A 144,179-nucleotide genomic window follows, 5' to 3' on the forward strand; every position below is an offset into this window, starting at 1 on the left:
TCAAAACCACAAACATGGGATACATTTGCATTTACTTCAATTTGCATACAATAGCACACCACATACAGCTACACAGAAAGCACCTTTTTAAATCATTTATGGACATAGATTGCCTACACCTGTTACCTCATTGTCAAACAAAGTTAAAGCTGCTGATGATATTGCCAATATGCATGCTATTATTTTTGCTGAAGTCAAAGACATGATTGCGAACGCCCAGTAATCATACACAAAACAAACTAACAAGAAAAGAAAACCTATGAGTTTCAAAGTTGATGATTATGTTTGGTTACGCATTGAAAAGAGAAGATTACAAAGTGTTGAGAAATACCATGTTGTTAAGTTAGACCCTAGATTTTATGGACCTTTCAAGATCATTCACAAAATCAATGACAATGCATTTAAATTAGAACTACCCCAACACTGGAAAATCCACAATACTTTTCATATCATTTTGTTACGACCTTTTAGAGTCCAATTACCTGTACACCCTGTCTATGAAAACCCTCCTTTGTTAGAAGAAGAAATTGAAATCCTTGAACCAGAAACTATTCTAGACACTGACTTTATGACCACTAGAACTGGCCGTGGATATTCTAGATGTTTGGTTAAGTTTAAAAATCATCCTATTGAAGAGGCCCAATGGATGCATGCTCGCAACCTAAGTGCTTACCCCTCACTGCTAGCTCCACATTGAGCTAATAGTAGCAATTGAGGACAATTGTTATCCCACCCGGGGGATATGATGCCAGGAGGCATATTCCACAATGGATTCCATGAGACCATGGTGGATTCCGTGAGTTTTTATTCCACGGTGGATTCTGTGAGGTTTTGCGGTGGATTCTGTAAAACTATATTTATTTGTCGGGGTTTGTATACAAGGTGGATTCCTTGTGCAACAAGTTGATGGGGATGCCTATCCTTTTCGGGCATCACACTAATTTAATGTGCAAGTGGGTGATTCCATAGTGGGTGATTTTGCAAAATACATATTTAAATTAATGGACGTTTATGAGTTTTGAGTGCACACTCGTATTAAATTAAGGTTAGGATAGAGTTCCAACCTATTTATTTTGTAGCTAAAGACAGCTAGGTATTCACTTTTGTCGGTTTAATTGTATTATTTTCTAACAATTGTAAATGCTTCAGTTGATGTGTAGAGGAGGCGGTGGTGGCATTGGGAAACACTAGGCGATTTTATGTATTCAGTTTACTTAGAAGAAATTATCATTTTTTGATGGGCGCACGTCTTATCATTAAAGGTGTGGCGCTAATATTTATTTAGGTACACTTATTTATTGAAGAACTCAATAAATATTTATTTTTTTAAATGCGCATGGGTGCACTGTTTAAATATTCATTATTGGATATTGTATTTGGACACAGCTCGACTCTTGGGCCACCCAACCGCTTTATTCTTTATTTGGACAAAAGCTAGCACAAAAGCCAAAAGCATGCTAATTGTAAAATTGGGCTATTTTTTAGCTTTGAGATGAATAAATTTATAAATACATGCCTTATGGAGCGCTCACACAAGGCATGGGGGGAGATTGTACCCAATTGGTCTTTTTGTCTCATGTCGTGCAAGTCTATTCTCTTGAATTTTGAGCTTAAAGTAGAGTTCTTTGTTCTTGGGGACCTTCCGGCGCTCGCTACATACACATACAGCATCCGATTTGTGCACCAACAACTAGTGACTTGTTGGAAGGAATTATGGCCATCCTTAACACATTTCTTATCAATGCCTTCTCAAACAAGAATAGTCCAACAAAGACAAAGCTAAGTTGAGATGCCTGAAGTACGAGGTTACACATTTGTATGAAGGTTTTTCAAGGAGGAAAGCATAATCTAGCAACATAGGCATACCTTCAATTCCCCTAGGTCTTGTTGGTGTTGAATCACTCGATGACAAAACGAAACCCATTCCACTGAATGTAAATGACTAGGACACATGCCTGAAGTATGAGGTTACACATTTGTATGAAGGTTTTCCAAGGAGGAAAGCATCATCTAGCAACATAGGCATACCTTCAATTCCCCTAGGTCTTGTTCGTGTTGAATCAATCGATGACAAAACGAAACCCATTCCGCTGAATGTAAATGACTAGGGCACATGCCAATTGGGGTGTCAATACCTAGACCTAGTAATGTGGATGTTTCCTCAATTGGCAAGAAGAAAAAGAAGAAGAAGAAGAAGAAGAAGAAAAGAGCTAAATGAAAGATCAATCTAAAAGCGATGGTTCCACTGCATTGATGTCAGGGAGAAAAGTACGTGATATCAAACCTGAAAGTTCAATCCCAAAGACTAAGAAGAAGGGGAGTGCTAAGGTAGGAGAGTATCTTGATCCAAAGCACCAATTGAAAATCATAGAGAAAGTGAGAGGCTGGATAAAGGAAGCTCAAGCACATATAGGAGAGTCAATACTATTAGATATGCTCAATGCCCCACCCTTATAAGATTCTAGTCTCATAGGAGACAGCGGCCTCCCCTGAGACGAGGGTCCAAGGGTAGCATCCCCTCTCCCTGATGGTAAAGAAAATATTCCCTAGAATATTCCTTGGAGAACTAGGGAACGAGGTTCATAATATGGTTAGATAGACCAACCATACTACCTTCCTAGGCTATAAAAGGAAAACCCCTCCAGAGCCATTGTCAATCTATCTTTCACCCAGTCAAAGTTATTATAGCTACCCTTAAGCTCTTCACCTATCGTCTATTTGGATTGCCATCTAAGCTTCACAGTTGAAGTGCACGAGTGGATAGAGCCATCTTTGTATCAATTCATTTGAAATTAAAGCAGTTTCTGTTCTTCTCATATTTGTTGTGTGCTAAAGGAGAGACAGTTGAAGGAGTAGTAGCAGTGGTGGAGATGTTGCATCCTCTACCAATATAAAAGGCAAAGGTAGTTTCTCTACCAATGGTGACAAAAAAAGAAATATGGTAAGAAAATTTTTCAAGAAGAGTGCTTCTACTACAAGAAGAAAGGGCATGCAATTGCAGATTATCATGTCAAGAAAGCAGATGAAAAGAATGGCACTGTTAGCCAAAACAGTTGATGCAAAGTTGGAGTTATTCATGGCAACCATTAAGTAGTTATGTTCCTTGACATAAGAAATATCTACACTGACTCATGAATATTGGATAGTGGTACCTCCTGCGCCAACAAGAAAGGTCTATATATTTCTATGAAGCCTCTGCAAGAATCAGTCACTGTGATGGTTGGGAATGATGCAAAATGCCCTACTAAAGGCACTTATACTCCTTTGTTGCTAAAAATGGTGAATTAAATAATATTTAAAATTGTATGTTCCAAAGAATTAAGAGAAATCTATTATCATTTGCTTCTATAGTTGATATTGGCCCCCATGAGGTAAGATTCACTAGGATAGGTGTAGAAATTATCGACAGTGTTAGCAAAGTTGTCAGCAAAGGAGAAAGAAGGAACACCATATATGAGCTAAGTACTATTATAGAAATTTTTGGTGTGGGCATAAATAAAATTTGGCATGAAAGATTTGGTCACATTGGTTTTGCACTGTTAAAGGTGATGCATAAGCAAGGTATGGTTACTCATCTACCTACAGTAACTGAAATGAAGGAACCACATGAAGCTTGTATGATGGGCAAGCAACATAGAAATACATTTCCACAAGAAAGCAATAATAAAGCAAAGGCTCCTCTAAAGTTGGTGCATGCTGACTTGTGCAATAAAATATCTACACAAGCCTTGGGAGGATCTTCCTATTTTATGTTGATCATCAAATGACTACAGTAGGAAGATGTGGGTATACTTTCTTTATGATAAGGCTCAAGCTTTTGGTAAGTTTAAAGAATGACTAAAAATTGTTGAGAATGAAACATGACAAAGAGTGAAGAAGTTTAGAACAGATGGTGGTGGTGAGTTCCACTTGAAGGAGTTTGAAGACTTTTACAAGAGCAAAGGGATTAAGTGGCAATTGACAATACCACATACACCTTAGAAAAATGACATTATGAATGTCAAAACTGCACCATTGTGAAATGGCAAGGTGCATACTTTAGGGTAAGTGATGGCCTAACTAGTTTTGGGCAAAAACTGTTAATACTACAATCTACATTCTCAAGCTGAGTTAGACAAAGGCTCCTAAGGGCAAAACTCCTCATGAGGCCTATTCTAGTAAGAAACCATCTCTCACACTTTAAAACTTTTGGATGTGAATCTTATGTACATGTTCCAAAGGATAAGAGAAATAAGTTAAATTTAGCAAGCACAAAATTTATCTTCTTGGGTTATAAGGATGAGCAAAAGGCTTATAAATTGTATGACCAAGAGGCAAAGAAAATCATAGCAAGCTATGATGTGGTGTTGCCACATACAATGGAGGAGGAGAATATAAGTTCTTCCACTTTATCATCTAGCGAAGAAGTAGTCCACTATGAACCTATCCCAACAACTATCCCTACCCTCAAGGAGGAGGAAGTATAATCTTCGGCAGATGATGAGGAAAAGTTCACCAACCTGCAATCACGCCACTGGAAAAGCCATTACTGCGAGGCGTGAAGAAACTCTATGATCACAGTAATCTTATGCCTACCACAGTTGAGGAAAAGTCAAATGGACCAAGGAGGTCTTTGAGAATATAGGAGCAAACAAAGGCTTCTACTCACATAGCCAATATGGCCTTGATGGCTCACATCATGAGAGATGTAAAGGAGCTAGCAAACTTGGAAGAAGGACTTGACAATCCAACATAGAGAGTAGCTATGCAAGCCGAGTAAGACAGCATAATGAAAAATGCTACTTAGGAGCTAGTGGATTAGCTAAAAAAGAGAAAGATTATTGGCACCAAGTGGGTTTGGAAGGTAAAGTATAAGGCTAATGATAAATTAGAAAAGTACAAAGCCACATTAGTTGCACAAGGATTTTCAGAAGTTGAAAAATTTGATTTTTAAGAATCATTTTCTCCAATGGCTAGAATTACTTGTAAAATATTACACCGCCAAGCGAACAGAATCTGAGAAAGAGATAGAGAGTACACAACAGATAAGAGGAGAATCAGTAAATTCTTTAACTCCAAACAACTGATACAAAGATGGCTCTGTCCACCCATGCGCTTCCACTGTGTGAAGCTTAGATGGCGATCTAGACAGAAGATAGGTGAAGAGCTTAAGGCTAGCTGGAACAACAACTCTGACTGGGTGAAAGATGAGTGATCGATGGTTGTGAAGGGGTTTAGCTTTTATAGCCTGCGAAGGCCATGAGGTTGGCCTAAACGACTTACCATATAAGCCTCCACTAGTCGGCCAGGGAATATTCCAGGGAATATTTCCTTTACCATCAGGCCGGGGGCGTTGCCCCTGGACCCCCGCCAGGGGAGCCACTGACCCCCCTGGGACCCCCCTAGCCAGGGGCCGCTTCTGCGCCCCCAGACCCCACAATAGGGGCCCCTTTTAACTCCCTTACCCCACAACTCGATGCAATGTGCCTCAAGTTGCTACCAACTTAACCACTCCGTCTAACCTAAAGATTAGACCCACAATGGTCACCTTTTTGCCATTCGGTCACATAGACCTTATTTGATATACAAGTCAGGACTCAACCAATGTCCGGGCTCACATTTGGCTTCTCCTCATAATGGGGGCCTTACAACTTTGAGCACCATGGATCATTGGTAGCACCTAATGAGGGTAGGGCATTGATCATATCTAACATTACTACTATTTTCATAATACTTGCAATGGCCACTCATAAGAAGCGGCTAGTTTGCCAAATGTAATTCTAGGTTCTTGAATAGAGATCTCAAGGAGGAGGTATACTTCGCGCAACCACTCGAGTTGAGGCTCACTATGTTGCATGAGAATAGGTTAATTGAAAGGATAAAGTTAATTCCAAATATTCAAAAGATGGAGTTTGCAAAGTGCTTGTATCAAGAGAGGTAAAATTGCGACTAGATGCTATGCAATAAAATACATGCATAGCATAAACAACATATAAGGTTTCAAAGTATTGTCGACTCCCCTTGCTTGTAAATAATAGATATGTTTTTCACCCCACTGAAGGTATATTGTAGCTTGCACGCTTGATGGATTGCATGGTAGGCAATCTAACCTAAAGGAAATCCATTCTTGAAACTCTAAGGTCTTTGCCCAAGCTCTTGCTAATATCACGAACTGATAGTTCATTGGGATCTTGATGATGTGTGTAGTTAGTACAAACAACGATCATAAGGATTACAACTAAGATGCCTTGAGATCCGTTTCATCAAAACAATTCGGGGACTAGGCTAGGTACAAACAAGAACTCTAGGCCTCAAAGGCAAGTGGAGAGCTCAAGGATTGGGAAAACCCTAAGTCAAAGTAAAGATCAATACTTTTATATTTGTTGGAAGAAGGTTGGATTATCAATCAATGTGAGCGATCTATAGAATTTACATCTTGCATAGTTGTACGAGACCTTAACGTATGTCTTGGCTGAAGTGTTAAGTAAAATTTTGCATGGCATTGCTCTTAGATCCCAAGGGGGAGAGCGAATATTCGGATGAAAATGTTATCACGTCTACTCTTGCAATGTTTGGAAAAGAATACCATTGTTTTTGTTGGTTGATCGAACAACACCCTAAATGCTTTTAAATTCAACTGATTGCTGGATTGTTGTTTGGATGATTATTCCAAGTGCTTGTGATTTATGGTAAATTCATTGTAGGGGTCTTGATGACAAGTTGCCATGGGGATAAATGAATGTTTTCTAAAAGATGATATTAGGGCTGAATGCCTTGTTTGTGCTTGATTCTTAAAGGATTTAATTAAGAAAGGTTCTTTGCATGGGTGGATCATCTCCAAGATCACATAACTCGAAAACGACACTACTTGATTCATGGGCCAAAGGTTGAGTGGTGAAAAGGCCAACCACGAGAATAATGTTTTCACTCCTAGGCAGCTTGCGGGTCAGGTGGAGCTCTGCACACTCCTTGCCAAGTATGATGGAAATTGTGGTGCCATGTGATTTGGACCAGTTACTTCTGCAGGGTAGAAGGGACATATAATTTCTCATGTATGGGCACAAGACTAACTTGAAGATAAGTTAAGGGACTTGTTTGTCAAAAGGACTGCTTGCTCTGATTTTATGTCAGTGCTATAAGTTACACGAACGAACCTTGTTTCCTAAAAGGCTTAATTAATGAAGCTGATTTTAAATGTTGCATATAAATGTGATAGGACCTAATTAAATAACTAAAAAATGCCTACTGAGGGAAGCGAGTGGCAGAACCCCCGACGGGTCCGATCGTCCTATGATAGGGTGGTCCTAAAGAACTAGGAGACTTCTCACAAAGACCCTTAGGAATTGTCAGGTTAGCACCTTGATCCATGCCGTTTTAGGGGACTAGAATGGGACTATGCCCTACGGGTAGAGAGGTCGAGCAATCATCCCTCTTGTTTCCCATTATCTTTGAACCAAGTGTGGCATGGGTCTGCTTCGGCTTGGGTATCTCTGCATAAAGTAGGATGTCTAGGGCCCCCAATGCTAGAATACTGTTAGGAGACCTTGACCTCTAGGGACCAAGATTTCAGGTCAATCCCAGTGGGTTCAGCCTCGCGAGCGTTTCGTTGAGAGGCTGACTTAAGAAACCCTAGGTGACAAACCTCGTAACATTGTAGATGCTCAGGTTAGAGCTTGATGAATTGAATGCTAGTTTGAGTCATGATGGTGTAAAAATTGTTAGACTACAACAAAATATTGAGGCCTATGAGTCTAAACTTACCTACATGGTGTAGACCCATCAACCTACTATATAGACAATAACATGATTGCCCATTACTAGGTAAGAGTGGTTGCTTCTTTCTGACAATCACTTTAGTCACACAAAATTATAGTTATTCTTTAATTTTTTTAATAGCTACAAATTTTTTAAATGATTTTTTAAAAATTATATTAATAGTTGTATATTTTGTAGTTTTGTAACTTTTCAAGATCCAACATTGCTCTCTTGTATAGATTAAAAATACTTTGTTAATAGTTTTCTTCTAGTTTTATGGTTTTGTAACTTCAAGGGTCCAAAAGTACTTTTATATAGATTAAAATTACTTTATGTAATATAAGAACAAATATTAAATGCATTCAAAAGGTATTAGGGTGAAGAAAGCACTTTTAGAATTTGCAAAGTGCTTTTATAGATTAAAGCGAATTTGGTATGCCAAGGCTCTTTCTCAATGGTGAGAATCACTTTTGTGTGACAGAAGCACTTTTCATTTAGAAAAAAATGTTTTTGCACATATCAAAAGTGCTTTTCCATGTCTAAAGTATCACTTAGATGCACCTTGACTCTTAAGATGCATTCTGAAATGTCTTTAAGGATTAAATAACACTTTTGAATTGTTTAAATTTGCTTTGAATAATAAAGTGCTTTCTAAAATATTATCAGGGATAAAAAATATTTTAAAACATGTAAAGTGATTTTTTCACTTCAACTTTCTTTGAAGCTTTAAAAAGTGTTTTTCCCACATGTTTATAATGGTCCAAAACTAAAATGTTTAAAGTGGTTTTTCCACTTACATATGCTCTAAAACTTAAAGTACTTTTTAAAGTGTTTAAATGATTCAAAAGCACTTTTTGAAATATGTAAAGTACTTTTAGAAGTTCACATTACAATTAGTTATTTTATGGTGTTTGCTTTACAAGAACTACTGATAATAATTGCTTTATGGTTTTTTCTCCTAGAAATTATATGAATATCATTTGCTAATGTTGATGATGTAGCTTTGTACCTCAAGATTCTAGAGGTGATGGTAGATCATGTGAAGAGAAGGCTGATGCTAACCATTGTTCTCACCCATAGATCTCAAATGCTTTGAGGCCACATGTGCATTTGGGTGAAATGTGTTTCAGGTGTGGATTTGTTTGGACGTGAGAGATGTCACTAGGATATACATGCTTGCATATGAATAAGAGTTTCACCCATTATGTTTTTCCAGCTTCTGTGCATCCATAGTGACACAAAAAAGTCAAGTTGTAAGCATCTAGAGAGACATGTGTGCACCATGGTTGTGCCCATGCAATACCTAAAATTATGAAATCATGGGTCCTTACAATCCCCATGGAAAACAATACACACACTTATATCAGCAAGAAAAATCAATATACAAATTTCATTAATAAATTCTAACTATTTAAAATGTTTAATTTTTTGGGGACTTCTCATTCTCCGTCAAGCAAGAGAGATTTCAGAGAGGAAACAACTCCGATCTCAAGATAGGTTGTTGGTTATGATTTTTTTATAGTTAACTTGTGTGTTGAGAAGTAGATAGTCCTGGAAGAGGATGTCCTAGCTTTGCATACAAGCCAGACACTAGGAGCAATAGGCACAAACAATTTGATCAAAAAAGAAAAGATGGCTGACAAAGGAAGACAACAACCAAATCCTAGGACACATGCTGCAGAGCAAGGAGAAGAAGTTGGCATCAACCCAATAACAAAGGATGAGAATGTCAAAGAGAAGGATTGTGTTGTGGTAGAAGAAGGTTTAGATGTAGATATGGATGGAGACTATACACTATTGCATATGAGAAAATAAATAAGGCAGAAGCGCACTATAGAAAACACTGAATCATCTAGCATAGGTTTCATTAGGCAAAGGATGGGGGCAGGCGCACTTTCTAATGAGCACAGGAAGGTAGAAACTTCAACACACCCCACACTAGAGTTGCCACCCCCCCAAAAAAACTAGTGCATTAGCTCCATTGATGATACCCTCTCGAATGCCCAAATCATATGCTTGTAAGAAGTTTTAATGCTTTTATGTTTTTTTAAATTTGCCTTTGATGTTAAGTTTGTTTGGACAATAATGAGAAATGAGAACTTTTGTTTGTTGTGCAAGCTTGTATTACATTGTTGTGTTTTTAGTATACTTTGTCTCTCCTCTACCATTTGTAACTTTTTAAAGCCCTTTCATTGTTAAATTAATTTTTAACCATTTGTATTGATTTAGGGAAACAAAAGATGCCAATGTTACAGATGGGATATACATTAACAAGCTACCAACAGAGGTTCAAAGGCCACTTATATTTGTTGAGGGTAGGCTCGCTCTAATATTAGACTTAAATAACACACTCTATTATTTCTATGATAGCAAGATTCAACTACCCAGTTTTAATTTTGAGGATGTGATACAAACCAAAGTGAATAAGAAAAATATTATGTGTAGAGTGATGTTGACTAGTTTCTCTATGATATAAGACAGTGTGCAAACTTGTTTCTCTAAAGCTGCTCAATGCCATATAATGCTCTAGATAACTTGGATCAATGCATGGAATTGGTACAATGTTTTTCTAAGGGATTTTTGGCCAAGAGCTCTACAAGGTGGCAAGCATCCCTTATCATGGGGGGAAGCTGATTTTCTTCAAATAGCTAGATGAATTTTGGAAGCACAACCCTACCTATAGCACATTCGACACTTTGATTGTTGATGATACACTTGCAAAAGTGTATGGCAATTCCAATGGGACCTTCCTAGTTATTCCAAGAATGGATGTACTTGCTGAAAAAGAGGAGGGAACAAAGTTCAAATTGTTTTTGATGGAGGTATTGGAAACTTTTTCTTTACAAGTAGCTCTAGTCCACTAACCCTATAGAGATTGTGCATTCTAACCCTTGGGAGCAGTGAAAGATGAGAGGTAGGCTAGGCAGATGGAGTTGGCTAGAAATGCATTGGGGAAAGAAAGGATGATGGCCAATATGGATTGGTCTAGATGTTAAAGAAGACTCAAATCACACCAAAAAGATTGCTTATAGATTGCCAAGAAATGTCCTAGAATTGCTTTTGTATTATGCTAACTATGTATGGCTACAAGTTGGTATGCTATATATATGAATCACCCAAATGTTACCCCTTATCAATATTTTGCACACTATTGTATTGCACTCAATCTAAGGCATGAAGCACTAAACATTTTATATTGATAGAATATTATACATTATAATGTAGATCACATGTTTGTATCCTACTCCATAGTCACTTTACATATTAGGAGCATGCTATTATAAATATTTTCTTCTATCTCTTTGTCTCACATGTGCAGGTTTACTTGACCATATGCACACTCCATATGGAAACTTCATGGCCCAAACCAACTATGAATACATGAGAACATGGGGCTTTTCCACAAGACACCACCAAACATATTTCTACAAGCCTTTAGAGTAGTGCCCACAAATCACCAATGAGTGTGCTAGAAGGACATTGCCCTAGTTATTAGACCATGCCTCAGTTAGCTTCTCCTAGGTAGAAATGCCATTTAATGATGAAAAATCTACCCCATTTAGGTTTTCATCCCCATTAACAACAAAGTTGTCCCCAATAGAAAATACATCACTCAATGCATTTGGGTGTCTTACATATGTTGGAAGACTAGTATCCTAGTCATGACTATAGTTATTGTCTTCCTATACAACATCAGCAAGGGATTCAATGGTGTGGTACTCCCAATCCTAAACAATATGCTTGTTTTTGCATCTTCTCTAATTCTTGTCCATTCACTTGTCACAAAAGCATGATAGTGCTCAACATGGTATAGAATTTGTATTAGTGAATATCAATTCATTGAATGCATTGAGCAAGACTTGGTTATGTGCTTGCAATCCTATTGATTTTATTTGCCTATGTCACCTACCTTGATCTCCTAAAAATTCATGTGTATGTCATTGTTAGAAACCTTGCCTCAAGAAAGTAACACAATCTGAAGCATGTTTTAGCATACATTTCTAGAAAATCTCTAGACCAGTCATAATGAAGTATATTGCCATGAGATAGAATGGACACTTTACCTTGAATTATGATACATAATCATTGCATCACACATAATGAGGTTTCCACTCATACCATTGACTCTTCAACCACTTGTCATGCAAAAGGAAATGGTGCTAGATAAACAATGTTTCATGTGTTTTGTCATGAGAGATACAGAAGTGATAAGTCTTTTTCACATCGTCATTATAACAAAAATAACTTTTATGTACCAATATTGTGACATGCCAATGCAGAGAATATATTTCATTTTGTTCTTTGAAGGAATAGTTCTCTACAAAGTCAATCATTAAGACCACTATGGCATCAAGATACCTTGCTAGGAAATCTTCAATTTGCTAACTCTACCACCTATGGATGAAGTTATGAACAATGAAGCATCTAGTATTCTCTTTCAAAAGGGATACACACTCTGGACTCATTCTAGCCACCCCATTTGCTGCACTCAGAGATCTTTCCTCTTCTTCTTTTTACCACTCTCATTGACTCCAATTTCTATCTTGAAACACCTTAACTGATAGCAATAATGATATATTGCTAATCTCCATTAGGCACAAAGCCAATTTTTCAATGCCATATTAATAAAAAATCCCAAAAATGCATCTTCTATCATGAAATGCAGACCCATTGGGTTTAGGATACAGCAAAAATACTTTCAAAGAGATGTGACTCCATAGTAAATAGAAAGCCCTGCTATGCAAGTAGAATGCTTTACACCATGGGTGCATAGAGAGCTTGCACATGTGTAGCTTGTGTTATGAGTCCTTTGGCACATGAAATTAAAAGCATATTTCAAAAACATCATTTGGACATGAGCAATGCCACAATATGTATACCTCTCTTTCAATTGTGATACAAAGTATGGCTTCAAGTCCTCAACACATCTCAAAGAGATCTCAATATAGGGATATGTTCTCTTAAATCTCTTTAAAATCTCTACTTGCATGTCAGAATGTAAAAAAATATTATGCTACATATGTTTTCTAGGAAATAAGTAGTGGTTATCACTGGATTTCTCCAAGAGAATACTCTCCATATGATTGGGAGTACTACAAATGGACTAAAAATCAAGTCCCCAATGGAAGATACAAATTTTGTGACAACTACTCTTTGAAATAGAAAAGTACTTTTGCAAATGGAAAAGCACTTTCAGTACTAGAAAAGAGCTATACGATCTAAAAAGTGCTTTTGGAATAGAAAAATGCTTTTAGATTTAAAAATGTACTTTCAAAATTGGAAAAGATATTGATAAAATAAAACAATGCTTTTTTGGATAGAGAATTGTCCACAAAATAGAAAGGTGCTAGTAACACTTTTGAAAAGGCTAGACATTACAAGGCTAAAAAAGTCAGTAAAAATTTTGATCAAGGACCGTAAGACCCTTTTGGTTTTTAGCATTTCTTTTGACATAGATATTCTGTTCATTATAGATATTGATGTAGTCCAGCTTGCTCTTTTTGATCATGTACTTGCTCTTCACTTTGCTTGCTGCTTCAGAGTCTTCATGATTTTTCTGCTTCTTCTTCTTATTCTTTTTCTCTTTGATCTTTCCTTCATGGTCATCATTTTCATGGACTTTGCTTGCCTTAGTCATCTGGTTGTTATCTTTCTGGTCCCTGTCAAGCAAAGGTACAGTCTTTGAGGCAGCGAAAATGTCTTCAAACTTTTGCACTTTCATGTCTTTAAGGTCTTCAAATGGGTACATTGATGGAATTTGGATAAATAGGCAGCTACATGTCTTCCTCCATCTTCTTAACGGTTTGATGTCCACAAAGTCAAGTTGTCCCTTAGCAATTGCATTATTAATGTACTGTCCTTGTGTGAATATTCACTCAGTGTATCAAGCTCTGTTATAGCTTCATCAAAGACCTGCTTAGCAAGATGACATGCCCGCTTAGGAGAATTCATAATTTCATAACAAAAAAGTGAAAATTTCAAAACTAGTCCAAGTCGAATAGGGTGGGTAGGTGGCAAATTTGTAACAACTATGTTTGATACAGTTCCTGATAAGCTTTAAGAGACTGATCTACAGCCTCTTTTCTTTCACTGTCATCTTAAACTCGGTCAAATACCGAAAATAATCACCTTTCATCTTGTAATAAAACATTGTCGATTTTCCTATGCTGGATGAAGGAATAAAGTGCTCATCAATAATCATCAAGAGATTGTTGCAGATATTGGACAGTTCTCCTCCACTTTGTGACGATATTCTTTAATCAGTTTAACATTTTTTTCGTTGGCTTTTGCTTCTTCTTTTTGCTCAATGGAAGACAATAGCCTCCATGAAGCCCGACGAGCTCCAATGACATTCTTATGGACAACAGACAACAGGTTCCTTACTTCGACTGTCAATTCTACATCAAGCTTGGCCACTTTTTTCATCGACTCAACCGTCTCATCATATCACTCTGCTTGCTCAGCAAGCTTGGCAATGTAGACATGGATTTCATGCTCCTTCTCGGTACACTCATGGTGTATAGGAGGGAGGAAGTGACTCGAGTAAAGTGGTACAGATCGATGAGATCCAAACACGGGAAGGGGGATAGTGGATGTGAAGGTCCCAAGAAAGAAAAGGTGTGGGAAGAAGATATCGGAGGAACGCCATGGCTGGGACTATGGAGAGAGGAAGAAGAAAGCATACGACAGAAAAGAAGAGAGAGAGAGAGAGATATGAAAGCACCAAGTTGCTTGGCTATGTAAGTAAAGTGAGGAGAAGAAGTGGGAGATAAGGTCTTGAGCTGGGGATTGAGCTCAAGCCAAGCTACATGACAGTGAAATAGAGCTGAAGAAGCACTGCCATGCCTGAGTGGGCTCTGATACCATGTGAAAGATGTGGATCTAGAGCATGGCTATGGCGGCTTGTAGGCATAGAGTGAACTCATGATGACATTGACCAAGGATTGAAGACCAACTATTACACAAGTGAATTAGGTTCCAAGATGGCAGGTTAGACTCATCAACACAATCTTGTGTAGGACTGACAGAGACAAGACACTCAATTGAAAGTAAAAAGCATCATGACATTGTATTCATTCCATATGAAAAGTGGTAGTCAATTACAATGCTTTATAGTTGCTGGATGTGTAGTAGTTTTCCCTCTCTGTGCATATGGGATTCCTACAGAGCAGCTTGCATGTCTTCAGCCCAAACTGCCTCATACAAAGAGGCTACATTAGGTGTGATTGCAAATATCTCAGCATTTCCTATGTAAGATCTTTTCATTACACACCATAAAGTTTTTATTGATAAAAACAAGTGTTTTTCTACATGCATTTGATATGAAAGGGTATGAAAAAGCTATTTTGAAAATAACAAGGTGCTTTCGGAAAAATAGGAAGTGGTTGAATAGGAGAAAGTGTTGCTTGAATGAGAGAGAGCACTATCTATGCAAGATGAAGTGCTTTTATATGCTATAGAAATACTTTGAACCATAATAGGGACCAAGCAAGAGGTACTAGTAATGCAAATGAATAGACATGAAAAAGTACTTCTTGAAAACTAGAAACTATAGTATGGAAAAGAGAAAAACTGTCTTGAACATGGAAAGGGATTTTTGAATTAAGAAGGAGAACATCACTAGATACAATTTAATATTTGAACTTCAAATATGTGGTTTCTAATATAGAGAAAAATTTTGCAAAGAAGTGAATGTGAAGTATAGATAAGGTCCCAACCAACATGAAGCCATAGAAAGAGAATAAGAATATGCGATTTGATAATGTGATTTAGGGGTGTTTGTCTTTAGCATGTCTCTAAAGAAAATACTACATCATCTTGTAATCAAGAACTTGCTACAATTAGATCTCTTTTATGGAAACTAAGATATCTTGCAGTATTTACCATGTTGATTGGTTGCTTTATACCATTGTCATCACCCTTAACTAAGGAGAAACACATTAATCTCTTCAAGAAAATTTCATTCTTTGATCTAGACTATGAAGTTGAGTATTGATGTTGGGGATGAGATAGAAGACCCTACAATGTTCAAAAGGATAGTAGGGAGTCTAATTTATATGACTATCACAAGGCCAAACTTGAGTTATGATGTTGGCCTTGTCAATCATTTTATGCAGATGCCTAGAAAGCCTCATTTTGATGCATTTAGATATATATTGAGGTATGTGAAGTTCAATTTTGCATTATGGATTTTTTTATGAGACACGTAAGGATATACATGCATTTGCATACACAAATGCTAATTGGGATGGTAGCATGAATGACAAGAGATCTACCAACAGATTCATGTTTTCCTTGGTAGTGCACCAATTACGTGGAGCATAAAAAGCAACCTACAATTTCTTTATTGAGTACAGAGGTTGGGCATAGATGTGCTGCTATGGCATATGTGAGGTGGTATGGGAGCCAAAGTTATTGGGTCATTTGGATGTGTAGGGAGATAGTCTAGTTATCATTCATTGTGACACATAAGCATCATACAACTAGCTAGGAATCCAATGTTCCATACTAGAACAAAAATCATTGAGGTGCATTACCACTTTGTGAGAGAGAAGGTACTTACATGAGAGATTGACTTGGTATATGTCAGCACACAAGATCAGATAGCTAACATTTTCCCAAAGGCATTGGGTGCAGAGAAGCTTCAAAAAGTTCAAAGCTTGCTTGGAGTTGCAGAGATACAATTGAGCTTGAGGGGGAGGATTGAGATGGCAAGGTCAACATATGTGGACATTGATGATGGACCACCTGATTAGATGAATCCTCACATCTACACTTAGTATGTCTGTGGTGGTCATTTTAATCCTCACATGTTCATTGACTTATCACTTATTATACTTGGTTGTTGTTATACATATCTACAACTAGCATATTTATAGTGCCGATCGATTAGTATAATCAATTATGCAATGTTGGATTTAGTAGGATACTTTTCTTTATGTTGTATCTTCTCTATACTTTGTGTACATTGTATTGTGTTTGTATTGTGTATGGAAGAGGAACAAAAAACTAGCAAAAAAACATTTTAGCCTCCATCTCTCTTCTTGTGTTCTTTAGTGAGCTTCCTCTTATGTGTATGATGTGTGTTTAGTGTAGCAACTCAAGCAAGTCCCCCCACCATGTGATTCTTGACAACAACCATAATTTCTATCCCCTTGACACTCAAGGGATCATTTTCTCTTTTCTCTCTTACCATCAAAACTTTTTACATCTCTAGTGGTTTAGTGGATTTCTTCTCCATCACAACTCTTGATGCTCTTTACATATATACCCTACTCATTGTCAATGTTGGATATCACCCAATGGTCTCTTTCCAACATTTTTTGGCTTACCCTCTTCCTCATTGATTTTTGTGCTTACCCTCTTCCTCATTAATTTTTTGCACATATAAATAGCATTTTCCCATCCGTTCACTCTACTCTATCCTCAAGCTCTAATGTCAAAATCTTATATCATTTTCCAATACGTATAATTTATAACTCCTCTAAACTCAATCGATCATTTGCTCTTTCTTCTCACACCTCTGAACCTTTTGACTTCTCAAATGGTCACTCACTTTCTTCTGCTCCCCAAAGAACTACAACTCTTGATTCTCTTTGTACCTATTCATACTCAAAATTGGAAAACTCCATGATAGAAAACTACTACCACCCATGAGGTCGATGATACTAGCCATCCAATACACACTTGAAGATCCAAATCAAGATGTCTAGTAATGCATAATAAGATGATGGTTGTACAAGACATGGGATTGAGTCCCTCTACCATTCAAAAATGTATTCTCTTTGAAAATGGATTCTAAGGTGCAAATATAATTTTGATGGCTCCACCTCAAAGTTCAAAGCCCACCTTGTAGCTCATGGATTCTTAAAGGTATATTGTGCGGATTTCACTAATATATACTCACCCACCTTGAGCACAACTTCTTTTAGGATCATTGTTGCTCTTATCATTGATGTCAAGATCTTCTACTTCATCATATTGGCATTAAAGCCACTTCTTTATGTGCTGATCTATCTAAAGAGGTCTATATAGCCTATCTCCCTCACTTTTCCAAACATATGTTATCATAGTTATTTTTCAAAATGTCATCACTTTCACTTTCTCTATAATCTTGCACAATGTTTTCCAATAATGTCATTTGGACTTGACCATGATGACTAACAAGTTGGATGGCCCCTCAACAAGAGACGATGATAACTATCATTCTTCTTGTTTGGATGTTTGATGGAAGTGGCTAGGGCCACTAGTTTGGAAGAGTTCCTTATAAGAAGATCCCGCCTTGGGATTTCTTCCACCAATTCATAGATGGATTGAGAAGAGCTACAATATGTGCTTATGAAAGCACACCAAAAAGGTGACACGAAGGAGAGAAGAAGGGAAGTTTGAAGCTTCTCTAAAATCTCCAAGATTTTGAGCAAAGCTTCATTCGGTAGATTTTGCCACTTCTCACTAAACTATGTTGCTAAATGCCCTTCTTGCATAGTCTAGCTAAGTAGTTTGCACAAGGAAGTGATTTGTTGGATATCATATGTCTTTTTATAGACATCCTTATCAATGGTGATATTTAACAATGAAGTTAATGGTGGCTTTATGTACCAAATAAGCCTCTTCAAGTCTTTCCAATGATCTTGGGTAGGATTTTTGTAAGTATTCGGAGAGGGTATATCCCACATAGCAAAGGTTGGATCAAGTACAAGTGATAAGGTAGTGAATGCACCCCAAAATTTGGATCTATCCTCATGGTAAGGGGAACAAGCATCAAAATACTTGAGTTTAGGAGATGTAGGAAGAGGAGTGAAGGAAAGAGAGTGAGATTGAAATTGAAATTTATGCAAAAAAGTTTCACATACCTTTTTTGGTGGAGTCAAATGGAGTGTTGATCCCTTTAGACCTTGATGCCTAGAAACTATGAGATGGGACCATTTTTGATATAAGGAAAGTGGAAAGCAACGTGTCTTTTCTCCTCAACAATTGGACTTTTGATGGAACTCCTTTAAATGTAAGAGCTTCAATCCCTTTGGATCTAGATTATTTGTCATAAGTAAGCTATCTCATATTCTAGCTCTAACAAACCATTCATCCTTTCTATTTATCCAATAAAGAAAATAATAAAATATTTCTTTGAGGTAGAGTTAACTCATGTACTTACATTTTCCTATTGTAATCAAAACATGAAGGCTCATCATTGGCTCCACATTTCATGTAATCAATTCCACAAATGAACACCTCAAATCCTTCTGATCTAAATCAAGCAGACAACTAGTGTAAGAGAAACATGGAGAAGATGAAGGAGGAGAAGAAGAAGTACTAGATCTTTGCTTCATCATGTCTCTCATTCTTACTCATGAACGCCCCTCACAAAGAGCTCCACTCTCAACCTCTTACAAATGGGAAGAAAAAAAGATAAGTAATAGATGGAGATGAGCTTATATATCCCAAGTTTCTCACTCATTCATTCACTCTCCCTCACTCTCAACAATACTAACACAAGATAGAAGACAAGAAGTAAGAAGAGTGGTTTCTTTAAGTTTCCAAATACATGAATCAGACATCTATACAACTAATCTCTCTTTATGCCTTCTAACAAAAGTTCGACACACTATCCACTTTAATGGATTTTGACTAGTACTTCTAATAGTGTGTGCCCATAATCCTCATGTTGGTTGTGGGTATTCTAAATCCAACTTTGGCAAGTACTACAATTTGCATGGGAATGAACCCGTGGGAATGAACCTGACTCTCACATGATGTTACAAGAATAATAATCTTCATGCATCATGTTGGAAATATAATGTAGTAGATTACATCTTGCACATTTGGATAATGCCTAAGATAATATGATGAATCCAAAAAAATCATTTTTTTGAGAATAAATTTTAGCACTCGATGCAAATGTTTCCCCTTAACTTTGACTTGACTTTGCATCATTCTTTGTTATTCACTCCTAAAGGTTAGCATTGACGGTTAGTTTCTCTTTTTAGTATCATATAAAGATCATTAAGAATACTTGTAGGGATGAGAATATTATTTCTTAGATGGCTAAAAGCATTCAAAAGATGTCAATAAACTAAGATAGTGTTCTCAGTCTTAAAAGTATATAATCTCCATCTAGTAACCTAGGATAATTCAAAGTATGGTCTGTATTAGTAGCCTTGATCTTTCTTATTTGACTCAAATGGAGTACTACTAGATGCCTAGACTTTAGAAAAATCTTGATACATTTGAGTAATTTTATATTAATTACATCTTGGGTGTACCTTATCTTCCAAAAGAAATTCATTTTTCTTTTGGTAGTTATTTGATGTTTTCCTTGGTTGACAACAGTCCCAACACTCAACCCTTTCTCGTGGATGTTACATATATATTCTTTTTCTCCATCCTAACATCATTACTCCTCCTTCTTCTATGGTTCTTTTATAATATATGTAGGAGGATCACTAGGAGGGTATGCTGTGATTGGCCTTAGAGGTATTGATATTCATGAAGAAACCTCAATTGTTGTGAGATGTGCAATTAGGTGCCAAAAACGAGGAAAAACATGAAGCATTTGCAGTAAAAATGAAGAGGCATTGGAGTGTTCTAAGCAAAAGTAGGTGACTTGAAACATATTGGAAGCATTAGTTTGTCAATCGTAGTTTGTTAGACACTGCATTTGAAGAGGCCAAACTTTTGCATTACAAAGAAAAAATTTTCTAAGAAAAAGCAAGTGGCTTGGAGGAACGGATTGGCAACATCCATTTGCCTAATCATAGTTTGTCAAACACCCCATTTGAAGAGGTCCAACTTTTGCATTACAAAGGAGCTACCTAATCTAAAAGCCAAAAATAGCATCCAAGAGGCCAAATCAGTAGAAAACAATGCCAAGAAAATATATGTGTTTTCTGATCTTAAATCCAATTTTGTTTTAGCCTTCGATTTTAGCCACCCCCAACCATCAATTTTAGCCGCAAACACAAAGTAGATGAACTATTATTTGGGTAATTAAGTTTAACAAAGCTCAGAAATTAAAAAATTCAATTGGGGGGGTGCATTTTTTTGGCACACCCCCTTAATCCCCATAAAATGGCATTTCGCAACTGATAGAGATTAGAGAAGTAGCCTTGGCCATGGATTCCTCAAACTATTTCCTTAAAATTGCCACAAAAATCATTGAGAATAATGTATTCTATCAAAACTTTAGTTTTTAGTCTTTTTCTCTTGCCATAATTGCTGTTCATATGAGCTAAGAGGATGAGGGGGAATGGGTGATGAAATGTGTTACAATGTGAGAAATGGAGCAAAGAAACATGAAGGTGGTTGTTAGCAACTATGTCGAGTGTCAACATGCAACCTAAGAAACTATAAAATCATAAAACCCAAAGAATTTCTAAGAATATTTTACAATAATGTTTGGTTTCACAAGAAACTTGATTCTATTTCTGTTTTCATCATTGAATTGGGGTGCATATGGGGTGAAATTTGATATGGAAGTAATATGTGTTGTGTTCAAGTGTTGTAATTTCAAAATATTAGAATTTGTGGATATTGTAATGTAAAATTTAGTTATTCAAGGCATGTAAAACCCATAAAATTAAGAAATATGATGATGGTTAATAAAATTGATGAAAGTAATGGTGCATACGGGGGAAATAATGCATGTTGGTTACCATGACTGCGTTTCTCTATTTTATGATTAAATAATTATATAATTATATGTAATTATGATAATAATAACGAATAAAATAATGAAAAATCAAGAAAAAATGGATTTTTGAGCCAAAAAATAGAATAAATTGAGAAAACATTGATGAATGTGTAGTGAATAGTAGGGCTTGAGGGTTAGCCTCAGTCTACACTCGCTATGTTAAAGTCATTGGGTAAGGGTATGTTCTATGTAAAATGACATATAAAATATAAAAATCAATATATAGAGATAGACATATGAAATGAATGTTGAAAGTTTACATCTTTTCGATGAAAAACTAAATTTTTGTGTATCGTAATAAGGCATTTAGAGTTTTAACAAATATCTAAAGGGATGGAGGCATGAGTTAGTTCAATTTTATCTTTTCAACGTCATACTATGCTAGAATAAATCATGAAAAGAATGGTTTCACACATTAGATGGTTGTTTTATTAGTTAGAAGTGTTTGAGCGCCATGTGGCATGACACCTTGCATATGTATATAAGCTCGTATTGGAATAAATCTCTTGGAGGAATAGCAATTGTTTGCAAACCCATTGTTGGAGGGGTTTTAGTTGATAGGGCATATCCAGTGGGGATTAGAGATCAAAGAAGGAAGTAGAGAATAGGAGATACAAAAGAAGAAAAAGAATAGACAAGAGGTACATAAGATAAAAATAAAGCTCAATGAATCAAAGCACTCTATATTGATAGAACCTGAGAAGATTAGAAAAATCCTTGTTTGGGACCACTTAGAAGCAATCTCCAAGCATTAGATCTACTAGAGCTCTGTGGTAGACCAAAAATGCGCACCAAACACTAGCTTCTTCTTTGCTGGTCAAATCGCAAATCTGATAGTTTCATTAGCTCCAAAACAGGGGTAAAACTCCAAGACACCTAATCAAAATTCTCCCAGATCGTTCATTCTTCTTCTCCTTATTCAAAATGATGTTTGCTATTGGTAAACTATGATTGCATTGTCGTGATGCTGCACGTCCACCACTGTGAAGTCACTTTGAGTGTCCTAATTCTATCACTTTTCTTTTTGTGCTTAAAAGCTATTGGTGTTACAAAAGTTTTAGAGACGAGCCATCTTCTACATACTGAAACAATCAAATGAGGTTTGGAAAGAGAGTTTTTTGTGGCCAACACACTTGTGGACATGTGTGGTAGATGTGGATTTCTTGCAAAAGCATGGCAAGTGTTTGATAGGATTCATATGAAAATTGAAAGTTTGTGGAATGCATTAACCACAACATATACTGAACATGGATTCTATGAAGAAGCATTGATGTGTTTCAAAGAAATGCAGCTCATAAGCATGTGTTCAGTTCTAATAACTTTTGTTTGCATATTAAAAGCTTTCACAAATACTAAAGCTCTAAAAATAGGCTGGCAACTTCATTTGGAATTAACAAAAAGACGATTGGAAAGAGAGGTCTATGTAGGTAAAACATTGGTTGATATGTACATTAAATGTAAGCATTAGGGGAGTTTTGAGGTCTCGAAAATGCCCTGTAAGAGATCCTAGAGAGAGAAAACAATTTACGAAATAAAATCATTTTATAGAATTTTTAAAAGGTTTATATTTTGGTAAGTTAAAATATCAAAATTCGTTAATAAGTCATTGTCGTGATATTCTCGTGGTCACATCAAACCTAGAAATCTAGGTCGCCATAAAGTTGGCAAGGTTGTCATAATGAAGATCTTACCTCTCCTCATTAAAGTGAAAAGTAATATTCAATTTGAATTTTGGTGGATACTCGATTGCCTCCCTCCATTGTTTCTCCATCGTTTCTCTCTTCTTTTTTTCTCCTCCTTATTAGTCTCTTCTTTGTTTTCGTTCTTGCTTCTAATCATATCCTTAGCTATGGATCAATCACCCAATGATCTCTGTAACCCAGCTATGGATCAATCATCTAATGATCTCTGTAGCTCTCATAAGAGACCTCTCTATCATCTTCATATTGAGTTGGACAGTGAGTATGAACCGATAAGAAAGAGAACAAAATCTATCACAGTTACAGAGTCTATGAAACATACACTGAGGTTTGAAGGAAAGAAGAATATTGATCTTTGGTTAGATGGAAAGCTATATCCCAAAGATCCTAGCAGAAATAGCACTCCTCCTTTCTATAATAGCTCGTCATTAATGAGGTTTATTGGTGATGGCTACAATGGATTTTTAGGTTATACACTTAATCTTGTTGCAGAAAAGGATATCCTTGGACTAGAGAATCATCTTTTGATGAAACACAATATAGAGTTGTTGCAGAAGCTAGAGGATTGTCAACAAAAAATTCATTCATTGGAAAAGCGTATCAAAGCTTATCAACAAAAGCAAACTTTATTAGGCCTTCGAAATCGACAAAGAGCTCTTAAAAATATTGAGAATCTCAAACGAGGAGGAGGAGGCTGTGGTAAAAGAATCCAAGCAGCAAGGTGTATTTTTTTTCACTTGAAAAATCTTAAATATGGATTTATTTAAACTACTTACATTGATTTGTGATGTTAATTTTGCTTAGATCTCTTCTACAACCAAATGCAAGTGAAAGAGATTCTTTAAAAGCAGCTCAGTTTTATTATCATCTTCTTCCTTCAGTGGTTTCAAAGGATATTTTGGAGAAGAAAAAATTTAAAAAGGCAAAGAAACAATGCTTGGAGTCATTTGTGAAGGATCATTCTTTGGATTCTGAGTTAGTACAGAAGACACTGGATAGTATTGGTATCAGCCGAGATGCTTATATGCAACTTTTCCAACTTTTACAATCAAATATGAAGCAAGGACAAGTACACAATTGCATACTTCCGAAACCATTTGTGGTTAGGACTATCAGATAGAGAGTTAATAACAAAGTGATGGAGATTCTAGGTGAGCCTTTTCATATCAAGGCTAGCTTCAAGGGCAAGAAAAAGGAGGTTACATTCAATGAATTTAACAATATTTTCCTTGACTTGCCCACCCTACAATGCTTAATGATCAAATTTTATGACTTGTCAGTAGCAGAGGCACAGGGAGTGGCTAGATTTGTGATTAAACTTGATGAAAGTGAGATTCTGAAATGTAAAAAATTGGAGAGAATCTCTATCACCTTGATGAATAGAGCACTTTCGTCAAGTCATTGCAATCACTCAACATCATTTAGTGTTCAATCTGAATATAACATCTGGTGGCTAGGAGCATTTGAGGTAGATACTGAGAATTTTGATATACTATATTGGGTTTTTCATCAAACATAAATACCTAATGTTATTCAAAAGCAACAAGCAGGAGAAGAGCTATTTGTTGAAGGATTAGGGAACTACAGGATTGAGTGGCACATAGCTGGTGACCTAAAGACACTCAAATGTATGTATAATGTATCAAAGGGAGCTAACTTGAGATCTCCTTGCTTATACTGCATGTCACCAGCTATAGAGTTAAACTCACGCAATTGGAATAGAGCTCCCTCTAGGCACAATAAGGATCCACAGTTTAAACCAGTCTTGGACATTCCTTTAGCAAATGCCCATATTTGTACACTTCATGCACTTTGCAGGATAATCGAAAAGCTTGTTCATCTCTATATAGGATTTGCATGGAAGTTGAAGCCATTATCAACTAGAACAGATGCTATAACAAAGGTTGAAAAAGTTCTCTCTGCAATTGGTTTGCATGGTGGCAATGTTGTTATTGAACCAGATCTTCAAAAGTCTAAGGATGGTAATTGTGTCCCAAAAAAACCATCTATTGGTGGAGTGAAGGCTAGAAGGTTTCTAGGCTTTCATGGGAGACTTGGCAAGATAAACTCGAGAAATGGTGGCTCAACTATTAAATTTAATCAGTGGAAATCCCTACATAATGCAGTTAAGGATCACACTGATAATGGACAAGCTCGAAATAGAAAAGCTAAAGTTTGGGAAACACTAGACAAAGTGTTTTTTTATTGTGATAAGACTGAATGGAATGATGATGATCTCAAAGACTTTAAAAACCAATTGAACCTTTTCAAAAAGGCGATGACAGAAGCTTGGGGTGATCAACACTTTACTCACTATATGGTAAGAAGTTTGTATATGTTTGTTTCTTCATTGTCGAACTCATATAATGTTTTTTAATAACTTTCCTTATTTGTTGACTATGCAGCATATTCTATACAACCATGCTCCATACTTTATTAAACAATATGGATCTCTATCTATCTGGTCAACCCAAGGTATGGAAAAATCACATTATCAAGCAAGAACAAAATATTTCAGACATACAAGACATGGAGGTGGAAGACACAAAGCCAACAGTTTATTAGAGGTCTTTCAATGGTTCTATCGACAAATTTGGCATAAATTCAAGCTTAAAGATACAACCACATCAAGCAATACATCATCTTTAGCAAGGACTATACAAATTGTTACCCAAAGAAGAAAAGATAGATATTTAAATTCTTGCGCAAAACAAAGATTTACAGAATGGTTACAAACCAAACAAAGAGTTGGGAAAAGATGGGTTTCAAGAAACCCTTAATCTTTGGCATATTCTAGTCTGATTGGTCCACAATCACACTACTTGTACAACTAGTAATTGGTCTCTCTTTTCTCATTTTGTAATAGGTCAACTCTCTCCTTGATGCCCCTTGGCTATCTTCTCTATCTACAAAAACTCTATACTTTTCCGCACATACATATTGAAGCTCCCAAAAAGAAAGAGAAGCTGCCTCCCAGCAGCAACTACAATTCCTTTCTAGCTCCTCCTAAAGTAATCATCCTAGAATATTTGCTCTCCTCCAGTAGCAGGTGGCTCCGTTGAAGATTTCCTCCTCCTTTAGTCCTTCTCCCACTAGAATTGGTGCAAATATGGCCTCCATCGGAAATGGCCTTGCCTGATCCTAATTGAGCTAGCCCATATGTATATCTCCCACAATTGCACAAAAGATGCATTATTTTCAAGCTATCATCCTCAATACCTTATGCCTCCTAACAAGCTCTCTTGATCACATCAATGCATGAATCATCACACCTAGTTAGGAAGAAAAAGTTGAAGTGTATTTGTCTCCTCATCAACTATTCAATTTTCATCATGTACTCCATTAAGAAACCATCTTACAACATGCAGTTGCCCATATAATTAGGCCATGTCATTGAGAGCTTCTTCGCAAAGATTGCTACAGACCCCACACAAAATTAGCCAATGGAGCCTTAAAAAAAGCTTCACTTTTTCTCTTTCTACCCGTTATGTTTATGATTTTCCCCAAAAACATGATTGTTAAATGTATATTTTCATACATGTTGCCCTTACGAGAGCTTGGAATCACACTTAGATCAATATTGTGCAATCGTGGCACCTTCTGCTAGTATCAATACATCTCAACAAAATTTGCTTCATACATCCTCCCATGTCTTGGCCAATATGCAATCTTTCAAATTGAAATGTCATCCCGATTTGACAAATCACAATACATATTTTGCTACTTCATGGGTGTAGACACTCTTTTCCCACCCCCATGTACAAGCATGCATGTTTACATAAAAGGCATGCTTTACACCTTCTCTTTTTCTTCAAGTCATCAAGTCAAGCATAACTGCTATTTGCAAGAATCTGTGCATATAATCTCATAACATGCCTTTGAATTAGATGGTGCACTTTGAAGATATGGTAGACAAGGAGTTGTCTTGATCATCATTTAGGTGTTCAACACATTCTGCCTTGGCATGCTCTGATGCAAGGATCTCTCTTAGGTAAAATTGAGACTCCAGGTTGGCCCCACAGAGGGAGGTTCAATGATATCTTGCTTAATTGGTGAAGGTGGTGCTTATCGTTGTCATGGGAATGTTTGCCCTGATGGATGAACTTTTTAGAGATTTCACAAAATAAGTTGTTCTTCCTACAATTACTCTTGTCCTTCACTTCTATTTCCATTGCAACATAATGTTCCATCCTTTGGTTTCCTGCCTTAAGTCAAATGTTCCCACCTTGAATAAAGACAATGCCATGACTACCTTGAAGTTAAAACCCACCCTACTTTGCTTCTTTCACCACAAGTTGTATATAAGCCATGTAAATTACCAAGCATTAAACATGATGCAAGAGTGTGTTGTTGGAACTCTAACCCTTGATTCTACCTTGTAAGCTTCTTTGCCACAATGCTTGAATAGGAAAACTACTAACATTGAGAAAGTTACTTGGCATGACTTATTAGACTTCAAAACCTTTGTGCATTAAGCTTGTGGTAGACTAGGATCAACCCATTTTTTTTGCTACAAATTTTAGGCAATTCATGGTGCCATGGATGGAGAAGGGAGAGAGGAGTCGAAGATACCACACAAAGGAGGAGGTCAAGCCATGCAACCACAAGAAATTTAAGAGGAATCTACTTGACATGTAAGTACCTCTCTTCCCATGCATTGACGAAAATGGAAGGCCACTCTTAGCTATGAGAAATAGGGTAAAAATGTATAAAGATGAGGGTAGCAGTGCCCATTTAGAAGGGGTTCATTTCTTGCTATTGGAAGCTAATTACAAGCTACCATTGCAGAAGCTTGAAGAGAGGAGTATCAAGAAGCCTTCTTGACTTAATTATGTGATGAAAGTAGGTTGAAATAGGTAGCCCAAACAAAGTGGTGTGGGAAGCAACACATATCCTTCTGTTCTTGAAGATTCATGATCAATCATTGGCTTACTTGACATTGATATGCTTGATACAAGTTGACATTGCATAAGCATTGTGGAAGGGGTATCAAGAGAGCATCTTGATTGCTCTATGTACATGCTTGGGGCTGAAACAGGTATCCAATAATAGGGCAGACAAGGGCAGCAGGATTTCCTTCTTCTCTCCTATTTCTACATGCTTATTGCAAGCTACCTATTGCTTGTTACATGCTCTTGAATATAGGGTTGTTTTGTACTTTATCAAAGAGCCATCTTGGAAGGTTAATGCCATGTATATGGGCTGAAATAGGCAGCCCAAATAGTGATTTTGTGGACAACAAGTCCTTTTTCATCTCTATTGCTTCATATGGTGTGATAGACACCTGCATTTGGCTAATCTATGCACTCCGTGATACGGAAAGATTGTGCTATCATGAGAGGTGAATCTCAAAAGATATATGGGCTGATATCTTCATCCATAATCAGAGAATTAGCTACATTAGTGTTCTTTTGATTCATTTCCTACTCTACAAAAGACATATTGACAAAATATGCAAGTCTTATGTGCCCCTATGGTTGGGCAATGTTTGTAGATCATTGATAGATGCTTTGAGCTAGATTGAGGGGAGCTTTTTCTCTTTATTTCTTGGCTATAGTAACCTATTCTTATCAGGAAATCTATTTGAAGCTTTCTTAAAGCGTCTCTTTTGCTCCACAAGCTTGTATTTGACTCATAATCTTTTGTTCCTATCAGTCCATTAAATGTAATCATGCAAAGTTGATTCATGTTTTGGCATCATGTATGATTGATGGGATGCATATTTTTTAATGATATATGACAGCATATTGTACTTGAATACATACCTTATGATTGGTTTATAGTCCATAAAACATATAAGGTAATACTATTATGTTCTTTGCTAAGAACATGCAGTTGGAATCTCGATTAACATCTTTGAGAACTTGGCTTGAAACCTTCAAACCTTCTCTTATCTCTACCATTTTCGGAGTCTAAGCCCTTGAACCCTCATACATTCTTCTCTCTCTTAAACCCCTGTGGTTGACCGTGAAGTACCTCTTGAACCTTTAAACATTCATTGGAATCTACTTATCTCTTGAAGACACATATCCATCTACCTTGTCCAATTTTCTTGCCAAACCCTTGCGATGACCTTCAAACCTACATGCTCTGACATTGGTGAACTGGACGTGAAGGTCGGTTGCAAGAAAACTCCAAGATGGGGGATTCTTCAGGAGATACTCTACAACAGTTGGTGCGCATACTGTAGCAAACTGAGCAATAACTAATTCAAATGTTACAACCACAACAACAAAAAAGGCAAGACAAAGAGAAGATTCATTCCACCGATCTCAAGGCCCTATAAGAAGTTGGGCAATAATTAAAACAATTTAATGGTCAAAATGTCTCTATTTTCATTCACTTATATGTTGAAAAAATGCTCTTCTTTGGTGTACCGCAACATGCATGGAGTCGATATTTTGCCAGACTATCCAAGCATGGACTTCAAGAGAGAATATATGGTCTTTTTTAGCAAGATGTGGATTGGGCTACATTCAAAAAATCCCTACGTGAAGAATTCTTCTTAGAAGACCCTGTCCTTATGACGAAGAAAAGTTTCACTGATTGGGTTGAGAAACCCATCAAAGGTTTAGCTACAACAGCTCTATACCATGAATTTGAAAGTAAATTTGGACAACTTGATGTTGAAAACCAACAAAGTATGGAAGGTCAGAAGATTGAATTATTCCTTAAGATTGTAGATCCTATTCTACAAGAGAAGCTTGTTGATCTCCTAGAGGATGCTATCTCTGAAAGAGGAGTTGAAACCGCATGGGCAGATGTTACTAATACAATTAACATGATTGCTCCAAGAGAGCGGATGCGACTAAGATTGGGATCTCCTTAAACTTCAACAACTCCATTGATGGAGCTTGTTCCACCTCCAAAAACCCCTATCCCTTTGACTAATCAACTAACTCTTTCTTCTTCTGTTCTTTCTATTCCACCTCTTAAAAATGATGTCATGGATGAACTCATTAAAAGCATGCGAGATCTTCATTTGAATCTTACAAAAATTAGTTTCAAAGTAGAGAAGCTCGATGTCAAAGTTGAAGAACGAGGATGCACATCAACTTAAAGATCCATGAGAGAAGGCTATAAGAGGCATTGTATTTGGTATGACAACCAATAACATGACAAGAGGAAGTGTACTACCTTCCATGAGACTAAAACACAAAAGCTCATATTTTGGAAAGATGGGAAAATTTTGGTAATGGTTGAATGAAGAAAAGATTTGAAGATTTAGTTGTAAGGAATGCCTACGCATCAATTGATATAGCTACATATGGGCTACAAATCGAACCAACTAAATCAAATTTGAAAGTATGTAAAGTTGATGTGCAATCTAAAGTATGGATGTAGGCATTAGATCAAATGGAACATGGAAAAGTAGTCAAATATGATTTGACAATGTCAGTCAGTGCATTCGAGGAATAACTGGTTGGGAACAACTGGTAGATTCTTTCCCCGCCTTTGCACATTTGGCTAAAGTCAATCATAAAGAAGTATTGGTTGAAGAAAAGAGAAGAATAGAAGATGATCCTCATTCTTTCCCTTCTAGCCCTTCGAAATGGGTAACTAGAAGAACACCTGAACAACCAAATCCTACTAAAAATTCAACCCCAGATCAAGAGATGGAAGATGATGTGCCACAAATTAAGAAGAATGAAGGAAAGCAGAAAGGCAAGCAGCTAGGCTACAAATTGTAGTGTGACATAGAAACTACAAACTGATCTCAAACGAGTCCTAGAAGAACGAATTCTCGGAAGTAAAATTGATTTTACCCTAGGAAAATTTCTTAGAATTTCCAAACGTGAATTTCATGATGTAATTATTAATGTAATAAAAAAAAGGACAATATGTTGGTGATGATGCTGAAGAAACAATGCATGCTTTTTTGCAAGTTCTTTGAGTATTTGTGTAGGATGAAGAGAAGCTGAATGCACAAGGGATTCAGCTTGAAGCTGTTAAAGAAATAATTGCAGCAATTGAAGCATAAGATAAAGAAAGCATGGATGCAGAAATTGAAGAAGTAAAGGCTAAAAACATAATGGTCGACTAGTCCAAGCCAGTTAGGCAGCCTATCTCTCAGAAAAAAGGTCGTCTACACCACCCCTGCATGATGACGAAGAAGCTCAACTCATTCCAAGCAGTCGCTACTCCCGTACGCATTGGGCTAGAGCAACAATGGAGACAATTGTAAAAATTGGAGAAAAAGAAACACCATGTATTGCACTCTAGACCATGGTTCTGAGATAAATGCCATGGCTAGGAGTCTCTATGAAAGTGGCGGATGGCCCATAGATAATGATCCATGCTGGCAAATGATAGTTACAAACAATTCTTCTGGAGAGTTATATGCTATGTCATGTCCTAATGTGTAGGTAACTATTGGAGACATAAAAGAAAAATTTCACTTCTTTGTTCAAGACTCTTATAGTTACCCTATCATTCTTGGGTGACCTTTCATTTCTAAAGCCCACTTAGAAACAAAATCTCTTTATGATGATTCTTCCTATGCTTGAATCTGAAGCAAGGATAATACATGATTTGTCCAATTTCTAACTGTGTGTGTTAACCATCATCCAAACAGAGATCGATTGCGAGATTATCTTGCATCTCCTAATGCTCGAGAATTCAAGGGTTTTCGGCCTGCACTGTTGTAAAAGGAGGCTATGATAGTGCTTCATGTAAAAATATTGTGCCTCCTCATGCTACAAAAGCTATGTCTCTAGCAAATCTACATGTATGTACAACCAATAGTATGGGTTGTTATAAGTCTCTTTCAACCATGACTAAAGCTGAAAGAAAATATTTATGTCATGTAAAAAGAGAGCTGAAAACTTATGACAAGGTGGCTAAAAATGAAGATATTTTAGGCATCTGTTCTGGGCTAATTACTATTGGCACATTGGGTGAAATATAAGCAGTTGTTCATGTAGAAAATTAGGCAAAAAATCAGTCCATAGAAGTATGTACATTGGATTTTTATCAAGCAATTCAAGAATTTGTTGAAAGGGTAGATATTGGTTTTCTCACCAAGGTTGAAGTGCAAGTGGAAACAAAATACAAGATGGTGGATAAGAAAGTCAAGCATGTGGTAGTCCCACTACCTCTTAAAATTGAAGGGCTAGATGATAGGGCAACAAATTAGCCAAGTCTTTGTGACCCTACCAACATTGGTCACAAGTTTACATTTGAAATTAGCCAAGTCTTTGTGACCCTACCAACATTGATCACAAGTTACATTTGAAATTATAAAAGAACTCAAAATAGGTGATAATTATTTCCTTTCATTAGCTAAAAAACACTCTTTTATACAAATGAAAATGAATTATGGCAAAGATTTTGCATTTCAGCCAAGTGAATATGTTGTGTGGATCCAAATATTGTGGCTCCTATGGTCATTTTTACGGTTCCACATGTGCCTTGAAACCTCAAGCCTATTCCTCTTCCAAAGGTCACATTTGCCCAAATTACTGGAACTTCTGAATGAAAAGATCAGAATGAAGATTTTAGAACCTTCTTCAGTACCTTACTCAAATCGATGGTTTACTATGCCCAAGAAAATTGGATCTTTATGATTCGTTCAAGATCTATAGCCTACTAATTGAGTCACAATCCAAAATCTTGGTGCAGGTCCAATAGTTGAGGAGTTTACTGAAGCATTTGCACGTAGAGCAATTTATTCCATGGGAGACCTATATTCAAGATATGAAAAATTTTAGCTTTCATTAGAGAGCCAAGACATTACTACAATTAAGATAATTCTTGGATTGGCCCGCATGTGTACTCTACCACAAGGTGCAACAAATTCTATGGCATATATGATGAATGTCATGCAAAATGTCTTGAGGGACTTCATTCCACAACTTACTCTCCCTTTTCTTGATGATGTACCTATCAAGGGATGTGAAGTCTATGAAACGAATGAGAAGATTGACAAACATGGTTGCATGACATTTGTAGTTGACTATATTTATAATTGTGACATGATTTTAACAAGGCTAGAAGAGCTTCATCTTACCCATCCTCGAGCTAAATCGATTTCTGGAGTTGAAGAACTCCTAGTGGTCGACATCTGTGTGGCCCCTACGGACGTAAACCTTCACTAATCAAGATAGATGCCATTAGAATAATACAAGAAAAATGTACAAATATTTCAAAGGTGAGAAGATTTCTTGGCGCATGTGTATTCTATCACATATGGATACCACATTTTAATCATATAGCTGAAAATCTTTATTATTTACTAAGAAAATGCCAAAGTTAATTTTGGGGTAAAGAGCACACTCTCACTATACACAAATTAAAGAAGCTGTTACTTTCAGCCCCCACTCTTAAAAGGGTTGATTATTCAAATGGACAACCCATCATCCTTACTGTGGATACAAGTCCCATTGGGAAAGGATTTGGGTTATTAGCTAAGAAGATCTTAAAGGTAATCGGTATACAATTCGTTTTGGAGCAAAGGTTCTCAATGAACAACAAAGAAGGTATGCACAAGTAAAAAGGGAATTTGGGGGAGTTGTAACAGCATTAAAGTGTGATTGTGAATACTTTATAGGTGCTTCCATAGTGGTAGAAATTGATTGTCTTTCACTCTTGGGCATGATTGTCAACTGCTCTACACCCAGCGACACATTGCTATGCTAAGATGGATTGCATATATTAAATCTCTCAACCCCGAATTCAAGCATATTGTAGGAAAGGAGAATCTAGTTTTGCTGACATGTTGTCACACGCAAGATATGACAATGAAGAGGAGCTGATGGAAGAAGATGAAGTTGAAGAGTCTATACTTGTTGAATCTCATTCCATGACTGCTGATAATGGGTACAAGTCCCATTGGGATAGGATGGGCTGTTGGCCAAGAAGATCTTGAAGGTAACAACAATAAAGATTAAAGATTTGCCTATGAAAAAAGGGTGGTTAGCTAGAAGCAAGCATGCTCATTGTATTACCCAATTTCTAGCTCCTTTCCTTGAAGAAGATTATGAAGAAGATTGGCCAATATTTGAGCACAATGAAGAAAAAGGAGACTTGGGCTGATGAGGAATTCAAGCATATCAAGCGAAAAGCTTATGGTTTTTTTCTTAAAGATGGATATGTATGGAAGTACACAAAGAAGAAGAAAGGAGCGCATGTCCAAGTTTTAGGTAACAAAAGATTGTAGCAACAGGTAATGAAGGAATTTCATGAAAGTTTGTGGCCCAGCCATAGAGGCATATGGGGAAACTTTATTAATGTCAAAGAAAAATACTAGTGGTAGAACAGGTATCAAGACATAGAGCATTTTGTTGAAACCTATTATGTGTGTCAGATGTACTCTATGGTTAAGCGTTGAGATGGGTTACAACCAACTTATCCCTTGTCTATACATTATAGATGGGTTATTGATCTTGTAACCATGCCTACATGGATATGGAATATGTAGTATTTAGTGCTTGCAAGAGAAGTTCTAACCAATCAAGTTGAAGGTAAAGCTTTAACAACCAAGACCACTCAAGCTGTTTGCCACTTTTTGCTTGAAGAAGTGTTTTGCAGTTATGGCAGTGTTGGCAAAGTAATCGCAGACAGAGCACAGTTGGATGCCGATGAGGCACACAACTTCTTTGCTCAATTGGGTATTAAGTTGGATTTGACATCACCCTAGAATCCTGAAGGCAATGGGAAAAGTGTGAGAGAGCATCAACCTATTCTCAAAGCTCTAGCAAAGTCTTATAGAGGAAAGATCAAAGAATGGCCTAAAATGTTGCCTTTCGCATTATGGGCTCATCGGACTACTCACAATACCATAACTCACTATATGCCAAATGAACTTCTTGAGAGCGGAATTTAGGTGACGGGAAGTGCTTAAAAATAGCTAAAAATTATGAATATCGAGGGAAAAATATTCACTGTCAAAGGCGGCGGCTCGATCTAGGACGATTTTAAGCGCCAAAGTGCTTTAAAGGCGCCCGAGCGACACTTGTTGATTTTTCATAATTTTTCAGACAGTCGTGCGGGTTGACACGAGCTACTGGCCAATGCGGGATGCTAAGCCAGACGTCCAGGATTTTTCAGAGCTCGATTCCGAGTCCGGACGGGGAAATGGCCAAGAAACCGGTCAAGATGCGAAGAGGTGGACAAAATTTGGCCAAAATGGGCAAGTGACTTTTGGGAGCCCAAACTTTTAATGTGGCATGAAACTTTCATGCAAATGAAGAACATGAAATCGTGGAGAAGAGGGGGCGCCATCAGCGCTGATTTTTTCGCTTCAATCATGGAGATGCTTCTTCCTGGCTGTGAGCAACCCCCCCAATCGACATTGGGCATTGATCCCCCTCTGAACCCTGACTCTATCGCCGCCCTCCGCTCACGCAATGATGCCCTCTTTGAAGATCTCTGATTTCAGTCTTTCTCTCTCCTCTCTCTCTCTCTTCTAAAGGCAAGTTCATGTGGGGAGAAGAAGGAAGAAGAAAGAATGATGGAGGCTTGTCCGGCATGGATCGGATTGCTCCACGGGCTGGAAATGGTGATTGGTGATTGTGATGGACATGAAGTGCTGCTGATTTCCAAATCTACAGCCATGGACATGAAACCCGAAACACGCAAATAAGCGGTAATTTAAAATTTTCAAAGGAAATTTGAGCTTTTATGGCTTTTGTGTGATGAAATGTTGTTCATGTGGGATAATAATTGTTCATGTTGTTGTTTTCTATGAGTTCTTGCTGGTCATAATAAAAAAAACAAAAAAATATGCATTTTGTGGTTCAAAATAATATGCTAAAACACAAAAAACATGAAAAAACAAGGAAAATGAGGGTTTTTGGCATAAAAAAGGGGGAAGTAAACAGGAACATCAACTAAACTTTCATTTTTCTGCAAGAAGGAACTAAGGGCCACAGCCCATAACCTGTTCTTAATTTTTAGCAATTAAATAATGCATAAAAAATAAGGGAAAATAGAAGAAAATGGTGGAAAAACCCTAAAAAATAGGGGAAAAATACATTTTGGGTTCCGAAAAATAAGAATAAATAAGAGAAATGTTTGTGGGGACTGAAGCATGAGGATTTCCCTCAGTTCGACCCCACCTTCTTGTTCTAGTGTGTTTTTTTCTGTTTTTTCCACATAAAATGATGGTGAAATACCCTATAAACCTATCCAATGATGCAATACTTAAACGGGGAAGGGTAGAGAAGTTGAAATATGTCTAAATGCCGTGTGAAATGATGGGAAAGTTTTTGATTTCTATGCATAGCATTTAGGACGGATGATAATTAAGATCAAGAGGTTAGTAGCACGAGGATCACCTCGGTGCTAGGCCCATGCAACGAAGCACGAAGGCTAGTTGGAAACCATTAAAAGAATGTTTTGCACTTGTGCACGATACTGTTTTGCTAAATGTTTGAGCACTAGACATCCACCAAAGGCATAGAGCATGAAAAGAATTTAAGAGTATCGGTGATCAGCTCCTGGACATGCATTGCAATTGTTTTTGGAACACGACCTACATTGAGAGGCAGTGAGATACCCATGCTGTAGGCTAGTCGTGGGATCCTAAAGGGGAAATTAAGTAAGGACAATGGTACATTCTTGGACACGCTTATTGGGTACCTTGAGTGACGTTTGTGCGAAATGTCTAAATGATGAGCGACGCATCGAGGGGCCAATCCCCAAGGTGTAGGAGAGTCGCAGAGGGTTGACGGCATTCAGCCGTAGGAGGAACCCCATGTGTATGTGATTCGAGCCTTTTGGCTATGTGAAAGGGACTCCCTCTGAGGAGTAATATTGGGTTAGGATCAGTTGGACTACAACGTATTACAAACGCAATGTTTAGGAAGGCAGAGATTTTGATAGACGCTCCTGGCCGCGAGGCCGAGGGGTTGTCTTGTGCGTAGTGATGAGGCCTGGCTAGTGCATGAGCCAGTGCCGGCCCGTTTTTAGGTCCATCAGTGGTGCGTCTGCCGGGAGCCGCTTAAAAGTAGCGGTCCTCGAATCCTGGTTGTCCAGCGACCAACTAGCAGTTTATGCCAGAGGATACTGAGATTGATCCGTTATTTATTGATAAGAATCGTCTAGCAGAAATCCAAAAGCAAGAAAGAGACGAAAGAGCTAGGCGACGTGCTGAAATTTTTAGGAGATATTCCCCTAAGCGTAGCAGTGCTGAACCCTTACGAGGGAGTGGATCTAGTGGTCTTAGGACCACAAGCAGTAAGTTAGGAGAAGGCGGAAGCTCTAGTGCTCCCCTTCCTTCTATAAGCCAGTCCACGTCAAGTACGGGAAGTGTAACCCCACCGTCCCCTATTCCTAGTGCAAATCCAATCCTCGTCATGGCGCAGCCTATTGCAATCCCAGCAGGAACGACGGATTTGCCGGCTCTAGGTTACCCGCTACCCATTTTTAATGGGTTAGTTGAGGAAGATGCGGAACTCCACATTAGGGAGTTTCAAAAGCTGATGTTTAACTGTCGCATTCAAGAAGAAGGACATTTGATGATGTTCTTCAATATGACTCTCAAAGGAAGAGCCGCTATATGGTATCATGGTTTAGAAGCCGGAACCATATTGAACATTGATGCATTCTATGGAGCTTTTCGAAGGGAGTTTGCCCCTGAAAGGGGTGGGCAATATTGGTTGCGTGTACTCAACGTGACCCGCCAAGAACCACACGAAGATATTCGTGCTTATGCGAAGAAGATAAAAGAGGTTTTTTGTAAGTTGGACACCTCTATTCCTATCCCCGCAGCTGCCCAATTGCAATATTTCCTACATGGTTTGGACTTTAATATCCAATTGCAGTTGAGTAGTGTCCCCTTGGGGGATATAGATACTGCCATTACACGAGCACAAGAGGTGGAATCCCGACTACAAGCAGCCTATGCTTCTCGAGGCAATTCGAACATGGGTTTAGTATTGGGAAACAATGTGGCAATGACCAATGGCAGTAGTGGTCAAGGGATAGCGATGGCTAATCCTAATGGGAGAGGGAACATGATGCAGAATGTCCCTTTATTACCAGCTCCCCCTAGCATGTCGATGCCTACGGGCAGTCAAATGGCTCCAAGTAGTGGAGGCCAGGCGGTCAATTCTAACACCATGCCTGCAGCTCAACAGCCTGTGCCTAATCGAATTGTTAGGCCGATTGAACGACATGGTAATGACCAAGGCTATGAGTCGAGTTCTTCCAATGTTCTTGGCGAGGTTAAGGACATGATGAAGCATTATACCGACATGATTACGGAGCAGTATCGACAAATAGCCGTTGTCAACTTCCTTAAAAAACAACAAAATTTAATAGGAAGTAGATACCCAGAGGAGGGTGCACATTCGAGGTTTAGTTGCAAATGGTGTGGTGGGCAGCACTATCCAAGGAATTGCCCAAATGTTAAGTGCGACATTTGTGGAAAATCTGGCCATTTAACAGCTACTTGCTGGAGTAAGATCAGTTCCCTCCAGCGAGGAAGTCGACAACCAGGGCCTGTTAATCATCGTACCCAAGGAAATGATTCCCAGCGAGAGGACGGGCCTAAACAAATACTTCAACGACCAAGGACTACAGTGGAGGAGCTACCTAGTGGTAGTGGGGTTAGTTTGATTGAGGCTGTACGCGTTAATGATGCTGAAACCTCTAATCTGCGAGCTGTTCTTACAAGAGGTCAAAAGGGTAGAGGAGCCGACAAGGATAAGCCTGTCGACGGAAACCCTAAACAGGGCGATAAAGGAATGCAAGTTTTGGATCCTTCCATGGAAGGGGGACCTTTGAAGCCCGTGGAAAGTAAAGCCGATAAGGAACCACCAAAGAAGAAGGTGAAAGTTAAGAAAGAGGCAATAAAGCCGGTTCAGCGACCTAAAGAGCGGATGGTTTGGCGTGAAAAGCGAGCTCTATCGAACTATCATGAATTCGATTTGGCAAGCTCTCTTTGCGAAGTCAAGCCGGATGTGAATCTTTTACAGCTTATTAAGCTTTCCCCAGGAGTACGTAAGGAATTTAGAAAGATCCTACGTACCGGGTATATTGTAGAACCTTTGGGTATTGCGCGAGTTGGTGATGACTGGTTTGAGCATGCTGAGAAGCATTGCCCAAGGGTTGCAGCCTATGTCGATGCGATATTAGTAGATTATGCCATTGTCGACACGGGATCATCTGTTAACATTATGAGTTCTGAACTGATGGAAAGGTTGGGTCTTGCGATTCAGAAAGATACCTCCACAATTCTCAAAATGGCAGATGATAGTTTGAGACAGCCGGAAGGCTGCATTACTAAGGTCCATGTCACTATTGCAAATGTAGAATGCATGTTGGACTTTAGGGTGATTCGTTTTGCAGGGCGGCCAAGTTACCAAGTATTACTTGGACGACCTTGGATCTTGCAAGCGGACTGCCAAGTAGATATACCTGCCGGTCGACTGATATTCGGCAGAGGTGCCCAGCGTGTGGTGGTTGATGCTTATCCTGAGTCCCCACAGAGTGAGAGAGCTCCTCTATCTTCTACAGAATTGGAGACATTAGAAGATTTATCTGCCAGTGAGACATCATCGAGTGATGAGTCCAAAGAGGGATCCACCACGGAGGACATCTATCAGATCACTTTGAATGAGCCGATAGAGGGCCAAGATCGTATAAGAGATGCAGATGTCATTGAGCCAGACCTTGGTACGCTTGGTGATTCACGGCCAATCAAATTAGGTTCTATGCTCAGTACAGCAGAAAGGGAGGACTATGTGGCCTTGATCCAGGAATTCTGTGATATCTTTGCCTGGAGTTATGATGAGTTGAGAGGCATTAATCCTAGTCTTGCTGTTCATACAATTCCGTTGAAAGAGGGCAGTCGTCCTGTATGACAGAAAGTAAGGCGTATGCCTTTCGAATTGAGGGACGGCCTGTTTGAAGAGTTACAGAAGCTTCGAGAAGCGGGTTTGATTTTTCCTGTGCAACACACGGAATGGTGTTCGCCAGTTGTGATTAGAAAGAAGAAGAATAATCAGATCCGTTTATGTGTAGACTTTAGGGAGCTGAATAAGCAGACAGTTAAGGACTACTACCCGTTGCCATTTATTGACCAGATTTTGGATCAATTAGCGGGTAGGGAGATATATTCGTTTATGGATTGCTTTGCAGGATATAACCAAATGGCAATTGCAGAAGAGGACAAGTTGAAAACAACTTTCATCACTGTATTTGGTACTTTTGCGTACCATGTGATGGCCTTTGGTTTATGCAATGCGCCTGGTTCGTGGCAACGAACAACAGATAAGACATTCGGTGACATATCCCCTGAAGAGTTGAAGGTGTTTATTGATGACTTAGGGGCCGCCACCGTGAGAGAGAGGCAGTTGATCATTCTAAGAAAATGCTTTCAGCGTTGTAGACAATTTTGCATCGCCCTAAACCCACGGAAGTGTATTTTTGGAGTACCTTATGGGCTATTGCTGGGTCATGTGGTCAGTTCGGTAGGAATTGCGACAGACCCCGAGAAGGTTAAAGTTATAGTTGCCATGGGTCCACCACGCACTCCGAAAGAGGTTCATAGCTTTCTGTCTTTGGTTGGTTACTACCGTAGATTCATCAACGCCTTAGCAGAAAGAACGTTGCCGCTTACAAATTTATTGTCCTTTAGCTGTTCGTTTGTATGGGGTGACCCTTGTAAGGTAGCATTCGAGGATGTGAAACAAGAGCTAGCAAGAGCGCCCGTTTTAAAAGCACCTAAAAGAGGTGAGGTGTTCTATATATTCTCAGCAGCCACCATGTATAGTATCAGCTGCTGTTTAGCCCAAATTTGGGAAGAGAAGTGGTACCACCCGATTGCTTTTGCTAGTCGGAAGCTGGGGGTATCCGAAATCAATTACACCTACATGGAGAAGTTGTGTCTAGCGATGGTCTTTGGGACCAAGAAATTTAGGCATTATATTCTCTATGAGAAAGTCGTGCTTTATACGAAGGCGGAGGGACTTCGATTATTGATGAATAAGCTACAGCCGCCTGACCGTCTAGCGAAGTGGTTGATCACTTTGCAAGAATTCGATTATGAAATCAAGAGTAAGCCACCAAGGTTGCAAGGCATCGTGGAATGTCTTGTGGACTTTGGGGAACCGAAAGAATCTGTGGCTGAAGGTAGTGACATGGAGTTGTTATTTAAAATAGATACGGCATCTATTCCCTCCTGGTATGCTGCAATAACGCATTATTTATCAACGGGAGAGGCGGGATCCGAATTATCTAAAGCTGAGAGAAGGAAAATTAAGCAGCAAGCGTTAAAGTTTGCTTTGATCGCAGGTACATTATATCGGCAAGGGGTTGATGACATCTATCGCCGGTGTGTGATGCCTGACAAGGTGCCATTCATTTTGGAAGAGTGCCATGATTCTGCTTGCGGTGGCCATTTTGCTGGACGGCTTACAGCACAAAAGGCTTTAAGAGCAGGTTATTGGTGGCCTGCCATCTTCCAGGATGCGTTTGCGTATGTTAAGCGATGCGACATTTGTCAACGACATGATAGTCGAGAGAATAGGAAACGACCACTCACCCCTATTATGGCGATACTTCCATTTGAGAAGTGGGGAATAGACTTTGTGGGTCCTATTACTCCGTCATCGATTGCGCAAAAGAGATACATCATTGTCGCAACTGACTACTTCACAAAGTGGTCAGAAGCACGTGCAACAAGGAAAGATGATGCTAAAGAAACTGCTAGTTTCCTCTTAGAGCAGATAATATGCCGGTTTGGTCCGCCGAAAGAATTAGTGTCGGACCGCGGAACCCATTTCCTAAATAAGGTGATCAAAGGTTTGACGGAGTTGTGGCACATCAAGCATAACAAGACAACCCCCTATAACCCGCAAGCCAATGGGAAAGTTGAAAGCACCAACAAGCAGCTTGTGGGCATCCTATCCAAAATTGTATCAGAAAAGAAACGGGATTGGGATAAAAAGTTATACGTGGCAGAGTGGGCCTATAATACGACTTTCAAACGAGCCACTGGCCATACCCCGTTCAAGTTAGTATATGGGGAGGAGTGTGTCTTGCCTTTAGAAATTGAGCTGCCGACTATTCGGTTTGCCATCAATCATTCTTTGAGTGATGAAGACGCACTTTTTGAGCGCTTGATGACACTGGCACATTTAGATGAGCTTAAGCTGCAGAGCTTATTGCACCAAGAAGTGGCGAAACGCCGAATGAAGAAGCTACACGACCTCAAAGCCAAGAAATACACCTTCAAGAAAGGACAGCTTGTTCTGTATTATGACGCACGACGTGAATTATTCCCAGGCAAGCTAGAACCCAAATGGGATGGGCCCTATAAGATCGTTAGGATAGGAAAGAATAAATCTACAGTGTTGTTAGCTGACCTTGAGGGGATAGAATTTAAAAATAAGGTTAATCTTAATAAGATTAAACCTTATTACTTCTGATTGCACTAATGCTATGACTGCCTTGCAGGTCTAGGCAAGATCGATCAAACATCTGCAAGGAAATCGTGATAGAGGTTGATGGGTCGTCTGATCCCTTATTTAGAACACCCATATTTAGAACAGAGGTATCATCAGGGGAAGCTCATTTGGTGGAGCAAAGGATACAAGGTGATTGAGCAAGACGGCGGGATATTTATTTGGGAAATCAAGGTCTTCTGCCATCACTGCCTACAAATTTTGACGAGCATCCCTGTTGAATTCAATGATGATGGAGGGATGGAGCCTACAGTCCACCCGTTGAATATGCTGAATTTCGATTACCATAATTACGAGTAGAGTCCGGGATGGCGGGATATGTAAACCCTTTATGGACATACACCTTGTACTTTGATGGGGCGTCCAGGGGTGCATGTAAAAAAGGAAGTGTAGGAGTTGTCATCCGAGACCCCCGACGACGCATTGTCATGAAGTTAGCTGCTTATCTCGGGGCGAATTTTACTAATAATATGGCCGAATACAAAGCCCTGATCATGGGTTTGAATATTGCAAAGAAGGGTGGTATCCGTCAGTTGTTGGTAAAAGGGGACTCTCAGTTGGTTTTAAATCAACTCAATGGGACGTACATGGTACGAAACCCCATCCTTTGTATGTACCATCATACTGCCATAGCCCTGCTAGACGAATTCGATAGAGTGTCTTTTCAGCTGATTCCACGAAATTGGAATCAGTTTGCCGATTCATTGGCTAATCTTGCGTATGAAGAAGACCTCTTCTTTAATTGTGGCCCTTGTCCCGATATATCTATTGACGATGAGACAGGACCTGGTTGCTTGTGGGGTATGCTTTCTGAACATGCCCTCTTTGGCAGACGATGGTTGATCTGGGTGATGCAGAGGGTAAGCGAGACTCATCTGCCTTTATTATCTTGGACCCACAGACTGGTTAGACGACATGTGATGCGAACACCTCTTGCGATATATGCAGGAGGGATAGGTCATAATTTAATGCACTTAGTATAGGGCTACGAGCCTCTATTCCCCTGGGAATAGTATGCTTTGATGTCTATCATGGTTGTTCCCAAGTGGATGTTCTACATAGTATTGTTTTATTTTATTAGGCCAAGAGGGCCGATTCAGTTTTGTAGCAAAGTCATGTCTGATTTCATTAGGCCAAGAGGGCCATTTCCCTGTCTAGTGCGGGTGCGTTTAATTGGGTTTTTGTTTTAGTGTTGTGCTGGACAGATTTCGTGGTTTGTGGAATTTTGTGGAGCCTGGAGGAGCCTTTGCTGCGATGGAAGCTTCTTGCGGCCAATCCAGGTGATATTTCTCCTTTACGAGTACCTTTCTTTCTTGTTATATATGTATTTGTACTTGTTGAGGGGACACATTTTTGTTGGGGACCGGCAACCAAGGCATGAAGTCCCAGGTTTAGGCTAAGTATGTTTGAGGGAGGTCGGAGTAGTCATTCCCTCCTGTAAAGACATTGTCAGGCATTGAAAGACCTGTTTGAGAAGGAAGTCCTAGTGGCCCTGTTCTGCCAGCCTGCTAGGCAGCCGTTCTAGGAGTTCTTGTTAGTAGTGAGGCAGTTAGAGAAGCCTGCAAGAAGATAATAATAATGATGCCAAGAAATCCTGAATATCCTAAAAGATGAATATCAATACGAAGGTGTGTAAAAAGGGGTTCTAACCCCTATCAAAGAAAAGAAAAGAAATGAAAATATATAAGCCGTTGCTCATTGCCTTGCGAAGGCCTGGTAGGTTCCTGGGGACGAGTCAGACCCGGGGCCGATACCTTGTCCTCCTAGGGGTGGCTTCTTGCTGGATAAATAATACCAAAACAAGGAAGGGTGGAGCGAAAATAAAAGTGAGCGTTAGAAAAGGATTAAGTGTCGCCTTGCGAGGGCTTGGTAGGTTCTTGGGTGCTGAGACAGGTCCTGAGATCGATGCCCTGTTCTCCTTGGGTCACTACGCTCAGCTCCCTCCTTTTTACATGCCCAAGTATGTTCATCTAATACAAACCCCAAAAGAAGACATGTACTGGAAGAAAGTACACTTTGATCAGGCTATAGGAGTCCTCGCCTTGTAGCAGCTCCTAGTTGTGTTGTCTTTAGTTGGTCAGTAGTTCAGACTACCACTTAGGGCAACCTCTTTGACAGTACTTTTTAGTTTGGCTGTGTTGGAGCAGCTGGTTAGTGACTTGCTTGGGATCTTCTATTAAATGATGCTAGGCCCACTCCTTGTGGATGTTATGCCTTGGTTCTGCCAGGGATAGGGGGAGCATTGTGCTGAGTTTTATGATGATAATTTTTTTGTATCAGTTTGATGCTTCTTTGGTTGTTTATGTGCAGATATGTTCGTGGATTCGACGGGCTGTGTCGCCCTATCGCGTGGTCGCCAATGAGAGCGGAATTTAGGTGACAGGAAGTGCTTAAAAATAGCTAAAAATTATGAATATCGAGGGAAAAATATTCACTGTCAAAGGCGGCGGCTCGATCTAGGACAATTTTAAGCGCCAAAGTGCTTTAAAGGCGCCCGAGCGACACTTGTTGATTTTTCATAATTTTTCAGACAGTCGTGCGGGTTGACACGATCTACTAGCCAATGTGGGATGCTAAGCCGGACGCCCAGGATTTTTCAGAGCTCGATTCCGAGTCCGGACGGGGAAATGGCCAAGAAACCGGTCAAGATGCGAAGAGGTGGACAAAATTTGGCCAAAATGGGCAAGTGACCTTTGGGAGCCCAAACTTTTAATGTGGCATGAAACTTTCATGCAAATGAAGAACATGAAATCGTGGAGAAGAGGGGGCGCCATCAGCGCCGATTTTTTCGCTTCAATCATGGAGATGCTTCTTCCTGGCTGTGAGCAACCCCCCCAATCGACATTGGGCATTGATCCCCCTCTGAACCCTGACTCTATCGCCGCCCTCCGCTCGCGCAATGATGCCCTCTTTGAAGATCTCTAATTTTAGTCTTTCTCTCTCCTCTCTCTCTCTCTTCTAAAGGCAAGTTCATGTGGGGAGAAGAAGGAAGAAGAAAGAATGATGGAGGCTTGTCCGGCATGGATCGGATTGCTCCACGGGCTGGAAATGGTGATTGGTGATTGTGATGGACATGAAGTGCTACTGATTTCCAAATCTATAGCCATGGACATGAAACCCGAAACACGCAAATAAGCGGTAATTTAAAATTTTCAAAGGAAATTTGAGCTTTTATGGCTTTTGTGTGATGAAATGTTGTTCATGTGGGATAATAATTGTTCATGTTGTTGTTTTCTATGAGTTCTTGCTGGTCATAATAAAAAAATCAGAAAAATATGCATTTTGTGGTTCAAAATAATATGCTAAAGCACGAAAAACATGAAAAAACAAGGAAAATGAGGGTTTTTGGCATAAAAAAGGGGGAAGTAAATAGGAACATCAACTAAACTTTCATTTTTCTGCAAGAAGGAACTAAGGGCCACAGCCCATAACCTGTTCTTAATTTTCAGCAATTAAATAATGCATAAAAAATAAGGGAAAATACAAGAAAATGGTGGAAAAACCCTAAAAAATAGGGGAAAAATACATTTTGGGTTCCGAAAAATAAGGATAAATAAGAGCAATGTTTGTGAATGTTTGTGGGGACTGAAGCATGAGGATTTGCCTCAGTTCGACCCCACCTTCTTGTTCTAGTGTGTTTTTTTCTGTTTTTTCCACATAAAATGATGGTGAAATACCCTATAAACCTATCCAACGATGCAATACTTAAACGGGGAAGGGTAGAGAAGTTGAAATATGTCTAAATGCCATGTGAAATGATGGGAAAGTTTCTGATTTCTATGCATAGCATTTAGGACGGATGATAATTAAGATCAAGAGGTTAGTAGCACGAGGATCACCTCGGTGCTAGGCCCATGCAACGAAGCACGAACGGTAGTTGGAAACCATTAAAAGAATGTTTTGCACTTGTGCACGATACTGTTTTGCTAAATGTTTGAGCACTAGACATCCACCAAAGGCATAGAGCATGAAAAGAATTTAAGAGTATCGGTGATCAGCTCCTGGACATGCATTGCAATTGTTTTTGGAACACGACCTACGTTGAGAGGCAGTGAGATACCCATGCTGTAGGCTAGTCGTGGGATCCTAAAGGGGAAATTAAGTAAGGACAATGGTACATTCTTGGACACGCTTATTGGGTACCTTGAGCGACGTTTGTGCGAAATGTCTAAATGTTGAGCGACACATCGAGGGGCCAATCCCCAAGGTGTAGGAGAGTCGCAGAGGGTTGACGGCATTCAGCCGTAGGAGGAACCCCATGTGTATGTGATTCGAGCCTTTTGGCTATGTGAAAGGGACTCCCTCTGAGGAGTAATATTGGGTTAGGATCAGTTGGACTACAACGTATTACAAACACAATGTTTAGGAAGGCAGAGATTTTGATAGACGCTCCTGGCCGCGAGGTCGAGGGGTTGTCTTGTGCATAGTGATGAGGCCCGGCTAGTGCATGAGCCAGTGCCAGCCCATTTTTAGGTCCATCACTTCTGCATGACCAGCAATCAATTATGCCAATTGAAGAATCTATTCTCACATGGAGTCTTCTACCGTGGGAGGAAGACATCAGTAGAGATGAGTTATTGACTTTGCACATATGGTAACTAGAAAGAAGGCTTGAAGATGTTCAAGCAGCTATTGAGAAGCTAAAAACAACAAGACTAAAGAACAAAAGAAGATTTGATAGGCAACATCAACTTCGGCCAAGAGCTATTCAAGAAAATGACTATGTGCTTGTCTATGAGAGCATCCTAGACAATCAATACAAAGCTTCTAGGAAGATGGTAAAGCATTGGTTTGGCCTGTATGTGGTAAAGGTCATTCATGACAATGCCATATATTCATTGGCTGAATTGGATGGGACAAGCATGAAGATACCCATAGTTGGAAAAAGAATCAAGCTCTTCAAATGAAGAGAAAGTTCAACATATGAGTTAGAAGAATTGGATATAATCCAAGAGCATGAAGACATAGAAGAAGAAGAAGGATTAGAAGATGAAGATGAAGACATGACAAACGAAGATCTCTCTTAATACTGCAAATCCAAAGAAGTGGCGCATACTGAAGGATGTGCAGATTTGGAGGGGGTGAATGTCATGGGAATGTTTGCCCATGGATGAAAAGTAACACTTTCTGTTGTTTTTCAACTACTCTAAAACTTTCTAGAGAGTTCATAAAATAAGTTATTCTTCCTACTTCAATTACTCTTATCCTTCACTTCTATTTCCATTCCAACATAATGTTCAATTCTTTGGTTGCAAGCTTATTTTCCATTATGCTTGAATAGGAAGACTACTCTCTTAAGCTTCTTATAACTCTCCAAAATGTATATGGTCAACCTAGTGTACACATGACATTGAGTAAGTGACTTGGCATGAATAATGAGACTTCAAAATCTTTGTGCATTAAGCTTGTGGTAGAGGCAGATCAACCCATTTTTTTTGCCTCAAATTTTGGGCAATTCATGGCACCATGCATGGAGAAGGGAGAGAGGAGTCCAAGCTACCACACAAAGGAGGAGGTCAAGCCATGCAACCACAAGCAATTTAAGAGGACTCTACTTGACATGCAAGTACCTCTCTTCCCATGCATTGACGAAAATGGAAGGCCACTCTTGGTTGTGAGAAACATGGTAAAAATGTATAAAGAGGAGGGCAGCATCCATTCAGAAGGGGGTTCATTTCTTGCTCTTGAAAGCTAACTGCAAGGTACCATTGTAGAAGCTCAAAGAGAGGAGTATCAAAAAGCCTTCTTGACTTAATTATGTGATGAAAGTAGACTGAAATAGGCAACCCAAACAAAGTATTGTGGACAAAAGCATATATCCTTCTCTTCTTTAAGATTCATGATTATTGGTCTTACTTGACATTGATATGATTGATGCAAGTTGACATTGCATAAGCATTATGGAAGGGGTATCAAGAGAGCATCTTGATTTCTCTATGTACATGCTTGGGGCTGAAATAGATAGCCAATAAAAGGGCAGACAAGGGTAACATCATTTCCTTCTTCTCTCCTGTTCCTACATGGTTATTGGAAGCTACCTATTTCTTGTTACATGCTCTTGAATATAGGGGCTACTTTGTACTTTATCAAAGAGTCTTCTCGGAAGGTTAATGCCATGTATATGGTCTGAAATAGGCATCCATCTCTATTGCTTCATACGGTGTGATAGACACTTGCATTTGGCTGATCTATGCACTCCATGAAAGGGGAATCTCATGCTATCATAAAAGGTGAATCCCGAAAGATATTTCAGCTGATTTGGGGCTCATATCTTTAGCCATAATCAGAGAATTAGCTACAGTAGTGTTCTTTTGATTCATTTCTTGCTCTATAGAAGACATCTTGACAAAATATGCAAGTATTATGTTCCCCTATGGCAGGGCAATGTTTGTAGATCATTGATAGAGGAGCTTTTTCTCTTTATTTCTTGATTGTAGTAACCTATCCTTATCAGGAACTCTATTTGAAGCTTTCTTGAAGCAAGTCTCTTTTGCTCTACAAGCTTGTATTTGACTCATAATCTTTTATCCCTATCAGTCTACATTAAATGTAATCATGCAAAGCTTTGGCATCATGTATGATTGATGGGATGTAGAGGTGTTTATGATATATGACAGCGTATTGTACTTGAATACATATCTTGTGATTGCTTTTACAATCAATATAACAAGCTTGATTTGAGTTAGATCTTATGAGGTAATACTCTTGTGTTCTTTGCTAAGAACATGCAGTTGGAAGCTCTATTAACATCTTTGAGAACTCAACTTTAAACCTTCAACCCTTATCTTATCTCTACCATCTCCGAAGTCTAAGCTCTTGAACCCTCATACATTCTTCTCTCTCAAACCCCTTTGGTTGACCGTGAAGTACCTCTTGAACCTTTAAACATTCACTGGTATCTACTTATCTCTTGAAGACACTTCTCCATCTATCTTGCCAAACCTCTGTGGTGACCTTCAAACCTATGTGCTCCGACATCGTAGAATCTATTGATTCAAATAGAGTATTACTAGATGGCATTTAGAAAAATCTTGATGCATATGAGTAATGTTACATTAATTACATCTTGGGTGTACCTTATCTTCCAAAATAAATTCCTTCTTCTTTCGCTAGTTGTTTTATGTTTTCCTTGGTTGAAAGCAATTCCAACACTCAATTTCTCTTGGATGCTAGAAGCTAAAAATAGCATCCAGGAGGCCAAGTCAGTAGAAAATGGCTCCAAGAACAAAGTTGTGTTTTTAGATCTTGAATCCAAGTTCATTTTGGCCCTCGATTTTAGCCGCAAACATAAAGTAGATGAACTATCTATTCGGCTAATTAAGATTAACAAATATTACAACTTAAAAAATTCAACGAAGGGAAGGGGGGGGGGGGGGGGGGCGCGGAGGGGGCATTGTTTTGGCACACTCCCTCAATCCCCATAAAATGGTATTTCACAAATGACAAAGATCAAAAGAGCATTTTTGGCCATGGATTCCTCAAATTGTTTGATTAAATATTGCCACAAAAATTGTTGAGAATGATGTATTCTATCAAAACTTTAGTTTTTAGTCTCTCTCATGCTATAATTATTGTTCATATGGGCTAAAAGGATGAGGGGGAATGGGTGCTGAAACATATTACAATGTAAGAAATGGAGCAAAGAAACACAAAGGTAGTTATTAGCAACTTTGTGGAACATTAGTGGGCTATTGAAGCAACTATGAAATCATAAAAAACAAAGCATTTCTAAGAATATTTTATAGCAATTTGAAATTCACAGGAAATTTGATTCTATTTCTATTTTCATCATGGAATTGGGGTGCATATGGGGTGAAATTTGATATTGAAGTAATATGTATTTTGTTGAAGTGCTATAATTTCAAAATTTCAAAATGTTTGGTTATTGTAATGTAAAATTTAATTATTCAATTCATGCAAAACTCCTAAAATTAAGAAATATGATGATGGTTGATAAAATTTATTAAAGTAATGATGCATATAAGGCAAAATAATGCATCCTAGTTACCATAACTATGTTTGGGAACTTGTAGGGTTATTAGTAATTATGATAATAATTATAATTATAAAATATAACCAAAAATTAAGAAAAATATAAAAAAATGATTTTTGAGGCCATAAAATAGAGAAAATTAAGAAAACATCTATGAATGTGTAGTGAATAGTAGGGCTTGGGTGTTAGCCTCAGAGTCTTAGTCTTAGTGTACACTTGCTTTTGTGTTAAAGTGGCTAGGTAAGGGTAGCCTCTATGTAAAATGACATATAAAATATAAAAATGAATATATATAAGGCAGAAATATGAAATGGATATTGATATCTTACATCTTTTCAATGAAAAACTAAATGTTTGTGTATCGCAATAAGGCATTTAGGAATTTAGCGAATATCTAAAGGAGTGGAGGCATGGGTTAGCATGGTTCCATCATTTCAACACCGCATTATGCTAGAATAAATCATGAAAAGAATGGTTTCACATATCACGTGGTTGTTTTATTAGTTAGAATTGTTTGAGCACCATGTGGCAGGACACCTTGCATATGCATATAAGCATGATATCATAATAAATCTATTGGATGAATAACAATTGTTTGCAAACTCATTAACCTACATGGAGTTGAAGATGATCCCTAGCTATAGGTTACATTGTTAATCCTTGGACAAAAGATTATGTTAGATTATAAACAATCTCCTTGAACAATAAATATCAAGAATATAGGAGTATTGTATGATATTCTATATGATTCAAATAGTGCATCTTGGGGCCAATGCCTGGGGTGTACGAGAGCCATAGGGGCTACATCTTTTGGTTTGGGGGGGTGCCCTTTATGTGTATGATTCGAGTGAGATAGTGACCTACCTGTGGAAAACTCCTTTGCTTGGAGTTAAGAGGAGTAATTAGTTGGACTATAATAAAAAATTATATATACAAATACGATAGTTAGAAGAAAATTTTATAGTATCCAGACACTCCTAGCCGCAAGGGTGTGTGGCATCTTTTGGTGTGTTTAGGAGCCATTGGTTAGAGCTATTAGAGCTAGTACTAGGCCTATTTTAGGTTCCAACACATGGTATGTTTACCGAAAGTTGCTAATAAGTGGTAATTTCAAAACCTTGGCTATAAGGGACCTATTTTTTAAGTTTCTACTTGTGAGCTACCTTGAAGCTATGGATTTTAAATTGGAACTAATTAAAGCCTTTGTCATTAGCATGAAAATTAGTTTGAAGAATCCCCATAACCCAACAGATAATCTTTCAATCCTAAATGGTTTAGTGGGATTTTTGGATAGTCATGTGGTTAATTATTTCATCATTTGCCCCGTAAGTGATACCATGCTTGAGCTTAGGAAACTATGGAAAGGTACTCATGTAGCTGCCTATGAGATTAATAGCCCATGGGACTTAATGAAAAGAGAAAGTAAAAGTAATGTTAAGATGGCACAGCCATCTATGACCATTAATGATGATAATTTCATAGAAGAAAAGTTTATGACGACAATGGTCAATATGCACATGACTCCTTCTCCCTCTTTCTCTCTTTCTCTCCCTCTCCCTCTCAAATGCAAGATGCAGTTCGATCTCCCTTTTGCTCCCTCTTTCGTTCATTTTCGCGCAAAATGATACGCTCGAGTTTCGGACCGCTTTTTTTCGCCTGGGTATTGTCACTTTTTCTGTCGCAAATGCATTGTCGATGCCAATTTTAGGTCCGTTTATTTGTGTAGTACCCCTCGCTTCTCTCCATGCTATCATCATCAAGGGGTGGAATATTCACTTATGCACGATGTACTAGAAATTTTGGAGCTAAGGAAATAAGAGCTATATTGTATCATGGTGCGTGATGCACCTGATGATTTTATAGATTTTGATATATAAGATATGCTAGCATGTGATGATGAGGTGGCTCGATATGATGGCTTGATTCTATTTCTATTTCCATCATGGAATTGGGGTGCATATGGGGTGAAATTTGATATTGAAGTAATATGTATTTTGTTGAAGTGCTATAATTTCAAAATTTCAAAATGTTTGGTTATTGTAATGAAAAAATTTAATTATTCAAGTCATGTAAAACTCGTAAAATTAAGAAATATGATGATGGTTCATAAAATTGATTCAAGTAATGATGCATATAGGGCAAAATAATGCATCCTAGTTACCATTTTTATGTTTGGAAAATTGTAGGACTATTATAATTATGATAATAATAATTATTATTATAAAATAGAACCAAAAATTAAGAAAAATAAAAAAAATTATTTTTGAGGCTAGAAAATAGAGAAAATTAAGAAAACATTTATGAATGTGTAGTGAATAGTAGGGCTTGGGTGTAGAGTCTTAGTCTTAATGTACACTTGCTTTTGTGTTAAAGTGTCTAGGTAAGGGTAGCCTCTATGTGAAATGACATATAATATATAAAAATGAATATATATAAGGCAAAAATATGAAATGGGTATTGAAATCTTCCATCTTTTCAATGAAAAACTAAATGTTTGTGTATCGCAATAAGGCATTTAGGGTTTTAGCAAATATCTAAAGGGGTGGAGGCATGGGTTACCGTGGTTCCATCATTTCAACACCGCATTATGCTAGAATAAATCATGAAAAGAATGGTTTCACATATCACATGGTTGTTTTATTAGTTAGAATTGTTTGAGCGCCATGTGGCAGGACACCTTGCATATGCATATAAGCATGATATCATAATAAATCTATTGGATGAATAACAATTGTTTGCAAACGCATTGACCTACATGGAGTGGAAGATGATCCCTAGCTATAGGTTACATTGTTTATCCTTGGACAAAAGATTATGTTAGATTATAAACAATCTCCTTGAACAATAAATATCAAGATAGAAGTATTGTATGATATTCTATATGTTTCAAATAGTGCATCTTGGGGCCAATCCCTGGGGTGTACGAGAGCCATAGGGGCTACATATTTTGGCTAGAGGGGTGCCCTTTATGTATATGATTCGAGTGAGATAGTGACCTACATGTGGAAAACACCTTTGCTTGGAGTTAAGAGGAGTAATTAGTTCGACTATAATAAAAACTTATATATACAAATATAATGGTTAGAAGAAATTTTTATAGTACCTAGACACTCCTAGCTGCAAGGGTGTGTGGGATTATCTGGTGTGTTTAGGAGCCATTGGCTAGAGCTATTAGAGCTAGTACTAGGCCTATTTTAGGTCCCAACACGTGATATGTTTACCGAAAGTTGCCAATAAGTGGCAATTTCAAAACCTTGGCTATAAGGGACCTATTTTTTTTAGTTTCTACTTGTGAGCTACATTTAAGCTATGGATTTTAAATTGGAAATAATTAAAGACTTTGTCATTAGCATGAAAATTAGTTTGAAGAATCTCCATAACCCAAAAGATAATCTTTCAATCCTAAATGGTTTAGTGGGATATTTGGATAGTCATGTGGTTAATTATTTCATCATTTGCCCCGTAAGTAATACCATGCTTGAGCTTAGGCCACTATGGAAAGGTACTCATGTAGCTGCCTATGAGATTAATAGCCCATGAGACTTAATGAAAAGAGAAAGTAAAAGTAATGTTAAGATGGCACAACCATCTACGACCACTAATGATGATAATTTCATAGAAAAAAAGTTTATGATGACAATGGTCAATATGCACATGACTCCTTCTCCCTCTCCCTCTCAAACGCAAGATGCAGTTCGCTCTCCCTTTCTCTCCCTCTTTCATTTGTTCGCGCAAAATGACGCGCTCAAGTTTCAGCCCGCTTTTTTTCTCCTGGATATTATCGCTATTTGTGTTGCAAATGCATTTCGATGCCAATAGCGATGCCGCTAATTTGTGTAGTGCCCCTCGGTTCTCTCCATGCTATCATCACAAGGGGATGTAATATGTACTTATTCAGGACGTACTAGAAATTTTGGAGCTAAGGAAATAAGAGCTATATTGTATCATGGTGCGTGATGCACCTGATGATTTTATAGATTTTGATATACAAGATGTGCTAGCATATGATGATGAGGTGGCTCGATTCTATTTCTATTTTCATCATGGAATTGGGGTGCATATGGGGTGAAATTTGATATTGAAGTAATATGTATTTTGTTGAAGTGCTGTAATTTCAAAATTTCAAAATGTTTGGTTATTGTAATGTAAAATTTAATTATTCAAGTCATGCAAAACTCCTAAAATTAAGAAATATAATGATGGTTGATAAAATTGATTAAAGTAATGATGCATATAGGAAAAAATAATTCATCCTAGTTACCATAACTATATTTGGAAAATTGTAGGACTATTAGTAATTATGATAATAATAATTATTATAAAATATATCCAAAATTAAGAAAAATAGAAAAAAATGATTTTTGAGGCTAAAAAGTAGAGAAAATTAAGAAAACATTTATGAATGTGTAGTGAATAGTAGGGCTTGGGTGTTAGCCTCAGAGTCTTAGTCTTAGTGTACACCTGCTTTTTTGTAAAAGTGGCTAGATAAGGGTAGCCTCTATGTAAAATGACATATAAAATATAAAAATGAATATATATAAGGCAGAAATATGAAATGGATATTGAAATCTTACATCTTTTCATTAAAAAAATAAATGTTTATGTATCGCAATAAGGCATTTAGGGTTTTAGCGAATATCTAAAGGAGTGGAGGCATGGGTTAGCGTGGTTCCATCATTTCAACACTGCATTATGCTAGAATAAATCATGAAAAGAATGGTTTCACATATCACGTGGTTGTTTTATTAGTTAGAATCGTTTGAGCGCCATGTGGCAGGACACCTTGCATATGCATATAAGCATGATATCAAAATAAATCTATTGGATGAATAACAATTGTTTGCAAACTCATTGACCTACATGGAGTGGAAGATGATCCCTAGCTATAGGTTACATTGTTTATTCTTGGACAAAAGATTATGTTAGATTATAAATAATCTCCTTGAACAATAAATATCAAGATAGGAGTATTGTATGATATTCTATATGTTTCAAATAGTGCATCTTGGGACCAATCCTTGGGGTGTACGAGAGCCATAGGGGCTACATCTTTTGGCTAAGGGGTGCCCTTTATGTATATGATTCAAGTGAGATAGTGATCTACATGTGGAAAACTCCTTTGCTTGGAGTTAATAGGAGTAATTAGTTGGACTATATTAAAAATTATATATACAAATACAATGATTAGAAGAAAGTTTTATAGTACCCAGACACTCCTAGCTGCAAGGGTGTGTGGGATCATTTGGTATGTTTAGGAGCCGTTGGCTAGAGCTATTAGAGCTAGTACTAGGCATATTTTAGGTCCAACACGTGGTATGTTTACCGAAAGTTACTAATAAGTGGTAATTTCAAAACCTTGGCTATAAGGGACCTATTTTTTTTAGTTTCTACTTGTGAGCTACCTTGAAGCTATGGATTTTAAATTGGAAATAATTAAAGCCTTTGTCATTAGATGAAAATTAGTTTGAAGAATCCCCATAATCCAAAAGATAATCTTTCAATCCTAAATGGTTTAGTGGGATCTTTGGATAGCCATGTGATTAATTAATTCATCATTTGCCCCATAAGTGATACCATGCTTGAGCTTAGGCCACTATGGAAAGGTACTCATGTAGGTGCCTATGAGATTAATAGCCCGCTTAATGAAAAGAGAAAGTAAAAGTAATGTTAAGATGGTACAGCCATCTATGACCACTAATGATGATATTCATAGAAGAAAAGTTTATGATGACAATGGTCAATATGCACATGACTCTTTCTCTCTTTCTCTCTTTCTCTCTTTCTCTCTTTCTCTCCCTCTCCCTCTCAAACGCAAGATGCAGCTTACTCTCCCTTTCGCTCCCTCTTTCATTCGTTTGTGCAAAATGACGCGCTCGAGTTTTGGCCCGCTTTTTTTCGCCTGGGTACTCTCGTTATTTGTGTCGCAAATGCATTTTTGATGCCAATAGCGATGCCACTAATTTGTGTAGTGCCCCTCTTTTCTCTCCATGCTATCGTCATTAAGGGGGTGGAATATTTACTTATGCAGGATGTACTAGAAATTTTGGAGCTAAGGAAAGAAGCGCTATATTGTATCATGGTGCATGATGCACCTCAAAATTTTATAGATTTTGATATACAAGATGCACTAGCACATGATGATGAGGTGGCTCGATATGATGGCACGAGTGTTGATGACATCTCTACCATTGTGAGCATCCAAGAGTAGATTGAGAATGCGGTGCCACACTATGAGACCTTAGATGAGGAGTTTGAGCAGTTGCAAGAAAACATTTTGGACCTTGACCCGACTACGAATTAGCTTCCCAAGAGAGAGAAGAGGGTGGCCCAATTGCAGGAGCAGACCTAGATGTTCCATTATAGCAACAGATAGATGATGTAGAGAAGGTAATGTTATAGGATTAGTATTATCAGATTTGTGTTAAAATTTACTAGTAGGGCCTCTAGGGCATCATGAGTATGCACATCAAATTTTGTCAAGCTTGGGCCCCAGAGCTGCCCTGGCCGGAGGCTCGCATCTAGGGGCCTAAATCTGGCCCCCAGATGCGAGCTTGAATCTGGCCTCTAGATGCGATCCTCTCGTCAGGGCAGCTCTGGGGGCCCAATCCTGGAAAAATTTGATGTGCATACTCCTGATGTCCTAAAGGCCTTACTGGTAAATTTTGACACAAATGCGATGTATATATCTATACCACACTCCATGAATAGTGAGTTTAACAAAATGAGTAGTTTGACACACTGAACTTGTGTGATGCACAACATTGTCTATATAGATGAATTTTCATCTAGACAAGGTGGTCAATCTGGTAGCCAAGGAAGGGTGCAAGACTGGGCATTGAAGGAGTATATCGACCAGCTCTTGTGGGTGATATTTTTGTATTCCATAAGACATGCTCTTTAGTTTTTTTTAAAGAACTTCTTGAAGTTGAGGATACTAATAAAGGTTGGGCCCTTTAAGACCATCCCAACAAACTCTATCTTGGAGAAAATAGTGTTGCTCGACATTCAAGGCTCCCCTACTTATTCTCTAGTACTAGGTTTGGGCCGCTTTTTTCCATGGTGGCCCATGGCATGGTTGCTGGTGTGGAAGACCCCAACATCATTAGGCTACTAGAGAAAAATGTGTTTCTGCCTATGATAAATAATAGCTCTGACCATGGGAAGTCTAGCTCAAAGAAACCTAGGAGAGAGTAGATGTACTTAGTGCCAAATGATATCTCATCAGCAATGTAATGTAATTTGTAATTTTCTCTTGAAGTAATGAAAACCAATATTTGTTGGACTTGTGTGCAATGTAGTTTGTCATACGCGTCGTTTACTATTGTTTTTTACTTGAATATTATATTTATTTATCAAATTTATATGCAATAGGATTCATACCCTAAATTTAATACATAGTGCTTTATTGAGTTCGTGCGCAACATGTATTTGTTCGAACACATGTAACGATAACTCAAAGACATAAATAAAATAAATAACAAATGAATAAAAAAAAATAAGACGTGCCAAAAAATTTGTATTTATATTCATAATATTTTACATAGGTATGCCATCCATAATCTCACACACTAGCTTCGAAAATGAAGCCTTTGGTATCAGGAGGTGCGTGGTCTTCTAGTAATGGTGGATCTCATGAAGAACCATTGTGACTGGCTTCCATTGATGCTTGCAATGCTAGTGTGGTGGTGGTAGTGCAGCTGGGGGATGTGGCCTCTACAAAGGATTTCTAGGGGGTGTCTCCGGGCTGCTTGCTTGGTGCATGCCATGTCTTCTCGGAGAGAAAACCCAAAACTCAAAAGTGAAATGTGTAAAATGAGGTGAAACTTTATAGCAAAACTTTCCAAAAACCCTTAAACTTGAATTAATGTATCCAGGCTTTGAAAAAAATGACCAGTGATCCATGAGGTTTTTATGATGCATACATGTGGGTGAAGTTTCACTAGATTTTGATTTATTAAATTGACGGTTCAATCATTTTTTAAAAATTCATTAATCGGATTATACTTCACTGATAACAGAAAAACTCGCAACCGCACTGCATGTGCGCAACTACATATTAAATATGTTGTCAACCAAACTACATGAAATATTGGAAACTTAGAAATTTACAAAAAATAAGTTATATGTCAAATGGAATATCAGATATTGGATATAATGTTGCCAAATCACTAAATAGAGTAAAGAAATAGTGCATCATCCCATGTAGAATTGATCAATGATGTGTGCATGATTGCGCATTGAATTTATCCTTAACAAGACTACTTTCAAATTTAAAAACTTTGAAATATGCACAATACAAATCATTGGCAAAATAGAATATCAAATATCAGATTTGGCATTACGAAACTATGAAATACACAGTAGATAGTGCATTGGACCAAGTACAACTAGAGCTAGGCAAAATTTAGCTCCATTTTATAGACCACTGATATCAAATACTTGAAGGTCTACTAGAAAGATAAACCAAAACTAAGCTCCTTACAATCTACAACCAAACTTGAGCTAAAAACATAGATCCAATTACAAGGTAGCTTCTCAAAGCATATTGTTGGCATTAAGATTAAATTCATCCTTGTTGTTGTGTTTCCTACGAATAAGAACTGTATCTATGGGCTTAATAGTGATATGTCAGGCATGAATGGCTAAAACTTGAGAATCACCCATTAGATCAATCAAGTAACTTTGAGCTACTTCTTGGAGAGCAAGCAAGCATTGACCATCGCCCCACATTCATTTTCTGGTTCCTTGAAAAGAACTTGTGATGATGCCCTGACTGCAGATCTTGTAGTATTTCTCACACCAACCTAGAGAATGGTGCCTTAGGAATAATCAAGTTGGCACTCTTCTAGAATTTCCTTATCTCATGTAGCGCTGTCGTAGAGTTCAAGCAAGAGCTGCAGAACACGGGGTTCAAGAAATAGCAAGGAAAGAGGCTAACAAGAAGAACTCAAATTTTTGATGCCAAAGTACTCTATATTGTTTGTCAAGTAAAATACATGAAGTCCATGTTCTGGAAAAAGTTGTAGTATCTCATAACCTGCTTTGCATTCAGGTGTTCGAGATCAGTTTTGCCATTGGCACATAGACTTGTTAAAATCTGTTGGGTTAAACAATTTTCAGAAATCCATACAATGTCAAAACAATGGAGTTCTGTGGTGGGCAGCACTGCTCACAGTGCTAGTAGAACTGGCCTGCTTAAGATACTGATGCTATTTCTAATCCTGATCATTTGATACTTGAGCTTTGCTTGGCAACAAAAGAGGAGCCATCACTGCAGGAGCCACCATCACAATAGCAGCTATTCTTTCAGGTGCTTTTAATTATGCATCAAGTGCCACAAGGTAGCTTGCAGAATGGCCAATTGTATAACCTCTTTTGAAGTTTGAACATCCGTAAAGAGAGTCACTTGCACTTTCAGGGGCTTGCATAAAGCTTCATGTAATTATGCCGATCAATCTCTGTGAGAAGTGGATGTTTATTCACCTCAACAAACCAGAGAATGCTATATTTGTCAAACTGGCTATCATAAGGTACATATGTTTCAGGTTTACTCTTCAATATGCACACAAAAGGTTCCACTTTCGGCACTCTTCCAATCAATACCTTTATGACTTATGTATCCTTTACCTGAACAAACTCTGTCTCTAACTCCTCCTTGGATGCACTAATGAATGCCTCATAGTGTGGTTCCGTAAAATCTTCAAAATATCCAACCACAGTCGTTCCAGTTTTGTGCAAAACCTCTTCAATTTCAATGGTTGATGAAACTGTCTGAGCAGGTAAGTCTGTCCGTTTCTTAACCCAAACAGCAATCACATTCCTTGTGAAGCCACCGGTATATTGCTGCTGGTGCCATTGACAAAGAAGTAGAGGCTAGGGAAACCCTTGATGCCGTAGGCAGCAGCTGCATGCGTCTGCTGCTTTATGTTGACTCCTTCTCTCGCTTCGAGCTTCAATTGAACTTTGTTATCCTCCTCATCTCCTCTCCGTTGCTGTTAGGACTAATAGTTCTTCTTAATAGACGCAATAGAAACTCTGTCGAAGGTGTCGCAGCACTTCAAATGTCCATATGGAATGGTGTCATATTATGTTTGCCTCCGGATAACATATGATCACTGGCCGTGGAAGAGACATGTGTTGCAGCAATCCACTTCTATGTCACACTTATCAATGTTGCCGTTTGAAACTACATGACATCTGTATACATGCTAGTTAGCCAGGAAGCAGAAGTCAAACACGAAAACTATGGCATTAGCTGGTGGCATCCATGAAAGATGGAGTATTGGTCCTTTTCCCCCAAAGGTTCAATTTCCCCTAAATAGCTCGAGAGAGAAAGACCTCCCTATTTAGTTCACCCACATCAACCATGGCTAGCGTAGAACAAGAAGAGGAAGATAAAAGCCAATCATGATGTTCTCCCTGACAAGTTGTTTATAATCCTCTATTCTATCTTAGCTCTATGCTCCCTTTTCTCCAATCTGAAGCTCATTCATCTATTGCACACAGAGCCTTTGATTCCCCTCTCCTTCTCCTTCGCGTCAGAGTTTTTTTCGATCCCTCTGATTTCCCCCCCTTTCATATTGCTTTGAGGAGGAAGGCCAGTAGAAGATTCAGTCGCTTCTTCTTCTTATAATTGATTTTGAAGTCCACAAATTTTGTCGATGTTGAATGATTTCGATAAGCTGCCAAAGCTACCCTAGAATTGGTGGTTTGGTTGCCCTGCACCATCTTGAATGGAAGCCTGCCATTGATAGCGCCTTCAAAATCCCCCCCCTAAATTCATAGCAATGCGCCCCTTTTGAATTTTGAGTGCCCCCATCTCAATTTAGCATTAATAAAGATATTTTGAGGATGCAAACCTTTTTATCTTTCTCTCCAATTTTTGAAACGGAAAGCCTTCTCACAAAACAATAGGCTCTATAGGCTTTTCTTTTAGATCCATCCGGTCGGGCACCTTTAATTCGATAATCTAAAGATTCTCTGTGGGTGTCAATACCATCACAAATCCAAATTTATAAAAAACTTTCTAAGAGTCTTCTTATAGACATCCATGAGTCCATTGAATTGAGGTTCCCCTCCTTTCTTTGCAGTCTTGACTTCATTGGCATGGCAAATTCTAGCATATTCAGGAGGGAAGAATCAATCTTTATTCCTCCATTCAAAAAGTGTTCGGCAAAGGCATATGAACCCTTCTCCTCTATGGTAGATAGTAAACTGCTTTATCCCGCATGTTACGTTGACCTTGTTCACATGCAACCTTTATCTTCATAGCTCAAATGTCAGCTTCTACTCTGCCTCCTTTGATTCCACAATTTCCTGCACTTTTCTTGGAGATCATCATTGAAATTAACAGCTTGATAATAGCCTTTGGCATCAGTTTTTCATATTTTTTCGACACACACACAACATGCATACAAACAGAAACACACACAAACACACACACACACACTAGTGGAATATATACATTGGATGCAGGTACTAAAAAGGACGAATTATCTTAATGCATCAATCACACGCAATGAAATACACGTGAAAAGATATCACAAATGCACAACAAAAATGGAGGTGTTTACGGCTCGGATGCGCAGCAGCACGATAGCGCAATTATACCTGGTCTCCATCTTCACTTCTTATGTGTTGGAGGACGTGTATTACCAGCTGGAGTAGTAGTGGGAGGTGGAGCAACTGGAGCATGTGAACCACCATTTCTGGACAATTGCAAACCATCATTATTGACCACACTAGGGCCACCATTGTTGGACAAAATAGCACCACCATTATTAGCTACAGTAGGGCCACCGTTGTCAACCACCAAGGGACCTTTGTCACTCACAGTATGCTCACTATATTTGGAAGAGTGCTGAGCTCTTGCTCTTGCAGGCATCTTCTTGATAGGAAGCTTGGAGTGTGCCATGGTTGTGATAATGAAGGATAGAAAGTTGGATGGTAGAGTGAAGAGGAATGGGAAAAAATGAAATGAGAGACTTGACTTAAGTACGGAACTTTTAAACTTATTGTGGTGGTGTAAATGAACTTTAAAATTAAAAAACATAGTTCGAAATTGACTTTGAAAAACATAGTGACAAACCTTCGAAATTTTAAACAAAATTTGCAAGACATATCATGTTAAAGATAAGAGTATTGATCTGTCATATCCTGGGTACCTATGCTCTCTCGTGGGCTCTAAATGCATCAAAAGTATTATCTTTATCTAGGTCTCCATTTCTTGCCATCTCTCTCTTGGGTTGCCAACCATTCTGCATGGGATTGTTTGACTGTGTTGTTTTCATATCTTGCTTTTCTCACTTCATATATTGCCCTACTTATAAATTCTGCTTGAGAGGTTTTGGACTTCTTTTCTTTTTCCTTGTATCGTATCTCTAATCTCCTATACCACCATTGTAATAATTGAGTCATAGAATTGGAATCATTGATGCCACCTCCATGATCAATTGCCTTTTGAAAAGCACAACGAGCTTTCCAATGAGATCATCCCATGCCTTGAGTTGACCATATTGCTGAACTTCCTTGATCGGCAAAGTATGAACCATATGCTTCAAGTATATGCTGCAAAAGAAGAGATATTAGAAACACAAACTAATTTGAAATGATGATATTTTTTTGTAATGGTGACAACACTGACCATGTAGTGTGTTATATTGTTTGTAGTCCATGCCTCCACCATGGACTTTTGAAATTTAGCAATTGTCTCTTTAAATGTATTTCCATCAACATCCCTAAACCTCGAATTTTGTAAAGAGCTCCTAATCTATCTTGGTGTATCCACACTTTTGCCTTTGCAATCCTCGTTTGTCCCCCATTGCTCAAATCTGGAACAACAAGGTGCAACTTTTTCCATGCTTCATACTTCTCTGGTCATTTTACAAGTATATTGCCTTCCTCATCTCGAGGTGGAGATATAAACTTCCTAGCCTTGGGTCCACCAAAGCATGGTTTACAAGGGATATTTCCACTCTTTCCTGATTTTTTATCATCCTTTTTTATTTCAACTTGACCCTCATGCAATCCAACTTCAGAGTGGACTCGTTCTACCTTCTTGCATGTAGTATCAGCTTCTAAGACACGCTGTTGATGAAGGAAATTCGGTATGGTAGCCTCTATACTATGCCAAACTCCCTTCTGCCACAAAGTGAATGAGGTAAGGGCACCACCTAGTCATGGAAGAGTGGACTAGGATGCTATGCAAGAGGGAGAGGAGCTTGTGAGGGAGAAGAGAGGAAAACTAAGAGAGAGAGAGAGAGAGAGAGAGAGAGAGAGAGAGAGAGAGAGAGAGAGAACTACAAAAGATAGATGAATCAATAAAACTCAAGAGGGCACAAGAGATGGAGAACCCTCAAGACATAACCAATATACACAATATGGACACCGAAAGCATGGGCTTATTACACTGTAGAGCATGCATGAGCTATAGTAAGGGAATGAACTGCATAAGCTCATGAGAGAGAATGGGAAAGGCTCAATAGGGCTGAAGAAGGCCTCTTGGCTCTCTCTCTTCTTGCAAATTACAAGGGAGAAGGCCTCTTTATATAGGCCTTGAGGGTGTTTAGGGAGGAGGTTAAGATAGAATAGGAATTAACACTACCAAAGCTGCATTAAGGCGGTTCCACCAATGTGGAAGCTCCATCTAGATGTTTTGTTGACCAATTTGTACTTAATCAAGATCCATCATAGGTGAGTTGTCTCCATTCTCCCCTCCATAGCTTGAATCCAAGAGCTCTCCTATAAAAAAATATAGAGAATCTTCATAAAATAAGATCATATCTAGTAATAATAGAGAGAGAGTAGTGAGAATTCATACATTACTACTACAACTAAGGATGATTTGAGGGTGATTTAGGAGGAGAATTCTAATGGTTTATTAGCTTGAGAGAGAGGAGAAGAGAGGGGAAAGGGTTGGGAGTCTAATGAATGATGTTTTATGGAAGTGTTAAGTGTGGGGAAGAAAGTGTGGGTGTGTATAAAATTGGGATGTGGTCTCCACCGCAGTTGGAAAAAGTTGGCATCCACCATTTTGGCCATATCTCCCGACTCGTAGCTCCAAAAAATGATGAAAAAATACCAGTTAAAACTTCAGCTCACGCGCCACAATTCTCATGTTGATTTTTTTTTTGAATCAAAGTGGAAGTATTTTTAAAAAATATTACAAAACCATGTCCCTGATTTTTCATCCACTAATGCTTTCAAGAAGGGTCCCATTTGATTGAATTATCATAAGGCTCCAAAGTCATGAAATTATGAGCCTCACATGCTCTTTGGATGGCTCCAAATCCATTTCATGTCTTTTCTTTTCACATTATACATTTTGCCTTCACCTTCCTCCATTGATCTTTACTCTTCACCCCCCCTTGGTAAACCGGTCCATGAAATATTTCCATCCAATGATTTCTTGGATTTCCCAAGAGGTCGTTCCCACCCTCTTCTTTATTTCAAAGCTTCAAATGCACAAAAAATTAACAAAGTGTTAGAAAAATATTTTTTTGTGATTTTCTTGGATCATATAGCCCCCCCAAATCTGGCTAAAGGTATTTATGCCTCTAGACACTCTTTGGTATCTTGAGCTAACCCCACCCTGATGTGATAGGGTTTTAAGTGCCATCCATTTATTCTGGTCTTGTGCACTTTTCCCTCAATTTCTTGAAGTTTGTAGGAGCTATTGTTGAATTTTTTTGTGACCCAAAATGGTCCCTCCCACCAGTAGAGAAACTTGCCATCCTTTCTTTTATCAAAGCGATTGTCATATCGAAGCACTAAAGATCCCTCCTTGATGTTTTCATCTGTTAGCTTCTTGTTGAACTTTTCTCTACGCTTCTCAGCTTCCTGGGAGTAGTGGTTGATGGCTTCTTCGCGATCTGATTTTAGCCTCTCTAGGTCCAATAATCTTTGATGTAACTTCTCCTTTTGAGAGCCTACTCTGCCACCTAATACTTGAAGGCTAGCTAATTTCACCTCAATAGGCAAAAGAGCCTCTTGTCCATAAACTAGATGAAAAGGTGTGAACCCTAACATGTTTTTGAAGGAGGTTTTGTAAGCCTATAGAGCTCCACTAAGGTGCTTTTGTCCCAATCCCGGGGCCTTGAATGTACCTGTTTGCTGATGATTTTACAAATCATTCCATTTACATTTTCCACCAATCCATTGCATTGAGGGTAGTAAGGGGTAGAGTGTCATTGTTGAATATTTAGCTTTTGCATGAGTTCACCCACCACATTAGCTCTAAACCCTAGTCCTCTATCTGATAGTATTTCAAGAGGGGTACCAAACCTACAACAAATGTGGTCAAAGATGAATTTAATCACTTCCTTAGCAGTGATTCTTCTAGTTGGCATAGCCTCGGCCCATCTAGTCATGTAATCTACCCCCATGATAATATACTCTTTTCCTAATGGAGTGCATGGTAGAGGCCCTATGGCATCAATTCCCCACTTCTCAAAGGGTCCATATACCTTGATTGGAGTTTGGGGTTCTGCTATGAGCTGTCATGGTCCTAATTTCTAACATTCTTCACATGTTTGACACCAATATTTGGCATCTCGGTGTAGATTGGGCCAAGTAGAGCCGGCTTGTAGAACCTTTCTACTTGTGATGTTGTGTGCAAAGTGACCTCCACACACATAATCATGGCAAGCTTTTAATATTTCTTCAATTTTCCATTTTGAAGGAACTTTCCTAAGCACACCATCCTTACCAAGACAATACAAACTATCATTTACCATGCGATATCTTGTAGCCTTCCGAGCTAGCCACTGTCTTTCTCCCTTAGTCAGGTGTTTGGGAGCTTCTCCTTGCTCTAAGAGGTGTAGAATATCTTCTAAGTCTTCCTTGACCGAAGTGGGGGTTTGATAGCTACTGCTCCCACCATTGACTCATTAAGCTTTGATGATGCTAGATGGTCGGCATCCTTGTTCTGGTCTCTTGGCACATGATGTACTTATGCCTCCCTAAATATTCTCATAAGAGATTTGGCCTCTCTCATTTTCCGAGAGATATTTTTATTTTTGCATGCCCATGTACCTTGCATCTACCTTACCAATAGCATGGAGTCTCCAAAAGCATTCAACCTCTCGATTGAATTACTAAGACACCAACAAAGACCATGAATTAAAGCTTGATATTCCGCCTCATTGTTAGAGTGGACACCTTTCAAGATGATTCCTTCACCATAGATTTTATCTCCTGAAGGAGAGAAAATAACAATGCCTACGGCTGCCTTATCCTTAGTTCTCTTGTATGCACCAAGCATCTATAAGAGTCTTTATGGATGGGGGTGGTGGAAGGTCCTTTCTTTTCACCCTGCGATTTTTCTCATAGCACCTATTTGTCAAAATATCAGCTAAGCATGCCCGAGTTGTTTTTTCAACCTGCAATGTATAATCAAACTTTTGAAGTCGCACCACCCACTTTGCTATTTTGTCAGAGATTTCCATATGTTGTAGTGCATAGGGAAACATATCCTCCACAGTGATGATCACAAACCTCTTTGGAAGCAAATATGACCGAAATTTGGTTACTGCAAACATGAGGGCCAACACTAGTTGTTCCATGGAGGTGTAAGACTTCTCTGAGGCTTTCATGAAGCGGCTGGAAAAATACACAGGCCTCATGACGGATGTTTTTGGATCTTTTTGTAGGAGAGCAGCACCAATGGCCTCTTCTCCCACACTAGGGTTTACAAAGAATGTTTCTTCCCAACAAGGCTGGAGGATTATAGGAAGTGACCCCAACATTTTCTTTACCTCCTTAAAATATCATTCACTTTGTTCACTCCATACAAGTGTTTCTTGGCGTGACAGTTGCTACAGGGGATATATGGCCTGAGAGAGTAAGTGTATAAATCTACCCAAATATCTTAGCTTTTGCAAGAAGGAGACTAATTGTTTGATGGAGGTTGGGGAAGGTAGAGCTAGCAATGTTTCTACCTTATTTGGATCTACCTCAATTCCTTCAATTGACACTCCATGCCCTAGTGGTGTAACCTTACTTTCCCCAATGTGACATTTATCCTTATTTAGTTGTCCACCCAACCTAGCTAAGCGTGTAAATCCTTCATTAACCTTGCGTAGATGTATATTCCTTGAGCTATAAATACAAAAGTCGTCTATGAAAACCCTTATGGACTTACCAAAGTAAGGTTGGAAGACCATATTTATGAATCATTGAAAGGTTGTTGGGGCATTTGTGAGACCAAAGGGCATGACCCGAAAGGCAAAATAGCCCCATGGTGTGATGAAAGTGGTCTTGTTTTGATCCTCCTCTGCAATGCAAATCTAGAAGTAGCCAGAGTAGCCATCACACACTGTATACCACTCATGACTTGCTACTTCATTCAAGATTTCATCCTAAAATGGGAGAGGGAATTGGTCCCTCTTTGTTGCAGCATTTAGTGGCTTGTAATCTATGCATACTTACCACTTACCATTTTTCTTTGGCCTCACTACTACTGGGGAGACCCATTCTGAATCTTCCACTGGGTATATGAATCCTGCATTCAAGAGTCTCTTCACCTCTGTCAACAGTGCATCCTGTTGCACAAATCCTAGTCTTCTCAATCTTTGTACTATAGGTTTGCTTCCTTCTTTGAGTTGGATGTGATGCTTCACTGCAATGACACCTGTAATGTGAGTATGATTAGAAATAAACAATGAGGCATGCTTCTTGAGAACATTCACATAACCCTCCCTTTCTTCATCCTTTATATCCTTGAATATCATCTTCTCTAGGCTATCATCCCACACATCTTCTCCTTAGATTCTTGGGTTTTGTGATGAGGTAGGTTCCTTTAAGGTGACGCCCATAACTTTGAGAGTACTATCACTCTCTCCACTTCAACTCTCTTCTTCTTCTACCGATGAGAAACATCCACTTGAGATCCACTCATCGGTAGACGTTTCTAGTTCGAGGTTCTCTTAACGCCCACTCTTCAAGTTGTAAACCACCTTTTGATCGTGGCCACCCACCTCACGTGGCCTTAACTCCAGATCTCCTATTGCCCAATCTTGCCTACCTCTGATGCCCATAAGCCAAGGTCTCCCTAGGATGAGGGGATATCCTTCTCCCTTTAATGGCATAACATAAACATCCACTGCTGCAGTGATTCCAAAAACAGAAACTCTCAAAGCTTTCACTACACCCATACATGTTACCGCATCATTGTTGGCCATCTTTGCCCTAAAGGTTGAGGATTCCATTACTTTTAAGCTTAATTGATGCATAAGCTTTTCTGTCATGACACAAACCTCTGCACCACTATCGATGTATGTTTTTCGAATCCGTTGACCTTTGATTTGAGCCTCCACTAAAGGCACTATATCTTTGAGGCCATATGCCTTGATTGCACTAACCATTTTACCTTGCCTTGCCCTTGTGCTTACCATTTTTGACCATTGTCGTCGTAGCTTTGGAGAGGCATGAAGTAGTTGTGGCCAATGTAATTTTGGGCTCTTGAGAGCTCACATCTACTATCAGATCATGAGGTTGTGTTCGAGAACCCAAAGGGAAGTCGGAGATATCAATTTTAAACCTAGTTTGAGTCTTTCTCTTCTTCCCTTCATCTCTAGGTACCCGTGATGTACTTGCCTCATTGCTTCCTTGCTTGCATCAGTTTGGACACATACCCGCTTGATAGGCATGGTCTCTACTACATCTACCTTCATCTTACCTCTTGCTATTTCTTCTTTAAGCCTTCTATCCCTGACCACCTCCTCTATTTTTATGACATTAACATTTGGTTGAACAGCAGGGGTTTCAGCTTGAACATAAGGTGGTTGTAAAATTGCAGGTTGCGACTACTCTTGCTCTTGAGTCCTAGCACGAGGAGGGCTTACTTGTTGTCGAGGACCTCTGGTAGGGTGATCATATCTTCTAGGATGAGGACAATTATACATGCCATGTCCATTTTCTCCACAGTTGTAACACAATATCTCCCTTGCTTCTCGTCACATTTGTGGTCGATTCCCACCATTCCCCTTGATAGGTCTTCTTGCACCTTGTACAAGATTCACTCTCAAACCCTCTAGTTGATTAGTAACATTGTTTATTTGTTGGATCGTGTCTTCTTGACCTCTAACAAGGCCTGGTGCATTAGATACATTTGGGGGAACTTAAGAGGCCTCCATAGTTGTGATGTTGTTTTCCAAAACTGCTTGGCTAGCTTGGGCTTGGTAGAGAATCTTTCGATTCCTTTCCCTAGTGATTCTCAAAGCATCTTCAAAAGTGTTTGGAAATTTCACCTTTACCTTCTCCAAGGGGTACAAACTTGAAATAAATCGATCCTTTTGAATGCAGTTTGGAGCTCTCTCTCCAGGATTCACTGAGTCTAACCACTGCCCCCAAAGCTTCAAAAATTCATCCTCATAAGTTGCATAACCATAAGGATCACTTTGATGGAGGGACAAAAGCTGTTGCCATAACTCTCCAGCTGAGTTAGTTTGTTGAAATCTTTGCAAGAAAGTTGCCTTCAATCCCTCCCATTAAGCTCTTTGGGCTGGATTTAGAGTTTGGAACCACATTCTAGCTTCTTCCTTGAGTACCAAAGGAAGAGCCGTCAACTTTAATGCTTCATCATCCCTCCTAGAGATAAGGAATGCCATCTCTAGGTTGTCCAAAAAGTCCAATACATTTTCCCCATTACGCCCAAAGAAGCTTGGAAATGTCATATTGCCTTAGTAGAGTACAAAGATGAACACGTCTAGACTTAAGTTGTATTTTATGAGGGGAAGGATGAATGGGTTCACAGATGCATTGATTTTAGCAAGACGTCTAGGCCCCAATATGCTTCTAATAATACCTTGGAATCTAAGCTTTGTGATGGCTATAATATGCACAGTTTGCATAGCAAGAGGTTGGATTGGTCCATACAACTCGGGGTGATTCATGAGAAAATATTATAATAAAATAAAGACATGTACATTGAAGGATGCATTGTAGTCTAGCATTGGGAAGATTATAGGTTCTGGTGATATAAGAATCTTCCTTAATCTTTCAGCCCTAAAGTACATGACAAGATGCTACTGGAAGAAAATCTTCCTATTGATGCATACATTAATTCGGATATTTTGTACATAGTGGAAGGTTTAGAAATTAAGGCCATTATTATTATTCATGAGTGGAGACTACTTAAGGGAGTAGAGGGAATGCACTTTCTTGAATTATAAAGGATTTTTCCCAGAGTGTTTCTTTCTGGAGCCCACCAACTTTGCTATATAGAGAATTTGCTCACCAGTGATTGTTCTTGCCTTTGTGTGTCCATCCTCGGAAACATATATTTCATAAGTTGTGATGACCACCTTTTCAACCACACCCAACCTTCGAGCGAGCAACAGTTGAAGGTAGTCTCCATACTTTGTACCTCTACAAAACTCCACACCATTCATGCATAGTTGTCCTCCTTTGATGTGGATTAGGCCAGAGAGAGAGAGGGATTTGATGATTTGGAGACGAGGACCTCCCGAAAGGGCCTTCACTTTGTTTGCAAAACACTCACCACAATTATGAGAACCTAGAAATTGATGGCAACATGATTTTTTCCGTTGTGAGAGAATGAAATTTCTAAGGTGAACCCCTTTTACCCACATACATGCCATCATCCGATAGGCATACTTCCTTTCTTGGGCTTCCTTGGGAGACCATTGTGGGAGTCGTGGACTTCGACCAGCTTCAAAAAGAGTTGGTGAAGGCGTTGGAGAAGAGCCACTTGGAGCACTTGTTGTAGAGGATACACCACTATGTGTTGTATCATCCCGCATAAGAAGGTAGAGAATTGTGAATGAGAATGTCTTTCAGCAGGGGCACCAATTTATGACAAAGAAAATTCGGTACGGCAGCTTGTTTACTATGCCAAACTCCCTTCTGCCACAAAGTGAATGAGGTAAGGGCACCACCTAGTTATGGAAAAGTGGACTAGGACGCTACGCAAGAGGAAGAGGAGCTTGTGAGGGAGAAGAGAGGAAAACTGAGAGAGAGAGAGAGAGAGAGAGAGAGAGAGAGAGAGAGAGAGAGAGAGAGAGAGAGAGAGAAGTACAAAAGATAGATGAATCAATAAAACTCAAGAGGGTACAAGAGATGGAGAACCCTCAAGACATAACCAATATACACAATCTGGACACAAAAAGCATGGGCTTATTACACTATAGAGCATGCATGAGCTATAGTAAGGGAATGAACTGCATAAGCTCATGAGAGAGAATGGGAAAGGCTTAATAGGGATGAAGAAGGCCTCTTGGCTCTCTCTCTTCTTGCAAATTACAAAGGAGAAAACCTCTTTATATAGGCCTTGAGGGTGTTTAGGGAGGAGGTTAAGATAGAATAGGAATTAACACTACCAAAGCTGCATTAAGGCGGTTCCACCAATGTGGAAGCTCCATCTAGATGTTTCGTTGACCAATTTGTACTTAATCAAGCTCCATCATAGGTGAGTTGTCTCCATTATCCCCCCCCATAGCTCGAATCCAAGAGCTCTCCTATAAAAAAAATATGGAGAATCTTCATAAAATAAGATCATATCTAGCAATAATAGAGAGAGAGTAGTGAGAATTCATACGTTACTACTACAATTAAGGATGATTTGAGGGTGATTTAGGAGGAGAATTCTAATGGTTTATTAGCTTGAGAGAGAGGAGAAGAGAGGGGAAAGGGTTGGGAGTCTAATGAATGATGTTTTATGGAAGTGTTAAGCATGGGGAAGAAAGTGTGGGTGTGTATAAAATTGGGAGGTGGTCTCCACTGCAATTGGAAAAAGTTGATATCCACCATTTTGGCCATATCTCCCGACTCGTAGCTCCAAAAAATTATAAAAAAATACAAGCCAAAACTTCAGCTCACGCGCTACAACTTTCATGTTGAAAAGTTTTTTTTATCAGAGTGAAAGTATTTTTTAAAAATATTACAAAATCATGTGCCTGATTTTTCTTCCACTAATACTTCCAAGAAGGGTTCCATTTGGTTGAATTAGCATAAGGCTTCAAAGGCATGACATTATGAGCCTCACATGCCCTTTGGATGGCTTTAAATCCATTTCATGTCTTTTCTTTTCACATTATACATTTTTCCTTCACCTTCCTCCATTGGTCTTTATCCTTCACCCCCCCTTGGTAAATCGGTCCATGAAATATTTCCATCCAGTGATTTCTTGGATTTTCCAAGAGGTTGTTCCCACTCTCTTCTTTATTTCAAAGCTCCAAATGTACAAAAAATTAACAAAGTGTTTGACAAATATTTTTTTGTGATTTTCTCGGATCAGCTGCATCTTGTATGCAAAGCATATATATTTAGTGGTATTTTCAAAATAGGGCGCTAGTTTAGATCCAGTTGAACTAGCATTCCATTTCTCATGACTTTTTGATCATATTTTGGATCACCTTGTTGTCCTAGCTTAGCAAGCCATTCTTTCTTTCCATCTTTTCCTTTCTTCTTAGTTTGCATGTAGTATATGCACGGAAATTTTGCATTCACTGCATTTGATAAACCAAACATACACTTCAATATTTTTAAATCACATGCAAGATGCAATTCAACTTGATAGTCCCCAAACCCCTCAATGTGTAAAATTCCTCCATTATTTTGCTGTTGAATAACAATGGGTATATTAGTGGGGTTAAAATACTTTAAGCACTTTATGGTCTTCCTTTGTTGGTACTTCAAATGCTGCAAGCTACCATATTTTATTCTCTACCTGTACATTGAAGTATAAATGATGGTTTTCATTAATGTTGGGATCCAATGCTCGATTCATAAGTGTTATACTCAGGTGTTCAAGTGTTTTTCCCTTAACAATTTGACTCTCATCAAGTTTGAGGACAAACTTAAGCTTAAGATCTCTATATTCTCCCATAGACATATTCTAGAATTTGACCATAGCAATCATAACCCTACATATATCCAATACAATGTTGTTGGATGCATTAAATACAAATGCAACTTCTTTGGAACCATACTTCAATATGTGTATTTTCCAGATATGTTGGCTTACCAATTAGTTCTAAAACTTTCTCATTTAGTTATTTTTGAGCCTTCTTTACGTGAAATGGTTTTGGCAGAGGCATTACTTACTTAGTTTTCAAGACTTGCTTAAACCATGTATCCAATTGTTGATAGAGCATACTATATGATTCAAAACTCATTTTTACCTTGTCACATAATCCGTGAGCATCTACAGTATTAAACAAGTTGCTCACATCCCTAAGATGTTCACTTGCAACACCATCTACAATGTCCGTAAATTTATGATTTTCCAATGCATTTTTTAGCATATCCTTGCTTAGGACTTTGGCAATAGTATCATTCTTTGCATGAGGGAACACATTTCTCATTGTAGCACATTGAGCATATATCCGTCTATGATATTGTCCAGTTCCTTTGGTTAATTAGTGAATTGGTTTTAACTAAATGCGTGCACAAATAAAAAAGAAACAATAGCAAGTGTTTTTAGCATGGAAAATAGTCCCACCAAAATCTAGGGTTTCTCTTTTAAGGTCCCACCTTATTCTTAGGGTCTCACTTTCTACTTGCAACTCCTTTTCGAGTCTTCTTTGGTTTTTAAAGTGGGCCCAATTTCCAAAGTTTTTGCAAGCTTTCTCTTTATGTTTCGATTCTCCTTCTCCAAGTCCATAGCTTTAGACTGTAACTTTATATTTTGCACGTCTGTAGCCTGAATAGCATCTTAAATGACAGATATTGCTTGTTGTAAGCTTTGGTTCTCCCTATCCTTCTCAGCCAATAATCTATCATTTTCCATGAAAGACCGCATATTCCCTTCTGCAAATTTGTCAAGGATTGATGAACCCCTGCTAATCCTTGTGTGATAAGTCTCCATGTATATCTAGACAATCCTTCATTGCCTTTACAAACGAACTATACAAATGATGTAAGCCCTTCAAACTATGGTGGCCTTTGAGTGCCTGGATTGGGTGGATAAATGCACCCATCAACCCAAAGTTCCACATTTTCTTTCCCTACATTTCTTTCTTGTTGCATAATGTATCTTATTGCATCATCTCTTTCTACAGTTCTTTTGAAAATTGGTGCATATTCATCCTCCAATTGAAAGTGAATATCTCTTTCTCTTGGTACCTCCTGCACCTGCATCCTGTAAAGAAAAAATCATGCCAATTTTAACATTACACAATTACAACCCTTTGATTAATAGTAAGCTAAGGAGTTGATGCTAATTTCCTAATCAATAGCAAGAAAGTCTAAATATCTGGGAGTTGCATGTCAGCATCAATCCAGGAGCATGCAGGTAATTCTGGATTGGCTCAAATCACACAATTACACCCCTTTGATTCACTATATCTGTGTTCTTTTTTACCCAATTCGATCTTGTCTCTTTCTCTTGATTTCAATCATGATAGACCCTAATCAACCCCTAACTTGCCTTTAATCTTAGCTTTTAATCTACCTCTAATCAATATCCAATCTTATCTTCTGTTCTATCCACAGTTCTCTCTCTCTCTCTCTCTCTCTCTCTCTCTCTCTCTCTCTCTCTCTCTCTCTCTCTCTCTCTCTCAGAATTGATCAAAGATATTTGAATACATTTATACAGAAGCTTGGCTAGTGGAGAACAATAACATCATTTTATCTTCTACCCTAATTTACTCTCTGTCACTTTATCACTTATTTTCTTAGTTCATCTCACACATTCCTCTCCCTTCCCCCCCTCCCTTCTCTCTCTCTCTCTCTCTCTCTCTCTCTCTCTCTCTCTCTCTCTCTCTCTCTCTCTCTCTCTATGAATTGACACTTAAGGATTAAACAACAACTATGAAGAATGATAACATCACAGAGATTAAAAAAATAAGGATATCTCCATTATCACTTGATTGCTTATAGTATAGAGTGTTGAAGAGGAATATATCTTATAGCACAATACTAAAGAGGGAAATTACTTGTTGTGGGGTAGAGAGTGTTGTAGATAGAGATTATATGATTTTAGCAAATGTTATTAAAATCACTCCTCAGATTTCTTGTAGGGTAGAGTGTGTTGTAGATAGTACTGAGTATTGCTTCACAAGAATTTGTATGCAAGAAACCATATTCTTGAGGGAAGGAAAAGAGTACACAAAATTTTGGACAAAACTAAAGCTTTGAGAGAGGATGAAGAAATGCCTAGAAATAGGCATATACTTGTCCAAAAAAACGATAAAATTTTACAAGGAAATACTCGAGTCAAAAAGGCATCTCTGGGTAAAAAATAATCTTAAAATATGATGTGTACGTCATTTTATATTATTTTTTAACTTGGACCCTTTTAAGAAGCAAGAATGAGAATGATTCTAATATATTTTCATGTTGAAAAGTCATGAGGGCATTAAAGAGTCATATATTAACTATTGGCTCTATTTTTACAGAAAATAGATTGTATTTTTTAAGTTATGAGGATTTTGAGAAAAAGTGGCCTTATCCTACAGTTTGAGAATAAAATAATAGGTGAAACCTATAGAAAATACAAATATGAGATTTTCTTGATTATAAAGATCTCTTATTCTAATATTATTTTGGAATCTCTTTTGAGAGAGAGAAAGAGAGAGAGAGGTGAGAAAAACCCCTTAAGGTGAAAAAACGAGAGTCTATATTTATCCTAATGATTATGACCCAAGGATACATTCAATGCTAGTGCCTAAATTAGTATCGTAGTGAAATTACTAAGATCCATAAAGCACTGGATGATGTTTATGTGTGTGGAAAACTATTGCTAGAAAAGAAGGTTCTATTGGGAACTATCCTTGGTTCTAGTAAAGTGGTGGCAAATGAGAATATACTTGCTAAAGCACCACTAGTAATTTATGGGGTAGATTCCCTATTTCATACTATTGGACTCCTTAAGTCACTTTGAAATGAGTAACTTTTCCACACTGTTTTGAGGTGGAAATGAAAGAGTGGAATCTCTAAGATGTTGGAACCAAGTCAAGATGAGTATGAAGATCTAGATGACCTAGTGTTGATCCCAAAGAAGACGACTAAATAACCTCGTCCCTATATAGATGTCCCAATGTTTTATGGGTTATTAGATGAGGATCCGATGTTGCATTTGAAAGAATACGATCTAACTTGCCTTGTGAGTGGGCTTGAAGATATACATTAGATGCTTTCATTTTCAAGTACCATAAAGGAAGAGACCAAGAAATAGTATTGGAGCCTCCCAAGAGGGTCAATTAGAAACTTTGAGGAACTATATGACAAACTCGTAGATGAGTATGAAAAGAAGGTTTCCATGACTCAAGTCTTGGGACAACTTGTAGAGATTCAGTAAGAGTCACATATCTCCATCGAAGAGTACATAAGAGCCTTTGATGACTTTTTGAAGCTTTGGCTAATAAAAGTCAGTGAATTTCTAGAAGATGTGCTTTGTGACCTCTTTGTTAGTGGCTTGGAAATACACATGCAGTTTCAAGCTAGGATGAGAAACCTCAAGTCATTAAAGGAGGCAAAGATTCAAGTAGGTGATTATGAGAGCTATATATATTCAGAGGTGTTTAGATAACTATTGGATTTTTCCCTGAACCCTTGAAATCTATAAGGATTGGTAGCATTTTTAATGTTTACAATTTTGTAGGTGCAAATGGCATGCATACTAAGGGGAATCAGAGCATTAAGTATGAAGATTTCAAGGTCAAGGATCCCTTGCATGTTCCTAGTTCAACCAATCCTATGTTCCAAAGCTATGAGCTAAATGGAAATTCATTTAGACCTGAATGGGGGAAGCATAATGGTTGAGTAACCATTGAATGGTCCAAATTTGAAGAAAGATTATGTCAATGGGATGACTCTTCGAAACATAGCTGATGCATGCTATTGTGTGGAGGCTATCTCAATTACTAGAAGCTTGGGTGATAGTAAAAGGAGCTGACTTAGAGATACTAATAGATAGCAAGTGAGCCGACATACATCAATCATGAAAGAATATAAAATTACAAGGAGTTGTGATATCAAATCATGCCATTCAAATATTAAAAGTTGATGGATTTGGAAGCCCAAACCATACAATGATGATAATAGCTCACTAGGTAAAGTGCTAATGCTAGATAATGAGGACAGTAGACCAAATAATAGCTCACTAGCACAAATAATTGTATGATTTGGAAGCCCAAACCATAGAATGATGATAATAGCTCACTAGGTAAAGTGCTAATGCTAGATAATGAGGACATTAGACCAAATAAGTCAAATAAAGGGAAGATGTTGGGGGACCTACATCCAGAATGGAGATTCTACTAGTGTGCTCCTAGGGTGTTGAAGAAAGGTAATCAAAAAGAAGGAGAGATCATTAGAAAAACAATCCCCAATGATCCCACTCTGAGTTGTTGTGACACTACCAAAGAATTAGTGGAGTCAGTTAGTGCTATGACAATAGTAAGTCTTGGTTTGGTTAGTGTCCACAAGGTGGAAGAGACCATCTTTAGAAGTAAGTGCCATTAGTTAGGGGCCTAAGTGGCCTAACTTCTTCATCTAGTGGTGCATAGCATGCGAATCTGAAGGACCAAGGGAGTAATTCCTAGTTGTTAGATACTAAGTTAGTATAAAATGATTTACGTCATGCAATTAGTTTTAGGGGCCTAAGTAGCCTAACTTCTTGATGTAGTGGTGCATAGCATAGGAATCTTAAGGATCAAGGGAGTAATTCTTAGATTCAGCCCTTCAAGTCACAAAATCTCTATTAAAACTTATTTCTCTATGTAGTTATGAGTATACTGCTAGCATTAATTTCTAAACATGTTGGAATCTATGTCAATAAGTTGTTGGTAATGATTTTTTTTATGATGTTTCTCTTGCTTATTCAGATGCCTATAATACTAATGCATAGAGACCATATCTTAGAACATCATGTATTCTTATGGTGGGGGATGATATTTTTAAATAATTTTGTACATATGTCCATCGTACATATCACCAACATACCCTTGATATATTGTAGTGAATGCATGTCCAATTCCTGCATACCCATTCTCTTGTTATTCTCATTAGATTGTATAATGTGTAAGTATAATAGTTTATCTACATACTTGAAGTGCATTTTCTTTTGATTAACACCATATTGGGCAATATGGGAATTTCCCATAAGTTTGGGACACGTGGTCAAATATTTGGATTTGTTATAACTTGAACACTATAACTCCAAATCGAGTGCACTATAGCTCAATAGATTCCATTTTTCAAGTGATTTCGAATGATAGGTCACATCATATGGTTTTGAGAAACTTATGGGCATGTTATCCAGGTGCCACCTTTTTAGTATTCAAAAAATGGGAATTGTGAGATTCCCAAAATCACTAATATTGTGTTGATTACTGTAAGGGAGCCACCTCATTATTAATAAGCACCTTCTTGATCCTTTGTGTACATTCAAGGACTTGTCATTATTTTGAGTGAAAAAAATATGAATACTTGCCTATTGTAGCTTAGTCAAACACTTAAACACCATAGAGAACCAATGAGCCACAATGCAAGCACTTGATAACATCACAAGAACCAAACACAACAACATGACTATTATAAATCAAATAGCTCATCATCAAAAAAATCCAACTTAATTGTTACACCATTGCATCCACACACATACTTAAACTCTCATCTCTAAAAGGCTTTGAGGACAAGGTTTCACTCGACAAGTCCTCAAGCTAGGTTATTTCTCTCTAAATATGAGCCCAAAGGGGTTCATGGTTTTATAAGAAATCTAGATCTTGCTAAAAGAGCATATGGGACATAGGGATGTTGCTCTTTGTAATTTTAGCTTTTATAAATAATTCAAAACTAGGCACTCAAATCAATGATTTACTTTACATAATTGATGATGTAATTGTAAAATGTGAGTTGTAGTGAAAACTTAAGAGGAGCAAAAGCCATATATTATATGTCTGATTTTTAGCTTTATACAATGGTGTTGTAGCCATGCTTTGTATTTGCTATCCTTAGTTTAGGATTTTATCATCAAAGCCATCAACAGTTGCACAGATCAAATCTGAGACTTGCATGTAGCGAGCAGAACAAGCTCTCGCTCACTCTTTTTTCTTATAAACTCCGAAGATGAACTCATAAAACTCAAAATAGACTTAAAAACAAGTAAAGAAAAATTGAGTGATGCACTATTGGGTGCAATTTTCCCATGTACACGGAGTTGGCATCTCCTCTATTGCATATTTATAATATTGAAATGAATCTTTCTTTGCCCAAAGCTAGGCCCTTTACAATCACTCTTTTGATGAAAGTGTTTGAGTTAATTGAATAAATGGTTGCAATCCATTGCACAACTCACAATTGTTAAGAGCCATAAATTATTTCTAAAATATCTTCTATATATCTTCTAAAATCTCAAGTATCAATAAATATTAACAAAGATAATGTTCGCATGCCTTAGAACAAATAACAGTGTATCTATTTAAATAATTCAATGAAAAAATATTTGGAATAAATTGCACTTTGTCCCTGTATCCAACTCATCTTGCTCTACATATCAGTTGTAAAAAATTCAAAAAATCATGTTACAAAAATAATTAACTAAATAAATATAGCTAGCCATAATAAATCAAATAATCATTGGAATTTCATTAAATATTAAAATCATGTGGATGTTAGCAATTGAGATATTTCATTCTTGTTCACACCTACAAGTCTCATGTCCAAAAGGGATAGCTGTCTCCATCTTCCGCCCAAGACAAAAAGTAATTTGCTCTTAAGAACCTACCCCACGCTAATGGAGCACCATTCGAGGCACTCATCCTGTTAATGTGCACACAAGGGAGAAGCATTGAAGACACACATCCCCTCATGTACACAAGGGAGAACCATTCGAGGAATTCATCCCATTGATGTGCACACAAGGAAGAAACATTGAAGGTGCTCATCCCCTTGTGTAGGTGCCACCTAGCAACATATCCCTAGGGTGGGATAGCAATTGTCCTCAATGGCTATTGGTTGGATGTGGAGTCAATAAATGTGGAGAACCACACAAATCACATGCATTCATCCATTGAGCTTCCTCAATAGGATAGTTTTGAAATTTTACAGGATAGCAAGGATAAGTATTGCCAGTGCGTGTGGTCATATAATGAGTATCAATAATAGATTCAAGAATTAAAAGTTTATGATCATCTGCAAGAAATGGTAGAGAATCATACATAGGATGGATGTATAATGAACCTTTAAAGGGACGGAGAAGACTAATATGAATGGTATTATGAATTTTGGAATGGGAAGGAAACTCTAATTTGAAAGCATTAGCATTGATACAATGAGAATTTGAATGGGCAATAAAATTGAGGTGCAAGTTTAGCATTAGGATTCTTCTCAACACGATGCAACATACATTTCTCAATTTGCAACCAAACATAATCACCTTCTTTAAGATCCATAGCTTGGCATTTCTTATTAGCTTGCTTAACATAATGATTGCTAGGCCTTAGCAATCACTTATTTAATTCGCTCAAAAATAGTGAAATGAGTATGGATCCAATCATTAGCAAAATGCACTTTCTGACTTAAATGAAAGGTTGGTATTGGTATTTTGTGAGCATAAATTATTTCAAAAGGTGCTTTATTAGTGGTAGAGTGAGGTGTATTGTTGTAGGAAAATTGTAAAAGATGTAAATATTGATCCTATGTGGCGACTGAAGAGATGGTGTAGGCATGAATTAAATCAAGAATGGTGTTATTAATAGTTTAAGCTTTGCCATTAGTTTCAAGATGAAAGGTTTAACTATTTTAGTACCAAGGTTAGAAAATAGGGTTATCCAAAAGGTATTGCAAAAATGGGGATTGTGATTAGATACAATAATGTGTGACAAACCATGATATACAAAGATATGTTTAAGAAAAGCTTAGCAAATTGTGAAGCAGTTAGAGTTTCCTTGTATGGAATACAATATGCTTACTTACTAAGTCTATAGATAATAGTCCAAAGCATATTATTTTTGGAAGAGGTCAATGGTAAAGTAGTAATAAAATCCATTGAGATTTAATCTCAAGGTGAGTTAAGAATAGGTAAAGGCATTAATAAATCATACTTCTTGGTATTAAAGAAAGGTTTTGTATTCTATTGAGGCGACCATCAGCAGTGATCCTTTGATTTACTAGAGCATGCATTAACTCATGCACTTATTTTACAACTCCCTGATTTCAATAGACCACCAATAAAGCACCTTTCAAAATTATCTATGGTTACAAAATACCAATATCAACCTTTCATTTAAGTTAGAAAGTGCTTTCTGATAATGATTGGATCCATACTCATTCCACTATTTTTTAGTAACTTAAATAATTGATTGCTAAGGCCCAACAATCCTATGTTAAGCAAGCTAATAAGAAATGCCAAGCTATGCATTTTAAAGAAGGTGATTATGTTTGGTTGCAAATTGAGAAACGTAGATTGCATCGTGTTGAGAGGAATTCTAATTATAAACTTGCACCTCAATTTTATTGCCCATTCAAAATTTCTCATTGTATCAATGCTAATGCTTTTAAATTAGAGAATTGCCTTCCCATTGGAAAATTCATAATACCTTTCATATTAGTCTTCTTCGTTCCTTTAAAGGTTCATTATCTATCCATCCTATGTATGATTCTTTGCCATTTCTTGAAGATGATCATAAACTTTTAATTCCCAAATCTATTATTGATATTGATTATATGACCACCCACACATGCAATACTTATCCTTGTTATCTTGTAAAATTTCAAAACTATCCTATTGAGGAAGCTCAATGGATGAATGAACACGATTTGTGTGGTTCTCCACATTTATTGACTCCACATCCAACCAATAATAATGTGAGACTTATATGTGTGAACAGGGATAATGTTGTACCTAGGTGATGCCACAATATTCATATCTCAAATGCTAAGATCCAGGTGATTTTATTATTTAATGAATTTCCAAATATTATTTGATTTATTATGACTAGTTGTATTTATTTAGTTAATTATTTTTCTAACATGATTTTTTGAAGTTTTAATAGCTAATGTGTAGAGCCAGATGAGTTGGATATATGCGACAAAGCATAATTTATACCAAATATTTCTTCATTGAATTATTTAAATAGGCACACCGTTGTTTATTCTAAGGCATGCGTACATTCTCTTTGTAAATATTTATTGATACTTGAAATTTTAGAAGATATATTGAAGATATTTTAGAAATAATTTATGGCTCTCAACAATTGTGAGTTGTGCAATTGATTGCAACCATTTATTCAGTTAACTCAAACTCTTTTATCAAAAGAGTGATTCTAAAGGGTCTACCTTTGGGAAAAGAAAGATTTATTTTAATATTATAAGTATGCAATGGAGGAGATGACAACTTCATGTGCAAGGGAAAATTGCACCCAATAGTGCATCACTAAATTTTGATTTACTCTTCTATTTTGTTTCCACTTATGCTTCAGTATTTTTGAGAAAACCAATATCTTCATGTTCAACAAATTCTTGAATTGCTTGATAAAAATCCAATTTACATACTTCTATGGACTGATTTTCAGCATGAACACTGCACATATTTCAATCAATGTGTCAGTAGTAATTATCCCAAAAAAGATGTTTGAAATATAGACTTCATTTTTAGCCATCATGTCGTAAGTTTTCAGCTCCCTTTTTACATGACATAAATATTTTCTTTCAACTTTAGTCATGGCTAAAAGAGACTTATATCAATCCATGTTGTTGGCTGTACATACATGTACATTTGCTAGAGACACAACTTCTATAGCATGAGGAGGCACAATGTTTTTACATGAAGCATTTCCATAGCCTACTTTTACAGCACTACAGCCCGAAAACCCTTGAATTCTCGAGCATTAGGAGGCACAGGATAACCTTGCAATTGATCTCTATTTCGATGATGGTTAACATACATAGTGAGAAATTAGACAGCTCGTGCATCATTCTTGCTTGAGATTCGAGCATAGGAAGAACCATCATCAAGAGCTTTTGTTTCCAAGCGGGCTTCAGAAATGTAAGGTGGCCCGATAATGATAGGGTAACTACAAGAGTCTTGAACAAAGAAGTGAAATTTGTCTTTTATGTCCCCAATAGTTACCCGCACATTAGGACATGCAACATATAACTCTCCAGAAGAATTGTTTGTGGCTCTCATTTGCCAGCCTGGATCAACATCTGTGGGCCAACCGTTGCTTTCATAGAGACTCCTAGCAATGATGCTTATCTCAAAGCCATGGTCTAAGAGTGAAAAACATGGTGCTTCTTTTTCTCCAATTTCGACAATTGTCTCCGTTGTTGCTCTTGCCCAATGCATATGGGATTAGTGACTGCTTGGAATGAATCGAGCTTCTTCCTCATTATGCATGTGTTGTAGATGACCGTTTTTTTGAGAGGCAGGCTGCCCAATTGGCTTGGACCAGGCAACCATTATATTTTCAGCCTTTACTTCCTCAATTTCTACATCTATGCTTTCTTTATCTTCAGCTTCAATTGTTGCAATTAATTCTTTAACTGCTTCAAGCTGAATCCCTTGTGCATTCAGCTTCTCTTCATCCTACACAAATACTTGAAGAGCTTGCAAAAAAACATGCACTGTTTCTTCAGCATCATCACTAACATATTGTCTTTTTCTTTTGATTACTTTAATAATTACATCATGAAATTCATGTTTGGCAATTCCAAGAATTTTTCCTAAGGTAAACTCAATTTTACTTCCCAGAATTCATTCTTCTAGGACTCATTTGAGATCAGTCGCTGTTTCTTTATCATTAGACTTTGCGATTTGTAGCCTAGCTACTTGCCTTTCTTCTTTCATTCAGTCTTCTTAATTTGTGATGCATTACCTTCCATCTCTTGATTTGGGGTTGAATTTTCAGTAGGCTTTGGTTGTTCAGGCATCTAGTTACTCGTTTTGGAGGGCCAAAAGGGGAATGACCAGGATCATCTTCTCTTCTTCTCTTTTCTTCAACCAAGACTTCTTTATGATTGACTTCGGCAAAATGTGCAAATGCAAATAAAGAATCTACCGGTTCTTCCCAACCAATTATTCCTCGAATGCATTGACTAGTGTTAGTCAAATCATTTTTGGCTGCTTTGCCACGTTCCATTTGATCTAATGCATGCATCCATACTTTAGATTGCACATCATCTTTACATACTTTCAAATTAAATTTAGTTGGTTCAATTTTCAGCCCATAGGTAGCTGCATCAATTGCTGTGTGAAAACCCTTCGACATCTTAGAGGAGGATTTCCATTTCTTTATGCAGGATTCATGCTCCTACCCCATAATTCTAGGAAAGCCATTCATCACAGAGATGCGCATGGAGATGAAAGTAATGGATGACGGGTTTGCTTATGCACAGATTGACAGTAAAGATGGTATGAGAGCAGTCCACTTTATGACTGTGTGTGTAAATCATGCTAGAAACAGGGATACTCTTCGAGATGCGTCTTTGCCCACTGCAAGGGATTCGGATTTTCATTAGGTATTGCTATCCCACGAGACGACGGTGGTACAGAGCAGAGGAGATTGGAGTTCTCACCTCCTGACAGCAGTGTTTTCTCCTCCAATTTTGTTGGAATTTCAGCAAACAGTTCGATGAGTTATCAGAAGATTTCTGAGTTTCCTAGAGCTACAAGCAATACATATGTAGGAAGGAGAAAGATTTGAAAAATGTAGGTATTTTAGAGGATGATGAGCATATAGACGTGATGTATGATAGTATGGTTTGTGCAATTCAATGACAGAGATGGAAAATATGCTGAAAGCTGATATGCAGAGTTATCCCAGTAATGTATCAGTGCAGTCCCTGGACATGTTTCATGAAATTTCAGATTTTTGTGTTACAGATAGAGTCAGAGGCTGAGGTGACTCAGCAAAAAGTGTTGAGTGCTTAAGAAATTCAGTAAATAGAGTTTTCGGCTGATTATGATCAGCCTACAGAGACACATAGGGCTGAAAACTTTCAGCAAAAAGAGTTTACTGTTGAAATATTTCATCATCCAAAGTTTAGGGATGTTCCTATGCAGTCCATCGAGCAGAGGGCTGAGGATATTCAGCCCCACCAGAGGGCAGAATTGTTGTATTACATCAAGATTTTAGTAGTGGAGAGGATCATAATGAAGCCAGGGTTGACACAAAATACAAGACTGTGGATAAGAAGGTGAAGCCGGTAGCTACTGCTTCCACCTGACAGTGATCAACAAATAGAGAGGGCTGCCAAGCATCCAATTTTGAGGAACCCAGAGCATATAGGCCATAAATTTTTAGCAAAGAATCTTGCTGAATTAAAAATTGGAAATGGTGATTTCTTGCTACCCTCAGAGAAGTAGTGCTTTCAGGATATGCTTGAGCGACATGGAAGGGGGTTTGCTTTCTTCTCGCATGAGATTGGATTTGTGAATCCGGATATTGTTGCCCTATGGTGATCTTTACTATCCCTCATATTCCCTGGAACCTCTGACCTATTCGAGTGCCTAGGGCACACCTGCCAAAGCTAGTTGACTTGCTGAATGAGAAAATCAGGATGGGAATCCTAGAGCCGTCATCTGTGCCATACTCAAATAGGTGGTTTACGATTCCAAAGAAGAATGGTACTCTTCGATTTATACAGGACATGCAGCTAGTAAACAAAGTTACTATCATGAATGTTGGTATAGGTCCAGTTGCGGATGAGTTTGCAGAAGCATTTGCTGGACATGCCATCTATTCTTTAGGTGACTTGTATTCGGGATATCATCAGTTTCAGCTGGCCTTGGAAAGCAGGGACCTAACCACTATGAGAACTCTTATTGGGCTTGTCAGGATGTGTACCTTGCCTCAAGGTGCCACTAATTCTATCGTGCATATGATGAATGCCATGCATAAGTTCCATCGCAAGTACATACCTCAGCTTACCATGTCTTTCTTGGATGATGTGCCCATTAAGGGGTGTGCAGAAGAAGAGAAGAATGAGAGTCTAAATGAGCAGTGATGCAAATACTTTGTGGTTGATCATATTGCAGCTTGTGAAAAGATTTTGGCCAGGTTAAAAGAAGTGAACTTGACACTATCAGGACGGAAATCTATTTTTGGAGTAAATGAGGTCGTCATTGTTGGACATATGTGTGGGTATTATGGCAAGAAACATTCACCTGTGAAGGTGGATGCTATAGGAAAGATCACAGAGTATTGTTCTACCACTTCAGAGGTACGGAGATTCATTGGAGCCTGTGTGTTTTACATGATTTGGATACCCCATTTTGCACACATAGCAGATTGTTTATATCAGCTGCTTCAAAAGGGACAGAAATTTTATAAGGATGAGAGCCACACTAGAGCCATGTAAAAATTAAAGAAGTTATTGCAGACTTCTCCTACTCTCAAGAAAGCGGATTATAATTGCAGAAAGCCTATTGTATTGATAGTTGACACTAGTCCAATTGGCATAGGTTGGGCTGTGGGTCAAGATGATGTAGATGGAAATAGGTACACTACTCGGTTTGGGACGAAAGTCCTAAACGAGAGATAGAGAGGTATCCGCATATCAAGAGGGAATTACTGGGGATTTTTATAGCTCTCAAATGCAACAAGGAGTATTTTATTGGAGCCCCAGTTATTGTGGTAGAGACAGATTTCTTGCCATTGATAGGTATGATTACGAGTTGCTCTACTCCGGACATAGCTATGCTGAGATGGATCGCATACATCAAGTCATTAGATCCAAAATTTAATCACATAGCAGGGAAGCATAATCCAGTGGCGAATATGCTGTCTAGAGCCAGATATGATGATGAGGAGACACTATTTGTAGAAGAGGATGATGCAAAAATTTCAGCCGCTATGGTTGATCATGTTTGCCATGTCTATGGTATTGTGGCTTTCATAGAAGAACTCTATGCTAGAGATTGGTTGCAGATTGGCAAGTACCTTAGTACACTAAGGAAAAGAGATGAATGGATAGATGAAGAGTTCAAGAAGATCAGAAGAAAAGCCTATGGTTATTTTCTCAAGGATGGATTTCTTTGGAAGCACCCGAAGAAAAGAGGTGGATTACCCTTCTGGGTTATCTGTGATAAAGAGACCTAGTTACAGGTGATGAGAGAGTTTCATGAGAGTCCTTGGGTTGGTCATAGAGGAGTGTGGGTGCTTATGAGAATATCAAGGAAAAATATTGGTGGAAAGGCATGTACAGAGATGTTTCTCGCTTTGTAGAGACTGTCAAATGTATTTCGTATTACATCATCGAGACGAGCTTCACCTGACCTATCCGCTATGCATTCATTATAAGTGGGTAGTTGACTTGGTTACTATGCCCATGGGTCTATGGCAGATGAGATATATTGTATTGGCTAGAGAGGATCTTACCAATCATGTTGAGGGCAGATCTTTGAGAACGAAGACCACTAGTGCAGTGTGTAAGTTCTTATTGGAAGAAACTTTCTGCAGGTATGGTTGTGTGGGTAAGATCACTGCAGATCGCGGTGAATTAGATGCAGATGAAGCTAGGGAGTTTTTCTCTCAACTAGGAATCAAGTTGGCTCTAACCACAACATACAATCCAGAGGGAAATGGAAAGAGTGAAAGAGGGCACCCGCCAATAGTGAAAGCATTAGCCAAAGCATGTAGAGGACCGATTGGAGAATGGTCGAGACTTCTACCATTTTCTTTGTGGACTAATCGTAGACTCACAGTGTTACCACAGGATATATGCTCGCAGAGTTGATGTATGGCCAGAAACCAATTATGCCAACTAAGACTTGTGCTTTGACTTGGTCAGTTTTACCTTGGCAGGAGGATTTGACAAGAGAGGATCTCTTAGCTCTCTGGATCCAATAGTTGGAGAGAAGACTAGAGGATATTCAGCTAGCTATTGACAGGTTGAAGGTTGCTAGACTTAGAAATAAAGATAGGTTTGACAGGAGGCATCGCTTATGGCCTAGAGCAATAGAAGAGGGAGACTGGGTATTAGTCTTTGATAGCAGCCTTGAAAATTAGCATAATGCACTTCAGAAGATGGTGAAAAGATGGTTTGGGCCATACATAGTCAGACATGTCTTTGACAATGCAACATATGAATTGATAGAATTGGATGGAACAATGCTTAGAGTGCCCATTGTAGGAAAAAGAATCAAGATTTTCAAGAAAAGAGATGAGGAGGATTATGCATTGGCAGAATTTGCAAGAGACGAGCAACCATAAGAAACTCCAGTAGAAGAGACAAATGATATGTCAGATAACCTTGTTGATATACCGGAAATAGACAACGAAGAGATTGATCTGTTCATGGATCTTGATGACAATGATCATGGGTTATTGGCCCATCCGGAGGATGCGCAGGATCAGAGGGGGTGGATGTCCTGTTGCTACGCATCTGAGGTGTGGAATCCACCAAAAAAATTGTGTATGTGACATTCGTATTTTGTGTATACCTAGTCATTGTGTTTGCATTTTGTTCTGCGTGTGGCTTGCATGTTTGTGTGTGTATGAACCTTAGCTTTCCCGTAAGTGTGTTTCCAGTTATCGTCTCAAACCCATGTGTGTGCTGGGACTTTGTTCCATTGTAAATAATATTATCTGTGTGTATTTATCTCTATGTGTGTGCGTGTCAAAAATATTTTTTAAACAAAACTGATGCCAAGGAAGATTATTGAAGCTGTCAAAGCGGTACAAGAAAACCCGGATCTAAGATAAAAAGAAATACAAGAATGCCCTACAAGTGGACGACTAGGGATTGCTAGAGGACACATCTGGAATAGACCTGAAGCTCACAGTTTGGAGACATACATGCTTCATGTGTTGGAGTTCAACATCGAGCCTAGAGAAGACTCTTGAAAGACAAGGACTTGGACATTGATGCTGAGATTGATGCTGGGCTCTTTGGTATTGTAAAGCCCCAGAAAGAGAAAAGCCAGAAGACAAAAAAGACAGATTCTACACCCTCAACTCTTGAGGAATTAGGTCCACCCAGCCACAAGCCACCAAGTGAGCAGCCTAAAGTGCAATGTAAACCAACCTTCAGAGTGCTAAAGAAGACTATGGCAAAGAAGCTAAAGAGGCCCAACAACTGTAAACATATATTGACATCCTTTATTTGTATGGAAAACCATTCTCTAACGTGTCACTGTCTGATATAGCTTATGAAGCTATTGCCACTAGCCAGACATTTCTGGAGGAAGACATACAATTATTGGCATTATGATTTCAAGGAGATGCCTTTGCATCATCTCTTCCTGATCCACCTGGCATAAAGAAACGGAGGAAGGAAATTTGGAGGCTACAAAAAGCATAACTGAGGAAAGCTATCGGGGGGTCTCTTGAAAAAGCTGGATAGATGGTATGAAGGGGTCTGAGTCACCTTTGGTAGGAATAGGGATTGCATACTCAGATATACTCTAGGAAGAGTTGAAGATGCGGGGCCAACAAGGTTGCAAGTATACCGTGGCAATGCCACACGAGTAGCAAAAACCCTGGCACCTATAACATTCTTCATGGTTTTGCTACCCGAACTATCTTTGTGGGAGGCATATCAAGTTATACAAGGGAGGAAAACTTTATCAAATCTTTTTGGAGAAACATGGCAAAATTTGTCAAGCAAAGCTGGCTATTCATAGCAAATCAAGGCATTGTAAGGGGTTTGGGTTTATACAATACCAAACAGCTAAGGAAGTAGATATGGCAGTAAAGAGTATGGATAGACAGGTCTTCAAAGGGAGAACTCTCAGAGTTGAACTTGCCGCTTCAGAACTCTTAGAAAATTACAGAGACGAAGTTTACATCCTCCCATGGACTTAGTCGGAGGCACGAGCTTCTCTACGAGCACCGGGTTGAGAAGAGGGATCAGCTTCCTCGCCATGAATGCCAAGTGCAGAGACGGCCTTCGCTTCCAAGGTGAATGCAGGGAAGGTTTTTGCTGTTGGTCCAGGTGGCCAAGCAAAAGATGGATCACTTATCCCAATACTTGTGAAGGAAAGGGACACAGTGCTTCTTCTAGAATATGATGGGAATCGGCTAAAGTTAGGGGAAGAAGAATATGTATTGTATCGTGATGAAGAGCTTTTGGGGAGAATACAAGACTGATTGATAGCACTCATCCAGTTGTTTAGGGATTGATGATTAAGGAGAGTGGATACTGTAGGATAATTAGAAAATCTATTCACAAATTAGGGAACTGTAAAATGTAACTTGAGGACGCTCTATTCTATTTTCTACAAAGTGGCAGCAAGAACAGTCCAACATGAAGACAGAGTTGCTGGACAGAAACATTGATGCAAATCAAACATCAGCTTCAGGAAGCAGGAGAGACCGAGTGCAGAAAGCATAACTATGGCTGGTCAGAAAGCATAACTATGGTGGTTAGCTACAGTGCAACTTATGAGGGTTGTCAGGACTAAAGCAATAGGCCTGGACTCAATTAGAGGAGGGGATCTACATCGATATGCACTTATTCATTACTCATAAAAATCAGAGCTTTGAACAAAGGGGAATACTCTTGAGTTTGAAGCAGTGTATTAAACCTTGAAGACTCTTGGAAAAATCTACAAAGCAAGTTCAAAGAGGATACTCTTGTTGGTAGATACTAGCAGTTGGATTAGCAAATTATCTTGCCTTGATCATTTATTGGAGTTGAAGACATTCTCTTGAAGACTCGGTGACATATTTGAAGCTCTTGTATTCTGATATAGATCTTGATGTGGTCTTCTTGAGAGGATTGACTCTCTTGATTGATCATTATATTTTTAATCCGTCTAGCTGCTTGTACTTGAACCAAAATTGTAATACACTTAAACCTTGTCATTAAAGTCTCGTCTTGTAACTGTCTCGATCTGATCTTTCGTCTTGGAATTTCTCAAGGACCTTTGTGGTTGCAACTTTGTTTTTGAAAACCCTTTGACAATGCTTGGGTGTAATCCCAGAGATTGAGAAACCTTATATTTGGTCTTGGGTGCCTCTAGCAAAGGTTGATAAAGAGAGCATATACATGATATTTGACCTTCTTGTTTAGCATTTAAACATTATCTACATGTTAATGTCTTTTTAGTACCAATATTTTTATAGCTCTCATGTACATGCAAGAAGGTGTTATGTTACTTTGTGCCTTATTCTAATGAATATACACCTTCTAATTATAAAAATGCTAGAATCAATGTGAAAATACAATGTTAAGATATGTCAAGAGGCTAGATCATGTCACTTTACCCTACATTCTTACAATGTTTTGATTAATAAGCATCGATATAAAGCTTAGAATGCTCTAAAACCAAATTATTTTGGTAGACATGTTGTACCTAGCTAAAATAACTGTTTTTTTTAGTTCAATTAGTAGTCATGAGCTTCATGGATTACTACTTACATGTTTTCATGATTTAATCATGTCATCAATGCCTCCAAATAGTTTTCAACCACCTCATTATTACTCTCCTTAAGGTTACTATACACATTTCTTCATCAATATGGAATGATGTAAACATGTATGTTAAGATCCAATGCGACTACACCTTATGTATGAAGTAGATAGGAGTCAAGGTGGAGTGTAGACAAGCAAAGCCATAACGTGGTAGAGCCTAACTCCTTATAATGTGTTTTGTGGGATCGATAAGATCTGACTTTTCCTTCCTTTTTTTTTTCCTTTCTTTTCGGAAATAGAAACCTTGCAAATGATAGCCTCTTGGATTTGATGGTAAGAGGATGTGAGTAGCCCATTAAAGATAAGCACGTTTAATACACTTATAATGTGAATGCAACTTAGATACTTGATGTTGAGCCTCCACTCTCGAAATTGTAGAAACTAGTCTCTCTATGGCACTACCCATGCTTCATTTTTCCTTGCTTCATGGCACCCATCAACAATAGTGAAGCTATTAATGTCTCTCCCGATCACTCGATATCAAAAGCAATATGGGATCCCCTAGAAGTGTGAAAATAGGCTTAATGACAAGTTTTAGAGAATGATAGCTTGTGGGTTGAGCTACTTGGTAAAAAACAAAGCCTTAAGAAGGATTTACAAGATTTTCAATGAAGAGTGCTATAGATTTGGTTGGATAGTATATGAAGGATTCAAAAGTTGATGTTTGAGAGATGGAGGAGGACATGAGTGGCTATCATACTAATTGAAGGAGATAGGAATCAAGGTGGATTGTAGATAATAAAAGCCATAACACTACAACAAAAAGACCTCATAGACGCACTTTTAGACACGATTTTTTAATATAGAGAAAATCTTACGGGCACGTCTATCTGCCCGTCTATTTGTGTATCTACCATGCCGTGTCTATAATCGCATGTATGAACGATGTTACACGCAAAAATAGACGTGCAATAGATGCACACATACACGTGTGAATACATGCGCATAATAAACCAAAATTGCTATTTATTTAATTTATTTTTTGCATCTATTTTGTAGTTAGACAGGCATATAGACATGCTTATAGACACGCTTTTACAAGCACCGGTAGACGCGAATGGAAAACAAAAACATGTTCTCTGGTTTTTTCTTTCCCCCTTCCATACATCAGATTGTGCATTTGGGAAAAAGACAATGTATCTTACAGGCACGAGAATTGAAAATAAAAGTCCATGTATTCATTATAGATCAAAAGCATTTACATGGGAAGTTTAAGTGCTTGCGACCTAAAGCGTGGCCGCAAGCAGTAGGCTTAAACATGGATCATACATATACAAGAAAACAAGGCCTCATGAGGAGGTATGGTGCTCCTCTACGAATCTGAAAAAGAAACATCTTCGCTAGTACCACCATGGCTACTAGCATCGCTATGCCCCTCCTCACTATGCTCCACATCCAGGTTCGCCTACACACACAAAAGATCAAGGTTGCTTACGTAGACATGGTGGAGCAAAAGTTATAATTAGCTATACTTTTAATAGGAAAGTAAGAAAAACATACCTCCTCTGGCTATCAAATCCTCGTAGCCCGGTTGTATTGGTCCTCAGTGATGAGACCCTCCTCATAGAAGTGAAGCCATGTGGCTGTGCGGTTATGGTCGCGATGGTAACCTACCTCTCTAGGATTAGGTATCCTGCCAACGATGGTAGTCTGCAAAACAATTATGATATATACAAACAATTATGAGACACAATATATTAGAACAAATTATATAAATAATTGAAAGAAATATAAATTAAAAAAACTAGAAATCAAAATATACTTACAAACTCTGCCTCCCACGACTCTCTGCCGCCCGATCCATAATGCGACGATCCCATTATTTGCATTTGGATCCATCGCCCATCTGCGTGTTGGCAACTCTTCACTTTCTCTGCTGCTTTCTTCCACTCTATGCGGTGGCACATAGGTGGTTGGCTATAGGCTCCACGCCCCTCCTCCTGCCTCCGCAGTGAGTCCCTGGCGCATATCATGAGGTGGGATCTTTTGTTGTGAAGCATATCCCTCACTTTTGTGCATCCCCAATCATCCGAGAATCGCTGACCCTCAGGATTTGGGTACCTCCTATGGACCGCCCTCAACACCTCCTGCCACAAGCCGCTTTTCTGATTTTTGAAGGCAATGAAACAATCTTTATACGTCGCATGCACGGCGCTCCTCATGTACCCCATTACATCCCTTCCTTCATCATCATGGAAGATGCCACTAGTATCTGTAACTCTATAGTACTCGCGTACAACCTCCTCTACGTGATCTACTGGTGAGGGTGATCACTTGCCACCTCCTAGGAAACCCCCACACAAGCCTCGTCCTCCCCCTCGACTCTCCCTCCTCCCTCTCTGTCGACTACCCTCTGCCTTGCTGGATGCACGTGCTTTTGCAGATCCTTGTGCTTCAGCCGATGCATGTATAGGTGTTGCACGTGGAGTACCTGCATATGGAGTACTTGCATGTGGAGTACCTGTATGTGGAGTACCTACAATTGGATTTTGGGAAGTAGTACCAGGCAAAGACGTCAGAGGCATTCCAGACATGACACTGAACACCTCGTTTGCTGTGGGAGAGCGACCAAGGTGTCTGGTCATCTCTCCCATGAAGTCTTCCCTACTAGGAAAACCTCCAAAAAATGCATTGACCCCCCTGCCAAACGAGGCCAATGTATCATTCATGCGATCCAAATCTGGGTCATTGCTAGATGAACCAGGATATGACATCTGCAAAAAAAACACAGGAAAAAGACAAATTTGTTTACATACAAAAAATCATATATTACCTACATTTTCAAAGAGCTTTCTTTAGACATTGAGCATAAAACTTAAGTGCTAATGCTTCTCATAAACAAGAAAACTGATAAACACAAACATGGGATTGGTCACATTCATCATTACAAAAATATATTGTTTTTTATTAGAGCTGGGAGAGTTGGCGCATGTATAACCGCGTCTAAATTGCAGGTTAGACGCGCTCCCAAAGTCAACCTTCTGTTCAGTGCATCTATATTCGCATCTGAGATGTAGTATAGACGTGCTGTCAGATGCAAATTCCAAGTCAATCTGCGCGCGTGTGTATCATCGCGTGTAGATTGACCTGCACACGTGCCAGCACACGCGCTCTAAGACACGCCCTTAGACGCAATGAGAGGAAACATTTTTTCGCGTCTATACTTGCGTCTACACTGAAATGTAGACGCGCTGTCAGACACGCTCAGTCGGCTCATTTTAGCCTGACGAGACCGCCATTGATGATTTACAAAATGCAATACATAATGGAATTAGAAATCCTAAATACACAGATAGAGCAGAGAGAGAAAGAGAGAAACAAAGAGAGAGAGAGAGAGAGAGAGAGAGAGAGAGAGAGAGAGAGAGAGAGAGAGAGAGAGAGAGAGAGAGAGAGAGAGAGGGGGAGATGGGAAGGAGAGAAAATAGAGAGAGAATAATTGGTGGAAGATAGGGGAGAGAGAGAGAGAGAGAGAGAGAGAGAGAGAGAGAGAGAGAGAGAGAGAGAGAAGGAAAGAAAAGAGGGATAGAGAAAGAGTGGGTGTATATATATTTGTGAGCAACACAAGGAGAGAGAGAGCAAGCGAGAGAGAAGGTGAGTGTAAGAGAGGGAGAAGCGAGAAGTTGCCAATAGAGAGAGAGAGAGAGAGAGAGAGAGAGAGAGGGAGGAGAGAAAATAGAGAGAATAATTGGTGGAAGATGGGGAGAGAGAGAGAGAGAGAGAGAGAGAGAGAGAGAGAGAGAGCTTAATTGACATGGGGGAAGAAACATGGGAGGGGACGGTAGTGGTGGAAGCAGTGGAGGTGGTAATGACAGTGGCAGCGGTGGCGGTGGCGGCGACGGTGGTGGTAGTGGTGGCAGTAGTGGTGGTAGTGGTGATGGTGGCAGTAGGGGCAGTAGTGGTGCTTGATATGTGCACAAGAGAATAGGAGGAATAAGTGGAATATGTGGAACAAGAAATGGATGTTGCCCAGAAAAGCTTGCTTCTTGCCCTTCCCCCAACTATGCATTTGTGCTAACACTAGGCTTGAAAAGAAAAATAGGAAGATACAACAAGATGATATAAGTGGTGATGGTATCCAAGAGTTGGAAGGACCCATACGTGGTGACACTGAAGGGAGTGCTCTTGAAAAAACTAGAGATAAAGAATTGATGGCCACTACACAAGTCCTTCACCATCTCTTCACTTATAATAAGCCTTCATTTTTCCCTTCTTGTGTGTTTGAAATGAAAGAAGAGGTGAGTCATGAGGAGGTGAGGCATGAAGAGACTAGGTGAGGCATGAAGAGACTACATGTTGGCTAAACTCAAGCTTCAGAACCACAAAAAACGCAGGAAAGGAAATGCGCAGTTTGAAAAGAAATGATTTAAGTATGGTTTGAATTTTGACGTGTGCGTCTATTTTGGCATGTATATACGCATCTATTGTTCAGGTAGACGAGAGTATAGACACGAACATAGACGCGGAAATAGACCCTAATATAGACACGTACGTAAACGCGAATATAGACGCGCATTTAGGCTTTATCATAATTTTTTGTTTTTAAGATAAGTTTTGATAGTGAATTCTTCTCATAAGTTTTAATGTATTTATGATGATTTTTGTGTATTTAAAATTAAGATCTTAGAATAATTAATACGCTAGCTTTAAGTTTTTATGTAAATATATGAATGACAAATATTTTGATGTTGTCATGAATTAGGTTTAATCATGTCATTGTCATCACCTAGTGCGGTGCATGTTGATGAGTCAATGAGCACATCCTCAAGTGAGGATGAAACATTGCGTCTTCATAATCGAGATGCATGGCTACGACGAAAAATTAAATGCATGTGTGATCATTATCGAGGGTGTATTTTTCGAGCATGTCGAATTGCAATGTCACACCTCACCTTGTATGGAGAATGGGACCGAGAAAAATCACCGGTATTCATTGTTTTTTTTACCACTAAGATTGCTAGTCTATGTTATGGGAATTATATATCAACGTACGTGAAACTCCCTTTTGTGGTTCATGAGATAGAAGCAGTGCCACATCCTCAGATGCTCCCTCCCAGGTGTCGAGAGGCTGCAAAACGTCGATGCGAGGAGGCAGAGTCTTCAAGAAGAGTAGAGATTGACAACCATGATAGTAGCCCTCATGAAATGCCCCATCAATTCGTAGAGGATGAGATTTTGGACAACATGGTACACCATCTATTTTCGCAATCGGTTTAGGGAGAAGGTCACTCAACGAAGCCAGATGATCCACTATATGTAGCATCATCTACTCCGTTGTATGAAGGTTGTACGTACTCCGTTCTTCGTGCATCCCTCGAGGTACTTAACTTGCAAACAATTTATGGATGGAGTAATGTCAGTTTGGATGCATTATTGAAGTAGGTATCAATTCAGTTTAGCTTATGAATCATAATATTAATTGTTCTATTTTGAAATCAGACAGAAATATATATTGGTGGTTTTTTAACTCACTTTTAAAAATATATATAGGTTATTATCACAAATTCTTCCAAAAGGAAACAAATTGCCAACTAAGAGAGAGCAAGCAAGACATTACTTGACATCTCTAGGAGGCCTCGATTATGTCAAGATCCACGCATGTGTCAATGATTGTGTCTTATTTCGTGGGATTCATGAGTTCGCACGAGAGTGTCCTATTTGTGGCGAATCAAGATACGAAGTGGAGATGAAGTCAATGGATGTGCCTCGTAAGGTTTTGCGACATTTTCTGATTGTTCCACGTATAAAGCTTATGTTCAAGTGTAAGTGTATTGGAAAGCTCATGTCATGGCATGCTAGTCATCGTTCAAGTGATGGAAAATGGAGGATCCCTGCAGACACACCGACATGGCAACATATAGATAATTTGTGGCCCATTTTCAAAGAAGAGCCAAGAAATTTGAGATTTGGTTTAGGTATGGATGGAATCAATCCATTTGTCATCAAAAGCACATCATACAGTGTATGGCCAGTGGTATTGGTGAACTATAATATTCCTCCATCCATGACAATTAAAAAAGGGACATGTAATGTTGTCCCTTCTGATTCCTGGAAAGCACAAGGTAAAAAACATGGACATTTACTTAGAGCCTTTGATTGAAGAGTTAGAAATATTATGGAAAGGTATTGAGGTGCAAGATACAAGTGTATTTGCATCCTCTAGAGATTTCACATTGAAGGCCATGTTGTTGTGGACCATGCATGACTTTCCAAGATACAGAGGGTGTTCAGGTACATGTATATAACTCTATATTTGAAATTCAAGACTTGAATCAATTGCATTTTATTAATTCACTTATTTTTTCAGGTTTAACCACATCAGGATATCATGCACGTCCTATTTGCGGTCCCTCTCTAGTTTCCTCTAGGCTGGCACATTTAAAGAAGGTTATCTACGACAATCATCATCGATTTCTTCCTATTGACCATCCCAAATATGTTCTCCCTACTAATGGAATGACTCCACAATCTCTAGTCATTCGAGATTGGAAGGAGAGATGGATTAATGCCGACAGCCACCCTCCACTCGGCATGAGTCGGTAAGAAATGCATTTCTCTCGATTGACTTTAAAGTATTTAGCATGATGAATTGTTTACATAATATATTGTTTGTTTGTTAGGTTCTCTATATTTTTTCATCTTCCATACTAGACTGAACTCAAGATCAATCACCTGTTGGACCCCATGCACATATTCAAAAATGTTGTATCTATATTATGGGATCACTTGATAGGGGCTCGTGATTCAGTTAATGTAAGGGAGGATTTACGTAACATTGGTTGCATGAGACGAGCCTGGCCATGCATTGGACCCAGAGGAAAGATTGAGCTACCCCATGCACCTTGGATGTTGTCAAAGAACGAGGAAAAAATAGTGTAGGAACAAATATATAGCTTTCGAACACCCACAGGATGTATGAGATGTCTCAAGGAAGCCTTCATAAAGAAAAAGAAAAGAGGTGTGGAGCAACTATCTAGTTTGAAGTCCCACGATTGGCACAAAACGATTCAAGTAAGGGTATCTCTAACCATGAATATAGTAATTAGTGGAGTAACTATGTGTAAACTTTGGGGTATGATGACTTTTTCCTCAACTAATCATTTGATCTATGAATATTGTTTACATTCAGTTCGTACTTCCTACTAGCATATCCCATTGTGTATCCAAAGATGTACGTGATATCATTTACAAGATGGGAGAGCTTGTGAGGTGTGTATACATTGTATTTTTTCATTATATATCTTTGAATTTCTACACAAAAATAAACAATTCTCAAATACATCTTGACAGATACGTGAGCTTGAAGGAAATTGATCCAAACACATTGCAAGATGCTCGAGTATTATCTGTTGAGGTGGTTTGTTTGGTGGAGGAAATTTTTCCTTGATCCATTTTGACTACTCAATTACATTTACTCGTACATTTGATTGATGAGATCACACTTTGTGGGGCAGTTCATGTAAGGTTGATGTTTTTTCTTGAGTGCTTCATGAAAACCTTGAAAGATTTTGTGAGGCAAAAAGCACGGCCTGAGGGAAGCATGGCTGAGGGCTGGTTAGTACAATCATCCCTTGTTTATATCTCTGAATATCTTGCTGAAGTGGATCCCTCTCAACCACGACTATGGAAAGATGATGAAGACTTGAGGATGACCTCTATAGTGCCTCAAGGAAAAGGAATGAGTAAAGTGCTAATAAAAGAAGAACTTTGTAAGTTAAATAGTTTTTGTGTGCTCAATAGTGATGTAATGAGCAAATGGGTGACACTATATAATGAAGCAAGGGCAAGAAGAAAAAGCGAAAGACAAGAATTTCGCACTAGATATGGACGTAATCTCTCATTTCCATATCATCTAAATGCGCTCCCATGTCATATTGATATAGATTGGTTACATGAGGAAATGGAGAGAATGGAAAAATAGGAGAAAATTAATATATCTCAAGAAGAGTGGGAATACGCACGAGGTTGCTTATCAAAGGTGAGACATACTATCAATTAATTTGTTTCTATAAGTTTTATTTCATATAAATAATTGACATGTTTGATCTTTTATCTTTTACTACTAGTGCACATTATTCAATGCACTTTGGTGTGAGGGTAAACATCTTCGAACTCAACGTATAGATGAAAAGAGAAATACCCAAGATTGTGGTGTCCTTGCTCACTTCAAGGATGCCAATGGTACCATGGAAGGTTATTGTGGCTTGATCCAAGATATTCTGAAGCTTGACTTCAGACAATTCTTTATATATGTACTGGATGTGAAGTGGTTTAAAGAAGTGGTAACAAATGGTGAGCATTGCACAATCAGACGTTGTCCAAGTGGTTTTGTAATCATTGACTCTACAAAATTTCACCAAAATAAGAATGACACATTAGTACTACCTGAACAATGTGAGCAGATATATATGCAAAGGCTAATTTTTTAATATGTATACATGTGATACATATACAAAATATAATAAGTATTTAAGTTTCTTGCTTTTGTTTTTCAAATACAGGTTGTGTATCATCCAATGGTAAACAATAACCGATGGTGGTATGTCATCCCTATATCTAATCATTCAAAACCAATATATGGTAATATTACCGACATGGAGATAGCATATGGCAATCCAACAATTAATGATGATGTGCATGATGACACCATAATGGATGATATGCGTGATATAGTACAAGATGAACGTCGCAAGGATGTTCAAGGAAACGCAGAAGAAGACAATAATGTGATTGTCGATGATATTGATGAAGTTATTGAGCAGTATAGCAACACATCTGATAGTGGGATAGACTTATTTGTTTCGTTACCTCTTGGTAACATAGACCTAGAAGTAGATAATTTAGCAAGGGCTGATCTCATTGAAGATGAGATGGATCATTCACTGTAACATACTTAAATTGCTTAATGATTCAATGTGTATTCCTAATTCTATGGTTTTTATCATGCGCACACGTGCATACTCAAGAATCAATAGTCAATTTTAAAGCTAAATTGAATTTTCCATAATAAAAAGGAAGTATTTTTTATCATCTTCAAGTAGAGAAATTACGAGATACATATTGCAATGCTTGCTACTAATTGTAAGGTCTCTGTCGCTTGTCGCTAATTACTTATATCAGGCTTGTCAACTGGAGGAACTACCATTCATTAGAGAGCAATGAAAAAGTAATTATTAACTCTATTTTTTTAATTCAATGATTGAATGTGTATTCTTAATTCTATGGTTTTTATCATGCGCACACGTGCATGCTCAATAATCAATTTTAGGTGGTTAAATAATTATTAACTTTGGTTTTTTAATTATATGAATTCCAATTTTAGGTGGTTAAATAATTGTGCGTCTGCTGGCATGTCTATATTGGCATCTATTTGTGTGGATATATAGACGCAAAATTCGCGTCTATTTACACACACTTTTACACCCACTTATAGACGCAATGATAGACGCGCCCGACTTTGCGCGTCTAACATGCGCGTCTATGCCTCGTTTTTGTTGTAGTGTAACTTGAGCAAAATGAAATAAAAAAGGTCACAATCCCTTGCATAGTGATTGCCTCTTAAATAAGCACATGAGTACATAATTTGGATACATTGGATTTAGTCCTCTTTGACTTGCCATCTCAGATGCTCATCCTTCCAACTTAGTCCTCTTTGACTTGCCACCTCAAATCCTCATCCTTCCAACTTATCATCCTCATTCTTCCACACTCTAAAGACTATTTCATATTAGATTTGCATACAAAGAGCACACCACTCTTACATACACTCAAACAAATGTTTAAACAATGTATTATATAGCATGGAAGGATATTATTTTTCATGGACTATTAGATTGTGGTACTAAAAGAAGTAAAATGACCTTCTTCGATAATATTCCTATTTCAAGGTTTTTTTTAAAACATATACTTTTAAAAGTATAAGTTCTATTTTTTAATTTTGTTCAAAGGATTAACTATTGGGAATAAGATGTTCAGGTTAACTTAAAGGTGGTTTTGAAATTTCTAGGTATCCTATATGGTTCATTTTTTCCTGAAAGTAATATTTTATTTCCATATCCTAAACTATGGAACATTTCTTGAATTGGATATTAGATTTTATACACTTTATTATTTTTTCAATTATCCTATTTGGCTCAATTTTTTATGGAAAGGAATTGTCAAAAGCCACATACATGCACACATAAATACACTTGCTACAAAATTTAACCTAATGGAGTGAATTGAGAAAGAGCCCATCCTCAAATCGAGCGAGATATTTTTATAGTTCTTTATATATATGTAGATACAAGGGATGTGAGGGAATTAAACTATTATGCTAGCCATTCTATACCTCCAATTCTTTACTTTGTGAAATGTCTCTCTATATACTCTACTTTCCTTTAAGTTAGTTATTTTGTGAGTTTTAATCCTTAAAAAAGCTTTTGAATCTTACCATTTCTCTTACCTTTAAAATATTTTTCCATCGAATCACTTTCTTTAAAACCAATGTCCTCTTGTAGCACTTTATGATGTGCCTTTTGCCAAAAAATTGTGGAGCACAATCGATTGATCGAGCTCATGGTTAGCCATTCTATACCTTTAATTCTTTACTCTATGAAATGTCCCTCTACATACTCTACTTTCCTTTAAGTTAGGTGTTTTGTGAGTGTCATTCCTTAAGAAAGATTTTGAATCTCACCACTCCTCTTACCTTCAAAATATTTTGTAATCACATCACTTTCTTTAAAACTAATGTCCTTTTGTAGCACTTTATGATTTTCCTTGTGCCAAAAAATTATGGATCACGATCGATTCATCGAGCTCATGGTTAGGGATTCTATACCTATTATTCATGACTCTATGAAATGTCCCTTTATATACTCTACTTTCCTTTAAGTTAGGTATTTTGTGAGTTTCATTTCTTAAGAAAGATTTCAAATCTCACCATTGCTCTTATCTTCAAAATATTTTGTAATCACATCACTTTTTTTAAAACCAACATCCTTTTGTCCCACTTTATGATTTTCCCTGTGCCAAAAATTTGTGGAGCACAGTCGATTGGTCATCCATTCTATACCTTTAATTCTTTACTCCATGAAATGTCTCTCTATATACTCTACTTTCCTTTAAGTTTGGTATTTTGTGAGTTTCATTTCTTAAGAAAGATTTCAAATCTCACCATTTCTCTTACCTTCAAAATATTTTGTAATCACATTATTTTCTTTAAAATCAACATTCTTTTGTAGCACTTTATGATTTTCCTTGTGCCAAAAATTTATGAAGCACAATCCACTAAATAAAAATGCATGTATAGCAACGACGGGTAGCAACGCAGGAATAGCGACGTCGCTATGACTCAGGGAAAAAAAAAGAGGGCCAAAACCCGATTGCGTTTCATTTCACGCATTCGTGAGACATTTCAAGAGGGAGAGTGAGAGAGAGAGCAACCGTTTTGCATAGAGCGTGAGAGAGGGAGAGGAAGAAGGGTTGCCGCCGCCGTCGCTATTCACGAAGGAGAGGAGGAGCCACCGTCGCGGAGGAGCCACCAAACCCTCACCAAATCTTTACGGTGAGTCCATTCTCTCTCTCTCTTTTACTTGTTTAGGGTTTAATTTGTGTATATTGAGAGAGAGAGAGGAAATGAGAGAGGAAGAGAGGAAGAGGGAGAGGGAGGGAGAGAAAGAGAATGAGAGGGGGAGAGAAAGAGCAAGAGAGGGAGAGGGAGGGGAAGGGGAGGAAATGAGAGAGGGAGAGGGAGGGAGAGTGCATTCTCTCTCTCTTTTACTTTTTTTTATATAATTTGTGTATATATATTGAGAGAGGGAGAAGAAATGAGAGAAAGAGAGGGAGAGGGAGGAAATGGGAGAGGGAGGGGGAGGGAGGGAGAGAGAGAGAAAGAGGGAGGAAATGAGAGAGGGAGAGGGAGGGAGAGAGAGGGAGGGAGAGAGAGAGAAAGAGAGGGAGAGGGAGAGGGAGAAAATGGAAGAGGGAGGGGGATGAAATGAGAGAACAAGAGGGAGGGAGAGTGTATTCTCTCTCTCTTTTACTTAATTTTTTGTATAATTTGTGTATAATGGGAGAGGGAGAGGAAATGAGAGAGAGGGAGAGAAAGAGGGAGAGGGAGAGATAGAAATAGAGGGAAATTAAAGAGAGGGAGAGGGAGGAAATGGGAGAGGGACGAGGAGGAAATGAGAGAGGGAGAGGGAGGAAGAGAGAGAGAAAGAGAGGAAGAGGGAGAGGGGGAGGAAATGGGAAAGGAAGAGGGAGGGAGAAAGAGAGAAAGAGAGCGGGAGGGAGAGGAAATGAGAGAGGGAGAGAGAGAGGGAAAGGGAGGAAATGAGAGAGGGAGAGGGAGGGAGAGAGAGAAAAAGAGAGGGAGAGGGAGAGGGAGGGAGAGAGAAAGAGAGGGGGAGGGAGAGGAAATGAGAGAGGGAGAGGGAGAGAGAGAGGGAGGGAGACATTAAACATAATAGGAAAATGGGAGAGGGAGAGGAAATGAGAGAGGGAGGGGGAGAGGGAGAGGGGGGGGGAGACAAAAACATAATAGGGAAATGAGAGAGGGAGAGGGAGGGAGAAGAAATGAGAGAAGGAGAGGAAGAGAGCAAAAGGAAATGAGAGAGGGAGAGGAGAGAGAAAAAAAGGAGAGAATGAGAGGAGAGAGAAAAAGAGATAAGATGTTAAATAGAATAGGAAAAGAGAGAAAGAGAGGGTGTGGGTGAGGGTGAGGGCGAGGGAGGGAGAGGAAATGAGAGAGGGAAAGGAAGAGAGAAAAGGAAATGAGAGAGAGAGGAGAGAGAAAAAGAAAGAAAGATCATTAAACCTAATGGGAAAAGAGAGAAAGAGAGGGTCAGGGTGAGGGAGGGAGAGGAAATGAGAGAGGGAGAGAAAGAAAGAAAGGGAAATGAGAGAGGGAGAGGAGAGAGACAAAAATGAGAGAGAGAGAGAGAGAGGAGAGAGAAAAAGAGAGAAAAATCATTAAACCTAATAGAGAAAGAGATAAAGAGAGGGTGAGGAAGAGGGAGAGAGAGAAAATGAGAGAGGGAGGGAAAGGGAAATGAGAGAGGGAGAGGAGAGAGAAAAAGAAATGAGAGAGAGAGAGGAGAGAGAAAATGAGAAAAATCTTTAAACCTAATAGGGAAAGAGAGAAAGAGAGGGTCAGGGTGAGGGAGGGAGAGGAAATGAGAGAGGGGGAGAAAGAGAGATAGGGAAATGAGAGAGTGAGAGGAGAGAGAAAAAATGAGAGAGGGAGAGGAGAGAGAAAAAGAGAAAAAATCATTAAACCTAATAGAGAAAGAGAGAAAGAGAGGGTGAGGGTGAGAAAGGGAGAGGAAATGAGAGAGGGAGAAAGAGACAAAGGGAAATGAGGGATGGAGAGGAGAGAGAAAAAGAAATATGAGAGAGAGAGAGAGGAGAGAGAAAAAGAGATAAAAATCGTTAAACCTAATAGGGAAAGAGAGAAAGAGAGGGTCAGGGTGAGGAAGGGAGAGGAAATGAGAGAGGGAGAGAAAGAAAGAGGGAGAGGAAATGAGAGAGGGAGAGAAAGAGAGAAAAGTAAATAGGACCTTACAATAAACTTAGGGTACTATGCTAGTGTGTACTAAGAATGAGTCCACCTCACTAAGAATAGGATTGGCGATTCACCTCACTAAGGATGAGCCCATGTACCTAGCACATACCATCATAGTACCCTCTTAGCATCATCTACATAGCCTCATGGTATCCTAGAATCAAGCTTCCACTTGTGTCAGCACAAGGGTACCATCATATTTTACGCTCTAGCTCTCTATATTTGTTATGCATCTAGGTACAAAGGGTACAAATACATTATCCTAGAAACTACATTATACAAGCTTGCACTTGTGTTGGGACAAGGGTACCATCATATTTCACCCTCCCCCTCTCTATATTTGTGTATGCATCTACGTACAAAGGATACAAATAAAAACAGATAGAAGAGAAGCCAAATAGACAAATGTAACAATATGTGGGTATAATAGTTAGTTTTACAACTTCTCTTCTTCTTTACTACCCATATTTGCTATTGTACCCAAGTATTATGAAGGTAGATAGATAGATAGAAAAATAGATAGATAGGTAGATAGATAGATTAATAGATAGATGGATAGATAGATAACGACATAGATAGAGACATAGAAACATGGTTACATAGATAGATATAGTATCTTCTACCTATTTGTAATATTCCGATTCGCTAATAGAAACACACGCGTGAACTGCCTCAAATGAAAATGAAAATTGAATAAATGATTTTTTTTTAAATTTTCCCTTATCCCTCCAGCCGACTGACGAGCTGGAGGGGAAGGGAAATAGAAGGAGCAATTAAGCTCCTTGGTGGAGCTCGGAATGAGGGGGGGAAGCATGCGTGATGACACGTAGGGGAGGGAAGATCCCCCTCCCCTCCACTATTTAAATGAGGGGCCGCAGGCTCGAGAGGGGCCGCCAGGAGATGCCGTTGAACGCGGGAGGGAGAGAAGAGATATGTTACTCTGATTTCGTAAAGGAGAGAAGGGAGGAGATAATCTGCGTTGGTGGCCGTGAGGTAGAGGGAAAGAAAGAGGACACGACGCCGTCATCGAGATGCTGCCAGGCCTGGGAAGAGAAGGAATGTCGAAGCCGCCATTGTGAGCTGCCACCATCTCCCTGACAGCTGCCAGGCTGGGCCAACAACCGCCAGTCGTCGTTCCTTCTCCCCCCCCCCCCCCCCCCATGTGGTGTTGAAACCTTAGAAGCTTCCTGGGGGAAGCTTCTAAGGGGCCTCTTAAGCCCCCTTTCCCCCTTAAGCCCTTCCTTGGCCTTGGGAACCAACACACCCTCCCCTCGGGTTTTTAAAATCCCCTTAGCCCCTTTCCATGGTTTCTTTTTGGAACCCCCCTTCCCCCATGTTTTAAATTCCCTTTCCCCCTTAAGCCTTTCTTGACTTTGGGAACTAACCCCCCCGTGTTTTATTCCCCTAAGCCCCTTTTTAACCCCTTATAACCCTTTTTAACCCTTTTCACCCCCCTCATAACTCTTTTTTTTCTTCCCACAGCTCCCTAAGCTTTCTTCTTAATCCCCCGTATCCCCATTATTATTTTTAAAAATCCAAATCATCATCATGGCCTCGGATGATATCCCGTAAGGGAAAAGGCCGTGAGATAAAAGATAGGGAGGGAAAGTAGAGGGAGTGAAAAGAAGGAGTGAAGGAGGAAGAGTGGGAAAAAGATAAAAGAAAGGGAAGGAAGGAGAATAAGTGCTTTCTATTCCTTTTACCCCAAGTCAAAGTCCTCCAAGGGTTCTTGTGGTTGCAAAACCACACTCATCAATAAACTTTTTTTTTCCAAAGAGATGGTGAAATTCTAGAAGAAAGTAAAAAAGGCTATCTCACATTCGAACTACGATGCCGCCTAAGAAAGTCCAAGGTGTAGCTTCGGGAGGGTCATCTCCCACTATCCATGTGGATATCTCACCCCAAAACTAGGTTTTTCTTCTTGGCTTTAATTCGGTTTTAAGTCGATCATGCAAAGAAAAATTGTTAAGGATAGGATATATTTGTTCGAGTTATTTGTAACGAAGGAGTTTAGCTTATGAATGACAATGTATAGAACTTAGTTTTCTTCAAATTGCATCAAGCATTATAAATTACGAGCAAGATTATCCATTTACTATAGTAGTATAATATAGTTAAATCCTAAGGTGTAGAAACTATATCTTGCACCATTAGTCTTATTCCTTTTGCAACGAATCATTGTAAATGGTTAAATTCATGAAAGGTTTCTTTCGATGCTCAAATTACTAGGAAGTTATCTTTGCTAATTGCACATCTTAGCAAGGCAAATGTTGTTATTTGGCATGAGTTCATCTGTAAGGAAAACGAAAGTTAAAATTAAGTTGTATTGACTGGTAAGTAAATTGTCACAAGGATAGCAAAACTGTGACAAGACGATTAATATTACATTCCAAAAGATAACTAAACCAATCTAAACATAGAAACATTCATACCCTAAGCACTTGACTACTTTTCCTTACTGTAGGGACAATAAATTCGTAAAGATAAGGAACTAGGGTTTGTCCCTAAGGTTCTTAAAAGAAGAAACCCTAGGCCTAACATACGTTAGTTTAAAGGATCTAAACAGATTATTCCATCACAGGACTTGCACAACAAGTACGAAATCATTTAGTCTTGTGATTGATTCACAAGGAGAAAGGGTAAAAACCCTCATCAAGGATGGCAGATCCCTACACAAGTTATCTTGCAAAAAGACGTATTTTTGGATATCCTTCTAAATAAGGAAAGTTGTAAACCAAAAACTAGTATATCTAAGGAACTTTAGGGTTAACCAAGTTGAGTATGCCCTACATCGGAATGTAAAAGATCTTGCCAATTTACAAGACACCTTGGGAACGAGTGGCTGATACACTCAAAAAGGAAAGAACACTTCCTTAGCAGTTTGCCAAACAACTGGGTTGATTAATGGAAATGTTTGTGCTTGGTAGAGATTTTAGGGCTCTGTTTGAATTATGAATTACAAATTAAATGAGTACCTATACTTCAGGTTAAAGGCCTGAAGGAAGAGGCAGTTTCAGTTACCCTCGACTACCTGCCTAACCCTAACCAAGGGGGTTGTTGACCGCACCGGGAACGTGGACCGAACCCGCCGTGAGAGGTCTCTCCGTTGAGTTCTACTTGGAGCAGGAGGACGCTTGGGTGCCAGGGGGGCTCTGGCCGTAAATCCCTCACCTTCCGGGTCCTGCATAAGAGGCTAACGTGACTCGGGATTGGATCTCGAGGCCCGCATACTAGTTTACGGGTGGAAGCTTGGAATAGTGATCCCTGGGGATTAGTGGATAGCCTTCGGGCGGATTATGGACAAGCCTATGGGCGGAACTCCTTGTATTTCAAAGATAAAATGATGAAATGTAAAGAAAGAACTTGCTTGATATTGTTTTTCTATGTCACGTGATAAGATTACGTGAAGGAATCAGTGCTTAACGGGATTAATTAAAGAAGCTGATTGTTATATGTCAAATTAATGTGTTAGATAATTACATAACTAAAACAAACCGAGGAAAGTGCGGAGGATGGGCCATGGGTCCGTCCTACGGTTGGGTGGTTCCGGTTTGCTGGGAACTTTTCTCAAAAATCTTGAAGAACAGCGGGATGATGATGATCATCAAAATGAATAACGAGAACGATGACCTAAAGTTACATCTTACCCAATTAACACTGTTTTAGGGGAACGGAATGGGACTATGCCTTATGGCAGAGAGGTTGAGCCTTGCATCCCTCTCGTTTCCCATTCTCCTTGAACCAAGTGCAGCGTGAATCCGCTTCGGACCTGGCGTTTCTGCGTAAAGTAGTTCGCTCGGGTCTGACGCTAGTCGCTGTTAGCTAATGACCAATCAGGAAAACCCTAATTCCAGTCCATCCTAAGTGGGAACGGCCAGGATACTTCCGCTACGCGGCAGACGCGGGAAGACCTAGAACGCAAAACCCGAAACATTCCATGGGAGTTCCGGGCGGAGTTTTCTAGACATCCTTTCCAATGGACTACGAAGACGTTTCCTGGATGATACTAGTAGGGCACGTTACAGTTGGTATCAGAGCCGACCAACAACGGAATTGTTTATATGAGATCTCAATAAAATGAAGTAAAGAAATTGTTGTTGTCCAAACATTTTCTCATCTTCAATGCTGTCTTGCAGAACTATGAAGCGTGGAACAAGTTTTTGGTATTTCGGGTCATGTTTATGACTGCAATGCATTCTCCCTTTTATAGACAAAGAATTGGGATGATGAACATCCTGGAGCAGATTTATAATCCATCACCTTTATACATAGAACGAAGATGGACGGGATCTTCAGGAATCTACTATATAGCCGCCCACCGATTTTCTTATCCACAGACCAACCTAAAGAGGATCAAGTGGTTGGAAGACTTGAAAGTCGTGAAGCTGTTCATTTTTGTGGAAGCTCACGTAAATTTGACTTTACATATTCAAGGTCGGAGGGTTGAAATGAACTCATATGTATATAAGGAAGTAACCCGTGTAATCCCAGTCGATAGGATTAAAGTATTGGGCCGCCATGAGAAGTATGGATTCCAACGGAAAGGGTATCCTGAACTTCCAATGAATTATCGATTCCTAAAGATCCATGACCCAAAACCCTATTATTACACAGTTCCTGTAGATAAATGCAATACAACATTGTTCTCCCCGAACTGAATGTAATGATTGGATTATCATCACACAAAACGTTGTATAAGGCTATGCCCATGTAAATACAAATAAAGACTTCTTTTTATCAATATCTGGCTGTGCATAAGAGTTGTAAAAAAGTTAAGTAGCTTCATTATTTACGAGATAGCTGAACTAAAAATGAAAGATAAGCTATCATCGATTATCATATAATAATGTTCAGAAAACTTTTATCCAGACACAACCCTAGGTACAGGTTCCAAATTCGCCTCCTACATCAAGTACTGCGGTGACCCAGGAGAAGAAGTTCCTCCTCAAGCAGATAAAGCCACCCGAGTTCGACGGGAGAGGCAGATTCGTCCAGGCTAATGCTGAAATTTGGATTGAATCCATGGAGGATTACTTTGAAGTAGCTGGTACTGCACCTACCAATCAGGCCATTCTCGCCAAGTTAAAACTCACCGGCGAAGCCAGACTTTGGTGGAAGCAATGGTGCAGGGATCAAGGGACTTCAGAGGGGTCCTTTACCTGGGAGAAGTTGAAGAAAGACGTGCAGGGAAGATATTTACCACCTGCATATCGTACGCAGAAAATGAATGAGTTCTACGAGCTAAAACAGCTAGGACTCACTCTTGACACATACTACTCTAAATTCATCTCACTTTTAAAGTATGCGCCACAGATGGACATGACGCAGCAGGTGTCCAAATTTTGTGCGGGCTTAAATCCACCCGTAAATACCCGTCTCGAATCTATGCATCCATCAGATCTTTAGGATGCACTTATTCGAGCGGCGCCTATAATTCAGGAGGTGCAAGCTAGACCAAGGGGTAACAAAACTTGGTCCTATAATGACCCAAACAGAGGAGCATTCAGACCTCAAATGAAGAGAGTTCAAGGTCACAATCAGGGACAAAGGAAGAAAGCAAGGACAAATAACGTCAACAACTTTGTTCCTACTCAAAGTAATGGCCAAAACCTCCATTGTTTCCACTGCAACGAACCTGGTCACTTCAAGAGGCAATGTCCCAAGCTCAGCGGAGGACATCGCCAAACGCCTTTCCAAGGAGTAGGCTGCGGTCAAGGAGCCGTTACCCGTGGAAGAGAAAGAACCGCTTGCATTGCCAATAGGCAAAGATGCGAAGAAGAAGAATAGGAAGATCCGACTATGGAAGCAGAATTTGAAAGAGCGACAATCCATGCCACTTTACACAAGAAAGGGCCGAATCGCGAGTTCTCAATAATTCAGACACCGTTGGACTATCAAGGTAAAGGTTTCAAAACCTTGATTGATTGTGGCAGTACACATTCCTTTATCTCACCAGCATGTGCAAAAAGATTAGGAATAGCCACACTAGAAGCACCTACCCTGCTTGTGGAATTGGCAAACGGTCGTGAGGTAACTTGTACCAGGCAAACTGCTAAGGTCGAATTCTTTCTGGGAGGAAAGAAGACTTTAGTCAAATTCAGAGTCATGAATTTAGGTATCCATGAGTGTCTACTCGGGATGGATTGACTTAAGCCTAATGACGCCCACATTCATTGTGGAAAGGGTCAAGTTTCCTTTCGAAACTCAGAAAGGGAATTTGTCACAACTCAAGGTGAGGCAGGAGTGCCAAGAATCCAATTAGCCAAAGTATCTCGGATCATAAAAGGAGTCAGAAAAGGATTACCCGTTTACCTGATCAAACTCAACACATTAGATCAAAAGCAAGAGTCTCATGAAGGACCTTTTTGGCTAAAGGAATACGCTGACGTATTCCCTGAGGAATTGATTGAACTTCTGCCTCCAAGAGAAGTAGATCATAAGATTACGCTAGTGCCTGGAGTTGTACCAATTGCAAAGAGACCTTATAGAATGTCCATACTGGAGACAATTTAGTTGAAGGAACAACTCAAGCAACTGTTAGATCAGGGTTACATCCGGCCTAGCAACTCACCGTGGGGAGCTCCAATACTATTCCAGAAAAAGAAAGATGGGACACTTCGACTATGTATTGATTACCGAGGGGGCTGAATCAATCAACAGTCAAGAACAAGTATCCTATTCCTAGAATAGATGAGCTTCTTGATTGTCTTCAAGGTGCAAAGATCTTCTCCAAGATTGATCTCACGTCAGGTTACTATCAGATAAGGATCAAGGAAGAAGATATTCCAAAGACTACCTTCAATACAAGATATGGGCACTTTGAGTTCTTGGTTATGTCATTCGGGCTTACAAATGCACCTGCCACCTTCAATAGATTAATGCAAGATATCTTTAGAACATATCTTGATGATTTCGTGCTTGTCTTTTTCGATGAAACTTTAGTCTATTCTAAACAGGAAGAAGATCATGAACCTCAACTTCGAATTGTCCTTGAGACAATGAGGTCTCATAAGCTGTATGCAAAAATGAAGAAGTGTGCATTCTTCAAGCGTCAGATTGAATATCTGGGATTCATAGTATCATCAGAAGGAATATCAGTAGACCCAGCCAAGGTCAGAGATGTGCTTGAATGGCCAATACCCGTATCCGTCAAAGAGATATGTAGCTTTCTTGGATTGACAGGATGGTATAGGGTCTTCATCAAAAACTATGCTTTGATTGCAGCACCTCTTACAGATTTACTAAAGAAGCAGACTTCCATTACATGGTCAACTTCCGAACAAAATAGCTTTGACAAATTGAAGCAAAGTTTGGTGTCAGCACCTATTCTAAAACTTCCTGACCTCAATAAGGAGTTCGAGGTAGTAACTGATGCTAGCATTCTGGCCTTGGGTGTGTACTTATGCAGGAAGGTCATCCGGTAGCATACTCTTCAAGGAAATTGAAGAGTCATGAAAAGAATTATGCCACGCATGATCTGGAATTACTAGTTGTCATCCATGCTCTAAAGCTTTGGAGACACTACCTGTTGGGTAACAAGTTTACACTAGTAACCGATCATAAGAGTCTCAAATGGATTTTTACCCAGAACGAGCTCAACATGAGGCAATGTCGGTGGATTGAAGTATTGGAGGAATATGATTTTGAAATCAAGTACCGACCAGGGAAGGAGAATGTAGTTGCCGATGCACTCAGTCGCAAGGCATTCCTAAATTCCCTAATCTTGCAGAATCCATCAACGGCCAGATCTCTAGCTACAAAGGTATCTATGCCAAACAACCCTATACTTGAACTAGCTAGAGAGGAAGCATGCCATGATTTGGCCTACCAAACAATGATAAAGGAAATATCTACCAAGGAGCAGAATTAGAAGTTGCAAGCTAAGTATCAGGAATTTTCCATTGATAATAGACTTGTCTACTATAGAACAAGGCTGTGTATACCAACAAGCCAGTCACTTAAGTAGAAGATATTATGGGAAGCTCACGATTCTCCTTTCGCAGGACATCCAGGCTATGCTAAGACTCTTAATGCAATTAGGAAGAGCTATCATTGGGAGAGGCTTAAAGGTGACGTTCTCAAGTATGTCACTGAGTGTTTGTCTTGCCAACGTATCAAAGCCGAACATGTCATGATGCCAGGGAAACTGCAACCACTTGACATTCCCCAAATGAAATGGAAATTCATCAGTATGGATTTTGTTGTGGGCCTACCCCAAGTCCAAGGAGGATACAATTCCATTATGGTTGTGGTTGACATGCTTACCAAGGTTGCACACCTGATTCCAGTAAAGACAAATTATAAAGCCTCTGACATTGCAAGATTGTTTATCAAGGAGATATTCAAGCTACATGGGTTACCTAGAAGAATCATTAGTGATCGAGATTCTCTCTTCACATCACACTTCTGGAGAGCTATCTTTGAAGCTATTGGGACTCAACTCTGTTTTAGCATCGCCTACCATCCCCAAACGGATGGCCAAACAGAGCGAGTAAATCAAGTCATCGAGGATATGCTTAGGGCATACTGCTGTCGAGAGCCGAAGAGGTGGATTCAATTCTTGCCTTTGGTTGAATTTGCCTACAATGCTTCTTACCAGTAGAGCATTTAGATGACTCTTTTCCAGGCATTGTATGGTCATGATTGTCGAAGTCCCCTAAACTTTTCTAATACAACCCTAAGAGTTGAAGTGTCAAGACAGATGTTGGAAGACATGGATGATCAAATAAAGTCAATAAGACAAGACATACAAGCGGCCAAGGATAGACAAAAGGCATACGCAAATTTGAAGCGTCAAGAAAGAGTCTTCGAAGGAGACATGGTCTTCATTCGTGTACGCCCTAAAAAGAGTTCCCTATCCCTAGGAGAATGCAAGACTAAGTCCAAGGTATTATGGGCCGTACAAAATCCTCAAATGCCTAGGACCCAATGCTTATAGATTCCAACTCCCTGAGAATCTAAAGGTTCACAATGTATTCCATATCAGCCTCTTGAAAAAATATGTACCCAACCCTAATCATGTACTTCATGACCAAGAAGTTGTAATGCCTAGTCAAGGAGTCCTTGAACTAAGGCCGGATAGGATCTTAGATGTTAGGGAAAGACTGTTAAGATCTAGAACCTTGAGAGAATGCCTCGTCCAGTGGAAAGACTATCCTGAAGAGGATGCCACTTGGATAGATGAAAGCTCTCTCAACCATCAATATCCCCAGTTTATCTCGAGATGAGGACATCTCGATTCCTCCAAGGGGGAGAGAATGTAATATTCCGATTCGCTAAAAGAAACACACGTGTGAACTGCCTCAAATGAAAATGAAAATTGGATAAATGATTTTTTTTTTAAATTCCCCCTTATCCCTCCAGCCGACTAATGAGCTGGAGGGGGAGGGAAATAGAAGGAGCAATTAAGCTCCTTGGTGGATCTCGGAATGAGGGGGGGAAGCATGCGTGATGACACGCAGGGGAGGGAAGATCCCCCTCCCCTCCACTATTTAAATGAGGGGCCGCAGGCTAGAGAGGGGCCGCCAGGAGATGCCGTTGAAAGCCGGAGGGAGAGAAGAGAGATGTTACTCTGATTCTGTAAAGGAGAGAAGGGAGGAGATAATCTGCGCTTGTGGCCGTGAGGTAGAGGGAAAGAAAGAGGACACGACGCCATCATCGAGATGCTGCCAGGCCTAAGAAGAGAAAGAAGGTCGAAGCCGCCGTCATGAGCCACTGCCATCTCCCTCATAGCCGCAGGCTAGGCTGATAGCCGCCAGTCGTCGTTCCTTCTTTCCCCCCCCCCCCCCCCCCCACGTGGTGTTGAAACCTTAGAAGCTTCCTAGGGGAAGCTTCTAAGGGGCCTCTTAAGCCCCCTTTCCCCCTTAAGCCCTTCCTTAGCCTTGGGAACCAACACACCCCCCCCTCGGGTTTTTAAAATCCCCTTAGCCCCTTCCCATGGTTTTTTTCAGGAACCCCCCTTCCCCCATGTTTTAAATTCCCTTTCCCCCTTAAGCCTTTCTTGACTTTGGGAACTAACCCCCCCCGTGTTTTATTCCCCTAAGCCCCTTTTTACCCCCTTATAACCCTTTTTAACCCTTTTCACCCCCCTCATAACTCTTTTTTTTCTTCCCACAACTCCCTAAGCTTTCTTCTTAATCCCCCGTATCCCCATTATTATTTTTTCCCCCCTTGAAAATCCAAATCATCATCATAGCCTCGGATGATATCCTATAAGGGAAAAGTAGCCATGACATAAAAGATAGGGAGGGAAAGTAGAGGGAGTGAAAAGAAGGAGTGAAGGAGGAAGAGTGGGAAAAAGATAAAAGAAAGGGAAGGAAGGAGAATAAGTGCTTTCTATTTCTTTTACCCCAAGTCAAAGTCCTCCAAGGGTTCTTGTGGTTGCAAAACCACACTCACCCATAAACTTTTTTTTTCCAAAGAGACGGTGGAATTCTAGAAGAAAGTGAAAAAGGCTATCTCACATTCGAACTACAATGCCGCCTAAGAAAGTCCAAGGTGTAGCTGCGGGAATCATCTCTCGGTATCCATGTGGATATCTCACCCCAAAACCAGGTTTTTCTTCTTGGCTTTAATTCAGTTTTAAGTCGATCATGCAAAGAAAAATTGTTAAGGATAGGATATATTTGTTCGAGTTATTTGTAACGAAGGAGTTTAGCTTATGAATGACAATGTATAGAACTTAGTTTTCTTCAAATTGCATCAAGCATTATAAATTACGAGCAAGATTATCCATTTACTATAGTAGTATAATTTAGTTAAATCCTAAGGTGTAGAAATTATATCTTGCACCATTAGTCTTATTCCTTTCGCAACGAATCATTGTAAATGGTTAAATTCATGAAAGGTTTCTTTCGATGCTCAAATTACTAGGAAGTTATCTTTGCTAATTGCACATCTTAGCAAGGAAAATGTTGTTATTTGGCATGAGTTCATCTGTAAGGAAAACGGAAGTTAAAATTAAGCTGTATTGACTGGAAAGTAAATTGTCACAAGGATAGCAAAACCGTGACAAGACGATTAATATTACCTTCCAAAAGATAAGTAAACCAATCTAAACATAGAAACATTCATACCCTAAGCACTTGACTACTTTTCCTTACTGTAGGGACAATAAATTCGTAAAGATAAGGAACTAGGGTTTGTCCCTAAGGTTCTTAAAAGAAGAAACCCTAGGCCTGACATACGTCAGCTTAAAGGATCTAAATAGATTATTCCATCGCAGGACATGCGCAACAAGTACGAAATCATTTAGTCTTGTGATTGATTCACAAGGAGAAAGGGTAAAAACCCTCATCAAGGATGGCGGATCCCTACGCAAGTTATCTTGCAAAAATACATATTTTTGGATATCCTTCTAAATAAGAAAAGTTGTAAACCAGAAACTAGCATATCTAAGGAACTTTAGTGTTAACCAAGTTGGGTATGCCCTACACCAGAATGTAAAAGATCTTGCCAATTTACAAGACACCTTGGGAACGAGTGCTGATACACTCAAAAAGGAAAGAACGCTTCCTTAGCAGTTTGCCAAACAACTAGGTTGATTAATAGAAATGTTTGTGCTTGCTAGAGATTTTAGGGCTCTGTTTGAATTATGAATTACAAATTAAATGAATACCTATACTTCAGGTTAAAGGCCTGAAGGAAGAGGCAGTTTCAGTTACCCCTGACTACCTGCCTAACCCTAACCAAGGGGGTTGTTGACCGTGCCGGGAATGTGGACCGAACCCGCCGCGAGAGGTCTCTCCGTTGAGTTCTACTTGGAGCAGGACGACGCTTCGGTGCCAGGGGGGCTCTGGCCGTAAATGCCTCACATTCCGGGTCCTGCACAAGAGGCTAACGTGACTCGGGATTGGATCTCGAGGCCCGCATACTAGTTTACCGATGGAAGCTTGGAATAGTGATCCCTGGGGATTACTGGATAGCCTTCGGGCGGATTATGGACAAGCCTACAGGTGGAACTCCTTGTATTTCAAAGATAAAATGATGAAATGTAAAGAAAGAACTTGCTTGATATTGTTTTTCTATGTTACGTGATAAGATTACATGAAGGAACCAGTGCTTAACGGGATTAATTAAAGAAGCTGATTGTTATATGTCAAATTAATGTGTTAGATAATTACATAACTAAAAATAACCGAGGAATGTGCGGAGGATGGGTCATGGGTCCGTCCCACGGTTGGGTGGCCCCGGTTAGCCGGGAACTTTTCTCAAAAATCTCGAAGAATAGCGGGATGATGATCATCATCAAAATGAATAACGAGAACGATGACCTAAAGTTACGTCTTACCCGATTTATGCTGTTTTAGGGGAATGGAATGGGACTATGCCTTATGGCAGAGAGGTTGAGCCTTGCATCCCTCTCATTTCCCATTCTCCTTGAATCAAGTGCAGCGTGAATCCGCTTCGGACCTGGCGTTTCTGCGTAAAGTAGTTCGCTCGGGTCTAACGCTAGTCGCTGTTAGCTAATGACCAATCAGGAAAACCCTAATTCCGGTCGATCCTAAGTGGGAACGGCCAGGATACTTCCGCTACGTGGCAGACGTGGGAAGACCTAGAACGCAAAACCCGTAACATTCCATGGGAGTGTCGGGCGGAGTTTTCTAGATATCCTTTCCGATGGACTGCTAAGACGTGTCCTGGATGATACTAGTAGGGCACGTTACACTATTACATAATATCATGGAATCCTAATATTTACTATCTATTCAATATTATCATGCTAGCAAAGTATTTACTATCTATTGCATTATATCATGCTAACCAAGTATTTACTATCTATTATATAGTATCATAGTACCCTAGTATGTACTACCTTGTACGTATTACATACTATCATAGTATCCTAGAACCTCACATCTACTGCATAATGCTTAAGGTACCCTAGCACATGCTACATAGTATCATAGTACTGGGTAATTGGCACTATGATACTAGAGTACTAGGTGCTAGATACTAAGATGCTATGATATTATGTGCTAGGTACTAAGTACGAGGTACTAAATACTAGTGTTCTATGATACTATATGCTAGGTACCACGTAGTCGTGGTCGTAGTCGTGGTCATGGTCATGGTCATGGTCGTGGTTGTGGTCGTGGTCGTGGTCGTGGTCGTGGTCGTGGTCGTGGTCGTGGTCGTAGTCATAGTCGTGGTCGTAGAAAAAGAGAGAGATGGAAGGAGAGGATAACAATCTAAGAAAAAAAAGAATGATAATAAAAACAAATTGTTTGTTGTAACATAGACAAAATGGAAAACGATGAAGATCCTGTTGTTCAAGATCGTGAGGTGTATCTTAATCAACGTGTCCCATGTCCTTGCTCTCAATGCAAGGTGGCAATTAGACAAAAATACCGATTGTTTATAGAACATGTACGATGATTTGGCGAGTTTCAATCTGAGATCATTGACCAGGCGATTGCTAATTTTTAACAAACGGTAAGAAAAGTTAATATCAATTATGTATTGTACTCGCAAGCTAATTGAATACCATATATAATAAGATTGGGTCTCACTGGAAAATTTTCTATCCAAGGAGGTGATGTCTCGTCCCAAGGAGGAGTGCACCCTTTGCAGCCAATTAGAAGAGTTCGTGGGCGTGCGTTGGATGGAGTGCAAGAGACAATCCACCACTTGCAAGGCCAATCTATACCGTCAATGCCAGAGGAGACATGCAACCTTCCAAACCTACCTACAATCTTGGAGCCTGAGATGGAGGCAATGATCGATACATTGATTCCCATGGATGTCGAGACTTCTGATCCACTTAGAGAGGAAGCATCCATACCATTATATGATGGGTGCCGAGTATCTCACCTGAAGACACTACTTGCACTCTTAAGTGTGTAAGCAAAATACGGGTGGAGCGATACGGGTGTGACCGAGTTGTTCAAGTACCTTGTACATACACTTCGTTGATTTTTTTTTTGGCAGTATTATTACAAATATTTGTGCTTTTTCAAGGTGTTTATGATTTTTTTCAAGTTATTGAAATATCATATATTACCACCTGCAAATACCATGCCTGAGTCTCGTGATGATGCACGACATGTTTTACGAAAGCTTAGCATGGACTACAATAACATCCATGCATGTATCCATGATTGTATACTGTTTCGAGGAGAATACGAGACTATGGAGACATGTCCAAAGTGTGGTGCTCACATGTATCGACAAGACTTGCAAGGGCAAAACATCCCTCAAAAAGTTCTCAGACACTTTTCGCTTATCGCCTGCATAAACCATATGTTTCTTACGTCCGGCATGGCGAGCTTGACAACGTGGCATGCGCAAAATAGGTCCATGGATGGAGTTCCATAAATATCATTGGATTCATGCACGTGGAGCCACATTGACTCTACCTTCTCAAGCTTTGCCTGAGAGCCAAGGAATCTTCGGCTCTATCTTGCAATGGATGGAGAGAACCCATTCGGTCTGCACTCAACTTCTTACAGTGTGTGGCCTATAGTCCTTGTCAACTACAATATCCCTCCATGGCTTTCTACGAAGAAAGGACATCTCATCCTTAGCTTACTCATCCCCGACTGCTACAAAGTCAAAAATATGGACGTGTATCATCGTCCATTAGTCGATGAGCTTAAGATTTTATGGGAGGAGGAGGTCACCATGCAAGATTTGAGTACGCGCGATGGTCGGTGGTCAGCCAATATTCGAGCCATTCTCATGTGGAGGATGCATGTCTTTCTGGGATTCGAAGAGTGCTCAAGTGAACATGCCTCCATTCTCATTGGTAATATCTATATTTTATCTCGTTCAAGCAAGTATTCACTGGGTCATGGTGTTGGAATAGGTCTGGTTTCCTCAAGTCATCATGCATGTCCATTGTGTAGGCCACAGTTAGACTCCCGAAGGTCACAAACCATGAAGAAGATGGTATATCAAGGACACGCTGCTTTCTTGCCAGAGGAGCATGAACTCAGGGAAGGTTTCCTTGGACGACCTCCAACACGTATGAATGCCGCAAGCTGGTACAAGCTGAAAATAGTCCACGCGGAATCACATCCAAACGGAATGCGGCGGTTCTCAGTTTTCTACAAGTTGCCATATTGGACCCACTTATAGGTCAACCACTTGTTGGATCCCATGCATATTTTCAAGAATGTGGGCAGCTTGCTATGGGACCACATCACAGGAAAGAGAGACACTATAGGGGCACAAATGGATTTGAAGGAGGTAGGTAAGATGAAGGCGCTTTGGCCATAGTCGAGTGCTGATGGTCGCATGTAGCTTCCTCATGCTCCTTGGGTTTTGTCCACTAAAGAAGAGCGCATTGCGAAGCAAGTAGTCAAATCTATCCACACTTCGACGCGGGTATGATGCATTCTCTCAGGTCTGCATTTTCTAAAGACGACCAATTATCAGGGCTTAAATCCCATGACTGGCATAAGATATGTTAGGTTTGTACTACGAATGGATTGTAATTGGCGTGTGCATTTTGGTATTTGGAGTGTAGCCATTATTCATAATGCTTTCTCATTTGTGGCAGTTTGTACTACAGATCGTGATCGCATGATGTCTTACTCCAGAAATACGCGCGGCCATTTATAGGTTGTCGAGTTTGGTGCAATGGATCTCACAGAAGGAGATTAAGACGTCCTCTATTGAATCCGCGAGGCGGGGAGCAGTGCAGACGGTCTGTCTCTTTGAGAAATACCTGCCCACCATCATGCTCACGATACAAATCCACCTTCTTGTGCATCTTGTAGATGAAGTGGAGATTGCTGGACCTGTCCATACACGATGGATGTTCTTCTTGAAGCGCTTCATGAAAACCCTGAAAGGCTTTGTGCGACAACGAGCTTGGCCAGACGGTAGCATGGCTAAAGGATGGTTGGTGTCTGAGGTGCTAGTGCATATTTCACAATGGCTACCAACGGTGGATCCAGACAACGAAATGTTATGGTCGTTGAAGGATGATGATAGACTGACTGGAGATGTGGTGGTTGGAAATGGGGTAGAAAAAATAATGGATTCCTCAATGGAGGAGAAGGTGAATCGCTTTTGTATGTTGCACCATGCCTCTATGGAGACGTGGCTCGCCAAGTACCAGATTGCTAGGCAAGATCTAGAGCAAGCGCGAGCTGAATTCCGATGTAGTACATGTCCTTGATCGATTCGATATCCCGAGGGCATGGAGGAGATGCCACGGTTCATGTCAACGCGATGGTTGCATGGAGCTTTGACCCCAGTGTCTTGCGAAGGGACAGAGGTCTCAATGGAGGAGTGGGAATTCTTGAGGGGATGTAGTCCAAAGGTGATGAGGGGTTTAGAATCTGTCGTATCTAAATTTTATATGCAACATCTAATTTGAGTGTTTCAATGTATAGTACAAAATATATAGTGCAGCGTGGTTGCGTGGACGGCATTTTTGCGTGGAGCGTATTGACAAAATGTGCTCCACAATGGACTGTGGTATCATGGCAAGGTTCGAGTAAGAGAGTCGGCGACAAGTAATGGATCCAAACACGGTTGTGGATGAGATGGAGTATTTTGGGAACTTGCAAAGTATTGTTACGGTGGATTACCGTAGCTTCTCCATGATACTATTCGATGTGCAGTGGTTCAAAGTGGTACTTGGAGGAGCTGGAGCAACAATTCGATGAGGTCCATCTGGATTTCTCGAAATAGATTTTGAAAAAAAATGGACAGATTTGTGCAACACCTTTGTGTTGCCGGCCCATTGTGAACAGGTGCATGAACTCATTTGTTTGCTAATTGTATTATGACATGGTTTATCTCACAATGGTTTGAACCCTCTTGTATGTGTTTGTGAATAGGTAATCTTCTATCTAAACCCCCGACAACCTCGATGATGGTATGTTATACCTTCAACTCCCCGAAGTATGAGAGTATATGATCAAAGCGATGTTCCGAGCATAGATGAAGATAATATGCAAATAGAGGGGTCGATATTGCAAGGAGTGGAGGCCATCAAAAGCTTGGAGCCATCATTGGCTAACAATGACGAAAATACAGGAGTCCAAGAATTCTTTGAGAACGAGGTGGACTCATCCTTTTGTGGTGACATGTCTATCGACCTTCCAATGTATGCGGAGTTGTGTCAAAAGATTGACATGGGACCATCGGATACTTCATACTTGGAGCATCCACTTACTCAATTCGTTTACCAATCGCTTATAAGGGTACATAAGATATGCATTTTAAGTGAGATCTTTTTTTTAAGGATTTATATTAGTGTGCTTTGTATGATTTAAATTGATTATTCTAGCATAATTTTTTGTATGTGCAGGTGATATTTTCAGGATGAGTCGAGGGATGAGCGATGAGGAGTCACAAGATATCTTCACACCCATGTCTCCAGATTAGATCGCGAGATTCAGAGATATGATAGACCAGGAACTGTCTTGGTCTTCGTCAGGGCGCTTTGCTAGATCTACTTCAGCGTGATTGGATGCTTTAGCTTCAAGAAAATGAGCTCGACGCTCCAGAAATGGGCTAGAGGGAGGGAGTACTTTGGGGTCAGGGGGATGCTGTAGAGATATGGATGCAGTGAGCCCGCGGTCGACACAGGATACAGGTGTGACTCCTCGCTCTCGTGGCCCTTCCAGGGAGCATGGCTCAGGATCACGTGGATGTTGTGGAGGCACGAATGCGGTGTCTCCATCTCATCATTCAGCTGGAGTTGCCTCACCTCAAGGATTTGTCACACCTGTGGGGACGTCTACTCCAGTTACTCCAGCTTTTACTTTGTCGTCAACAAGTGCCACTCCGAGAGATATTACCTTGGTCGGTACACCGGATGCATAGGGGTCTCCTGGATATGCCCACGAGCGTGGACGTAGATGGGAGAGGACCTATCTTAGGCAGACTCTAGGGGGATATGGATATCTAGTCGATGATAGGTCAGGAGCCATCATTATGAATGATGAGGGGAGGAGGTTGATGGCTCGCATAAGAGAGTTGTGCCAACAAGTTTTTCGGCATAATGTCTTAGATCATTGGAAGAACATACTAGAGGGGAGCAAGGACTACATAATAGCATCTTTGCATAACGATTTTCCGATTCCAGCCTCAGCAAATAGATTTTCTGCGAGCTGGATGATGGATTGCATGCGTGCATATATGTCACACAAATGATCCGACACATGCAAGGCAATCAAGAGTGGGGCTGCAAAGCCTAAGTGGTTAGATGCAGATGACTGGAGCCGACTGAGGGAGGAGGCTACACATTCTCCAGGACGTTGGAGTTAGCAACATGAGGAGGCGAAGGAACGACTCGAGGCCGGAGTGGTCCATCATCTTGGGAGTGGCAGCCACAAGATATATTTGGAGGACTTTGTAAGTTTTTTTTAAATTTTGCTTGTTTATTTTTTTAGGATATCATTTGTACTGACAATCATGTTTCTAACAGTTAGCATTTTGTTTTCTTTGCAGCAATCTATTACAAATCGCGATCCGACTGGCCTTGAGACTCGATATGCAGAGAGGCACGGTCTCACTTCATTGATCGACCGATTGTATAGACGTGGTGGCCCTGTAAGTCACTTATCTTTCTTGTCCGTAGTTACCATGTTTAATTAGAATGCATTATTGTATGGTGGACTAATGTGTTGTTTCTTTTTTTGCAAAGTCTGTTCGATGCTCCTTTGTGGTAGAACGAGCTTTCGAAGGGCGAGGATATGTAGCTTGCCCTTGGATCTCTGGAGCTCACACACCTTTATTTTTGGGTCGCTTGATCTATGTAGATATTTTCTATGTATTAGTGATATCTTGTCATGATTGTACCAATTGCTTATTATGAAATCATGTATTTATTTCATGTATCAATGTTATGATTTTAGTATATATTATTTTTGTTTGCAAGCGTATTGTACACAGTGCAAAAACTATTTTGTATGACTCTAATAAAATACACAGTGCTATATGCTACCTTGCCACAAATTTTTTTTCCCTGTTACCATCGCTATTAGCATCGCAAATTTTACTGCTTGCATCGTTATTGGCATTGTTATTTTCATCGCAAACCATCGATATCAGTGTCGGTATTGGCATCAGTATCAGTGTCACAATGCTGGTACCGACGCCAATACCGACGTTGATAGCGACGCTAATACCGACTGTTCTATGGCATCGCCAATAACAATGCTTTTTGCGACGACGGGGGAAAATTTTGTTATTTGTATTTTCGTTGCTTTTAACATCGATATAAGGCCTATATCTTGTAGTGGATTGGTCATCCATTCTATACCTTTAATTCTTTACTCCATGAAATGTCCCTCTATATACTCTACTTTTCTTTGAGTTTGGTATTTTGTGAGTTTTATTTCTTAAGAAAGATTTTGAATCTCACCATTTCTCTTATCTTTAAAATATTTTGTAACCACATCACTTTCTTGAAAACCAATGTCCTTTTGTAGCACTTTATGATTTGCCTTGTGCCAAAAAATTGTGGAGCACAATCAATTGATTAAGCTCAAGGTCAATATGATGATTAAATAAGGGTGCAAGCTTATATCATGGATAAATGTAAAATCAAGTTGCGATTGAACTAATCATAATTCTAGTTGTGATGGCAAGTGCATGTGTAAACTTTTACAGGGAATCTAGTTCTTACAAAAATATCTGCACTTCATCAAAGAGATTTAAAACTATATTTTATAGCATACAATGTATTTCTCAAGCTCTTTTTTTGCAATTTGGCTAGAATACTCTCCATGCATTACATATATGTATATCTTATAATGTACAACCTTATCCTCAAGATCTTTTATGGTAGTTTGGTAAGACTACTCTGCACGAATTACCTTCGGTTCATACCACAGTCTATTTTACCCATGCAAGGATATTGAATCCATATTTTATTATAGACATTTCCTATTTATGACTTGCCACATAGTCCATGCATGATATGTGTGGCTCTCCATGGGCCTGCAACAAGGTGTATTAAGTGGACAATTGTAGAGCATAATCAATTGATTGATCTCAGGGTCAATATGATGATTAGACCAAGGTGAACACTTGTGTCATGGGAGTGTCATGGGTACATGTAAAATGAAGTTATGATTGAATTAGTCATTGTTCTAGAAATACGCATTTCGCATGAATACCCTCTTAGTAGGGACACTATTTTCTCTTTTAAATTATGCAAAAAATTTTATTATTCCCTCCTTCCCCCAACCGACTGTCATGTTAGGGGAGAGGGAGGGAATGGCGGATGACTAATCATCCTTGTTGGATGCTTTGGAGAGAGGGGGCTCATGCGTGAGGCCACGCAGGTGAGGGAGGATCTCTCCCCTCCCCCCTATTTAACCGACTTGCGCTGCCATGAAGTGGAGGGAGAGTTGAATGAGGGCTGCCAAATACCCTGTGCTGCTGCCACTTAGGAGTTGAGGAGGGCCGCCCCAACACCTTTCTGTGTAGTCGATGCTATGAGAGGGAGGGGCTAAGGTGCTGATTGGCACTGAGCCAGGACGGCATCGCCTCTGCCGTCAGTCCGCACACCACAGCTACTGTTCGACGCCATCATCGACGCCTTCCACACCTGGCACATGCTCCTCAAGAGACCTTGGAAGCTTCCAAGGTTGGGCTTTCCAAGCCCCCCTTTTTGTGCTCTTGATACCCCGCACACACCCCCGTGTTTTAAAAACCCTTAAGCCCCTTTCCCTTGGCTTGGAATTTACCCCCCCGTGCTTAAGCCTTTTTACTCTCCATTCCCTTGGCCTCAAAACCACCATTTCTTCCCCCCCCCCCCCCCCCCCGCTCGGTGTTAAACTCATTAGGCCTTTGTCTTGGGCTTTATACGCCCCTTTTCCCCCTCCGTGCTTAAAACCTTAAGCCCCTTTCCCTTGGAACCACGCCCCCCTGTCTTATCCCTTGAAACCCCTTTCACCCCCGTGTCGTAAAACCCTCCAAGGGCCCTACTTGTGCCTATTATTACCCCCCTCTCGTGTTTAAAGGTCCATAAGCCCCCTTTTTCCCCAATAAGAGTGGGCTTAGAGGTCCTATTATTACTCTCCCCTCGTGCTTTTAATCTCTCTTAAGCCCTTTTCTTGGGCTTTGAAGGCCGTGCAAAAATACCCCTTGGAACTCTCCCACACCTTGCTTCTTTCCCACACCTTTCTATTTCCCGTTCATGCTAGTTTTCAAAGGCCATTAAGCCTTCCCCATGGCTTCAACGGGTCTTAGTCGTGAAGGATTCTGAAACACCCCTTTTGAACTCCTGACTCCAAGGAGGAAGCCTTCTAAAACTGCTTTCGACGGACGGTGCAAGTTATTGTGAAAGAGAGCCATGGTGGAATATCAAAAAAAGAAGTTGTTAAGCTGCTTCCACGGCGGAAATGCCTCCTAAGAAAGTCCAAGGCGCTGCCGCGGGAGGGTCGTCTCCCAGCATCCATGTGGATATCTCACCCCAAGCCCAGGTTTTCCTTCCTAATTATTATTTGATATTGTTATGATTCAATCTTACAAGGTTAATTCTTAGAAATAGGATATATTTTTGTCCTAGATGCTCACGACAAAGGAACTTAGTCGTTAATACTTTTAATGAAACATGCAAAATAAAGAAAGCATAAAAGCATTTCTAGCAAATAGCTTATGCATTGAAATGAATTATAAGATTAGATTATTATCTATTGAAATAGTATACTTCGATTAAGCCTCGAAGTATAAACTGCATCTTGTACTATTAATCCATATCCTCTTTGCAATGAATCATCATGGAAAGTGCAAGCATGAAATGATTCTTACGATGTATAAACTCTAGGAAAATATCGTTTGTCAACAACATAAATTATCAAGTAAAAGGTTGCTTGTTTAGCATGAATTTTGTTTGCAAAGTGTAGGAAGATTATTTGGAATTAACCTAACCTCAAATTGATAAAGTTTAGGATTGAAAAATCAATTTATGCATAGACAATGAATCATGTGGAAGTAATCTCGAAATTATCTTCTAGAGTTAACCAAATTGACATAAACTTAAAACACCTAAGCTACGAAATACTCGTTGGGAATGAGTTAAATTCCAAGAAACGGCTATACCGTAAATACTTGCCCACATTCACTGAATGTAGGGACAGTGAATTGTAATCGTAAAAGGAACTAGGGTTTGTCCCTGAGAATCTTACAAAGATGAAGCTTGGAAACCCTAGGTCTAACGACATCAGCTTAAAGAACTTGAAACAGATTGTTTCGTGAATCCATAGTCTCATAGTTTGATGCAGCACCTGCGCAACAAGTGCGGAGTCATATAATCTTGTGATTGGATCACAAGGGAATGGCCAAGTTCTTGCAATGAAGTTGGCATGTCCTTATGCAATTTATCTTGCAAGAGGATGAATAATCATCCTAATTTAGTATCCTTCTTGAGTAAGGAAGATTGTTTGGAAACTAAAGACCAACCGATAAACTTAAGGTTTGACCAAGTCGGGTTAATAGGGTACGCTGTCGTATTGCTGCACATCCGAGGTGTGAAATCCACCCAAAAGTTGTGTGTGTGGGATTTGATACTTTGTACATACTTAGTCGTTATGTTTACATTTTTGTTTTGCATGGGCAGTATAGGGAGAGAAGGCTCTCCATTAGTATGATATTATGCAACATGAGGGCTCTGTGCTAAATAAGTTCATATCGACATGTGTTCTAAAAGATTGTAATAGCATTGGGGCTATAAGGCATGGTAGAATGATACGTGATAAGATAATTAGGACAGAATCCGATTTTGATGTAGAAGTAGGAAATGCACTCATTGGTATGTACTCCAAACATGGAGAACCTGTTGAAGCTTATGAAGTGTTCAATGAGTTGGCAAATTCAGATGTAGGATCATGGGGTGCAATGATTGCTGGTGTTTTTCTACAAGGTTATGATCCCAGTATTGAACTTTATGGATGGATGGAACAGGAAGGTGTGTTTCTCAACAGGATTGTCTTTTTCTCTCTCTGAAAGCTTGTGGCACTATGGGGTTCTAGAAGTAGGTCAAGATGTCCATGTTGACATAACTAAAAGAGGTTTGGAAATGGAGCTGCATGTAGGCAGTACACTAGTGGACATGTATGGCAAAGATGGCTTGCTTCCAGAAGCACAAAATGTATTCAATGGATTGCAAGTTTGGGATGCAATCTCATGGAAGGCAATGATTGCTGGATACTCCAAATATGGGCTCAGTGAGGAAGTGCTCAACTGTTTCAGGGAGATGCAAGAAGAAGGCCTATCCTTGGATGCTGGCACTTTTTTGTGCAGTTTGAAATCTTGTGCCAGTATAGTCTCCATTCCAATTGGCCAACAGTTACACATTGAATCAACAGAATGGGGAAAGCAAATTTTCAACTACAACTAGGAAGGTATACCTTGATCATCTAGTTGAATGCTATCTTCAAAAATCAAATACAAGGGCCATGGAAGATAATGTAGAATGCAGAGCTGCCATTGCATAGACTCTACAGAACGAGAAAGAAATCTATAGTAGAGCCAGTACCAAAGATGTTTACATGAATCTATGTGTACAAGCACTTTTCACCATATTGAGCCAGCAAAATGAAGCCAAAGGGAAGATTGAGGTTATTTTAACACAGGCAACAGAGATGCTACCACTTGAAGCTGTGGACTATGAGGATGAGGCTGTCGTAAGGGCTTTAAATAAATTGGGCTTTTATCAAATTCTCCACTTGGAAGTCCTTCTAAACAAGAAATAGAAGATTCAACAAGTCTTTTGTGCAGTGAGAGAAATATCTCATATCCTGATAATGGTGCTATGCTAACTCATGATTGTAAAGAGGCAAGGGAAAATGATACACATATTTAAGAAACCCAACAGCCAGTGATTGACTTGCATACTGTTGCTGTGTCAGAAGTGCTACCTTCAGCTACAGTTGATGCTAACTCTTTTGTGGAAGTTAGAAATGTTCCTGCAAATGGTGAAATCCTGGCAGGAGCTAAAGATTTCAAAGAAGAAGAGGGAAGAGAGATTGTTGACAGGCAAGAAATGAAGCACCAAACTCTTGCATTGGAAAGAGAAGCAGTTGGACAAGAAGAAGACCATTGCTTTTCTGAGGGGCCGCTTTTCTGGAGGGGAAAAAAGGGCTCGAAATAAAAAGGACCTGCTTTGTATGGAGGCCTAGGGGGGAGAAAAAGGCAACAGAACGTGAAGAGAAAAAGAGGACTATAACATGACATAGGAGGATGCTAAAGGAAGAGCCGAGAAGAAGATGAAGACGATTGAAACCATTGTAGCAACAATGTGCATTGAAGAGGAAGCCGTGACGAAAGGTGGAGTGGTAGAAGGAGAGTGTCGACGATGATTACAAGCAATGGGAATTTGGCGGTTTGAGGGAGTCTGTCCGATGCATTATTACATTTAAAAAAAGCTTTAAAAAAAAAACAAGTCAGCTTCGTCAGGGGTTTGGTGAATTTCATACAGATTCCTACAATTGTCATGGCATAGGTCGACTCATCAATTGGAGGGAGATGAAAAACTTCTTTTTGAATCAATGAGAGCAGCATGATTAGATCTTAGAGGATGAGGACCAAGATGATGAAGCCCCTAGGGATACCATACGCCTTGCCGCTGCACCAGCGATTGAAGAAGCCATGATGTTCTGTTCCCCTCTTTTGTTTGTGCTACTTTTTCTCCCCAGGCAGAGTTTCCTTCCACCATAATTTCCCTGTTTTTGTTTCCTTTTCTTCACCAAATTCTCTGCCCGTAAGGTGTCTTCAAATCTCGGATCTTCATCTTGCCTTCACAAACAATGGTTCAGCCGACTAGCTCTCCTTACTAATCTCAACAGCACAATTGAAGATGGATGGAGCTCCAGGTCCAATCTCTAAATCATGCCAGGGGTGTGCGCCACACAAAGGGAAGCCCTTTGATTTTGTATCTCAATCCTTTTTACTTTACTTGGAGGCTTTATTGGCACAAGAATAGAGCATATTCAGTACCCTGTACACACTAATCAGATTTCAAGGGATATTCTGAAACAGAAGTACCCTTCATGGCTCTTGTCTCTATGGTACTCACATACATGCATCTATGCGTGGAGGATAATCATCATTACAATAGAAAATTTTCTGAAACATAACAGGGGTGTAGAGAAAGACCATACTAGAGTGTGTAAGAGCTGGACACTATGTTGCCAGTGTGATAATGCAGGAATTGGCTGCAAATATCGAGAGCCAAAATTTTCATAAAGAAAATGAGAAGAGTTTGAAGTTCTGAGCAGGAAATGCATTTGTTGGAGGCTTTCAACCAGTTTTTGGGATTCAAGCACATTTGCTATGGTCTATGTGCAGACTGTTTTTAAGAAGATGTTGCAAGTTTTAACCAAACAGAGTGATATATTGAATTCACCTCTTTGATGCGAAAATAAGGATTGCCAAGATTTGGCTGTAATGGGCCTGGAGCATCTTTGTTATTAAGGAGTTTTACAACAAGATATAACTGCTATATTTCTGAGTGACTTTGACTGTTGCTAGAGCTATAATGTCAATTCTGATAGTTGCGAAAAGTCTTCAGCTATGAGAATTTTGCAAATTGAGATAGGTATAACTGTGACATGAATTTTATTGTCATCATCCTAATCTCTTCTAACACCTAAGGAAGTAAGCACCTGCATTTGAAGACCTTCGGAATTGAGGAATCTTCTGTCTTGGAATTTCTTAAGAACCTCTGTGGTCGTGACTTTGCTTTCGAAATCCTTCAACAACACCCTAACCCAGGATATAGGGGATTTTGCCAAGTTGCAAGTTATCCCTGATCGAGTGCTGGACGCATTCGAAAGGAAGGATTAATTCCTTAGCAGTTTGCCAACAAAAAACAATCAATGGAAATGTTTGTGCTTGCTACAGATTTTAGAGCATTGTTTGGCTTTCTTTGACCAATGAATTAAAAGATAAATAAATATCTATACTTCAGGTTGAAGGCCTAAAGGGAGAGGCAGCTTCAGTTACCCCCGACTGCCTGCCTAACCCTAACCAAGGGGGTTTTTGACCGCTCTGGGAAAGTGGACCGAACCCGCTGCGAGAGATCTCTTCATTGAGCGCTACTTGGAGCAGGAGGATGCTTGGGTGCCAGGGGGGGCTCTGCAGTAAATCCATCGCCTTTCGGGTCCTGCATAAGAGGCTAACGTAACTCAGGATTGGATCTCGAGGCCCACATACTAGTCTACGGGCGGAAACTTGGATTAGTGATCCCTGTGGATTGCTGGATAGCCTTCGGGCGGATTGTGGATAAGCTTACAGGCTGGACTCTTTGTATTTCAAAGATAAATATGATAAGCTATTAATAAGGAACTTGTCTGATATTGTTTTTCTATGTCAAGTGATAGGATTATGTGAATGAACTAGTGCCTAACGGGTTAATTAAAGAAGCTGGTTGTTACATGTCCAACTAACGTGTTAGGTAATTAAATAACTAAAACAACCCGAGAAAAGTGCGGAGGATGGGCCATAGGTCCATCCTACAGATGGGTGGTCCCGGTTGGCTGGGAACTTTTCTCAAATCACGATGGACAACAGGAAGATCGTCAAAGAACAGAACAACAAAAGCGTAGACCTAGAGTTATGATTGAACCCGATTTATGTTATTTTAGGGGAACGGAATGGGACTATGCCTGATGGCAAAGAGGTTGAGCTTTGCATTCCTCTCGTTTCCCATTCTCCTTGAACCAAGTGCAGCGTGAATCAACTTGGGACCTGGTGTTTCTGCGTAAAGTAGTTCGCTTGGGTCTCACGCTAGTTGTTGTTAGGAAATGACCAATCAGGAAAACCCTAATTCAGGTCGATCCTAAGTGGGAATGGCCGAGATACTTTCGCTACGTGGTAGACACAGAAAGCCCTAGATTGCAAACCCTGTAACATTCCATGGGAGTGCCAAGCGAAGCTTTCTAGACATCCTTTCCGATGGACTGCTAAGACGTGTCCTGAAAATACAAGTGGACACGTTATAGTTGGTATCAAAGCCGACCAACAACGGAATTGTTTTTATGAAATCTTAATAAGATGAAGTAAAGCAAATTTTGATATTCCAAACATTTTCATACTTCCAATGCTGTCTTGCAAAATTACGAAGCTTGGAACAAGTTCTTAGTATTTCGAATCATGTTTTTGACTGCAATGCATTCTCCACATTACCGACAAAAGGTTGAGATGATGAACATCCTAGAATAGATCTATAATCCATCACCCTTGTACATGGAACGAAGATATACGGGTGCTTCAGGAATCTACTATATAGCCGCCCATCGGGTTGCTTATCTACAAACCAACCTAAAGAGGATCAAGTGGTTGGAAGACATGAAAGTCATGAAGCTGTTCATTTTTGTGGAAGCTCATGTAAACTCAACTTTACATATTCGAGGTCAGAGGGTTGAGATGAACTCATATGTATATGAGGAAGTAACCCGTGTAATCCCCACCAACAGGATTAAAGTGTTGGGCCACCATGAGAAGAATGGATTCCAACAGAAAGGATATCCTAAACTTCCAATGACTTACCGATTCCTAAAAATCCATGATCCGAAACCATACTATTATACAGTTCCTGTAGATAAATGTAATACAACGTTGTTCTCCCCAAACTAAATGTAACAGTTGGCTTATCATCGCAAGAAGTGTTGTATTTCGAAGGGGCTATGCCCATATAAATACAAATAAGAATTCTTTTTATCAATATCTGATTGTGCATGAGAATTGATAAAAAGTTAAGTAGCTACATTGCTTACGTGATAGCAGAATTTAAGATGTAATATAAATCAATAATGATTATCGTATAATAACGTTAAGAAACCTTTATCCAGGCACAAACCCAGGTACAGGTTCCTAGTTCGCCTCCTACATCAAGTACTGCTGTAATCCGGGAGAAGAAGTTCCTTCTCAAGCAGATTAAGCCACCCGAGTTTGACGGGAGAGGCAGGTCCGTCCAAGCAGATGCTGAAATTTGGATCGAATCCATGGAGGATTACTTCGAAGCAGCTGGTATTGCACCCGCCAATCAGGCTATGCTCGCCAAGCTAAAGCTCATAGGCGAAGCCAGGCTTTGGTGGAAGCAATGGTGCAGGGATCAAGGGATCGCAGAGGGATCCGTTACCTGGGAAAACCTGAAGAAAGCCGTGCAAGGAAGATACTTGCCATCTGCATATCGCACGTAGAAAATGAATGAGTTCTACGAGCTAAAACAGCTAGGGCTCACACTTGACGCATACTATTCACAATTTGTCTCACTTCTTAAGTATGCACCGCAAATGGACATGACACAGCAAGTGTCCAAATTTTGTGCGGGTTGAAATCCACCAGTCAATACCCGTCTCGAATCTATGCATCCATCAGATCTTCAGGATGCACTCATTCGAGCTGCGCCTATAATTCAGGAAGTACAGTCTAGACCAAGGGGTAACAAAACTTGGTCTTATAATGATCTGAACAGAGGAGCATTCGGACCTCAGATAAAGAGAGTTCAAGGTCATAATCAGGGACAAAGAAAGAAAGTAAGGACTAACAACATCAACAACTTTGTTCCTACTCAAAGTAATGGTCGAAACCTTCATTGTTTCCACTACAACGAACCCGGTCACTTCAAGAGGCAGTGTCCCAAGCTTGGTGGGGGAAACCGCCAAGTACCTTTCCAAGGAACGGGGCCGTGGTCAAGGAGCTGCTATTTTAGGTAGAGGAAGAACTTCCTGCGTTACCAATAGGCAAATGTGCGAAGAAGATGAAGAAGAAGAATATCTAATCATGGAAGCAGAGTTTGAACGAGCAACAGTCCATGCCACTCTACACAAGAAAGGGCCGAATCGCCAGTTCTTGGTGATTCAGACATCGTCGGACTATCAAGGTAAAAGTTTCAAGACCTTGATTGATTGTGGTAGTACACATTCCTTTATCTCACCAGCTTGTGCAAAAAGATTAGGAATAGCCACAGTAGCAGCACCTACCCTGCTTGTGGAATTGGCAAATGGTTGTGAGGTTACTTGTACCACGAAAACTGCTAAGATGGAATTCTTTCTGGGAGGAAAGAAGACTTCGGTCAAATTCAGAGTCATGAATTTAGGTATCCATGAGTGTCTAGTTGGAATGGATTGGCTTAAGCCTAATGATGTCCACATTCATTGTGGGAAGGGTCAAGTTTCCTTTCAAAACTCTGAAAGGGAATTAGTCACAACTCAAGGTGAGGCTGGAGTGCCAATAATCCAATTGGCCAAAGTATCTCGAATCATAAAAGGAGTCAGAAAAGGATTACCTATCTACTTGATCAAACTCAACAAGTTAGATCAGAAGCAAGAGTCTAATGAAGGACCTTCTTGGCTAAAGGAATACACGGATGTATTCCCTGAAGAGTTGACAGAACTTCTGCCTCAAAGAGAAGTGGATCATGAGATTAGGTTAGTACCAGGAGCTGCGCCAATTGCAAAGAGACCGTATAGAATGTCCATACCAGAAGCAATTGAGCTGAAGGAACAACTCAAGCAATTGCTAGAACAAGGCTATATCCGTCCTAACAGTTCACCGTAGGGAGATCCAGTACTATTCCAGAAAAAGAAAGATGGGACACTTCGACTATGTATTGATTATCGAGGGTTGAATCAATCAACGGTCAAGAACAAGTACCCTATTCCTAGAATAGATGAGCTTCTTGATCGTCTTCAGGGTGTGAAGATCTTCTCCAAGATTGATCTTAGGTCAGGTTACTATCAGATAAGGATCAAGGAAGAAGATATCCCAAAGACGGCCTTCAATACAAGGTATGGGCACTTTGAGTTGCTAGTTATGTCATTCAGGCTTATGAATGCACCTGCCACCTTCAACAGGTTAATGCAGGATATCTTTAGGCCATATCTTGATGATTTCATGCTTGTCTTCTTTGACGACACTTTAGTCTATTCCAAACAGGAAGAAGATCATGAACCCCAACTTTGGATTGTCCTTGAGACAATGAGGTCGCATAAGTTGTATGCTAAGATGAAGAAGTGTGCATTCTTCAAACGCCAAATTGAATATCTGGGATTCATAGTATCAGCGGAAGGAATCTCAGTGGACCTAGCCAAGGTCAAAGTTGTGCTTGAATGGCCAATACCAACATCTGTCAAGGAAATACACAACTTTCTTGGATTGAGAGGATGGTATAGGGTCTTCATCAAAAAACTATGCTTTGATTGCAACACCCCTAACGGACTTACTAATGAAGCAAACTTCCATTGCATGGTCAACTCCCGAACAAAATAGCTTCGACAACTTGAAGCAAAGTTTGGTATCAACACTTATTCTAAAACTTCCAAACCTCAATAAAGAGTTCGATGTAGTAACTGATGTTAGCATACTTGCCTTGGGGTGTGTACTCATGCAAGAAGGTCATCCAGTAGCATACTCTTCAAGGAAATTGAAGAGTCATGAAAAGAATTGTGCTACACATGATCTGGAATTGCTAGCTATCATCCATGCTCTAAAGCTTTGGAGACACTACCGATTGGGTAACAAGTTTACTCTAGTAATTAACCATAAGAGTCTCAAATGGATCTTTACCCAGAATGAGCTCAACATGAGGCAACGTCGATGGATTGAAGTGTTGGAGGAGCATGACTTTGAAATCAAGCAACGACTAGGAAAAGAGAATGTAGTTGCCAATGCACTCAGTCGCAAGGCATTCCTTAATTCTCTAATCCTGCAGAATCCATCAATAGCTAGATCTCTAGCTACAAAAGTATCTATGCCAAACAATCCAATACTTGAGTTAGCTAGAGAGGATGCATGCCATGATCCGACCTACCAAACAATGCTAAGGGAGATCTCTATCAAGGATCAGAACCAAAAGTTACACGCAAAGTATCACGAATTCTCTATTAATAGTGGACTTGTCTGCTATAGAACAAGGCTGTGTATACCAGCAAGCTAGTCGCTTAAGCAGAAGATATTGTGAGAAGCTCATGATTCCCCTTTCGCAGGACATCCTAGCTATGCCAAGACTCTTAATGCAGCCAAGAAGAGCTACCATTGGGAGAGGCTCAAAGGCGACGCTCTCAAATATGTCACCGAGTGTTTGTCTTGCCAACGTATCAAAGTCGAACATGTCATGATGCCAGGGAAACTGCAACCGCTTGACATTCCCCAAATGAAATGGGAATTCATCAGTATGGATTTTGTTGTAGGCCTACCCCAAGTCTAGGGAGGATACAACTCCATCATGGTTGTGGTTGACATGCTTACTAAGGCTACACACCTTATTCCAGTAAAGAAAAACTATAAAGCCTTGGACATCGCAAGATTGTTTATCAAGGAGATATTCAAGCTACATGGGTTACCCAGAAGAATCATTAGTGATCGTGATTCTCTCTTCACATCACACTTCTAGAGAGCTATCTTTGAAGCCGTTGGGACTCAAATCTGCTTTAGCACCGCTTGCCATTCCCAAACGGATGGACAAACAAAGCGAGTAAATCAAGTCATGGAGGACATGCTAAGGGCATACTGCTGTCATGAGCCGAAGAGGTGGATTTAATACTTGCCTTTGGTCAAATTTGCCTACAATGCTTCTTACCAACAAAGCATTCAGATGACCCCTTTCCAAGCATTGTATGGTCATGACTGTCGAAGTCCCCTAAACTTCTCAGACCCAACTTTAAGGGTCGAAGCTTCAAGGCAAATGTTGGAAGAGATGGATGACCAAATAAAGTCAATAAGACAGGATATCCAAGCGGCCAAGGATAGACAAAAGGCATACACGGATTTGAAGCGTCAAGATAGAGTCTTCGAAGAAGGAGACATGGTCTTCATTCGCGTATGCCCAAAGAAGAGTTCCCTATCCTTAGGAGATTACAAGAAGCTAAGTCCAAGGTATTGCGGACCATACAAGATCCTCAAATGCCTAGGACCCAATGCTTACAGAGTGTAACTCCCTGAGAACCTAAAGGTTCACAATGTATTTCATATCAGCCTATTGAAGAAATATGTACCTAATCCTAACCATGTACTTGATGACCAACAAGTTGTAATGCCTAGTCAAGGAGTCCTTGAACTAAGACCTGATAGGATCTTAGATGTTAGGGAGAGACAATTAAGATCCAAAACCTTGAGAGAATGCCTCGTCCAGTGGAAAGATTATTCCGAAGAGGATGCCACTTGGATAGATGAAGGCACTCTCAACCATCAATATCCCCAGTTTATCTTGAGATGAGGGCATCTTGATTCCTCTAAGGGGGAGAGAATGTAACAGCTCCGTAGTAGAAATACACATTTCGCATGAATACCCTCTTAGTAGGGACACTATTTTCTCTTTTAAATTATGCAAAAAATTTTATTATTCCCTCCTTCCCCCAACCGACTATCATGTTAGGGGAGAGGGAGGGAATGGTGGATGACTAATCATCCTTGTTGGATGCTTTGGAGAGAGGGGGATCATGGGTGAGGCCACGCAGGTGAGGGAGGATCCCTCCCCTCCCCCCTATTTAACCGACTTGCACTGCCGTGAAGTGGAGGGAGAGTTGAATGAGGGCTGCCAAATACCCTGTGCTGGTGCCACTTAGGAGTTGAGGAGGGCCACCCCAACACCTTTCTGTGCAGTCGATGCTATGAGAGGGAGGGGCTAAGGCGCTGATTGGCACTGAGCCAGGACGGCATCACCTCTTCCGTCAGTCCACGCGCCACATTTGATGTTTGATGCCATCATCAACGCCTTCCACACCTACCACGTGCTACTCAAGAGACCTTGGAAGCTTCCAAGGTTGGGATTTCCAAGCCCCCCTTTTTGTGCTCTTGATACCTCGCACACACCCCCGTGTTTTAAAAACCCTTAAGCCCCTTTTCCTTGGCTTGGAATTTACCCCCCCGTGCTTAAGCCTTTTTAGTCTCCATTTCCTTGGCCTCAAAACCACCACCCCCCCCCCCCCGGCCCCCAGTGTTAAACTCATTAGGCCTTTGTCTTGGGCTTTATAAGCCCCTTTTCCCCTGCCGTGCTTAAAACCTTAAGCCCCTTTCCCTTGGAACCATGCCCCCCTGTTTTATCCCTTGAAACCCCTTTCACCTCCATATCGTAAAACCCTCCAAGGGTCCTACTTGTGCCTAATATTACCCCCCCTTGTGTTTAAAGATCTATAAGCCCCCTTTTCCCCCAATAAGAGTGGGCTTAGAGGTCCTATTATTACTCTCCCCTCATGCTTTTAATCTCTCTTAAGCCCTTTCCTTGGGCTTTGAAGGCCGTGCAAAAATACCCCTTGGAACTCTCCCGCATCTTGTTTCTTTCCCACACCTTTCTATTTCCCATTCGTGCTAGATTTCAAAGGTCATTAAGCCTTCCCCATGGCTTCAATGGGTCTTAGTCGTGAAGGATTCTGAAACACCCCCTTTTGAATGCTTGACTCCAAGGAGGAAGCCTTCTAAAACTGCTTTCGACGGATGGTGCAAGTTATTGCGAAAGAGAGCCACGGTGGAATATCAAAAAAAGTTGTTAAGTTTCTTCCACGGCGGAAATGCCTCCTAAGAAAGTCCAAGGCACAGCCGTGGGAGGGTCATCTCCCAACATCCACGTGGATATCTCACCCCAAGCCTAGGTTTTCCTTCCTAATTATTATTTGATATTGTTATAATTCAATCTTGCAAGGTTAATTGTTAGAAATAGGATATATTTTTGTCCTAGATGCTCATGACGAAGGAACTTAGTCATTAATACTTTTAATGAAACATGCAAAATAAAGAAAGCATAAAAGTATTTCTAGCAAATGGCTTATGCATTGAAATTAATTATAGGATTAGATTATTATCTATTGAAATAGTATACTTCGATTAAGCCTAGAAGTATAAACTACATCTCATACTATTAATCCATATTCTCTTTGCAATGAATCATCATGGAAAGTGCAAGCATGAAATGATTCTTACGATACATAAACTCTAGGAAGATATGATTTGTCAACATCATGAATTATCAAGTAAAAGGTTGCTTGTTTAGTATGAATTTTTTTCGCAAAGTGTAGGAAGATTATTTGGAATTAACCTAACCTCAAATCGATAAAGTTTAGGATTTAAAAATCAATTTACGCATAGACAACGAATCATGTGGAAGTAATCTCAAAATTATCTTCTAGAGTTAACCAAATTGACATAAACTTAAAACACCTAAGCTGCGAAATACTCGTTGGGAATGAGTTAAATTCCAAGAAATGCCTATACCTTAAATACTTGCCCACATTCACTGAATGTAGGGACAGTGAATTGTAATCATAAAAGGAACTAGGGTTTGTCCCTGAGAATCTTACAAAGATGAAGCTTGGAAACCCTAGGTCTAACGATGTCGACTTGAAGAACCTGAAACAGATTGTTTCGTGACTCCATAGTCTCATAGTTTGATGCAGCACTTGCACAACAAGTGTGGAGTCATATGATCTTGTGATTGGATCACAAGGGAATGGCCAAGTTCTTGCAATGAAGTTGGCATGTCCTTACGCAAGTTATCTTGCAAGAGGATGAATAATCATCCTAATTTAGTATCCTTCTTGAGTAAGGAAGATTGTTTGGAAACTAAAGACCAACCGATAAACTTAAGATTTGACCAAGTCGGGTTAATAGGGTACGCCCTAACCCAGGATATAGGGGATTTTGCCAAGTTTTAAGTTATCTCGGATCGAGTGCTGGACGCATTCGAAAAGAAGGATTCATTCCTTAGTAGTTTCCTAACAAAAAATGATCAATGGAAATGTTTGTGCTTGCTACAGATTTTAGAGCACTATTTGGCTTTGTTTGACCAATGAATTAAAAGATAAATGAATATCTATACTTCAAGTTAAAGGCCTGAAGGGAGAGGCAGCTTTAGTTACCCCCAACTGCCTGCCTAACCCTAACCAAGGGGGTTGTTGACCGCGCCGGGAAAGTGGACCAAACCTGCCGCAAGAGGTCTCTCCGTTGAGCACTACTTGGAGTAGGAGGACGCTTGGGTGCTGTAACGTGTCCAATAGAATCCTCTAGAACACGTCTTAGCAGCCCATCGGAAAGGTTGTCTAGAAAACTCCACCCGGCACTCCCATGGAATGTTGCGGGTTTTGCAATCTAGGACTTTCCGCGTCTGCCACGTAACGGAAGTGTCTTGGCCGTTCCCACTTAGGATCGACCGGAATTGTTTGGTCATTTACTAACAACGACTAGCGTCAGACCTGATCGAACTACTTTACGCAGAAACGCCTGGTCTGAAGCGGATTCATGCTGCACTTGGTTCAAGGAGAATGGGAAACGAGAGGGATGCAAGGCTCGACCTCTCTGCCAAAAGGCATAGTCCCATTCCGTTCCCCTAAAACAGCGTGAATCGGGTAATCGGTAATTCCAAGTCATCGTTCTCATTACTTGTTTCGGTGATGTTGATCATCCTTCTGTTTGTCGAAGACTTTGAGAAAAGTTCCCGGCTAACCGGGACCACCCATCCGTAGGACGGACCCATGGTCCATCCTCCGCACTTTCCTCGGTTTGTTTTAGTTATGTAATTACCTACCACATTAGTTTGACATATACAAACAGCTTCTTTGAATTAACCCTCTTATGCACTGGTTCCTTCACGTAATCTTATCACAAGACATAAAGAAAACAATGCCAAACAACTTCTTTATTATCATTTTATCCTTTTATCTTTGAAATACAAGGAGTTCCGCCCGTAGGCATATTCATAATCCGCCCGAAGGCTATCCAATAATCCACCAGGGATCACTAATCCAAGTTTCCGCCCGTAGACTAGTATGCGGGCCTCAAGATCCAATCCCGAGTCACGTTAGCCTCTTGTGCAGGGCCCAAAAGGCGAGGGATTTACGGCTAGAGCCCCCTCTGGCACCCAAGCGTCCTCCTGCTCCAAGTAGAACTCAACGGAGAGACCTCTCGCGGCGGGTTCGGTCCACGTTCCCGGCGCGGCTAACAACCCCCTTGGTTAGGGTCAGGCAGGCAGTCGGGGGTAACTGAAGCTGCCTCTCCCTTCAGGCTTCAACCTGAAGTATTTAGATATATTTTCGTCCTTTAGTTCATTGAGCAAACAATGCAAACAGTGCTTTCCAAACTGTTACAAGCACAATCAATTTCCAATGGTCGTTTAGCTGGCAAACTGTTAAGGAGTGACTCCTTTTCTCCGAATGCAACCCGCATTCGATCCGGAATCAATTGCAACTTGGCAAGATTCCTATCATTCTTGGGTTAGGGTCATACCCTACCAATACTTTAGGTCTTGTTGTGGTAGATTCCAGCGACCATGTCGCTTTAGTTTATCGTCTGGTCATTTGCTTCAAGGCAAATACCTAGCTTTCCTTTTCCTTGGCAATTATTTCCCAAGAAAAGTGAGTAACAGGATGATTACTCATCCTGTTCTAAGTTAAATTCTTTCAATAACTTGCCAACCTCATTTCGAGAGATGACAAAACTCTCTTGTGGACAAATCTCAAGTCTATACGATGTTGCAACCTTTTTGCCCATGTGTTGCATCATTCCACGGGATCATTCCACCCATTGAATGGCGTCCTCCGGCCACGGAATTACCTCTAGCCGAGTAGCAGGGTTTAGGGTATCCTCCAACCCATTCCTAATTATGTTGGCCCATGGTCCTAGAAATTTGCAACTCCGTCGGAGTTTCATCATTTGAACGAATGATCCTTAGGATAAAACCTTAGATCATTTTATGCATGAACATCCAATTGATTCGACATTTCGTGAACGTGTGTAAGATCTTTGGGTTTGCGGTTTTAGACTTGGCAACAAGTGTAAAACTAGGTCAAGATCTTATTGCACTTGGCACTTGGGATACCTATCATATCGACTGAGCCATGCCCATATGAATCCTTTGTGTTTTAGGTTACTTAGACAACTCAATATACTTGTATTGCAACAAGGATGAACCTTCTAAAGGTAATAAACTACATCTAATGGAGAACAATAGTTACAACTACACCAATACGCATAAACATGCGATTTATTGCTTTTATGCATCACATGGTTTATGATAATTTTATCTTTCCTTGGTGTAGCAAAAATGCATGATAATCTGGATACTAACTTTACCTAAGACCTATTAATCATGCCTACAACCTTGTAGTCTATACTTTCGAATCTTATGCTTTGACGAACCATGCAACCTTTCCTAAATGCGGCTTCTGATGAATGACGTTTCCGCATGATGACTATGCAATACGCAACATTCTCCTAGCTACAATGTAGTTGACGAAGTTTATACCAAACTAAAGCTAGTGTTAATTCATTCCATTTTACATGCTATTTGCAAGTCCATAAGATCACTTCCGTACTCTATTATTTCTTTTCGGATAATATCTTATGGTGTTAACCTTGCCTCATGAAATCATTACGAGGAGGATGTTGCCTAACATGCGGCACACCTTATTCCTACCATGTCTAGGACGAAAGAGAATGCACTTATAAATTCCATTTCTTTGCCCTAAGTTTGGACTCATTACTTTGATAATGTACCAAAGAAACTACATGCAACTAGTCTTCTAAGGTGGATAACTCGTTCAAATTTATGACATATTTCAATCTTGCCTAATGTTCAAGAGGTACTTTACCAAATGTATTTTTTTTCCAATTTCCACATGCATTAAAATTAAGCGTAAAGATGCAATCTCCCTTATGAACTAAGCACGCCTAATCATTTCTTTATGCGGAAATAACTCGAAAGAACCTGGACTTGAGGGGTCGGGGAGATATCCACTTGTATACTCGGAGATGAACCTCCCGCAGTCGCATCTTGTGTCCTTTTTGGGCCCATCATAGGTGTAGAGTCGGCTTCTGATTTGCCTTTGTGGTCTACGGATTTACTTGCCTCGGAATGCAACCTCCCGACCTTTGGCCTTTTCCTCGTATGCGGAAGATTCCTTTGCAGAATGGCGCTTGCCGAAAAGGGCTTTAGGAGATCTTTAGGGAAAACCCCGTGTTGGCACGGAGTTGATTCTTGGATGGCTTGCGGCTTTAAAGTCCTTTTTGCGAAAGCCTTTTTCGAAGGGTCTTGTGGGAGTCTTTACGGCCTTCACCTTCTCCTCTTCAAAGTCCCGGGGAGGGGGTATGAATGGACTTTTGGGGAGATGTCGTGGGAAGGGGGGTTAAGGAAGCCCCCCCTTAGAAGCTTCTTAAGAAGCTTCTGGCTTCAGCAGCTACGTCGAGGGGGGTATCGTAGTCCAGCGGCGGTGGACTGAGGGGGCCTGGCGGCTGGCGGACCGCAGCGGCAGCGTGGCGGCGACCTCCACCTCGATCAGCACGGCGACCTCCACCTCGATCAGCACGACGACCTCCACCTCCCACGCTTTCCCTCTCTCTGCACGGCCCTCTCTCACTCTAGCCTCCCCCCTCTAGCTAGGGGGGTGTTTATATAGGCATGGGGGGAAAAGAGGGCATCCACCACGGGGCCCCCTTGCATGGGTCCCCCCCCCCCCCCCCATGCAGGCCACGTCTGCCATATCCCCATCCTCCCCACACTCCCCCTTCTCCAGCCATGCATCGGCTGGAGAAAAAGGGGAAAAAATAAAAAAATTTGCCTTGAATTACTCAAAATGCCCCTCCCAAGAGGGTGTTTTTGTGAGACTAGCGGTTTTTAACTCCCGGTTTTGATTTACCAATGCGGAGGATCCCATTTCACGCGTGCGGGTCACACATTACACTGCCAATAATTTCAATGCAAGAGATAACCTTTGCACAAGGTTTACGTCGTGTGCGGGACGTCAATATTTACGGTACGCAGTTGCGGAAATATTACAGGTGCCGGGGGGGCTCTGGCCGTAAATCCCTCGCCTTTCGGGTCCTGCACAAGAGGCTAACGTGACTCGGGATTGGATCTCGAGGCCCGCATACTAGTCTATGGGTGGAA

General features: G+C 39.6%; 1 pseudogene; it reads right to left on the reverse strand.

Annotated features, from left to right (window-relative positions):
• Positions 1-13,530: 13,530 nt before the first annotated feature.
• LOC148033412 (14-3-3 protein 7-like) lies at positions 13,531-60,660 on the reverse strand (annotated as a pseudogene).
• Between the last annotated feature and the right edge of the window lie 83,519 nt (positions 60,661-144,179).

This window comes from Lygodium microphyllum, chromosome 7 (genome assembly GCF_053477565.2).
Source record: "Lygodium microphyllum isolate KBCC chromosome 7, Lygodium_microphyllum_v1.1.10, whole genome shotgun sequence".
Classification (NCBI taxonomy): Eukaryota; Viridiplantae; Streptophyta; class Polypodiopsida; order Schizaeales; family Lygodiaceae; genus Lygodium; species Lygodium microphyllum.